This window comes from Tetrao urogallus (assembly GCF_951394365.1).
Source record: "Tetrao urogallus genome assembly, chromosome: 14".
Classification (NCBI taxonomy): domain Eukaryota; kingdom Metazoa; phylum Chordata; class Aves; order Galliformes; family Phasianidae; genus Tetrao; species Tetrao urogallus.
The window spans coordinates 2,739,643-2,858,285 of record NC_136827.1 but is presented as its reverse complement, the minus strand read 5'-3'; the positions used below and the strand labels follow the sequence as shown (position 1 = coordinate 2,858,285).

The 118,643-nt window shown below is 48.5% G+C and overlaps 2 protein-coding genes across 3 annotated transcripts; both read left to right on the top strand.

Moving 5' to 3' along the window:
* Positions 1-17,708: 17,708 nt before the first annotated feature.
* On the top strand, positions 17,709-28,889 carry NPM1 (nucleophosmin 1; the record flags this gene model as incomplete). The annotated part of the gene is made up of 11 exons (XM_079542160.1): positions 17,709-17,772; positions 18,261-18,340; positions 21,152-21,271; positions 21,899-21,992; positions 22,520-22,623; positions 23,121-23,182; positions 23,569-23,623; positions 24,716-24,805; positions 25,629-25,730; positions 27,523-27,597; positions 28,576-28,889. The coding sequence occupies 11 exons, from the start codon at positions 17,709-17,711 to the stop codon at positions 28,612-28,614; spliced, it is 885 nt and encodes a 294-aa protein (XP_079398286.1). The 3' UTR covers positions 28,615-28,889.
* Positions 28,890-37,316: 8,427 nt separating this feature from the next.
* Positions 37,317-101,866, top strand: FGF18 (fibroblast growth factor 18; the record flags this gene model as incomplete). 2 transcript variants are annotated; one of them, XM_079542352.1, is made up of 6 exons in its annotated part: positions 37,317-37,348; positions 37,697-37,733; positions 52,727-52,864; positions 59,557-59,737; positions 84,293-84,399; positions 101,600-101,866. In XM_079542352.1, 6 exons carry the CDS (start codon positions 37,317-37,319, stop codon positions 101,864-101,866), a joined length of 762 nt encoding a protein of 253 aa, XP_079398478.1. The 2 variants fall into 2 exon arrangements, with proteins under 2 accessions (XP_079398478.1, XP_079398479.1); XM_079542353.1 differs by lacking the exon at positions 52,727-52,864.
* Between the last annotated feature and the right edge of the window lie 16,777 nt (positions 101,867-118,643).

Sequence of the window (118,643 nt, the reverse complement as noted above, 5' to 3'; positions counted from 1 at the left end):
GCAAAGCAGGCAGGCATGGCCTTAGAAATGGAAATTGTTCAGTGTGAGCCCACACAGAGCAGTAAGGTGGGGGAAATTTCTGTGCATAGTGTACCAGGGCTGCTTCATGGCAAAGCTACTGTGTCACCAAGCAAAGCGGAAAGCAGCAAGCACATTAACCATGAGAAGGATGGCTCAAAAATCCTATGGAGCAGAGCAAGCATGGCCACATGGATAGCAGAGGGAGCGGGGGGGTAAGCACAGGAGTCCCTCTGATGGCAGCATGCCCCCAGCACAGCTCCCAGCAGCCGCTGGGCATGGTGGGCACGTGTGGTGGGGGCTGCCTGGCACCATCTGTGCCCGGTGACACTAGCATGGGCTGACAGCATGGAGTGGCAGCTGGGGGCCGCTCGCACTGCCACCTGCTCGGCCACTGCTCCCCTGGTGCTCCACATGGGCCTGGAGCGGGGTGGCAGTGAGCAGCCCTCAGGTAGGGCTCGTGGGTTGTGCTTGCTTACAGAGCAGTGGGATATCTTCCTTTGTTGGCTTTTTTTTTTTTGTTTTTTTTTTTTTTTTTTCCAAAAAATCTGTTTTCAGACAGTTTTTAGTACCCTGGCTGAACTGATGCTGAGATGGATGGGAACAGACGAGGACAGAGCAGAGCAGCCAAGACAAATCCCACACCTGTAGCTGTTCTGGAGCCTGCCGGGCACAGGGAGCCCCGCTGCCGGGCTGGTGTCCCTGCATGGCATCAGGACACAGCAGGACCCAATGCCACGGGGAATGGGCACGGGGCCACGGGCACCAGCCCCACCGGTGCTTGTGCCACGGCCAGGGCTGGAAGAAGGGCTAGAGCTTGCTTGGAACGGCCCCACAGCTCCAGTCCTCCATAGATCAGGAGAGCCCTGCAGACCCCTTCCTCCCTCCCGTAAGTGCCAGCTGTGGGGCAGGGTCGGGTCGGGGTGGCACAAGGAGCACACGGCCAACGCATGCTGCAAGGCTGCTGCTCTGTGATAAGGGCTGGTGTGCTGGGACGGAGCCTTTGCAGAGCCGTGCTGATTTACGCACAATCTGGCTCGTGGGGACGATTTACCAGCCCTGCCTGGTGCCAAATGCTTCAGCGCACGTTTCTGGTTGGAGTTTTAATCTTCATAACTGCACGCGTTTGCTTTTCCTGATTGTGTGTGCAAACGCTTGTTTAGACTGACAGGAGGGCGTGCTGCGGGCAGCAGGAGCTGGGATGTTAGTGAGCAGGCAGTGCTTTTTGGCTGAGCAGCCCTCAGCCCTGCGCTGGGTGCTGGGGTGCCTGCAGCAGCAGGGCTGCTCGCTCCTGGCCACGCTGCGTGCAGCTGCGGTGAGAGCAGAGAGTGGGGCATGGAGGTCCCGCTGCTGGGGGTGCAGTGATGGAGGGGGTTTCCCTGCTCACAGGGCACTGCAGTGGGGCTCTCTGGGTTTTTCATGTCAGACGCTGTGCCGGTGCCGACCTGTGGTGCTCAAAGATATCCCTTAGGACAAGAGCGAGAGCGATTGAAAACATCACCCAGAGATTTTTAGGGATTTGCATTATGAAGAGAAAATTGAGGAATAGTTGTCCCGTGGCAAGCTCATCCTAATTAGTACACAGTAACACCTTTCTCCCCAATAAACCCTGACGGGAGCTGAGATCTGTCACGTAAGAAGCAAGCCGGTCCGTGGAGCATTCCTCGTGCTGGAGAAGCGATTCTCAGCCGAAGTGCCAAGTCACAGCCACAGCAAAAACAGATCTCGTGCTCCCCATTTTCGGCTCGGTACTGCATAATTGTAGCTTCCAGCCATTGGAATTGGTGGCACACTTGTTTGCTCGATGAGGTTTTGTTTGCATTTCGGATTCTCGCATCGGAAGCGGAGGTCCGTTGAGCCGCGGGCTTTCCCTTTGTTCGCAGCGCCCAGCGGCAGTGCGGGCATCCCGCCCCTCTGCCCGTGCTGCGCACACCGGGCACGCTGCAGGGCCTGGCGATGCTAACGTGGCCAGGAGCAAAATCATTAAAATACCAAAAGAAGAAAAGGTTTGGTGCCTCCCGAGCTGCGGAGGCGGCGATTTTCCTCTCTCCTCTGCTCCGCTTCTCCCAAATACGTAAACTCTGAAGAAGCTTTACTTTTCTGAAACGATCATTCAGTTGTCCCTGGGCTGCATCTTTTGGTAAATTTATTGCTGGCTATTTAGAAAAAAAAAAAAAAAAAGCAAAAAAAAAAAAAGCAGAACAACAAACCGAAACTGAAATGCATTTTGCATATTAACACGTAACTCTTGTTCCTGTCTGCGCCGTTTGGAAATGGTTGGATTGCTTTTATAAAGAAAAAAATGGCTAATAAAATTGGCCTCAGCACCGTTGCTTTGCAATTCTTATGAACAGTAAAGTGCTACTTACAGTCATTGATGTTAAAAGCTATTTCTAAATTATGGTGCCATTTATTATCTCTAGTGTCCAAAGTAAGTTTAAATGATGCTTATAATTCATGTTTTACCAAATTTCCCTTTCCCCCCGAGGATACCTCTGATTAACTTATGCACATTTAAGCGCTTTTTAAATTCTTCTTTTATTGCCATTATGCTCTGAAAATCTCAGCGATTCTCAAAAATGGGTAATAAAGTTGAGATAAAATGCTGCAGTTTTAGATCAATGCTGACATATCGCCGCGGTGATTTCTTCAGAGCTAAAGCGATAATGCTTCATATTTACAGAATATATACTCGGTTATTACTACGGTATTACCATTTTGTTCTAAGATGAAATGAGTAATTTACCAATTTATTAAACAGTTACATTTAAGTATTGCTTAGGACATTAGCACACCAATCTGTTTACTTAGCTTGAAGAGTTACCATTAAGAAACCCTGTTTATTTAGGTAAAATTTGTAATGATTGTGCCCTCCATTAAGAAACTTATTTTTCTGCAAGCCTAATTGCCTAGAAATGAGTTTCTTCTTATTTACTGTGGTGCATTCTGCTAAGCCAGCTAAAAGTGTCACCATCGCAAGCAGTGCTGGAGAAATTAATAATACATATAGGGAACAGTTTTAATTAGTATAATACCAAACGTTACTAAAAGATTTATGATCCGGTTACAAGTCCTAACGATCGCAACAGGAAAAGGTCTGAAGGGTGGCAGCAGCAATCTGTTAAAAATAAACACACGGTGCACAACTGCCCCAGTCTGGGATGGGGGAGAAAGTCGGCTTTGCTGCCCGAGCCACAAGGCTTGGTCACTACTGCTGACAACCAGAAGAAATGCCAGAGGCAAAGCAGGGAGAGCAAATAGCATTTTGGGTCAGAGGGTTTGGGAATCACCAGCCTCCCAGCATGGAGCTCGAGCCATCCTGAGCGCTGTTAGAAGACGCAGAGCTGCAAGCTGCTTTCCAGCACTGCTCTCTGAGCAGCACTGCTCCGCGCGGAGCAGCCAGGAGGGCAGGCAATGAGCAAGGAATGGTGGTAAATGCTCTGTGTCATCCAGAAGTGAATCATAGCATCATAGTGATGCTGTTCTCAGGGATCCCACCAGGAATGCACATTGCTTGCTTGGATTTGGGAACCTGGGGCACAAAGAAGCACTGCAGCTCGCTGGTGTGTTTGTTTTCTCCTGGGTTTGGCCTCCAGCAGTACTGCCAGCAGTGAGCTTCCCTGCTCAGGTGTGGTTTGGGAATATCCAAAGCCCACGTGAGAAGCTGGCCTTGTCCAGCAGCCCCATCAGGCTGCCCAAAGGCAATCTGTGTGTGTTGGCTCGTGCTCCCTCTGTCCATCAGGAGCAAGGTGAGGCAGCCAGCAGCCTGCAGGTGTGCGGTCACACTGGTGGGAGTGGGGTCATTCACTGTGAGGGGATGGGAGCTGAGTTCCCTGGGGCAGAGCAGGGAGCAGCATCCCCAGTGAGCGTGCTGAGCCCAGGGCTGGAGTGAGCGTGCAGGGCATGCAGGAGGACATCTCATTGGGCTTCTGCCATGCACTGGCTGGGGCAGTGCTCCTCCAGTAAGGCGTGCCTCATTCCTGCTATCAAGAGGACAGTGTGCAAAGACACATTGCTTTTCCCTCTGACTTTCATGCAGAGTTTGTTTTCTATATGGAACAAGTAATTGATGGAAAATCTCCTGTCCATTACAGAAGGATGTTCCACGCCTGTCACAATAAGTAAGTTTGGCAGAGGTGAGTGGATTCCAGTTCCCCATTTGCTTTTGCTTGGCTGGTGGGCGGCTTGCAGGCAAAGAATTGTAGAATCATAAGAAGACTTGGGTTGGAAGGGACCTCAAGGATCATGAATCTCCAGCCCTTCAGCCACAGGCAGGGCCACCAACCTCCAGATCTGGGACTAGACCAGGCTGCCCAGGGCCCCATCCAACCTGGCCTTGAAGACCTTGAACAGCTCCACAGCCTCTCTGGGCAGCCTGTGCCAGCACCTCACCCCTCTCTTGGTAGAAGCATGGGATGACGTGAGCTGTGGGCTCCTCATGTTCCTCAGCAGCAAAACCCCTCCTCGCTCAGTGCGCAAAGCCCTTTGTCCCCAGATTCAGGATGCCGTGGTGGGCACAGACCATTTCTTTCTGAGTATCTCTTCGGAAGATGTGGGAACAAGAAGAAGAGGGGTCACAGGCTGAGCCTCCTGCTGCTGCTGCCAGAGAACAAATGAATGTCAGAGGTTTTCTGAATTGTCTGCGAAATGCGGATTTTTATTCATTCCTAAACTTTGCGATGTGACTTTCCTTATTCGTTCCCAAGGCCAGAAAAGGAAACACCATATTTATTCCTGCTAATGCAGCAATATTGATTAAGCCATAAAGCGCATATAAATACATATTGACTCACATTACATTAAAGTATCTATCACTTACTACTTATTCCTCAATAATACTACAGTTATGTAAAAAAAAAAAAAAAAAAAAAGCATTAAAATTGGCATTACCTCAAGGAAAATAGGATCTGCCGTCATTATTAATATTAGGTTTTGGCAAAGAAAAGCTTAGAAAGGATACAAGTGTTAAAAATGGAAAAGCACCTCCTCCCCCAGCAGGGCTGAGACGTTCCTGGCTGCAGCACTCATCTGGGGGTCCTGTCCCCTGCTGACAGTGGCAGAGCAGAAGCAGCACAGCATGGTGCAGGGCTGGGAGGTGTGTGCACGCTGCTCCGAGCCCACGCTGCCACAGCAATAAAGGCCAGGAGAGGAATTTGTTAATCCTAACATTTCTCTCTTGCAGAACGCGTTGGGCCTTTTCCGTGCAAAGAGAAAATCCAGCAAAATGCAGTCCACATGGCTATTCTGTGCTTCTGCTTGTCTCTCCTTTTCTTTATAATTAGCCTAATGCGATATCTGATCCCTGCTCTTCTTAGTGTTTGTGTGCCGGCCTGACAGGGCCGGGGCTGTTATTCCTTAGATAAGCTAATCACTTCTTAATGACCTCACAAGGTATCTTTGCTGAGCCGCGTAAAGAGGTTTAACTTTTCCCGTTAAGGTCCGCCTGCTGGCTGGGGTTCTGCTAATGTGTGCAAGGCATGTGCAAGGCGTGTGGCATAAGTGCTGGGGTTGGGATGGGAGAAGCTCACAGTGCTGCTCCGAGCTCTCCTTCCCAGCACCACCCAGAGCCACATTCCTGGGAGAAGCAAAGCCCTTCCAGCCCAGTGCCACCGGTCATGGCACACTGCTCTGTCCCAGCCCAGGCAGCTCTCATCATGGAATCACTCAGTCAATGAATGGAGTGGGTTGGAGGGCTCCTTAATCATCCAGCTTCAACCTGCTGCTATGAACGGAGTCGTCCCCAACTGGATTGGGCTGTGCGGGATGCCACCCAGCCTGGCCCTGGATGCCTCCATGGATACGGCACCACAGCTCTCCGGGCAGCACTGCCAGGGCCTCTGAGCAAAACATTTCTTCCAAACATCTAACAGAAATCTCCTCTCTTTTAGTCTAGACCCATTCCCATTTTGTCCTGTCGCTATCAGACCGCTCCTCCTTCTCTGGAAAGTTCTGTCCCCAGCATTTATGAGCACCTGAAAGCACCCACTCGGCAGGAACCTGTGCTCTGTGCTGACAAGGAAAGGGCCATGCCGGTCCGGGAGGTTTAATTTCACTGGCTGGCTCTGATGTCAGTCTTATCAATGATATCTTTTCCTTCCCAGTAGCATGTTCTAATAAGAAACTAAATCACTAAGACAAAAAGCTTCTGGCATCTCCATCTCGTTGGCTCCTACTTCCATCTATGGCATGTTTACAAGAAAACATTTATCGCCGGCACGCTTGCTGGCAGCGAGGGAGGAGGGAGAGCGGAGCAGAGCAACATCTCAGCCTGTGCTGGGCTGCAGGAGGAGCCCAGGGCTGTGGGCATACGTGGGGACATGTGGGCTCGCTGGGCTGCCAGCAGCACTCAGCCTGCTCTGCAGGCAGCGGGACAGAGCAGGACGGCGGCTGGTCCTCCAGCCCTGGAAGGTCCCACTGCAGGGCTGGGGGGCACAGCGTGGCACACAGGGAGCTCTGCCCCACTCCAGGCTGCTGCTCACTCTTGCGGCTTGCGTCTCCCTTGCTGGTGTGGCATGATGGGGTCCCAGCACCAAGGGGGTCCCATCTGAGGAAAGGCACGAGTGGGCCCAGTGCCCCCACAGACCCTACAGGGAGGTGAGCAGCTCTGGGCAGCTCCGGGCAGCCCTGCAGCACTTCTGCCGCTCCTTGCAATTAGCAATTAGCAGAGTTATATGCCTTCGGTGCCGGTTGCAGGCATCAGCGAGCAGTTCTGTTTCTGCTTTCTCCCCGCAGCTTGGCCTGACGCTTGTGCTTTAATAGCAGATGCTGGAGGATAATTAGAGCCGCTGCAGATAATGCCGCGGGCGATTTGCTGCTGCGTGCGGCGTGGCAGGGCTGGCACCGTGTGCCCAGGGCTTCCAGCGCTGCGAGCCACGTGCCATGAATTTCGGAGGCGGAGGAGAGGGGATGGGGAATCGGCAGTGGTGGGGATCCCCCCAGAGTGATAGATGTGGCACATGGGGTGCCGCTCAGCCCATCCTGCTGCCCAGTCCCACAGCTGGGTGCTCCCTGCAAGCAGGTGCTCCAGGCCAGTTGGGATTAGAGGCTGTAAGGCCAGGAGGCCACGGGGCTGCCAGCAGCTCTGCAGCCCCACAGCGCTCACCCCACCAACGCCTTCGCTCTGCTGCAGTGCTGCTCCGCTCCTCTCCCCCTCGTTTCCCTCAATTCCCCTCAAAAAAAAAAAACAGCCAAACAAACCCAAAAACCCATGGTTAATGTAATATTGCCTCAGATTGCACTCCAAGGAGCGGAAAGCCAATTTTGGGGGAATGTGAGCCAACCTACATTTAACTGGAATGCTGATATTTACTGTTGCAGAGATTCGGGCCCATAGCATGGGTGAAGTCACTGGCTGGGGATTCAAAGTCCAATTAGGCAGTGCTAATAGAGGAGGCGGCGATGCTTCATTGAGAGAAATTACCAAAATTGTACTTTTAGGACAGTCAATTAGCTGTGTTTTGACAAAGCAACAAAAAGATGAAACTGAAGCCCTTGAAAAAAGAATGAGAGAATTCAGAAGGAACATGTCTGTTTGGGGAATCCTAATATTTTTTGTTGAAATCATTAAGTGAAATTAAATACTATTTTAAACCAAAGGGATAGAATATCTAATTAAGATAGAAAAAAGGTTTGGGGAAGGGTATTGTTGAGGGGATTAGAGGAATGGTTTACAATCCGTGTTGACTGAGGCGGAGCCCAGAATATATTGGGTATATTAGTAGAGGGGATGGGAGAAATCCCCTGACGAGGCCCTCCGCAGCCAAGCAAGGATTTCTTTAGGGTGACTCTGGGCCCTGGTGGTTACGTTTCTCCCGAGACCTAAATCCCCACCTTCTGGCTCTGCTTCAGTCCCAGCCCAGCAGGCTCCTCCAGAACTGAGGCCGGGTGGTGGGCTGGGCTGTGGGCTCCCTCCCGGCTGCTTTTAGGTTGGTTTGGGAGCTCCTGGCAGCAGCAGCCCCTCCAGCACATCACCTGGGAGGGAGCAGCCTGGCTGGGCAGGGCAGGAGGCTTCCTGGACAATTTCTAAGTAACTCTGGATGATTTTCCAACGTTTTTCATCCGTGGCTCCACAGGCTCCCACTGGTAACTCACAGCTCCAGCAAAGCCCTGCAGCCCAGAGGCCTCTCCTGAAGAACTCAGGTTTTGACCTATATCACTGTGCTGTTTAATTCGTTTGATATACAGAGACAGTTAGTGAAATATGCATGCTATATTATATTAAAGAGAAATGTAACCTTCAATTGGTATCTGATGTGCACTTTGCAATAACTGCTATTAGTTGTCTATAAAACTCCTAGACATCATTTGATTTTATTACCATTGTATTATTTTACTTGGGAACATATAGAAGGAGTGGTGATTGCAGGTCTTCGAGCGCTTACTGGGAAATATTTAACGCAGAATGTTTTATTTATTAGCGTAAAGAGACACAATGGATTGTTGGTGATTAAAGTGATGATACTGCTGCCATACTTGTCAAAAATATAGACCTAATTCAATAGAAAGGCGACAGTCAGTCTCCATGTTGATCTATGCTGAAGCAAACTGCCTCTGAAAGCAGTACAAAGCCTGAATTGGCCTCTTAATTTTATGCTCTAGGGCATAGTATAAAAAAGGGAATTCTTTCTAAGTGCCTGTAATTGCATGTTACCAGAACCTAAAATATAAGCCAAATTTTTGAAATTATAAGTGTTAAGCTTTCCATTTCAATTCCTTCCCCTCCTCCAAAAAATCATCACAACAAAAGAGACCTTTAAAATGCCTCGTTATCCCACATCATTAATAAAAGATATGGGCATACTTAGCCTTTAATTGCAAATGTACATTTCGAAAGAAAATACTTTTATTTTTCTTCTAAAGAAATCGCTTTCCCTCTCTCCCAGTTGCCAGTGCAGGTCCCAGCACTGTGCTTCCACCAACCAACCCCAGCCTGCTGGAGCTCTGCTGTAAGGACACAGCATTACTTGTAGGGAGGTCAGTGGTGCAAGGCAGATGGGCATCGCTGGTCCCAGGACCGACGGTGTGACGGAGCTCAGCATCACTGCAGCTGGGTGAGGGGTGGCAGGAAGCTTGGGATGTGCCGCTGCTGCTGCTGCTGCTGCATCCTGCTGTTTGCTGTCCTGCAGAGCTGCAGAGTGGCAGGGGCTGATCTTGTCCTGTCTCCTGCTGAGAGCTGTGCCCGGTCCCAAAGCTTGGGGCAGTGTGGCAATGCCAGAGGGGTCTGAAACCAAACCTCAAATATTCCAGTGGGGCAGCTTCTCCAGTGGCAAGGGCTTTTGTCCTTCCCCTGCCCCATGCTGACACAGACTGAGATTTGCACTGGCACACAGTAGCACCTGCCTTGGTAGGTCAGGTATTCCCCTCGCACTTGCATGGATTAGCGATTACAGCTTCGCTCCTCTGAGACGACAGCAGAAAAAAAAAAAAAAGATTAACCATTTTGTACATTTGACGGCTTCATTGGACAGGCAATAAGTCAATACAATTGAATTGGAGAAGATAGTGTTCAAATGCTATTATCTGGCTCTCCATTATTGAGCTGGGATCCTCTGAGTGACTTGCGGAGGTACCTGAGCCTCCAGGATTCCCTTCTCAGGAGCCTGCTCCTCCAGGCAGCCCCGCACACCCCACAGAGCTCATCCTTTGGGGCAGGTCTGGAGGTGGTCTGCCACCTTTCCTCTGTCACCTGGTTGGGTTTTTAGGTGCAGGCAGGATCCCTCTAACAGCAGGTGTAGGATGCCGTGCTTGCAGCAAGACAGGAGAAATTCACCCGCAGCACCAAGCGTGGTGATGCCATGTGTCCCTGGGGAGCCTTTGGGGCTTTCCAGAGCTAATCTGCTCCTGTGGATATCTGCTTTTGCTGTCTAGAGGCAAGATTACCAAGGTGCAGCCATGGCAGACCTGTGGGATTTGGTCATTCAGGGCTGCTTGGAGACCACAGCGATTTAACCCGGAAGAATTCCCTGTGTGGTTTGGGTACCCACATCTTTCCAGGAAGGACGACGGCGCTGTAAAATGTGGGGTTTGCAGAAAGGTGTAGGCAGGCTCTAGAACAGCTCAGAGTACATTAAAGGCAGATTCAATGTTGACTAGATGGGTTTTGACCCCAGCAAAGCTGCCCTTTAATTAAACCTCCCTAAATGAAAGGCAGATCAAACCAAAACTTCAACTGCAAGGATGGCTGCTGGCTTTAAACATTTAGTTAGCAAAAGAATCTCTCCAATACAGCCCCTTCTTTGCACGTTTTAATATTCCAGAGTCACCCTTACACAGCAGTGTGAAGGTTCAGATTCGTCGATTGCAGGTTCCATCCCTTCTCATAGCCGAGGTCTTTCCCCAGCTCCATTACCTAGATAAATTTTCCTTTTGCCATCTGTAATTTCACAGTGCCCTCTCGTGTACGGACACCTCCAGTGCATCACTGCTCCAGCACCCGCTAGCGCGCACCAGCCTGCGCGCACAGCCCTGCTGCTTTGCGTTCCTACACGAGGGCATCACATCCAAACTCAAACCCAGATCCCACCGCACAAACATGGACTTATCGAGTGCCCCGAGAGCCCTCAGCCTTCCCAGATGTTAACTAGGTAAGGGTCCTGGCCACCCGATGGTGAAATCAGAGCCTAAAACTGCAACAAACATGGATTTGGGTTGTCACTGATGAGAAAGATGTCTGGAGCACGGGTCTTTACAGGGCTTGGGAAGCAGCGTGTCTTGGTGGTGACACCTCAGAGGGAGCCAGCATGAGGGCAGGGTGGATCTGTACTTTTCGGAACATTTACAAGAAAAGATGGGCCAAAAAATCCTTCCTCTATCTCTGTTGATTTGGGTGGATGTGACACTTGTTTTGGAAACATATGTCTACAACAATGTGATTTCATGTAAAACAAGGCTGGTGGGGCTCTGTGAACCAGGGGCACCCTCCAGGGCAGTAGGAGGAGCAGCATCAGTACCGTGGCTCTGCAGAGCCCCTCAGGTGCCGGCAGCAGGTGGCAATGAGGCATGCCAGGTGTAAGGGGCCTGAGACTCCCTCAGCTGGCCTTGTGCTCTGGGACAACTAACCTTGTGCATTTGCAGCTGATGAGAGCTTCCATTTAGCTCATCAACACAGCCTGTTGGTGGGTGGTGCAGTGACCATGAAAGAGAGATGTTTCTGTGAAGCTCGTGGATCCTGCTGAGCTCAGGCACCCTGTCCTCTGCTCAGCTCCAGCACTGCCCTGTATCATGGGCAGTGCTCAGGACGTGGGAGATGTCTCTGCCATGTGCCAGGCATGCCAGATAGATGAGAATGGGAATGTACACGAGTGACGGCCTGCAAGTGGGCAGCACGTGGGCAATGCTAATGCTGGGAGTGCCAAGGGCTAATTGGTCTGTCAGCAGCTTGCTGTTAATGAGGCACTTAAGGCAATCCTTCCCACCTCTAAATCCCACCAGCCATGGAACTGGGGGGACTCTGGGCTCTTGCTGAGGTGACAGAAATGGCAGGTGATAAGTAAAGGGACTGAAGAGCACTACTTTGTAATTAAATGTTAAAAGGCGCCACGATGAAGGTAAATGAAATTGATGGGACCTGCAGGAAGCCGCTCAGATGTGTGCAGTACATCTGGTTGTGTCAGGACAGTTAACAATTTTAGTTAACAAAATGAAGTGAAGATGTTGGCAGGAGGGAGCTCAGCAGCATCTCGTCAGAGATTTGCAAAGAGAGAGCAAAGCCTGAGAAGTGCCATACGAGGCAGATGGGAGCTCTCATTGTGAGGCTGTTGTCTGCACTCAGACTTCAAATTTGGAAATAATTTAGAGATATTTAAAAATCCCCCCTTTTTTATTTTTATTTTTTTTAATTTTCCACTGAGGGAGCTGGAAATCCTTTTTAATGTAAAGGGAATTCTACGTTCTTTTGAGATCTAACATCAAGTCAGGCTGATTGTGGTATTTCCCCACCATATCTCCCCAAGCACTTCAAGAAGTTCTTGAGCCAGAGCCTGCTCTCTGCTCTCCCTTCACTGATTTATCATTTGCCATGAAAGTGTCCAACACATGTAAGGTTCTGGTGTCCCCGGCATCCTCTGGCTGCCACTTCCACAGATTGCACTGCATGAAGATCTGACTCCTTCTTTTTTTCCTTTTTAATCTGCCACCTACAGGCTTCACTTTCTGCCCTTCTATCTCTTCTGTTTGTGAGACAGCTGCCTGCTGCCCAGTCTTTATGTTTCCTATCACCAAATTGCCCTTCATGCCTTTTTCTTTTCACAGGGTAGGACTACTGCTACCTATGGAAGATGGAACGGTATCCTGCATGCATACAGTGTCCTCATGGTATTTTCTGTCTCTTGCTCTGGGGATGGAACTGAGATGGTGAGGAAATGGGGCCTCTCCAGATTTCTGAGCAGAAATTGCAGATTTTTTTCCTTTATTTTATTTTATTTTATTTTATTTGAGGGTGTGTAGGGAAAAGTGTAGGAGTGGTGGGAAGAGGACCAGAAGGACTTGTTGCATGCTGGAAATGTGGGGCTGCTCTGTTGCTCTAAGCTGGGGCAGCAAAGAGAATGTTGACCATTCTTTTGATTCTCTTGGCATCTGTATTATCACCTTTGTGTACCAGTGGGAGCTTGGGAACAAAGCATGGCCTCCGACTGATGTGCTTGAGGTCCTTGCATTGCATGACTCAAACAACACGTGGGCAAGGTCAAGCCCAGGAGAGAACAAAGGGATGAAGAAGGAGAGATCATTTCTTTCCCTGAAGAGATTTAGTTTGAATGTGGAAGCTGCGAGTTGTGCAGGAAATGCTCTCACGGAGCCAAATGGGGTCTGGCACACCGGACACCACAGCTCAGTGGTGTTCCTTGGTCTGTGAGTTGATTTGGATCACCTCATCCCAGATCTGCAGGTCTGTGTCTGAGTGCTCCCAGCCTCCACCGTGCAACACCTTCTGCTAACTAACCTCCGAGCACCAGTGCTGGAGGTGGGAAGACCATCCGGGAGACCTGGAGCAATGCAAGAAATGCAGGGGATGAGGCAGGCAGGTCACAGCAGCTGATTTGGGGTCACTAGGTGGTGCTGTTGATCTTGATAGGAGAGCAGACAGCTTTGAGAGGATGAGATTACCCGCCTGAAGCTTGCATTCAGAGCATCAGCTCAACATTGTGTTGGACTGACAGCGCCCTAGGTGCCTCTCACACAGCAGATGGGTCTGTGCTTGGGGCCCTGACACTCAGATGGAGTCATAGAGTGTGTCTAACCCAGGAAGCTCAGGACTTGGACACATGCATGCTGTAGGCCCACCTTGCAGCCTTAGCTCTACCTTTTTCAGAACCTGTGGAAGCAGTGCGTGAGGAGGTTATCATAAAGCCAAAGCAGAAGAAGTAGCAGTGAAAAATGACCAGCAGAACAGGCTGCTTTATGTGGAGTGCCATCTATTCCCTCCCCTCTCCGTGGCTTTGGTCACTGACCGATGCCTTGGTCAGGAGAGCTCATGCACATCTGCACCAGTGTGGAGCATCACCTCAGGACTGGGTTCATTAGTTTAATGAGCAGAGGAGTGTTGGCAACTGGAAGCAGATATAGCAGTGGTGCACAGCAGCAAATGATAACCCAGTGGGAGGCATTGCAGACCCTTTAATGGGGCAAGGCCATTTGGTGGCTGAGGAGCGTGGCTCTGCCTTGCCACCTTCACCTGTGCTTGGCCTGCATTGCTTCTCACTGCCATATTCCTGCCTGAGACATCACAACCCCATCAAATCCAAACTTATACCACTCCTGGTGGAATGTGGTCTCACCTTTGGGACTAGCAGGACACAGAATGTACGTAGGCTTTTAGACACTTTTGTTTTTTGTTTTTTTTTTTTTAGGCAAATGATCCAGAAGGCAGAGCAGGTGGAGGTGCAATCTGTGCATAAGGCATGCCAGCAACTGGGAGTGCTGATAGGATCCTGGATCAAAAAAGTTGCTGCAAAGCAGTATAAAGTGCACCATATATCGACTTGCTAGAACTCAGTTTATACCCTATTCAAGGACCAGAGACCCTAATTTGGTAAGGGCTGGCCTAAATATTGGCAAGGCAGGTGGAAAAATTTGGAATGGATACTACATGTCTTTGAATTGTACCTGGTACAGAGATTGTCCCTGCTCTCTTTCAAGGTGTGGCTCTAACTCATGTCCAGCATAAAGCAGGTAAGGAAGGAGACAGCTCTTCCTGCTCATCCCTGCATCAGGGCCATGTAACTCAGTGGAAGAAGCATCTTCCTTACACCCTGGCTTTCCTTCCTCCTTCTTTCCCCAGAAGTTGGCCCACATACTCAACATCTAGCTTCTGTGACACTGAGGCTCTGAGCCTAGCATGTACAATGGTCTGTTGGTATGATTCAAGTTGCTGCAAGAAGCCAGCTTCTACTACCTAGCATTGCAAACAACTGGCTGAGATCTAGGCACATATAACCCATCTGGGCATGAGCAGAGCCATGTCTGAATCTCGTCTGCATGCACAAAAACTCATCATACAGCTTAAATTCCTTTTTTATATAAAGGGACTGACTTTGAGCTAGCTATTTCATGCTCAAAGCTCATTCATACCGCATGTTTAGGCTCTGTACACATTGGTACAGCTCTTATGGTATTTAATAAAGAAATAAGGAGAAACTAGGTGAGCTCAGATTTTACTCTTGTGATGCTAATGCCAGGTGTAATCTACCTGTGTAATTTTGTGACACCTGAGTGCCTTCTTTGTGGACATCCTTGTTGGTCATTCCTCCATTTCAAAGTTGGATCTCTGAAATGGGACCCTAGCAAACAATGGATCCCTTGGAAGTGAAATGTGAGCCTTCAGAAGAGACGGAGCAGCAGCCGCAGGCGCTGCCATTAGCATGCAGGCTCGGTCGTCAGCCTCCCTTGGCTTCCCTCCAGCACACAGCTTTCTCCAGTGCTGAAGGACCTTCTGATGCAGGCCTTGGGCTGCTCTGCATAAATAATGTGCTGCAGGCGAGGCCTGGATGGAACAGACTGTATACTAAAGGAGAATGAAGAAAACTCCTAGTGCCACCCATGGCAGGATCAGTGGATCCAAAGACCGCGGTAAGGAGGTGAGGCTGAGAAGATCTGCGGCTGCAGAACTTCTCAGTTCCTGCTGCTGTGATGCTGGGATTCCACCAGGTATTGCTAGCAGTGTCCTCGTGACAACAGCTGGCATCACCTGTGTCCCCCAGCCTGCTCACTGCAGTTGCTCTAGGTTCAGTGGAAACACGTGGACTTTCAGGTCTGTAGGTGTTATTTCTGATGTCAAGGAAGGGTAAGTGTTCTGGTACTTTGTAAGAATTTCTCCTGGAGTTCTCTGGGGCAAGAATTGTGGAGCAATACATGACTGCAACACAGCTGAAGGTTGTGTGTCATGTCAGTGTGAAAATTAAGATTGCATAGGAAATCTTTATTATGTCTGTAACTTCTGATAGCTTGGCTGCAGCCATGCTGTGGCTTTAACCGTGTTTGAAATGCAATTTCCTAAGTTTTGTAAAAGCTTGCTAGAAAGAGAATTCCATTAAGGGAAACCATGTTGACTCCGATTTCTTCCTCAGTTTTCCCAGTGCAGCTATTTCTAAATCACTTGTAAGCTTTTTCAGCTATGCTGAATATTGGATGGCATAGAGTTGAGCAGAATAAAATGATCGATATTGTAATGGACTTCTCATTGTAGTACATGGAAGAAGTGATAAATGTCATGATATATGACAGCCCTTCTAAAGCCCCATGGAGCCAAACGAGATGCAGTAAGCATATATCTCCTACTTGCTACCCCTGTTTTGCTTCTCTGCGTCTGTCCTTTGTTTCCTCCCACATTTATTTCCCCGGTAATGGAAGACTGTAATTGAATTAAAAGTGACTTGGTATGAAGTGGAACGTGCTGTGGCTGCACTGCTTCCCCTTGACGGGGCTGGGTGGACTCCTGCAAGCACAGGCTGTGCTGTGGACTGCATGGAGCATGTGTTGGGGTGGTTTTGAGGAGCAGCCATGTGCTCCTATTGGCTTTATGTCACGTGAATGTACATGCAAACAGCCGCAGCCTCCTTCACTATGACCATGGAGTGGCAGCTGTGCATCTTTGGTGTGGCAGTTCAGTCTGTCAAAGTCACAAAGAGGATGACTGTGGCCTTGAGACAGTTGTGGAGCTTGGGAAGGACAGAGAAAAGATTGCGTTGTCCTTGGAACCTTCCATCACTGAGGTCTCTGGTCTTTCCATGCCCATCTGGCTTCGTTACCAATTTAAAGAAACTGCACAGCTCTGCTTTTGTTTGGCTTCCATCTCCCAGTGGGCAGTGAATGAAATGATAAGGTTAGGTGCTGCTCTTGTCTTGCATTCATATGGAGCAACACACAACCATCTTTACTTCTTCCCTCTTGAAGTCAAAAATGTCTTCTACCAAGCTCTTAGATTTGGCATCGTAATGGAAAACAGATGCAGATCGTGGTGCATTCAGACTTACTGAGCTAATCCTTACTCATACTAGATTTGTGGTACTTCAGTAATTCTGCATTTTCAGGACAAAGTAATGAGCTATTCTATGAGACGCTTATGTTCTCTTTTGATCTCCAGTTTCCTTGTGGCATTCATGGTTTGTCACACCGAGAGGCTAAAGCTTCTCTGCTTAGGAAATGTGCCTGTAGGGTGTGAATGAGCGGAGCCAGGGAACGCTTGGTGACACAGGTACAGGTGGAGAAATGCTGCTTCTGACAGAGCGAAGGGAAACGCAGCATAGGGGCTGTAGTACCAGCAGAATCTTCTGTGCTCTCTCTGCCTTTTCCCTGCTCCCATCATGAGCTGCCCTCAGCCCAGCAACTGCCTTGCAGCCTTCGCCCCATGCAGTTACTTCTTCTGTCATGAATGCATTTTCCAGAGATGATGGTCCCAGATATACAGTGCCTGCTGAGTGCCTGCTGGAGTTGTGCAGCCGTTATCAGAGCTGCTGCAGGAGCTGCGACCAGGCTCAAAGAGTGCAGAGCTGACATCCACGGGGGGTTATTTCCACACACGGGCCCAAACCCCCATCCTCACCCATGTGGCAAGCATCACTATTCAACCCTCTACCTTACACACAATTATTGTGCAATTATTTTGGTTAGCCGGTGGCAATCCGGTGACAAAACCCAGCACGCCGCTGCTTTCACCTTAACAGGGCCGCGTGGGGATGCGTCCTGGTGAACCGGAGCTCACACCGTGCATTGCACCAAACCACCACGCTCAGCACCGGCCGGGCTGCGTTTCAAACGGAGCCGAGTGCTGCGCGGGGCACGAATGAGGCAGTGAGATGCACTTGGGCACCACGTGACTCGTCCCCTTGCTGCTAACGGAACTGCTTCCTACTGCTCGAATACGAGCGCAGGCTCGAGGAACACGATATGACATGTTGGAAACGAACGGAGTGACGTCATGCGCCGGCACGCCGTCCGCGCGGCCGCCTCCATTTTGTGGCCGCCTCAGCCGCGGGCACCGAGCGCCTCTCACGACCCTCCAGGCGGGCGCGCGCGGCGGGAATGGGCGGTGCGGCGCGTGCGCGGTAGCGGCTCAGCGGGGGCGCGGCAGGCCCGAGGATCTCGCGAGAACGCGCGGGCTATATCTGGGAGGGGGCGGGCGCGGGGCTTCCTTTAGTGCGCGTCCGCCCGCAGCGCCGCATCCTTCGCAGCTCCTCCAGCGCGAGCAGGCCGAGAAGATGGAGGACAGCGCCATGGACATGGAGAGCATGGGCCCGCTGCGCCCGCAGACCTTCCTCTTCGGTAACGGGCCCGGCCCGCGCGCCCGCACCCCGTCCCTTTTCCGTCCCCGGCTCCCCTGTGCGCGCCGGGGCCGCGGGGCGCGGTGAGGCGGCCGGCGGGGTCGCGGGTCGGAGGGGCGACCCGTCGGGCGGCGTCGGGGCGGGCGGGAGGAGTGGGCTGCGCGCGGGCGGCACTTCCCGCGTGGCGGCGGTTCCCGCGGCGCTCCCCACGTGGCGGCAGCGCGGCCTTTTGTTCCGCGGGCCGGGAGCACGTGGGGCGGCGTGCGGGGACCTGCGGCCGTTGCCGCCCACGCGGCGCCAGCGGCGGGGAGGGGGGAGGCTGCGGCGGGCAGCGCGGCCCATTGGGGCGGGCCGGCGTGGGGCGCGTGGTTGTAGGCCGAGGCCTAACCGAGCACGTGGAGCCGCGCTGCGTTGTAACGGGGGGGGGGGGGGGGGGTTGGTGAAGAGCCGAGTGCGGCGCTGTGCTCATCGTGCTTTGCTCTGCTGCAGGCTGCGAGCTTAAAGCGGAGAAGGAGTATCAGTTTAAAGTAGACGATGAAGAGAACGAGCATCAGCTGTCCTTGAGAACGGTGAGTACCGTTTGTTCCTCCGTTGCGAGGTCTGAGTTCAGCTGCTGCCAGAAGGGCGGTGCGAGTTGTGAATTCATTTCATCCCGCTGGATTTCTGCAGTCACCGGTCTTTTTCTACAAATCTTTTAGACAATAAGATCTACGTGCTGGGGGTTGAATGTATGATTTTGCTTACTGTATCCTTCAGTAAGTACTGATACTTTATGGCTTATAAAAAGTAATGCAAGTTAGAGGAAAAGATAACCTATGTACAGTAAGTTAATAAATGTTTACTGGAAGGAATTGAGAGCTGGAGCTGACTGAGTGCAATATTCAGTTGTTCCAGGAGCACGAGGAGGGGAGGACTTACATTAATCATAGAGGGCACAGTTCAGCAGACCACAGAAAGTTAACTTTGGAGTGGGTCTTTCATATTCTCCCCAGTCATAATTCTGGGCTTTTTTCCCACCAGCAGCTAATAGTAGTGTGTGTACTTGGATCTTTCTGGAGCCTGTAGTGGCGAGCAGAGCACAGCATTTCAAGGCCTTTCCTCAAGGCTGAGCATGCTTGTGTTTTCTTTAGCACTAACACAAGATGCCACAACTTCACATGCAAGGAGGCTGTTGCTCCCGGTCAAGGAGGTGATGGTGTCTCCGCACTTCAGTTTTTATTTAAATGTGAAGGCTGCACCTTGACTTAAAAATAAATAAATAAATAAAAGCTAGAAGTGGGAGTTGCTCCTTGCAAGAGACTTGATGTTAATGCTGTCCTTACACAACTTACACAGTTGTCCATGCACAACTTACACAAAATGATACTTAGGATGCTTTCGCTTAAACATTAGTTGTGGGAGTAATGTCTTCAGTCCTTGCATTTCACAGAAATTACACTCTGGACTTGACAATCTGTAATTTTTACATAATTGTCAGCCCTTTAGAGTTCACTTTCAGGGAAATTTTCTGAGTGAAGTTGATGTGGGTGGTTCTTATGCCTGTATGTTTGTAATGAAATGAAAAGTGTCCCAGGATGATACTTCAGTAAGGCTTTATCCTAATTTTTGGAAGTGAGCTATAGCCATCTCCTGAAGGATTGTGCAGTCTTCATTGGGCATGAAGCAGATTGCATGCTTAGCAGGACAGTTTTAGGCCAGCGTGGAAAAAGGTGTAATTAAACAGCATAGGTGTAAAAAGGTGTAAATAAACAGCATAGAAAAAAGATCACTGAAAGGAATGATGGGGATTGAAGTAACAAACAGGTTAGAAATGTCTTAAGCTTGGAATCTCTTAGAAGAGTCTACACACAAGAGATGGCTTGGTAAGCAGAGTAAGGAGTTGCTGGAAGATAAAGCATGACTCTCATAACACTGTGACTGCAGTCTGTGCTCAAATGAAAGTCTAAGTGAATAAAGAGAGACGTGTTATTTAAGCCCCTGGCCAAATTTGTACTAGAGGAGAGTGGGATGGGGGAAGTGAGGACAAAGAAGGATGAAAGTGAAAGGGGAGGAACACAGATGTGTGTAAAGGTAGAAAGTGGTATGAGGGTTAACTCAGATCTTTGGGTTCACTTATCAAGTGGGGTGCTTGCTGCCTTGTTCCCCATTTTGTTACTGCTAAGCTTGCCATTGGTGTAGAAGACAAAATGTGCAAATGGGTGCCTGCTAGCCACTCAGTAAAAAAAAAAAAAAGTGTATTAGGTGCCATAGTATTGGTTGAACTGGTGAAGGTGGCAGGGGTAGGTAGCTGGGGGCAGGGAGGACATGTTTTAAAATGAAATTCTCATCCTAGTGGGCAGTCCCACCAGCTGAATGATTCATTGTGCAAATCCATCTGAGAGGTGAGATCAGTGCACCGTATCACCACTAATTCACATTAAAAAGCTGCCTAATGTAGCACAGCCTACATCCTGTTTCTTAGTCTTCATCTGATGTGGTTTGTCTAGACTGTGATCGCTTGCTTAAAACACATTTCTTGGGGAATGGAAGCTTGAGCATGCTGCTGTCTGTGAAGTGTTTTCACAATTCAGGAAGAGCGAGAGAAGCTTTCTTCTCATGGCTGTTGGGAAGGGATGCAGTAAGCCATGCTTGCTTGCCTCAGAGATAATTGTAATAGTTAAGGAAGTTCTTGGTTTTCAGAGGACTTGCATACAACCCTGACTCAGAGGCCAGAGGTTCAGAAAACTGGAATTTCTGGCCTGTCACGAGTCTGTCACTTCAGGCTGTGCTACCTTCAAGCTATGATTTTCAAGTTTCCAAAATGTGCCTGTCTTGTATGTGGTGTAAAGAATCAAAATACTTGAGTTTGAAGTGTGCTAGGATGACAGCTCTTAGTTCTTGCTGAATTAATGCAGAAGGCTCACGTCTAAATAAAAGCTCTGAACTCAGCAGCAGTGAGACCTAAATTTTTCTATAGTTAACAACATAGTGTAGGTGATGCAGTGAGAGCATGACAGATAAGCAGTAGTTGTAAAAGGGAAAGGATTGAGGCTGTGATTCTCTGGTAGCGAAAGCAGCTGTTTCTCTTCCTTTAACCATGTACACGTGCTTCTTCACACGGGCCTGTTGCAGCACTGTCTGGACTTGTCACTGACACCCCCTCCTCCTTTAAAGCAATAAGTCGTGTAACTTCATATATTCATCAGAGCAACTGTCTGGAATTAGACACTGTACATGCGAGTGCTATGGGAAAAGAGGTGGTGGTTTTGGGAAGGAATGTAACTCAGTGTTAGCAGTCAGAGATGTAAATGTCAATCTTGGCACACAGAACAGCAGACATGGTTTAAAAACTTGAGGAGTTGAAGACTGTTCTGAGATGTGCACTGTTCTGTACTCCACAGGTTACATTAGGGGCTGGAGCCAAAGACGAGTTACATGTTGTAGAAGCAGAAGCACTGGACTACGAAGGCAACCCTATCAAAGTAGTACTGGCATCTCTGAAAATGTCTGTGCAGCCCACAGTAAGTAAATGAACTTGAAACAATCTATTACACGTTGGGTTTCAGGTGAGGAGGGTGTATCAGAAAAGAGTTTAGGTTGGCCAAATTGTATTGATCTGCCACAGTGGGTTCACAGATGCAGTGAATACAAGCTAAATCAATGTATATATTTCTTGGTACTCCCAGGCTTACTCTAGTCACAGGCAATTGACAGGCTTTAAGTCAATTTATGCTTTTTTTTTTTTTTTAAACAAGCTGTATTAATTTTGCATGTCATATCCTTCTGTACAAGCACATGTATTTGCACGTGGATGCATCTGTAACCTTCCAGTGTTGTCTAAGTGGGACTGCACAGTGCTGGGGCAGGTGTGCTGACTGGAAGTTGTCCTTTCTGCAACAATACCTAGAGACAAACGGGGATTGGTCTGGCTTTAAAAAGTGTGCTTTGATTATGATATGCCATCACCACGTTATAGAAACAGTGCTGCTGCTGCACTTTGACCCTGAACTAACTCCAAATGCTTCTGGAATATTCTGTGAGCGTGAAGAGTGTGGTTGGTGTGTTAGGTTTGCAATATCTGTACATTGGTGCAATTGTTTTAATTTGGATGGAGTGCCTGTTAAGCACACTCTGCTTTTTTCCCTTAGGTTTCCCTAGGTGGGTTTGAGATCACGCCACCAGTTGTCTTGAGGTTAAAATGTGGTTCAGGGCCTGTTTATGTCAGTGGTCAGCATCTTGTAGGTATGTATTGCACTGGTTACTGATCTTTCAAGCTGTTGCTCATTGATTTGCAAAACAAAGGGATTTTTACAACTCATTGTAGCAAACCTGCATGTCACTGTTGGAAAAGCAGTCTGGCATGCAGAAGAAAGCACCCAAATTGGAAAGTTCCCACTGCTACCTGAAGTGCAGTGAGCTTGAGTAGTGTATCAAGCAATACACTACCGACTAACACAATATACTTCTCTAACACAGGTCTTCTGATTTTTCTAATTGCCATGTTTTCAGAAACATGGTATAAATAACGAAAGGCAGAGGAGTTCAGAGAAAAATGCTTGCACTTATTTCCTTGTCTTCTGTATCTGCGTACTGCTGGAAGGCTTTTGGCCTTAGTGGTTAGAGGTGGTTGGAAGCTTGCTAATTTTATTTCCAGCATTCCTAGAAGATCTTGCTTAGTTGTGGGTGACAATGTGCTGTTTTTCCTTACTAATAATCTTTTACTATTGTTAATGAGGTGGGTATTTTAAACATTACCATCATTTTATCAGCATTAGAGGAAGAACCAGAATCAGAGGATGAGGAGGAGGATACAAAAATTGTGAATGCTTCAACAAAGAGACCAGCAAGTGGAGGAGGAGCTAAAACACCACAGGTACATTTCCAGTCAGCTCGCTGAATTCTGTTTTGCTTCAGTATTCATCCTACCTTAGAAGTGAGCCATTAGGTGACTTAGTGACTGACTTAATAGGGAGTGTGTGAGACATCTTTGGAAGAGGTTTGTTTTGTAATTAGGCCTCCACAAGTACTAGATTAAAGCAGAGGAGTGCTGTTAAATACAGATAGTTTCCAAAGCTGTGATGAATGGGCTAATTTAAGGCTGCTTTAACTGTTCCAGTAACTGTACGTGTGTGGATTTTGGTGTAAATGCTTACAAACCCAAACTCTTGCAGTGTGCTATTGAGGCACTGTGGTGTAGAACAGAAAAGTAAACGTGTGCACTCTGTATGCTTGTATAGCATTTAACTGGGCAGCTCTGTGTTGATTTTCAGATAAATTGCTTTTAGTTAGGACACAAATTACTTTGAGAAGTTGTCTTTTAAGGCTTAATATGGTACTGATGCTTAAAATATACTTTTTTTTTTCCCCAAGAAAAAAGCAAAATTATCAGAAGACGACGAGGACGATGATGAAGATGAGGATGATGATGATGAGTACGTGTTCTAGCTTTGATCACGTTTTGAAATGCAGGGATCACTTTCAGAGTATGACTTGTGTGATTTATCTAGATGTTAAGTGAGGAAAGGTGCTTCATGGCCTTCACTATAGGAAAAGAATTAGCTCAAATTTATTTCCAAATATAATTTAATGTTATTCAAATATGTAGTGTTGGGTTGGAAACTTAGTCATGTGTAGTTCAGTGACTTTCTATAGATTTAGGATTTCTTTAGTGTGATATTGATAACTGTAAGGTTTGTACCTTGAGCACTGAAGCAGAAGGCAGTATATTTAACTGCACTATTACTAAGTAGAGTATTTTGCATAGCAGCATGTCATGTGTTGAAACAATGTGTGGTGAATGACTGCTTTCTCATTGTAGAGATGAAGACGACTTGGATGATGATGAGGAAGAGGTTAAAACACCCATGAAGAAAGTAAGTGGTGCATTTGTGTTGTATTGAATGTATGTGTGACCTTCACCTATAAAGCACAGCCTTACAGCAGGGGGACAGTTTATTCAGACAGGAGTGGCAAGTGCTTGGTACTGCTTACCTCTTTTAATAGGCCTTCATTGGCTGTCCTGATTTTGAGTGATGTTTGAGGGTTAACATGAAGACCCCTCAAGTGGGAGATGGGGGAAGGTGTGTGTGGATGGGATGCTTTGGAATAAACTTCATGTGTATGAAGAAACTCCAGTAGGATGTGGAAACAAGTGTCTGTTGTATCTATGCTACAGAAGGGAGGCAGAGTGGTTCTTCACCACCTGTGTGCCATGTGCAATAAATAGGCTGTTATGTGAGGGTGCTGGGCAGTAAGCACAAACTCGTTCCTACGTTTGGATTGTGCCTTGCTGTTTCAGTGTGATAAAGCTGATGGTAGAGACAGCTTTGAGTGAGAAAGGATATGAAGTGTGTGAGCCTGTGGGAAGGGGTTTAGATGCCAGGTGTTCGAAGTTGCATCTGCACTTCAGTGCCATCTGGTGGTAAAAACAAAATAAAACAGCTTGGCAGCTGCAGAGTTGAAATTCTTTATTTGAGCTTGTATGTATCAGCTTGAATTTATATTTAAGTAACAGCTTTCTTAGAAGGGAACAGTTAATGTATCAGTTCTGCCAGTCATCTAATCACTGAGTGGAATGATCCTGTGGTTTAAATAGGAACACAAGAATCCAGTTCATAAATATGCATGTGGCATTGCTCTTGCACAATCCCATGCTGGATTTCTGTGTGAAGTATTAGGGAATCTAGGATATAGAGGAGAATAGTCCTGCATGCTTGTGTGGCCTCATAACAAAACTTAATTGTTCTCTATTGTGCTGAAGCAGCAAGCAGGTTGTCTTTTCATATTTAATTTACTGTTGTTTCTAATTTCTGCTTAAGTAATGAGCACTGATCATGCTACGTGAGGAATGAGACTAAATTTTTGCTGGAGTTTCAATAGTATTTGTCCCAGGGTTTTCAGTGTTGTTAACACCTCTAGCAGTATTGTCTTCTCATGGCAAATTGTTTGGAATGCTTCCTTTGCAGCCTGCCCGTGAGCCAGCTGGAAAAAATATGCAGAAAGCAAAGCAAAATGGAAAAGACTCAAAGCCGTCCACACCAGCATCTAAAACAAAAGTGAGTGAAGGAAAAGGAGTGAAATGTTTGTGGTGCTCTGGAAGCTGATTTCCTTGCCTAGTAGAAATTGAATGTGCTGATCGTCAAGTTAGGTTTCTGAAGGAATACGAAGCAAGCTGTAGCTTCCTTGCTTCGTGTACCCTGTGAAACTTGTCAGTATTGGAAATAAGCTGTCCACTGTGAACATTAGAAGTCTGATGGTTTGAATTCATAGGCTTTTTTTGTGTACCTGTAAAGGAAGGTGTTGGTCCAGCACTGTCACTGTGGTACTGTGGTGGCTTCTGCTGATGGAGCAGTCTCCCTTCTGGTTCTGTTTGCTGCCTACTGTGTCCCAGCAGTGCTGCTACATTGTTGGCTCAGTGGTAATCACCAGTTAGGAAACTGATCCATGTGAGGAGAAAAAGTTTTCTTGTTCTATGGCTTTGTAGTTGTTAGTGTTTCTTGGGTGGCTTTTCCTTCCTGCATCTACTCAAACAAGGAAGGTCAATACAGAAATTAGTGTGGAGTGGATGGATACCAGCATGGCATCTGAAAAACACTGTCAGTGTGTGCCTTTCCAAAGTGTCAGCTGCACCTGGCTGCAGTTGTAGAGGAAGCTCAAAATCAGTGAATGTTTGGGCTGTTTTCAGTTTCGTTTGTGCTGAAATGAAAAATTGTAGACAAGTGCCTAGAAACAATTACAGGTATTTGAGATAGGCACTACTTGTATTGAAGATAAATTTCACAGTAGGTATCCCAATATCTTTGTAATCAGGAAACTTGATTTTTGCATACTCTGTATGCAGCTTTGTGTGTGATCTCTAACAAAATGATTAATTTTCAGACTCCAGATTCCAAGAAGGACAAATCTCTAACTCCAAAAACACCAAAAGTCCCTCTGTCGTTAGAGGAGATCAAAGCAAAAATGCAAGCCTCTGTAGACAAGGTGAGTTTTCTGATCTTCCATCAGCCTTGTTTTCAACACTTCTAGCAGCATAAGAATGGTTTTAAGAAATGAATGTCACTGCTGTGCTCTTAAATTTGTGAATATTGGTAGGCTGATGTTGACGCTGAGAAGTGAAAGGTTATTTGGAATAAGCCTCTGCTCCTGAGAAAGGGGAGAAAAATATTTCACCAGTAGTGGTTTTGTATTTGTTAGTGAGCTGCCTCAGTTTGAAGCTGCATAAAAAAAGAGAAGCACAGCAACAAATCTTGAGGGTTGATGTTTATTCTAGTGGTGTCAAAATAGCATGCAGGTTTTGTGTTTTAGGCAGCTAGAGTAAAGAGGAGTTTTTTGCATGCTTGGAATTGCTTGGTCTTCCAGCCGTATCCAGTGTTGATATCCAGAGGCTTGTAAGGCTTTGGAACTTCCAGAAGGGGGAGATAGATGCTTGTGATTAGAACTGCATTTTGATAGAAGTGCCCTGTCAATGGGTTGCTTGAGTACAAGTGTGGAAAGTAACAGCAGTTCTTCTCTTGTAAGCCAAGTTTTGGATAGCTGTGTGCTGTGTAGGCTCATTGCAGACAAACCTTAACTGCAGAACAGCTGGCAGAGAGGACCTGACATCTACACCTGTGGTTTTTTACTTCAGTAACTCAGAACTGCTTAAAGATCATGTGCCTTGGGAAGTTACTTTTGAGTAAAGGTAAAGCCTGCAGTGATGTCAGTGCATGGAGAGTGTAGGTTTTTCATTTTGGTCTGAGGTGAGCTGTTTCCTCCTGACACTGACAAGTCACCTAAAGAACTACAATCATGGAATGGGAATGGTTGGGATAGTTTCTGTGCCTGTGCCGTGGGCAGGGATGTCTTCCAGTAGAGCAGGTTGTTCCAAGCTCTATCCTGCCTGGCCTTGGGCACTTCCAGGCATGGGGCATCCGTATCTTCCCTGGGCAACTGGTGAACGCTGATAGGATTAGGCTTATCTTGTTTGGATTCCTGAAGTTTTAAGGCAGTTTTGTCCCACAAATGTAAAATGCAGCAAAAATTATTTTAGTGTATGGGGGGGTGTGGAGTGAGCAAGTAAGGATGGGTGGTGCTTCTGTCAGGATAGACATGCATAACCTTTGATTGTGAGCCTGGTGTTGACCGATGGTGTTCTGCTAGGTCAGGTTAACCTCTTGGTTCTGATGAGTGCTAGGGTGGTTCCTTGAGATTTCGTGTTTTCCAAGATGTTGTTAAAAGAGTTTATCTTGATATGCAGAATGCAGTGTGGCTTTTAGCTGTGACAGCCAGTGAGTTAACAAGAGTAGCTTCCATTATGTTATTAATATCATACAGCAGTTCCACTTCAGTAAATATTAAGTAGATACCAGCAAGCAAATGGAAAAGTGGCAGATGGTAAAACATCATCCAGATCCAAGCTTAAGCAGAAGTATAGTGATGCTTCAAGCTGCAGAAAGCAGTAGGGACCCCTAAATGTGGAATTAGTTACAGTCTATCTGAGTAACATATTGAGGTCTACTACAAACAAAGATACTTTAAAAGGTGAAAGTGTGCTGTTTTGGAGCATGAGCAAAATGCCTGTGCAGGCATTTCAGTGTGCAGGCACGCTGCTTTGAGAAATACCTGGGTACCATAAAAAAGCAAACTTAAAAATAAGTTTGAGTTTGGTTTTGGATGTTGCAAGGTGAGTTCAGTAAAATTCCACTAGTTGCAAAAGCTTTGAGCTTCCTCGGGGTTGTTTGGTGTACGCAGGTCATTGCATCATTCCAATAAAGCTTGCTTTTTTTCAAAATAGGGTTGTTCCCTTCCGAAGCTGGAGCCCAAATTTGCCAACTATGTTAAGAATTGCTTCAGGACGGAGGACCAAAAGGTAACTGGATTTATTGAAACCTGATAAAACCCAAAGCCTTTTATAACCTAACCTAGGGATTCTTTTCCACTTCTTAATCTTTACAAGCTTTGGACTCTTTCAAAGGGTTACAAACCACGAACAGTGCTTCAAATTAAATGGGAACAGTTTTAAGGGTTTAGTTGGCTAAGATGAGAAAGTTAATATTTTATTACATTTTTCCAGCTTTTATATGGTTGGTAAATTATCTCTTGCTTACTAAACCCACAGAATTTTCCTTTTGGCACTGGATTGGTGAAGGAAATGAGCTGTGGTTTTCCTTGCTGCTGAAGTTGGCCACCTAGGCCAGTCTGGTGCTCAGCCTTTTGTTGGGGAGGGTGTCTGGGAGGGGGAACTGTTTTGCAATTGAGATTATGGCTTTCTTGCTGCGTTTTCTCCCAAAGTCAACTGAACTCTTGTAAGAGGGCAAGCCAAAAGGTGGTATCAGGAAGCAAGCTTCTGAATTAGTTATTACTCAACTTGTACTAGGCTAAAATGTGTCTTAGATTTCCCTACCGAAATTCCTGTAAGTTAAAAACTTTTCTTCCAGTGACAGAATTCCTTACGCTTTCCTGCTTCCTCCAGTGGTTCAGAGTAAACTTGTCTGATAGACTAATTGATAGGTTCTTGAAAGAGCACTTAAAAGCAGTTAGCCTCAGCTACTGGAGTGGGTCTGACATTAGCCAGGGTAGGCAGAGTTCAGCCAATATTTGCCTAGCTGGTCCACACCCATCCTCTCACTTACCTTCACTGAATTTTTATTATTGTGATTAAAGTGAATAACAGTCTTCTAGCAGAAGGATCTCATGTGTTGCTTTCAACTTAGTTTTCTCTGACAAAAATGCTTTCTTTTTTATTATTTCATGTCAATATTTTGAAAAGTAGAGATAGCGAAGCGGGGGAGGAAAAAACACAACAAGAAACAGACTTTAATTTCTAACTCTTTGTGTACACTTCCAGGTCATTCAAGCTCTCTGGCAATGGAGACAGACTCTGTAAGAGAACAGTTCAAACAGTTTGTTAAAATCTGCAGTCTTACTTCTGTAACCGTTATTTGGCTGTCCTTTTTACAAATGCTGAAAGAGCTTTCCCTACAGTGTCTGATAAATGTCATCCAGATTACCTTGCCAAGAATGTGTTGTCCAAAATGCCTGTTTAGTTTTTAAAGACGGGACTCCACCCTCAGCTTCATTTTAAGTATGTATGGAATGTTTTGATAAGGCATGGTGGTGTGGTGGTGGTGGTCAGACAAATGGAAATGGTGGGAAGACTAAATGTACGTGGAAAATAAAATAAAATTTAGTATTTTAATAAAGTACTATCGTTTCTTTCTTTATGGGTTGGGGGTAGTCTGCATACCAAACCCAGAAGATAGCAGGGCTTTTAAGTTCTCCTAGGAGCTACTGCTAGCTGTTTTAGCTACTTCTGTTTAGCAATTACACATCAGTCTCAGTTATGTTGTCAGCTTTAAGAACAGCCATAGCCCAGTTCCAGGAGCTCCACAGCTACCAGGCAAATGGCTTAGTGAGAAGACTTAGTGGTAAGCGGGACTTTATTCTTGTCTGGAAGTGACCACTAATTATGTAATTGCATACAACAGCCCTTCCTGCATCTCAGTTTCTGACTCGCTTCATTGCTTTTTGGTTTATGGCTTCATTCTAACAGCTAAGTTTGTAGGGCTTGTGACTCTGCTTGTAAAATGTAATACTTTTGATTTGGGAACTGCTGGCAGCGCTGTTCCTCTGAGGGGCTGCAGTCTCTGAGGTTGTCTCACTTAATGACCGGGCTGAGGGTTTTGTGGAGGGGAGAGTAAGCTTGAATGCTGAAGGATGTGCCCAGGGAGCTCACAATGAGGGGGATCAGTGGCCCATGGAGAAATTCCTGGGAATAACGGAGAGCTAATCCTCCGCTCTTTTGAAGACTGAAGACTGCAAATCCCAAAAGCTCAGATGGGCAGGTAGTCTGCATCACGGTTCCTCAGATCATTCTCCGAAGCACTTCAGATAATGGTTGTCCACGTTCAAACTTAATCCTCCTATTTAAATGGGGCGAAGCATGTTCAATCCCTTACACTGGCCTTAGGAGGAAATTAATTCTCAGAGTAAACACGATGCTTACTAAGCAGCAATTGTCCTTTGATATGGCTGAGATGACAAAGTGGAGCCTCACTAGCTATTTTATTTTTGATGATTGCCTACTAGTGATAGTAAGGATAATTTAAAGTAACTTGTTGGACTGTTTTCAGTTGCTATATGAAGTACAAATGCCAAGGTGTTAAGTCAGTGGTATGCGAAGGGAGGAAGGAAAGCATGGATGATATACCTGGCACTGTGAACTTGTTCTCGAAGCTCTTGTCTAAATGCTGTATTGCTTCAGGTGCTTGAATGCTCTCTCTGTGTAGTAACTGCAGTAATGGTATGAAGACCAAAACAACATTAATAAATGGTGACAATTAAACTTGATTTAATCCTTGCTGTGAGTTAATGCAACTGACTTTCCTCTTTTTCTCAGCATGAGAACTGGAAGGCGTTGAAGTAACTTGTTGGAGGGCTTGTTTTTATCTGCGTGAAGGATGTGTGCAGTTGTTGAGAAGGAGACTTTTTGGTTTCCTTTGTACCAGATGATAAAACCAAAACAAAAAGCCTGCTTTGGCTTGTGCTGGCTGGGCATGGTGTCGCTCGTAGAGTCTGCTGGAGTTGCTTTAGAAGTGGAATGTGTTTTTCAATTTGCAAGAAGTTGCTTTTTTTTTTTTTTTTTTTTTAACAAGTTTGCTACTGTAAAAGGTTTGACCCTATAGAGGAGGTGATGGATGTGATGAAAACCAACGCAACTTCCTAGAAGCAGCCATTTCCCCTTGGTGAAACTAAAACATGCTTGGGAAGCAACAGTGCAGATCCATTGTCACAGGTGCATTTAAGCTTTCCTGTAAGTGCAGCATGTGAGATGGCAGTGTGAGGGTTTGAGACGCCTCTTCCTGCAGGGTTATGTCAACAGATGGCATCATATGTATGAGTGAGTGCAAATTTCCTTAGTGAAATAGAGGTGATGGGCTCAGTTTAGGAAAATTGCCCTACGTTTTGCCTGAAATGTGAAAATGGTTCAGTAATTTCAGTGTGAGGTTGTCCAGTCAGTAAAATATTCCAAGTATGACATCTTAAAGAGAAGGCCAGGGGGTTTTGTGTCTATAAGTCACTACCATAGCAGGGCACTGGGTACAGCCACGCTTGACAGCACGATGGCAGGGGATGGTAGAGCTTGTATGGGTGGTTCCAGTGGGGAGGTATGTTCCCATCCTATGGCCAAAGCACAGAGTAATTCTAAATCATCAGGCTACCATGAGGCATCTGTCTACATCACAGCATAAAAATGATAATTTTAATGAGCTTCTAAGTTGGCTTTTTTTTTTTTTTTTTTTTTTTTTTTTACACCAGTTAATAGTCTTGCACCTCCAGCAGTGAGCAGCAATTGCTGGCTATCTGCTGCCTGTGCCCCATCTGGCTTGTTGCTGTGTGGCAGTCTGCCCCAGCCCTCCCCAAACCAGACTTGGCCTGCTGCTGCCAGTCGTGTCCCTGAGCACTGTGCTCCTGTTGGGACTGGCCGGCCGTCGAGTGCAGTGGGGATGCTGGGCTGTGCAGTCCCAGCCCGTAGGTATGGTGTTCATGGGCAGCTGCCAGCTCTTTCAGTTACTCTGATGAGCTCACGAGGTTGAATTCAGAAATCTGTTTAAACTCATTTGAAGAGAAAATACCAAATACTTGCTGAAGTATTGTTCTTGACTACAGAGTGTTGCCCTTAAAAATAATTGAGTAAAACTAATGTTTGGATGGAAATAATTCAGTGTTGAGAGCCTGGCTCTGGTCCTGGAGGGTGGCCTAGCTGGGAATGCGAAGGTACAGCAAGAAGTAAAGAGCAACATGCTTTCTTGTCCCTACCCCGGCAGATCAGCTCCTGACACCTGCACAGCAGTGCCAGGGCCTCCAGGTGGCTGAGCCCTGACCAATGCTGCTGGCTGCAGTTGGTCTCCACATCTGTTTTCTCTCCAGATCAGGTATCTCTCACACAGAGGGTGCTGAGGCACTGGAACAGGTTGCCCAAGGAGGCTGTGGATGCCGCATTCCTGGAGGCATTCCTGGAGGCTGGATGTGGCTCTGGGCAGCCTGGTCTGATAGTTGGTGACCTGCACACAGCAGGGGGTTGAAAGGAGGTGATCTTTGTGGTCCTTTTCAAGCCAGGCCATTCTATGATTCTCTGATCTCCAAGCCTGGGCATCTGACTTGAGAGGTAGTGATAGCAGAAAGGTGCTGTCCTGCAGCAAAACAGTGTTTCTCAATTTCAGGTCTTGGTTTGTCTTCTTCCTTGCGTTGCTCAAGAAAAGTGAATTTTGTTTATTTAACTTTCTCTCTTGGATTTCTGTTTGGTCCTGTAAAATTAAATATCCAAAACAGAGTGTGGATGCCTCAGAACCAGAGAGCTACGACCAGTATGGGGCTTTGCTTCGCCTGTGCTCAGCACCGGTTGCAGCCTATGGGGAGGCCCAACTCCGGCATGGCTGGTAGGAGCCTGGAAGGGAGCGTGTGTGGGCTGAGGTAATGGAAAACAAGGCCGGGATGGGTGGTGGTTCTGGGCTCCTCGCCACCCAGACGATCCCTCGGGGCGACGTTCATGCTGGAGCACTCTCTGTCCTCCCCTCCTCTGGTAATCTTACCAAATGCCCCAGGCTGTGTCCTGTCCTTCCAACGGGCCGTTACTGACTGGCAGCCAACCTCTCCCAGCTTTTCCTTCCCTCGTTCCCTGCAGAACAAGCAGATAGATTCCTCTTAACATTACCCCAAAGGAAGACTGAAGACTGGATCCTACTTGGGAAATGTCATAGACGAAGCTGCAGATGAATTTGGTGGTTTGGAGCTCAGCGTTCGATGGAGTGCCTTCATTCCCTGGCTCGCTCTAATGGGCAGTAGGTCCTGGCAAGCAGCAGTGCACACAACTCGTTGCGATGAGTGAGGCTGGAGGTTTTGTGATCTGGTATTCATTAGGGGTTGCTCGGAGTCCTGACTGTGATCTGATGGAAGGGGGAGCAGAGCTTGCGTGGCTGGGTGCATGAGAACGAGTAGGGCTGAGGGCTGGCCTCATCTCAGTGGGGCAACCCTGGGCTGTACCTGCTGCTTTTTGCTTTTTCTTTAACCTACACTGATGCTTTTGGAAGCAATCCCACGTGTTGTGTTGGATCAGCTCTTTGGTGTCTGGCTGTTGGTTGTCTGTCATACAAGTGGCTCTTGTAAGAGAGGATTTGAGCTATGCTTTATTTGGATGAAATAAGTAAATAAAAATATATAACATGTTAATTAAGATGTTATAAATGTGTGTGTAGAGACAGCTCAGTGCTCCTAATCGCGTGCACGGGCTGTTTTGGGATGAGTTCTGTGTTCCTTACTTTCTTTCTTCAGAAACATTCTTCCCTTGTGCCATATCTATGAGCTCTCCCACTCAGAAGAGCAGGAAAGGGAGAGTGAAGGGGCATGGAAAGGAGTTTAAAGTGCTGGGGATGGCCCTGTTGCTGTTCTTATGAGGTCTGAAGAGCTGCAGAGGTAATAGGGCTGCGAGGTGGTCCCACAAGGGGGGTTGCTTGGTTGCTCTGTGCTGAAGCCCACCATGAGTTGCTCCTAATCGTGACTGTGCTGCTCTGGGGTGGCACAGACCGTGTGTGGCTGTGTGACTTCTATGTGCAGCTCTGCCCTGAGGTTCAGCAGGGACAGGTCCTTGCCCAGAGGAGGGGGCTCCAGGGCTGGGCTTGTGATGGGGACTTGCTGGAGACAGCTTAATTCAGGAGACCTCAGTTAAAGAGGTTTATGTTTAAGAGCTGTTGAGCTGCAAAGCTCCGAGTTAAGGAAATATTAAGTTTTGAAGCTTAACAGCTAGTGATTTTTTTTTTTTTAAAGGAAAAATGAAACCATGGAGGAATATAAATCCAAGGAGCCAAGCCCTAGGATTTAGCGCAGTGCGAAGGCTGGGATTTCCCATGGTTTGTGTGGGGATGTCTGCAGAGGTCTGTCCATTCTTGCCCCCCAGAAGCACTCCAGCAGCTGCCATGTGCTCTCCTGAGGATCTGCAGTGCTCATGGGTGGTGGGAGCATGGAGAGCCCATGGGAGCACGGTGCTGCTGTTCTGTCTGTGCACCAGGAGCCCCGGCAGCTCTCAGTGTAGTGCTGCTGGGAGAAAGGATCTCCTGTTGTGGGCTGTGCTGTAGTCTAAAATGGAAAGCTGAGGGATGTGCTAAAAAACAAGAAAAAACCTTCCACAAAGTTCTGGCGCCTGCGTAAACAGCATTCCATCTGAAATCAAAGCAACATTGTGAGGAGAGGCAGTGATGGTCCTGAAGGCGAGTGCTGAGTGCCACACGTGTGCGCCAGGGTGAGTATCCTTGGTGGGGTCTGGTGGCAGGTACTGCTCCCATGCAGCTGCCTGCAGGATTCTGTCCTCATGGATGCATTCACTTAGGAAGGACAGTGCGGCCTATACATCTGTATCCATGTGCAGTGCTCCTGTGTGGCCGTGTGCTTTGGGCCCCTGGGCTTCAGCTCCCAGCTGAAGCTGTGTCCTGCTTTCCTCCTGCAGGGCTGTGACTGAGCATCACAGTACTGGGCTCAGTTCCTGTCCTCCCAGGGACACACTGGGGTTTCTCTGAGCTCTTCTGGCAGTGCTCGCATTGTGTCCCCCCCATTGCCTGGCTCATCTGCCTGGGAGAAGTTTCTAAGTCCCCTATGGCCTCTATAAGGTTGATGTATGCGGGCTGGGTATGGACAGAATATGTGTCCCTATATGCATTGTGTCCCTTTTTAATGTTGTCTTGCCTTTTACAGATGGCTTAAATTGTGGAAATCCCCCACAAGAGAAACTTCAGTGAGAATCACTCATGGACGTGACCCAAGGGAAGAGATTGAGAATCAGATGCAGTGAAAGCAGCATGGGTTCACCGTGGGGCTGAGCTGTGCAGCCCAGCTGCTCTCTGCAGCATGACCCTGTGCTTTCCTCTTCCCTGCAGGAGGAAGAGGCCCCTGGTTGCAGGACATACCAGGTCATGGAAGGGAACCTCAGTAGCCCTGTGAGTTGGCTGGGGCTGCTCAGTGGGGCTGCTGGGAGGCAGCAACGGATTCAATAGGCTCCAACGCCCCGCAGGATGTTCTCTTAATTAGGGATTTGCATATGAGGCTGAAAGGCAGCAGCCCTGGGGACTGATGGGAAGCACACTGCTGGGCACACATCTACCTACCCAATATGCTGCTTCATGGAAAAGTGATGAGAGAGCTGCTGGGTGCGCCCAAATCTGCACCTTGGTTCAGCTGCATGGAACCAGCAGAGTGAGCTGTGGTGCTCATGGGATCAAGGAGAGGCCTTCAGCGGGGGAAGCAGGTAGGGGACAGGCTGCTGCCCTTTATGTCTGTGTATATGCATGCACTACGATGCACGCATTCCTTGCACTGTACAGCCAAGTGGTGTTCTGGTTTATTCCACCTTTTCTGTTCTCTGTGCTCAGCTGTGCTCCGCAGGGCAGCTTGCCAGGGATGCTCTGCGTTACTCTCCAGGTAACTACTGGGATCGTAAGACTGAAGGAGGACTTGTCACACTTCTGAGGCATAAAACGTGGATCTTCTTGAAGTAAACATCCCGTTTCTGATTTCAATAGGATATCTTCAGCATTAAAACCCAAATCCTGCTGCGCGCTCCCTGCCACCACCACCAGCCCTGTGCTCCTGGCAGCTCTCAGTCTGTGGGGTGGGGGTCACTTCTCTCTGTGCCCCCCTGGCACTTTGTCTTTGGGACCCAGAGGTGTGATGCTCCAGCATCACCACTTTGCCCACCCGGTGACAAGTCCCAGGGGTTGTGAAGCTCTGCAGGGAGCTGCTGGCAGCAAAGGTAGGGCCCCACTCTGCATCCCCTCCCACTGGGTCATGAGCTGCGCTAAATCCCCTCTGCCCATGTGTGGCTGCTCGCCCTCAGAGAGGCAGGGCAGGGAGGGGAGCTGCATTGTGCCACACATGAGCGATTTGGGGTTTTTGTGGTCCAGGAGGAAGGAGCAAATTTCACTTTTGCAAGCATTCAGCTCAGCGACAGCTCTGCGGTGCTGCGGAGCGGTGCAGGCAGAGCTTGGTGCTTTTGGAAGCTCACACATGGGGGGCTCAGCCTCTGCTGCAGAGCCCAGCTGTGCTGCGTTGCCCAACCCATGGGGCTCAGGGCCTCCCCAGCAGCTCCAGGGCTGCATCCCATGAGGTGTTCCCTGTACTGGGCTCTGCATTTCCCATGGAGTTTACAGGGCCTTCAGTAGAGTCAGAGTGGGGAAGAAATACTGGAGGGGGAGAGGGGGGTTGCAAAGCAGTGCATTGGGGCCCAGCTGCTGTTAAAAAGCAAGCAGGGAATATGCGGAATATTTTCCTGGCTAACCTGGGAGGATGCTGAAGAAGCTCTGTCACTGCTTTTGAACTTGTTGGGGTTTTCTGTGAGCTACAGGTGGGACAGCACCGTGTGGTGCGGCCTGCAGGTGATGTGATCTGAAGGGAGGGGGGGAAGATGCTGCAGGCTGCGGGCTGTCCCCATGGGTGTGTGCTCTGACGTGCACCGTTACTCGAGTATTTGGAAAGCTGGCGGTTATGAGCTATGGTTATGTTCTCACTTAATAAGGTGTTAACTGACGTTAGGCTCTCTTCTGAGAGTTGGAATATGCTGGAGGTTTGCAGTTCCCGGCGCTTCGTCTGCTCGGAACGAGCTCTCGGAGACGGGCAAGCACTCACCGCGCGCTCCCAACGTGTGATTTTCTTTCATTTATTCCGGAAAAAAAGCAACCCAAACCATATTTCTATATAGAATAAGAGCGCAGAAAGGCGAAGAGGGCCGCGGTGCCGGCTGCGGTGCGGCGGAACGGCCGCTGGAGGGCAGGCGAGCCGTGCGGAGCAGAGCGGGAGGCAGCGCGGCCGCAGGGCGAGCGCTGCGCGGGGCGAAGCCGGCGACGGGACCCGGCCGGGAGCGGGGGCGATGCGAGCGCGGCGGGGGCGGGGGCCGCAGCCCGAGCCCGGGGGGGGGCCGCGCCGAGAGCCGCGGGGGCGACGCTGCCGCCCGCCCGCCCGGGGCTCTCCGGGACGCGCCGCGCTCCGCCCGCCCGAGGTAAGAGGCGCCGGGATCCGCCGTCCCCCCCCGAGCTGTCCGCACCGCCGGGCGGGGGGCGCGGCCCCGCTGGCCCCCGGGCCGTTGTCGTGGTTATCGGCGTTTCTTTCTTTCTCTCTCTCTCTCTCTCCTTTTTTTTTTTTTTTCTTTTTTTTTTTTCTTTTTTCTTTTTTTCATTTCTCGCGCTCTGCCCCCTCCTGCTGCGCGGCCGCGGAGCGCAGTGCCGGGCGCGGGGCCGGCCGGGGGGGCGGCGGGGGGGCACGGGCTGATGATCGGAAGTTACTGACAATAAGCACCTTCATCCCCCCCAAAGGCGGAGAGAGAGAGGGAGAGGAGGAGGAGGAGGAGAGACAGGGGGAGAGGAGAGCTGATGCCTAAGCGAGTCACTCGGCGCAGGCACGGCGGGCGGGACCACAACTTCCCGGGGCGCGGAGCGGCGCGGAGCGGCGCGGAACGGAGCGCGGCGGTCGGAGCGCGCCCATGTCAGCGCAGCGCCGGGGGACTGCACGGCGCTACGGGCAGCACTGAGCAACCCTCCTCGCCCAGCGATGTATTCACTGCTCTCCGCCTGCACTTGCCTGTAAGGATTATGGCATATATGTATTTTTTTTCCTTCTGTTTTTTTTTTTTTTTTTTTTTCCCCCTTCTTTTTAATTATTATTTTTATTATTGTTTTTATTGAGTCTATTCGGAAAACTTTCATCTTGGAGGCTCCGGTTGCGTTTTTGCCTGCAGCCAGGTGGGAGCGGGGAGCGGAGTCCCTTCGTGTGCGCAGCGCCGATCTGCGCCGCTTAAATAATTGCAAAGAAAAACAAAGCGAAAAAAAAATAGTAAAAAAAAAAAAAAACAAACCAAAAACGCGACCGTAACCATTGCACCGCATCATCTGATCTTTTGTTGCCTTTTTTTTTTTTTTTTTTTTCTCCAGATGTTTACATTTCCTGCTGCTGTGCTTTCAGGTACAGGTACGTTGTCCTTTTCTGTCCTCTTTCGCTTTTGGTTGTTTAAAAAAAAAAAAAAAAAAAAGAGAAAAAGTAACAAAGGCGGCGCTGACCCCGGCGCGCCCCGCACCTCCGCGCTGCGCTTCGCCCTCCGGTTGCGCGGATCCCGGTGCGGGTGCTCCGCCCGCAGCGCCGCGCGGTGCCCGCGGAGTCCGGGAGGCAGCGCTGTGCTGGGCGCGGAGGGATGCACTTGCCTTGGAGCGGCAGACGCTCTCCTGCTCCTGCTGCTGTTTTTTTTTTTCTTTTTTTTTTTTTTTTTCCTTTATTTCGTAGGGGACTTAACTCCCAAAAAAACGATACTTTGCAAAACACGGCGTGCCCAAGCCAGGAGGAGGCTGCGCGCTCCCTCCCCTTTATTCTGGAGGAAGGCGTCCAAGCCTGCTGCTGCCTTTGATCCTGCCTGGGCAGAAGGCAGCTGCTGGTGGGGCACTGCGGGTCGGGGCTTCCAGTGCCACGTCCGTGGGACCCCCGGTGTCATGTCCGGGGGATCCTTGCTGCCGTCTCTGTGGGACCCCGGTGACGTGTCTGTGGTACCCCAATGCAGATGGGCACAGCAGGTGCCACAGCCCCGCTGCCTGCTCAGTGCCACCTGGTCCTGTGTTGGCCCTGCTGCACCTGCTGGTGCTCTGCAGCCAGAGGTGGTGCTGGCAGTGCCTCAGGAGGGGCTGCGTCCCTGCGGTCAGGCCCAACCCAACAGCCCCATCCTCTGCTCCCCTCCTCTGAACGCATCCACTTATTCTTCCCCTCATCCCTCTGAAAATCACCACTCCCCCGGTGAACCACCAGCACAGCCCCTGCGTCGCACAGACCGCAGCTGTAAATCACAGCCGCCGCTCTCCGGTGCGTTTTGTTGTTGTTGTTTTAATCCCAGACCCGAGGAATCCCGGCTGCGATGGCACCCGCTGCAGCGGGAGACATTTTTCTGTGATTGTGTGGTAACTGAAGTTAATCAGCCCCGGCCCCCTCCCTCTCCCCCTCCCTTTGGTGCTTTTAGTGAATCAGAAAAAGTTTGGCCTGCTGCCTGGAAAGCACTTGCTAAAATCTGATCTCTTACTTCAGCAGCCTTAAAACTTGGGAAGTTATTGGCATTTATACAGTTGGAGCTCGCGGGCTTCCAAAGCAATAAAATAATATAAAAAAAAAAAAAAAGAAAAGGGAAGGAACAAGTCGGTGCTGTTGTGCTGTTAGAAGCATGCTTTCTCGGTCTCGGTTGCGGGATGCGCCGTGCGTGGGGCTCAGCCGTCCAGCAGGGCCACACGGGGCTTTGCAGTGTTAATGGCAGATGAAAAGATGTGAGCACCGTAAGTTTTTATTGCCCATTCTGTTACACTTTCTTTCTGGATTTATTCACGGGATTACATGTTTTGAGCCTGAATGGGAGCGAGGGATTATAGGATTTCTTTCATAATGATCAGTTTGGGTAGGAGTTAGCCTTTGGTGAACCGGAGTAAATTAATGCATCGCTCCGGTTTAATATTTATTTAGGCTAAAAGAAGTTGTTTGGTTTTGCTTAAAGGGCTCTGCGTAGCGCTGGGGAGGTTTAGGGACGGATTATATTCTCAGGATGGATGGATTATATCCTAAGGCTGATTTTCACCTCCTGCCGCTGTCGCCGTCCCGCGGCTGCGATGGGAGCGCTCCCGCCCTGCGCGGGGCCATAGGGCTCTGCGTGTGAAGGTGATGCACCTGCAGTGTGCTCCGGGGTCCTGTGGTTGTGCTTCTGCTGCAGGAGGAGTGGTACGGGGCGGCTGCTCCTCACGGTGCAGCATCCCCTGGTGCAGGGTTTGGCAGAGGGTTTGGGCTCGCGGAGGAGCTGGGCTCCTGCAAGGTGCCATTGTTGGGTGACACGTCTCATGAGGGATGCGTGGTGCAGAGCCAAGCTCCTGGCACAGCTGTGAGCATCCCTTTGTGGCTCCTGCTCCATCCCTGTGGCCACATTCCCACCTTGTCTGCTTCCAGCAGCTCCTTTGCTGCCTCGGGTTGCTGTGCCCTGAAAACAGTCCCAGGCAGCAGAGAGGTGAGGTCTCTTTGGGGGCGCTGGGGAGGTTAAGCTGTTCGTGCAGGTTTCACTTTAGGGCTGCTCTGCTGCACTACAGCCTCTTCTGCTATCACTGCCCCTCAGCACTCTTCTGTTTAGCTCTCCTGCCCCTCACCGTGCCCTTCACGTCTGCCTGGCTCATGGAGAGGACCTGGCAGGGCCTAAGTCCCTCGCTCTGATGCTTCTCGTCTATTAGGATCCAGCTTGGGAATCTGATCCAGGAGCAAACAGGAGGTCAGAGCAGCGCACGCTGCGGCACCGTGCTATTTTCACATCTGCTATTGTTGTGTAAGAGGGAGATGGCTGCATCATGCCAATAGTAACTGTTTCTCTAAAGGTCCCGTGCAGCTCCGGGCAGTCACTATTTGGGGCTGTGTAAATTGGGACATAGAGAAATGCTGTTTTCACATACTCGGCGGGCCAGGCCCTGTGTCCTGTGATGGGTGGCACAGGCCCAGCCCTGGGGCTGGAAGAGGTGAGGCTTAGGGCAGCCAACTCAGCTGTGCTTGGGACCGGGGCCATCACTGCCATCTGCAGCACCCACTGTCCTGCCACACCGTATTGCCTTTGGAGAGGCAGAGGCCTCTGTCTTACAGATTCCTGTCCAGAGAGGCAAAAAACCAAGCGTGTAAACTTTGGTATACCAGGACTTTTCTGTTGTGCCAATGGGCAGCAAAGCAGAGCTGCTGCTTGGATGCCTTAACCTGCAAGCCCATGTATTGCAACTCATATTGCAGTTTTAGAGCTTAGAGATATGCAGGGTGCTTCAGGGAAGAAGGAAGAGCTTGCTCACGGCAGAGGTGGGCACACAGCAGGGTGTAGTAGGTGTGGGTTCAGAGCTCCCCATCTGAGATAGCTGGACACGCAGTGATGGCTGTATTTAATTTGAGTTTTGCCTTCCATATTGCAACTGGCATGGACAAGGCTGGATGGAGGTGAGGGATGCTGAGATTTGGAGGGATGCCTGCTTTTAAAATCTCCCTGCTATGTGCTCATACAACAGTTTGGGCAGAGAAGAGTGACAGGAGCAAAGGGTGGCACTGCCCAGGCCGTCTCGGTTTTGTCAGAGCTGGTGTGAGTCCAGCAGCAATGCCTGCACATGAGCAGCATCCGGAATAGTTGATGTTGCCATAAGCCACAGCATCAGTCTGGGCACCGGCAGTTTCTGCAGCTGTGATGTGATCCAGCTGAGCAAGCGAACCTGGAGAGAAAGGCTCCCTTGGGGCTGAAAGGCACTCCTCTGGATCCACAACCCAATTCCTGGATCTTCGGGGCATTTTTTGTGTGTCTCTTCCTTTCCTCGGGAGCTGGGAAAGTCCCTGCTGCCTGCTCTCCCCTCCTCCTGTCAGTGCTATCTGATTTTGCTTTGATTCCTTCCAGATACGGACGCTTTTGATACCAGTTGTGATAAAAGCAGGTGAAAAAGAATTTCAGGAAACTGTGAGATTTTAAAAAGGAATAAAGGAACCTGGGAGGGCAGATACCAGCCTCGAGGACCACCAGGCACGCAGCCTCTGAGGCATCTGTGTGGTTCTGTGCCCACAGGGCCAGGGCAGTGTGGAGCCATCCTTGTGCCCTGCATCTCCCTGCTCTGCTGTGGGGATCACAGGGCTTCAGCCTGGTGCCGTTATCTTTTTTCTTGGCTCTTTTTTGTCCCGTCCTTGGGCTTTTGTGTCTAGGTCCCTGTGGGCCATAGCAGCAGGCACAAGCAGGAATGGTGCAGCCCTGCCTACCTGGCGTGTCTCCTGTTCGCTGGTGTCTGAAATGCCGATGGAGGATTAGCATCCAGCGAAGTAGCTGGAGGGGAAGTGAGAAAAAAACATAGAAAAGACCGTCTGAGTCTGCCAAAGTATTTTCTTATTGGCATTCAGCAGCCTCGCCATAGCATGAAGAGAGAAGAAAGGAGAACAGAGAGAGGAAGGAGGAGGCTTAGCCTGTCATGGTCTGCCTACTTTCTTTTGTGAGAGCTCCTCGCCACGCCGGTGTCTGCGGTGGGTGGGAGCGGACGTGCCGATCCCTGCCGGGGGCTGCCGGGCTGTGCCCCCTCCCCTCGGCCTCCCACAACACAGGGCCAGCTCGCAGCAGCCGCCCCTGGGCAGATCCCTCCTGTTGTGTTCAACCAGCCGCCGGGTTTCAAGCTCAGGCGCGCAGCAGAAGCGCATCCTCCCCAGGTGCGGCACCGCGCCGTTCTGTGAACATCAGCAGCTCCCTGCTTGCAGCACACGGTTGCTTTTCCACGAGGGTACCCGATTCCTTCTGCTGCAGCCGCTGGATGAGGGGTCGTGTGGTGACATAAGGAATGCCTTGTTCTGCCTTGATGCGTTGGCCTGTTTCCTTCGGGTGTGATAACAGCATCCTCTGCGAGTAGCTCTTCTGTGCTTGGTGCTGCCCTAATTTCACTGCTGTTGAGCCCATGGCTGATGGGAGAGTGTTTGTTTTGCCCAAAGATCCCCTGGGGTGCTTGGAAACAGAGGGGCAAACTGCAGCAGGTGAAAGTGCAGCACTTTGTCTGTTGGCTTTGGCTGAATGTGTGGTTTGGAGGGGCTTGGTCCAGCAAGCAGCCAGGGATGGCACTGAAGAGGAGCAAAAGGGATGTGATGTGCCTTGTCAGCCTCCTGGTAATGTTTTGTGACACAGCACATTGAGTGAGATTGGTGAGCAGTGAATTTGGTGTAGCTCCCAGGGAGCTGCAGGTTGCATCTGCACAAATACCTGAGCTAGTTGATAGCAGCTTGCAGGGTGCTTCCAGCACTGCTTCTTCTTCCCAACTCCTGTTTCTCCTCCTACACATTCTCAGCCCCCTGTCTTCCCTGCTAAAATGCTGTCTTTGGCACCACTTGCAGGGATAGGTTGTTGAAAAGCTGCTGTATCTTTTGGAATACCCTGAGCCACCCTTCTGCAGCAAAACAGAATTAGCCCCAAGCCTCAGGAGCTCGATGAATACCAAGGTGTGCAACGTGCTGCGTGGGGTGCGTTCCTCCGAATGCAGGGAGCACAAAGTAGAAAATGGGGAGAGTAATAGTGCTGGCAGAAGTGCTTTGTGCTTCTCATCATTGCTGTTAATCCATTTGAAAGGAGGGGAGGTCTCTGCATATGAGGGAGGAATGGCTGCTGGTCTGTCCCTCCTTGCCCAGCACCCACACCATGGACCGAGTGCCGCAGGTGTGTGGGTTCCACTCGAATGAGACTGATGCATTTCTGAGCTGGGCCACCCCGGCCCCATGTGATAATCAAGCTGCTCGTCAGGCTTGTCCTGCTGAATCATCTCAGCAGTGGGCATGGTGCTCAACAACACTAACACTTATTTCTCCAGGCTGGTTTCAGGCTGTAAGCAGAATCATACTCTGTTGCAAGACAGTACCAACCAACAGCTAGTGGGTGTGCGCTGACTTACAGCCATCATTTACAGCCGTACAATGAAAGCTGGGTTTGACCCCTGAGGCTGCCAGGCCTTAGGGTTCCAGTGCTGCATCAGCCCCTGGATGTGACGCTGCAGTGCAGCGTTGCGCAGCGGAGTTGGGTATCGATTGCCTGGGAAATAAATTATGATGTATGCAGTGCTGGTTTCTGACCCTGTGGTCACGACCTCACAGCGATTGCTGAGACTTCCGACCAGCTGAGATCAGAGCAGTGAGCAGCCCCCAGCAATCAATAGGAGAACCGGTGGGCATGGCTGTGGGGCCTTTTATAGGAATAGTGTGCTGTGCTGCATACACACAGTGCATCATCCTGGGGAACAGTCAGTGCTTTTGGAAACTTTGCCTAGAATTGCATGGGAAACTCGATGTTGGATTTTTATCCTGCGTAACAGGCGGTGTGGGATGGAGTGTGAGCATCTGTGCGTTGACACTGCAGGGCTGGGGCTGGGTGGGAGGTGTGGGCTGTGTCCCTGGGATGTGCAGGGGAAGCAATAGATGGAAATGGTTTGCTAGGGAGGCTGGGAGTTTTTCCTGTGCTGTTTGTATAGAAATAGTAGATAATGGGAGTTGAATTGCTGTTTGAATATTTAGCAAACAAGAACGCAGAGTTTACTTCTGCACTTCTCATTTCTTTCTGGGCATTTCTTCACACCATGATGGTGTGTACAAAGCAGTACAGTAAGCCCAAGTCCAGAAGCAGGTCCTTCCTCTGATAAGCAAATCCAGTCTGGCTGTGGCATTGGCTGGGGACATCCCCAGCACCATGGCAGCAGCTGGCATCTCTGCATTGCCTGTGTGCCAGTCCCCGTGGGGCTCTGCCCCATCCCACAGCTCCCTTGCAGCGGGATGCCCACACTTCGGGAGATGCCTAATGATTGATATGCCTCTTTTTGATTATTTTTTTTTTTCCCCCTGTTTAAGAAGTTTCAGAACGAATTTATTTTCAGAAACTGTTGAGAATTGTTCCCTGCAAACAGGAAACCTGCAATGAAAGATTAATTAGAAACAAACAAAACTTTTCCCCAGCTCAACAAAGCAGAAAGATAAGAAATCCTATTTGCCTGGCATTTGCAGTGTCAAGATTTCCTTGCAGGAGTGTGGCTAATACAGATCAGTACAAATCTTGTATTAGAAAACAAACTGTGCTTTCATTTCTGGCCCTAGGCTCACATGTTTGTTATATCTGATCCCAAAGGCAGATTGACAGTTTGGTTTGGATTAAATTCAACACATGGTTTATGCCGTGCTTTTGATAAGGCTCAATAATAATCTGATATATATTTTTTTCATGTGGGCTTTCGTACATTAACAGCAGAATTGTCCATTCTGGGAATATTTTTGCAGTGTAACCATTGAGGAATTCATTTCTGGAGGGAAGATGAAATTACTGATTTTGAGAACTCTCAAGGTCTCAACTAAAATCGAAACCCATTAACTCCAGTAAGCCTGACATGACCTGGTCAGGTTTCCAGCTATTTTATTAAGTGATAGAGAATTTTCTTTAAATATCATTGCAAAGGAGGAGGCAGCTGGCTCACTGGGAGGTATCGGAGCAGGTTCCTGTACTTCTCCCCCCACACCAGCAATTGGCTCAGTTCTCTGGGTCTCTGGGAATGAAGCTCTGTAGCATTTGCACCAGTGTTTGTTCCTGCAAGCTGGGATTACTCTGCAGGAGTTCTGGCATCACTAACATCCATGGGATCCCAGAGCATCTTGTTGTGCTGTGACCCTGAGGTGGCTCACAGGTACGTTGGGTACGAGTAGATATTAATTGGTACATCATATATTTGTTACGTTGGTGAATGGGCTTCCTTCCCACTCCAAAGGCTCTTAATGCAAAGTCATTCATCATTGCTCGGTTCACTACAAAGAAAACTGGGGGGGGGGGGGAGATCCAAGACTTGGGCAGAATGAGGAGAGGAAAAAGGCAAGATGGGAATAGCTGGTGGCCTATGAAATCTCTGATTAGCAGCCGTGGGTCTGGGAACATGGCTGCAAAGCACTGTGTTTGCCCTTGCTGAAGTAAGCGGGACTCCTGGGGCCACCTCCGCCATCGTGGGGCTGCCTCCACTTCTGATGCAACTGGTCAGCTCTGAAGGTTTGCAAACGGGGATGGAGATTGGCATTGCCCACGTCTGCTCATTAGAGTAAGTCGCACCCAGAGCAGCGTGAGCCTGCCCGAGGGACGTCGCACTTGGCTGCGCAGTGAGCACAGCCCTTCCTTCCAGGCAGTGCAATGGCTTATTGATTTCTTTGGCCCACTTACCCCCACCTCTTCAGCAATAATGACCCTTCCACCCCAACTCTAAATCATCCCAGCCTGGCTCGCCCCTAAGCCCTCTAATCTTTTTGGGTTGTTGTTGGTATTTGTGCTTGTGGAGGTTTATGATCTGTCGGCGCTGGCTGCTGAAATGCTTTATTTATCCATAGGCTGGGCCACACAGGGAGCGTCCTTATTCTGGTATCATGTTCAGGATGCTGTAGTTAAGGTTTGTGTCAGCACTTCCATGCACAAACCTTGTTATTCAGGGGTTTTGCAACTCTGTGGAAAAGAAAACCAGCAACCTGGCAGAGGGAATGAGGCTCAGAGGCGTGGATGAAAACTCAACAACCCACTGCCCATTTAGGGATTATTAGATGGGCAACCTCTTTCCTTGAGGAAAATAGCCAAAAACATCCTCCTCCTTTGGTTGAGCTTTTTAAAAAGAAAACCCTCTTTTGTGTGCTCGTATTTTGAGTCGGATGGGGAAAACACAGCGAGGTGAGAACGCAGACTGGAATCCTCCCAGTACCCTTACAAAACACATGCCTAGCTCGTTCAGAACAGCACTGCCCCGCTCTGAATGAGACATCCCAGTATGCCTCGGGAAGAGCAGGACTCAGAGGAGCACATGCCTGCTGTGAGTGCCTCATCCCATCCAAGGACCAGGCTGCTCTAACTAGCTCTGAACTACGAAAATGCAAAATAGGAAGAAAAAACCTATTTTTTTTTTTCGGTGGAGTTTCTCTTTGCAGCCTCTCAGATTCCTAAAATGTGGTTTATGGCCCTTCTGGACATGAGATTTAGGGTTTTAGCAACGTTCCCGCGCCATGCTGCCCGCTGCTCCCACGCCGCTGCCCTCCAACAGTAGGCGATGCGGTGCGTGAATGTGATTTATTGCCCCGTTAGTGTGGGAGCTTGTGGGCTTATAAATTACTTGGAGATCTCTCGATAATAGAGGGAGTGTGGTATAAGCAGGAGAGATAATAGGGCTTGGAAATAACTTTTGGGGAAAGCAAACTTTGGGCTGTTAGCGGGCGCACGGTGCCGGCTGTGCTGGAGGAGCGCTGAGCAGCCCAGGCTGGGTGATTTTTATGGCTCTCTTTATGGCTGATGGGTTTTGCAGGCAGAGCAGGGTTGATAACTCAGCAGAAACGCGTGCATAGCCTGTTGTCCTGAGATAGCAGGCTTGGGTCTGCATTGGGGTCGATTTGTTGAAGCCAACCTTCCAGCCCTGCTGCTTGCAGGAAGGAGCAGGCAGCGATGACATCCCTGCAGGCTCCAGCAGAAGGGAGGTGTGGTGGCAGCAGGGTGTTATAGGGGAACTGGGAGCACCAAGTATGTGCTCAGCGCTTCTGTTAGTAGGCGCCGAGCTGGTGTGGCAGGCAGTGCTAAGCTGGAGCCCTAAAGCCATTTCTTTCACCTCTGGGACAGTGCTGGCAGGTTGTTGTACTGTGTGCTTCCAGGTGGGGCGACCCTGGAGAAATGATCTTAAATGGAGAAGGAAGGCGGTTGTTAGCAAAAATCAATTAAAGTCATTAAGTAAAACCAGGTCTTCCCAAGTTAAGTGGATTTGAGGAGATTTCTTTAAAAGAAGTAGCACATTTCCAAATGGACACTGCTTCTGTCCGTCTCCAGCATCAGCAGGGCTCCCACTGAGACGTTTCTGGGGCTCAGAGGGCGCAGTTCATGAAATTGCTTTGCTTGCCTTGCAAAGCCTGAAAGACAGATCAAAGGAAAATATCTCTCATGCAAAGATGATGGAAATTTTGCATCTTATGTTTCAAATAAGTGAATTACTGATCAAAATCATCTCTGGAAGGCTCTGTTCCAGAAATAACTTGCAAGATTTTTGTAGATAAAGAAGTTCCTCATGTACCCAATCAGAGGACTATGCAGGACAGACCTTAGCACTGCAGGTGGCTGGTCACTGTAACCTGGGGAAAGAAAAAGGAAACTTGTTGGCAAAGTGTATGAGTTGAACTGGATGCTCATCTCCATGGCTGTGACTTCATAAATCAGGGTTTGTCTTCAGGTAAATTGCAGGCCTGCCCTGCTTCTCACTCTCTCTTCTCTTCCTTCAATGCAGTCCGCACAGAACTTTGCCCTCTCCAGGCGCTGGGGCCCTCAGGATTGGGCTGTGCTGCTTGGGATGAGGAGATGGGGGCCTGCCCTGGGCTGAGCACTGGGTGCTGTCAGAGGGGCAGAACTTCTCCCCCTCAGTAACTAATGATGACAAACTGGTATTCAGAAAACATCGAGGCTACTGCATATTTACCAGTCTTCAGCATTTTGTGGGTAGTTTCCATAAAACAGATTTGATCCTTGCCCTGAATTTGCAAACATCTCCATTCAGGGTGGTGCTGGAGACAGCAGCAGTGATGCTCAGTAGGATGCATCTGTGGGTCCCAAATAACAGGAAAATGAAACTTCACACGTAGGGAGGAAAGGGTGCAAATTATGGGAAGGATCTGGCATCTCTGACAGCCAGTCCTTAAAGCAGGCATGAAGAAACCAAAGCTGGGGCACAAGGCAGAAGCGAGCTATCAGCAACACATACACTAATTAGCTTCCTAGTGAGATGACTGCTGCAATTCCAGAAAATCCCGACTGGCCTCCAGGTATTGTTATACAACTTAAACCTCCTGTTCCTGGTCACAGCCCTCTCCTGACATCCCGGTGCCATGTGGGTGCTGCCTAATCAGGGAGTGATGGAGCAGGGACACCTGAGCATGCCAACCTTTCCAGTTGGCATCTTTCCCATATAGGATCACTGTGTTATCTTGACAGAATAAGCAAGAGTGGGACTGGCTGGAGCTTAGTAAACGGTTTCCAGAGGAAACTCGATAGAAGAAAAGTGGCACAGGATAATTTGATAGGGTTTCCAGGTATCACTGCTGAATCAGCAGAGAAATGGGAGCTGTGTGCATTTGGAGAAGCCATGTTTCATATGAGACCGTGGCTAACAACCGTCTCCTTGGACAGCAGCTCCCACCTCTATATTGCCTTTGTAAACTTGGTGGAAAAAGGCATTCTGGAAATGCTGTCCTAAATTTGTGTGCGCTGCTCGGCAGTTGCCACACTTTACCCTAGAGGGAGTTGCTTTTCTGCAGTGGGAGCAGGGACCTGTGTGTTCCTTGGACGATGTCAAGGGACTGAGATGAAAGGAGCTACCTGGGTAAACATCAGGTCAGTGCTGCGGTGCTGCCACTGCAAATGTTTATTTCTTTTATGGGAAGATTGGTCTCCAGTGATCGTCTGTCTCTTTCTGACAGCAGTGTTTCACTGAGCATCTCTTGGATTTTCCATGTCTTTGTGCTTTCGCTCCTGTTTTTGTGGAGGTCCCAGCTGGGCTGGCATTGAGCAGAAGGGACACAGACATCACTTTGGACCCCGTGGGCTTGTGCTTTATGTTACTCCTGGGGGCGACCAACTGCCTCGTTCCAGGTTGATCTGACCCATTTCAGGGTGGTGGGCTTGAGGCTTCTTCTCTTCCCTGTTCCTGTGGCCAAACAAGTTCATGGCTGGAGCATCACCCCAGGAGGGAAGTCCCTGCCGATGGAGGGAGGAAGGGAGAGAAAAGCTCCCGAGTGTTTCAAATTTGGAAGGTTTTTTTTTTTTTTTTTTTTTTTTTTTTTTCAGTAACTGGGCTACATTTAAAGAGACAAACAGACCACTTGTAAGTATCTTTAGCGGTGTGTGTGTGTAGGTTTTGTCCTCGAGCACCCTGCACGGAGGACTGCCCTGGTTGCATTGCAGCCTCCAGGCAGACTGGGCTCCCCACAGTGCCTGCAAATAGGGTGCAGCAGCCCCTCTGGCTGGGCACGAGGCTGGCAGCAACCTGGTGTGGAACAGCCCTGTGCTCGTGGTCTCTCTGCTTTACAGAGCTCCCTCTGCTTTGTGCAAAGGCACTTCCAGTAGTTTGGAAGCAGTTGTTTGCTGCTTCTGAGTCTGCTTCAAAACTTTGTTTCCTCCATGGTTCCCTGTGATTTTGTTTTGGACTGCAGGGACTTTGCGTGTTCTTCTCCAGGTTTTATTTTTTGAATGCACATTTCAGCTGCTCAGAAATGCTAATAGAACGCTACGTGCAGCAGTTCGGATTGCTGAATAGTTTTAATTCCTGCATATCAGGGCAGTTTGTTTCAGCAGGAGTGTTTTCTCCATAATGAAAAGAAACGCTTTTTGGTTAACAAAGGCAGCTGTAGCATGGCCAGCTCCCCATATCTAACTGCTGGCTGTGTGGATCCGTGATGTCAGAGGCAGACTGAGGCTGTTTGGCAAAGCCTTGTTACCATTTTCTTCAAGGCAATACCTATGCCATGAGGAGGGCTGCTCTGTTTGTGGCAGAAGGGACACAGGCATGAAGCTACATCTGAAAAATGTGGCCTGATGCTAGCAGCAAGGGGTGATGGTGGTAGCACAGACTCGTGGCTCATGCATGGCCCCTGCTACACCCGAAGCACATTGCCACCCATCAGCTGGCAGCTTCCATTTGCTGAAGTGATGGTGTTTCCATGCTGTGTCTTGCCCACAGGACCCACTTGCAGGGATGTCCGTGGTCCTCTGAAAGCTGATGTGGGTGATCTGAACTGGGAGTGCAGTGTGTATGATGTATTAACAAATACCGAAACTTTCTCCCACGCAGAGATTGCACCCTGTGGAAGGAATGGTGGGAAGGTGGGGTAGTGCTTTGGGTTTTCTTTTGCCCTTGCTGAACTTGCACGTGTCAGAGATAATTGTGGTAAAGACCTTAAGAGTTCCCCAGCAAAACCATCCAGGGAGGAGCTAATGGTGATTTTTCCAGATCAGGATTGTTGTGGAGCCTTGTTGTACTGTAGGACATCCTCCAGATCCCACCTGCTCTCTGCGGGTTACGTGGCACAGGCTGGGTTTAATCAGCACCATAGGAAGCATCCTGGGCATGCAGTGAAGGCATGATGCTGGGGAAGGCTTTGGCTGGCACCTTGGTTTGGGGTGCAGTGATCATCTCCAGAATGGAGCTGCCTGACAGATGTGTATTTCAGGATCTAAACTTTTGAGACCAACCCTCTGAGCTGCAGAAGCGAGCCCCTGCGGATCCAGGTGGGTGCAGAGGGACCTGCAGTTTCTCTTTGAAACCAGTCCTTCCCCATTCCGCCTTGGGGAGGTGAGATGCCAAGAGGAGGGTGGTGCAGGAAGATCTGCTGCTGATGTCCTTTGCTGAGATCTTCTCGTGCCCATCTTCCGTAAAGCAGCCTGGCTGCTGTGAGCCTGTGAGGTGTTGGGTGGCTTCAGGCCAGACCTGAGCTGCTGACCCTTGGCTCCCTTGCACACGCTGGGCAGTGGCTGCTGGCAGGCAACCTTCTGCCAGTAACAGTGGAAGTCAGAAGGACCACCCAGTTCTGATAAGGACAATTTAGAAAGGAAGGAGATGGTTGTGAAAAGAGGGGCAAAGGGGCACAAAGGAAAGGGGGGTGGGGGGGGGGGAAGGAGGAACAAAATGAAGATCAAGACCGCTGTTAAGCACACTGCCTGCGAGGGAGGTCTCCATCATGCCTTTTCTAATCTAGAGCCAGCAAGGATTGTATTAACAGCTTCAACGCCATGGAACAAATTAATCCCTGATGTAATTGAAATCGGTGAGGTCTCACAATAGGTGAGTTTGACCCAGTGGGATAGAAATAGAACAAGTATTGGAATGAAGTAGTGAAATGAAGTCACACTGTTAAGACACTGGTATTTCATTCCTAGAAACAAAGGCCAAACAAATGCAGAGAATACATGGCTCTGCTGGGCATGGTTGAAAGCTGCTCAATAATATCAAGCTTTGAAGGGATATTTCTGTGCAGGGAGGAAGTATGTAGGAGAGATATAACAAGCATTAGAAAGAAAGACAAAGAAAGAAAGGAAGAAAGAAAAGCCCTGCTTGCTTGTTGCCTGATTGATGGCTGTGGTAAAATAACACCAGCTCTGAATTTGAAGGAGAAGAAAAAAAATCACAACTGGGGAAAAAATCAGCAAAAAAAGTTGAGGTCTGAATTGTATTTCCAGAGAAGGAAATACAATTGCTGTGGCAAGAGGCATCAGCACCCTGCAGATACCTGTGTGGCTGAGGTGCACGAGGACGGTTTGCTTTGGCTAATGGAGGCAGCAGGACCTGGTGCTACAGAAAGGAGGCTGCTGTGGTCCTGGTGGTGCAGCAAGAAGGGCTCGGGCTCAGTCCCCTTGGCACTGCCACGTGGGCACGCTGTTGGAAAAGGGGGAATTTCAGAGGGGTGGGCTCCCTCTTGCAGACTGTGATAATAAGCTGCAGCCAGCAACCTGGTTTTGGGTTGGTGAAAATGGGCAGGTAAGGGTGGGGTGCAGAGGATGGTGCTGTTGGTGCTGGTTTAGGTGCTGCCGGCAGCTCTGCCAGCAAGGACCAGGTGCAGAGCTGTGTCCAGAGCAGGCTGGTTCTGCAAGCCTTCCAGCTTCTTCTCTTCCCTTGGTTTCATGCAGTGTGCCTGTGTTTCTTTACGTCGTTAATCAAGGCTGAAACCTTGCTCTTCCCCAGGCTGAACCGTTTCCCTGGGTGGAACGAGTTTAAAATGTCACCATCTAATAAATGGCGTGCTTTCACAGTGCTGGCTGAGGTTCAGTCCATCATCAAAAGGAGAAACTCGGTTTTCTCGAAGGCGTCATCATCTTTCTCTAGAGAACAGCCAAGCACTCAGCGATAGGCCATAAAACATGTGTTTCCTCAAGGCTCTCTCAGGTTCCTGGTTCTTGGCACTCCCTCGTGCCTTCCTCCTGCATCGAGCCGTGCTGGGCTGCGCTGCTGTCTGCCATCCGACGGCGCTTTGCAGAGGGAGGGCAGCGCGGTCATCGCAGGAGCTGTGCGCGAGCGCTTCGGGGACACGAAGGACAGCTGCACGCAGGGTCTGTCCCCACGCGGCTCTGGGCTGAGCAGGGCTCAGCTCGCGGCGCAGCTTTAAATCCGATGTGGATCCGGCACCGCTGAAATGGAGCGGGAAGGGCCGCCTCGGCCTCCCTCCTCCTCCTCGGCTCCATCCCGGAGGGCCGTGCCCGCGCTGCCCTACTCGGCACGTTCGCTCTCCGGACCCCGATGCCCGGGCCGGGCCGGGCGGCCACCAGGGGGCGCGGCGGCTGCGGGAGCGGCGCGGCGCTGCGGGCCCGGCGGGGCGAGAGGGCGCGGCGGGCGGGGCCGGGCCGGGGCGGTGGGTGAGGAACATGGGCGTACTTGGCTTTCTTCCTTCCCCAGCATGGCGAGATGAAGGCTGGGAGGAGAGCGGAGAGAGGGAGCAGCCTGAATGCATCCCAAGGAGAAGCGCGAGGGGGAAAGGTGTTGTTGAAGCTGAAGGACGCTGTTGGTACAAGGATAAATAGACGTAAGCTGGACGTAAGTACACAAGATGCTGGAGAATGAAGTCGTAGAGTGCTAGGAAAGTGTCTTTCTCAAACAGCTTTCTAAAGAAACAGAGGCAAAAAGTGGTTTCTGATTTGATTTGCAAATGGGTGATGGAGCGATGGGGCTCTTGTGGAGTGTGGGCTTCTGGGTTTTAAATGGGACATTCATGCTTTCACACGAAAGAGAAACAAACCCAACCCCAAGCCAACCAATTGAAAAAAGACCCAAAAAAAACAAAAGCTCAAAGGATTTCAAGGGAATACTTTGTAACTACCATCGGTGGAGTCTTTTGTGGTGTTTGTGCATCTCATGTCTGTGGTTGGAAGAAGCAGTTCCATGGTGCAGCACGTAGCCCTTCGTGCTGCCTGTCCTGCATGGTGCACAGCTGTCATCCAAAGGGGCATCTGCTGAGACAGACAGTGACAGAACTCTTTGGGGAGGTTTATTTCTAAAGGAGAAAACCCTTTTCAGTGAATAGCAGGAAGAAGTCACCTTGCAAACCAGCAAAGCAGCACAGCTCTGAAGTGGTGCTATTATGAAAGGTTTACGTAACGTTTGTGCAGTTCTAGCAGTGTCGTGCCATGGCCTCTCCATGGATGTGCAGGGATTCACTCTGAAGTGCCCTCTCCCTTTGCTGGGGGTTCCTGCTGTGCATCTGAACACGGAGTGCTTTGTGTTAGGTTAATTCCCAAATGTGGGTCTGGGCACAAAGAGGCAAGTACGTCAGAGCAGTGCGCAGCCACTTGTGCCTTGCTTCAAACTGCGCTGTGTAACGTGACTGTAACACTATCCTGGCTGTGGGTTGACTTTGCAGTTAAGAAGAAGAAAAAGCAGCAAATAAGGAGCGCATTATGTTTCTCTGTATGTCGAAGAATGACTGTCATGGTGAGCTAGCAAATCTTGCTGTAATTGGCACAGAGGAATGTTGCCAAAGTCGTGGAAGCGAAGCGGTTTGTTACTTGCCTTTGCAGACTTGAGAGAGATCTGTCTTGGATATCCCCTTGTTGACCTTATTAAGTTAACTTTCAAGTCTTTAGAAGGTCACGGAGACAATCATTAATATTAGGTTGATTTGATGGCTGAAAGGTAATAAGTGTTTCCTGCTTATCAGATTGGGTTTTGAAAGGACTTTGAGTCGCTTGATTTGTTTATCTTTTGAAATCAGTAAGGCCCTTGGTGAGAGGGATTTTGTATTTCTTGTTCCGTGACATATGGTTTGCTCTCTGATGAGGCTTGGAGGCTGAGTTCTACAGAAAGCAACAAATCAGGAAATTCTCAAGTCCAGCTCCCAGCTAGTTTGGCCATGCTGTGGGCCTTGGACATCTGACGCTGTAACGCTTTATGACATGGACAATAACATATTAACGTTCCCTTTTACCAGAAAGCTAAAAATAGAAAGTGAGGCATGTGCAGAGCTTGGTTGGATGGCAAGCCAAATGCTGTAAACATGGCTTGGCACGGTAAGGATTGCATTGACCTCGGCGGGGCTTTGGTTGCTTGCAGTTCAAAACAAGCGGCGGTGTTTGCAGGGTCGTGGCATGAGCTTGTAGTAGCACTAACATCACGGTGCTGCTGTCAGGGGCTTTTCTGATTCTTGACCATTTCTTGGATTACTTCATGCTGAAACCTTAGGCAGCGTCAGCAAAATCATCTTTTTGCTGGCCCTCCATCTGGGATTTAACACTATTGCCATTCTCAGAGCTGGTGGGTCATTGTGAAGTCATTTAAAATGAAATCCACTCATTATTTGATATATTCATTGTGTGTCATTGCACCAAAAAAAAAAAAAAACCCTACAGAATTTCCTATTCCGGACTGTCTGAAGACAGATTAGATGTCACCCCTTTCTGTTGCTGAGCAGGAATTAGGACTAAATGGACCTACCTTGGATGTTTGAGCAAGTAAAACGGGAAGCAGAGAGAAGAGATGGCTTCTTGTGTCCAGCCAGCTCGGTTGCTCGAGATGATGGCTGTTTTCAAAAGAACTGCTATTTATTCCCTTGCCTAAACTTCTGTATTGCCAGCTGTATTTCAGCTATACTGCTGTAGCTGTATATATTGCTGAGAGATACAGTGATAAATAATGCATGTATAAGGAACTGCTCGAAAAGGAAAATAAAGGAAGAATGAAAATGAAGCCGGATGTGATGCCCTCTGTTAGGTTTTGCAGACTATAAGCAATTGGCAAAGAATTAGATCAATGGATCTGCTGTTCTGAGATGCTGAAGTTGTCCTTCATAGGCAGTGGTCCATACCAGTTGAACAGGCTTGCAGAATAGACCAGCACCAAACAGCAACAAAATATTGGAGGAGATAAAGTAATGCAGGAAATCCTTTTTCTGTCCCAGGAGTGTTCTGTAAGGCACTTTTCTGGTTTGGAGCTAGAAGATGCAATTGGCCGTTGACTTCAGGGACCGTTTGTACTGAGCTTTGGATCTGTAGGTGTTGTTGCTGCTGGCAGGAAAGGTATTGCAGCTGTTTCGGTCTGGTATTGCAAGCTGGCTTTTCCGTAAGGCTGCTGAGTGCCCCCTGCACGTGCAGGTGCTTGGACCAGGGCCTCTTCTGTGCTTGGTTGAAGCAAGCAGGAAGGCAACAGCAGTTTCCAGAGAGCCTGCTCATGTGCTCCTTGCAGGATCTGTGTTACAAGGCAGATTGTGTGGACGATCAGATTGAAAGGCAAAAGAAAAGGTGGTGGTTTTGTGAATAGCTTACGTGCAGTAATAACAAGTAAACGGTTTTAAAAAAGAGAAAGATTTAATTTTGCTTTGGTGAATGGAACCTGAAGCCCTTAAGTTTTACAGCACAGCTCGGACCTGAAGACATTTCTGTATTTGTTTTTGTGTGGTTGTGATTGTTACGGAAATATATTTTGGGGTGAATGGACTTGGTTTTAGGTGACCTCGAGTGAGTGTTGACGATCAGTTACTGAAGGAGGCATATGTTACTAATTTTTTTGAGCTTTATGAAAGAGAGCCCCACTTATGGTATATATAAATGGGCTTTCTTATCTCAGTAAAGTTAGCTGCTTGAGGGAGTATGCTCTGTAGGGCAGGGATACTGTGAGAATGGATTTCAGCAGTGATCAAATAGGTTTTATCTCGTGAAATCAACACTGCATGAAATTTTATTTTAGAATATTGATACTCTTTGCTGTGGGCCAGATGCAGCCCAGGCTGGCACAGCTAATTCACTTTGGCTATGCGCCAGCAGAGCATCCTGTTTCAGCAAAGTGATTAAGCATGTGCTTATCTTTAAGCATACAGCTAAATCCTGGTGATTTCACTGCTTCTCTGTGTTGGGGCATCTCGACCAGGGGACAGGACAGCCACAAGGAGAGAGCTTGCAGTTCCACCATCCTTTTTCAGGACTTCTCCTGTTTTGGAGCTAGGTCTGTTATTAGAGAGGTGATGGGGTGACATAGGCTTTGGCTGACCCTGGAGGGGTTTGGTGTCTCCAAATGATCCTGGCTGGCCCTGGTTCAGGCCATGCTGTTCTTGGGCACATTGCTGGGGCTGTGGGTAAGAGTGGAGTTGAGCCACCCAGACAGCCCTCAGTCGGATGGTGCCCCCAAGTGCTGCACTTGGGAGACTTCATCTTGGTGTGGAGGTGCTTGCCCTTCTTGCTATGGGAGGAAAGGTGATATTGGCTGCTCTGCCTTGCAGGAAGGCTGGCAAATGCTTGCAGGTAGACGCACAGCCTGCTTGAAGCTGCGTGCAGCGTGAGATGGCTTTGCAGTTGGTCCAGAGTCCATGTGTGCACTTTGCTTGCAGGCTGGGGCCTCTGTGCTGCAAGTGCTTGAGCTCCAGGTGAGCACAGCTCATCTTGTCTAGCGAGGAACCCCTTAAGAAGTTTGCTTTAGCAAGTTAAAACCTATCCGTCCCTAAAATTATTTGTTGTGTTAGACGCTGAGAGCCTTTGTGGTTGGTCTGAGCTTTGTGCATCTGAGCAGACAGCAGGGCTCCATCCTCCTGAATGTGTGGGAGAAGGCGGAGGACTGAAGGCTGTGAGATGCAGGAGGGAAGATCAGACGCAGGAAAGGAAAAATCTGGGGATGCTGGTTCACCTCAGGGGTGTTTCAGTGCAAAGAAACAATTGGAATGTTTTGGAAAATAAGTTGCTTTTTCTATTTCGAAGTTCCCAGAAAAGCAAAACAACCTTCCCTTCCCTTCACTTTAAATCCTACCTGTTTTGTTTTTTTCCTAGAAAAAAAAAACAAACGTGAAATTCATTAGCATGTGGTGAAGGCAATGTAGCGACGTCATCGTGATTTAAAATCTGTTTTAAATCTTAACATGATGGAGCCAGAATCCTAACTGCAAATAACCTTGCTTTTGTGGGTATAAGGCTGGCTGTCGGCGTTATTTGAACATCTCTATTTTTAGTTGGTCAACATCCTTTGTAACAATATTATTTGAAAAGAAAGGTGGAGGAAGAAGGAAAGAGTTGGATGTTATCCATGCTAGAAGCCAAATGCAGCTCGCTTTGCTCAGAGATAGCTCTGGAGAGGAAAGCTAGCAGAGCTTGGTGCCCAGGGGAGCTGAGAGCACTGTTAACCTCGTGCCATATCCTCAGCAGGCGCTTGTGGTGCTCTTGCTTCTTGCTGTGCTGTTTTCTGACAGTGGGAGATATTGCTAAATATTAATTGTCTGATTCTTGCCCATCGCTTGTGTCATCCTGCTGAATGTCTGTTTAGATACAGTATTTTCTGTAGTGCAGCCTGAGCGTTCAGCTCCTGCAGTCTCCTACTGACAGTCAAAGAAGAGAGTTAAACTGGTTTCTTTCCTAGGACTTGGGATCCAAATATTGTAATCCTAGCATTTAATAAGGGCAGTGAAGGCGATCCTGTAACATCCCCATGAACCTCATTGCTGCTGCCACTGTGTTGAATATAATGTTTTTGTTTGGGTTGCTTAGTGAAGGTCTGGTGCTAAGCAGCACTGCCTGCCTGAAGTTTTCCTCCTGCTGCTGATCTGTGTGTCTACTTGATAATTGGAAAAGCTAAAAAGTTCTTTTGAGGTTTCGATGTTCAGGGAGTATTTGACTACTTGGCTTCAAAGTATGCGCTGGTGTGAGACGACAGATGCAGGAGAATTAAGTGAAACTGTTCTGTCTGCCTTGGCCACTTGCTCCCCTCTCGCTCTTATGTGTTTGAGCCCAGAACGGACCTGTACAAGGATTTATTGACCCCTTTTCATTTGCGTTGCCAGCTTCATCCACACCCTAATATATCAGAACATCGTTGCTTTCAGGCAGGAAGGGCAAGCATGCTGTAGCTGGAATGTGTTAGGAACCGAAGCTGTAGCTCTGCTGGGAGTAAGTGCCATTCCTTTGCCAGTTCCAAACTAGGCTTCATGAAATTCCCATGTGATTCTTATTTTGTGGTGGAGTTCGTTTCTTACATGCAAATGGTGCACAGCATTAGAGCTTGTCAGCAGGTTCGCTTTGACCATTATTTGTTGTGGTCAAATTAAAAATCACCTGCTGTGCAGCAGTGCCTTTTGGGTGCTGCTCAATCATCTTCTGCTGCTTTTGGTGTCTGAGTGATTTACTGTACTGGGATGGGAGTCTGCCTCCAAAATATAATCCATTGGTGAGATGTGTATGGGCAGCATGGACGCAGTGCAGAAGCTCTGAGGGGCAGATTGTGGAGCGTTCTCTGGTCTTTTGTGCTGTTTGAGCGTGAATTGCTTTTGGCTGTGTGCTGTTGGGCCTCCCAGCTGGGAGGGCCTTCTTAAGAGCATCTTGGTTGCCTCCTCCTCTGACCTTGGGCAAGCCAGGATGGGTCTGGAAGCAAAAGCAGGAATCCTGTTTCAGTGTTTCTTGGGAACCGTAAGTTAAGATTGGAAACAATATACCAGAGAAAGGCAGATGTGACTGAGAAAGTTTCTGGTAATGTTTTGAGGCTGTAGTTAACTAAGGTTAATTTAATCCATTGGCCAGAAAAAACAGAGGCAGAGGCTGAAGCGCCCGGAACCCTGCTGGTAATGGCCTGTCAGCTGGACACATCAGTTGTGCTCTTACTGCTTGCTCCAAGTGATCCCTCCCCAGGTTGGGCTGGACAGAGATGCAGCAATAGACAGTCAGCAATGAGCAGGCTTCACTTAAAGCCAAGCAGGCAACAAATCTGTGCTGAAGAGAGCCCACAAATACATGACACATTTATCTTTCTAGATTTTATGCCTGTCTGTAGCTAGAATCCAGTTCACTAACGTCAGCATAAATAGGTTTTTCCCTTGACTTCTTCCCTGCCATTAATCCACGCAGTTGCTGAAGGTGAAGCACAAATTCTCTGAAATTGAAGTGCCAGTCCCCTTTCTCCCATACTTGTCCACGTAGCTTGGTAGAGGCTATGAATATGCAAAAGTGAGCCTAATTTATGGCCAGCCTGGTTGACCAGGATTAAATCAAAGCAGGACCGAGCAGAAGTTTTTACTCAACCACCCCCTCACGCACAGTTTGATTGTAAAAACTCAGGTTTGGCTTACTCTCTAGAGCCAGCTCTGGGTAGAATTACATTTTGAGTGCCTGATACCACGGGCTCGGCTGTCAGATGAAGGCCAGCCAAATCCCAGTCATCTTGCGCCATGTGCCCTTTGGCAGGTTGATGTGTAATCTTTCTGTCTGAGATGCTTATTTTGTTTCATAGTCTGTTCTCTTTTCTTTTTCCCTCCCCACCACTTTCAGATGTTTGTTGCCGAGGAGAATGTAGATTTTCGGATACACGTGGAGAACCAAACACGAGCAAGAGACGACGTGAGCAGGAAGCAGCTCCGGCTCTATCAGCTGTACAGCAGGACAAGCGGGAAGCACATCCAAGTGCTGGGCAGGAGGATCAGCGCCAAAGGAGAAGACGGAGATAAATATGGTAAGAATATTTACTGGGATCCCCCAGACTTCAGTTCAAAAGCTTTAATTCACTGTGTTGGCCTGAGGACCTCGTGGGAGAAAAATGAGAAGAGCAATAAAATGCAGAGGATCACAGGGAGAAAAAAAAAAAAAACCTTTTCAGATTAAGAACGTGGAATTTGCTGCGTTAGAGTGGGCTGTCAGCCCAGCTCCCAGCTGCGGGCTGTTCCAACCCGTGGTACCGGAGTGCCCCTGTTTCTGAGTGCATGATGATGCTTGAAGACAAAAATCTTTCTCTGCCTAGCAGGTGAGCGTACAGCTTTCCTCGTGTTATTTATGTGATATCAAAGTTGGTCACTTAGGATGTTCTTTCCTTATGAACTGTGGCCCTTGGCTTAGTGACTTGGAAACTGTGGTTGTGAACTGAGCTTGAGGGGTGGAAGAATCCCAGTGCTTGAGTGAAGCATCCTTTCATCTTTCTAGGGGAGAGTGTTTGGTTTGAGCTGAAATTAAGCAGACTTCAGAGCTTTAAGAGTGCTTAAGTTGAATCCTGAGGCATGTAGATCCTACAGGGGCACAAATAACTTACACAGGCTGGCAGTGCATTCAGTAATTTCCATCTTGATCTGCATACAAGCATCATGATAAAAGTGCTGGTTGGAGACTGAACTATAAAAAAATTTCCTCGTCTTTGTACACTGGGAGATGGCTTTGGCAGAGGCGCTTTTGCTTGACTTTTTTTAGGCCTGATTCACGGTTGCTGGAAGGGTTTTAGGGCTGTTTTGAGAAATGGCCCTTTTTCCCTTACGGACACACAGTCCACAGGTGTTGCTGTGTGTGTGTGCAGATGTGTCAGCCAGCATGCACGTTCACATGAGGTTCACCTCATGTGCAGCAGAGGTGGAGGTGGGGTACGATTTGTCTCAGATGGAGGGCGGGTCAAAATGTGAGAACTGTTATTCCATCAGCGGCCTTCGGACAAGTTGATGTACCGTCCATGGTCATCATTTTGCTTGCTTTGGCAGGGGGTTGGACTTGATGATCTCTGGAGGTCCCTTCCAACCCCTACAATTCTGTGCCCCTTTCGTTACAGAATCACAGAATTGTAGGGGTTGGAAGGGACCTCCAGAGATCATCTGCTGTGGCAGAAATGTGTAGTTGTGCCACTGGAGGTGTTAGCTCAAAGGTACCTGGCTGTTGTGAAATGAACCCCCAAGGCTGTCCGCTGACTCAACCGTCGCTCAGAAAAAGCCCTGCCCTGTGGGTTCATCAGCGTTTTCCTTTGTCATTCCAAAATGTCCAGATGAAACAGCAGTGCAAAGTGCCACGTGGCTGCTAATTATTGTGTCATTTTATTGCATTCATCCTCTCAAGGTTTGATATGTAAACTAATCACTGTGTGTTAGCTTCTGGCGTCCCAGGAAGCGCTCTTGCCTGCAGTGAATGTCAGGTAACGTGATGCAGTTTTCTTCTCTGTGAAAGAAGGCAGCATTTACAGTGGGGTGCAGCAGGGAAGTGTGCCCGTGAGCAGCTGACAAGTGCTAATTTATGTGTCAAAGCCCATCTTGTCCCCTTCATACATATACAATAATGTCTGAACAACAAATCCTGGCGCAGGAGAGTGCTCGTGACCAGTGGAGAAGCTGCACAATCACAGAGCCTCACATTTCCAGTCTGAGGAGCTCTGTGGTGTGCGCATCGCTGCTTGCCACCAAATCCACTCTTCTGGTTGCTGGAATCCCTCTAAAAACCCGACGTGCTCTGACCATTGAGGCCATTTGCTAACACCCCTGCCTGCTCCCTCCCCCTCTCCTACTAATAAAACTCCTTGATGTGTCAAGCTGCAAAGCCTTCCCATTTCTAGCTATGCTGAAAGGTTATGGAAATCTGTTCATCATCTTGCCTGGCACAGGAACACTTAGAGCATGATAATCGGGTAGACAGTGAGGTGGGGCATGAAGGTCCAGGATGTGACCATGCAGAGCTCCTAGCTGTGATAATGAAGGGGGGAGAGATGTCAGAGTTACTGAAGTGAGAACCATCTGTGTTACAGCCAAAACTGGATACAAAGGCAATGACACAGGATTCATTATGTGCTGGGAACCCCTCCCCCAGAGGCATTATTATGGAGTAACCTTTGATCGAGACCAGAGAGAGGCTTAAACCAGGTCCGGAGATCTGAACAGTTGTGAACTTTTGATCCAAATCTCAGTGCTGCTGGTCAGATCTGCCTCTGAAGGAGGACACCATACCCTCTTAGGCAGCAGATGGCTGTTTTTCCTACTGCCCTTTTTCTCTTCTTTCCTCTTTTTCCTGCCTTTAAGTTGGCACAGTGAGTCAGAGCTTAGCATTTGGGAGTGCCTGGTTCCCACTTCTTTTCTTGGCTGCAGACGATGCAGTCTCCCACAGCTTTTCCCCTGTCTTAACCCAGTCCCCACGGAAAGGCGAGATCATGGTGGAGGTGATGTGAATTGATGTTGGAAGGATTACAGAGGCTGAGTGTCAGCCCAGGGAAGGCTTTGAGAGGATGAGCAGAAGCCAATATCTGAGAAAAGGCAACAGATGTGGGAAAAGGTGCCTGTGGAGGTGGAACGTGAGCTGGCTCCAGCCCTGCGTTCTCCTGCCTACTCCTTCCTGAACAGCATTTCAAACACGGGCAGGGCTATCTCAGAACGCCTCTGCTGGGCTCCAGCTCTGCAGTCATTGGGGACAGTTGTATCCGCTCAGGCACAAGTACAGGCCATGCAAAGAGGTGCCAAATTGGAAAGCTGTGAGGTGCGAGTGTTACCGAGTGTGCTTCCAGCTCAAAGACTCACTGCTGCAGGGTGTCCGGGCTGGGAGCAGGAGGCTTATCAGAGGTTAGGAGGTGGAGTGTGCAGGGGGCAAGAAGCTGGTTTCTTGGCTTTTCACAATGATGCTGTGTCCTTCCAAGAACTCGGTCTCATTAAAGGGTGGTAATATTAGGCAAGGGCAGGGCAGCTCAGACTTGGTGTGGGGAGCAGGGCTGACTTGGTTGAGAGAGAGACCATGGCTGTGGTCCGTAATGCGCATCGCGAACGATAAGCACTAGTCAATTTTAAGGTTGGGGAGGCAGTAACATTTTAGCACCGCTTTCCCCCCTCCTCCCATACTTTTACAACTGGTTAAAGAACAGTGTGTCCAATTGAAGAGAGGCCTTTTATTTTTTTGCACATATACAGCTTCCAAATGGCTGGCATGTGAGGGTTAGTCTGCCTTTGAAGGAATGGAGAGTTGGTTAGTTTTATTGCAAGGTTTTATTGACTTCTGTAAAACTTCTCACCTCTTGGTTGAAGAGAATGCCCAGAAAAGAGGGGAAGTGACAAATCTCAGGCAGTGAATTGCTCGTTTCCAGGCAGCCATCACAAGTACAGCTAAATGACAAGCAGCAAGAGAGCGATCTGCAGGGCCAGGAGAAATCCAGCGTGAGGAAGGGCCCCTCAAATGTTTTATCTGGGCCTCCATGTCCCACAAATGAGGAAAAATGCAACTCTGTGATGCATAGTTTTATTGGCGTGATAATTTGGGTATGTGATGTTAGGTTTATGTGTTGTTCAGGGCCAAGATCTGGCCCCATATGTGGAATTATTAAATGGCAAATTAAGTCAGTTAATAGAATTAATTGAGTCGATGTAAACCTTTTAATCAGATAGATTTGGTCCTTTCTCAGATGAATTAGAATCCATTAACAGATAAGTCAATTATTGGACTAAATTAAATCTAATAATAATGCCTGCTGCTCACAGCTACTAATTAATCTAAATACACTTACCTATCTCCCAAGGTTGTGGGTTGTTTTTTTTTTTTTTTTAAAGGCTTAATTGATGTTCCTAAAGTGCTCTGAGATCTTTTAGATAACAGAAGGATCTATGTGAGCAAAATATTATCTCTTCGCAGACTATAAACTAATTAAAAGACTGATCTATTTACAGATTGCAGGTTTACTTTAATCTCCTCGACCTATTCGGAAGAGTTTGCACTGGCTCAGAAAAACAATATTCCTGCTATAAGCTTATTATTACTTTACAGGTTCCTAAGTGGTCCTTTCATTCAGAAAATGAAAGGGGGAAGGAGAAAAAACAACCATTAAAGTGCTGACAAAAAAAGAAAAGGACCTGGAACCTTTATATTCTACCTCCGATAAATGGTACAGATAGGGAAGAGAGGGATCAGTGACCTGAAACCTTAGATCCTTTCATTTATTTTCATTTCACAAAAGGCAGAAGACATTCTATCCTGTTTGTTCGCTATCTTTGTATCCGGTGCAGTTGGTGAGAGAGCTCTCTTGGTTGGGTGAAGGCATTTTTTGCCTCATTTGTATTTCACAGCCATGTGATTTTTGTTTTAAAGTGTCTACCGTTGTCCTGAGGGGCAAAGCACAGGCAAAGCACAGTGATAGACGTGCAGACAGATGTGACGGACATTTGTGGGGTGTTTGAGCTCACCCTCCACTAACTCCATGGGGAGTTAGTTTTTATTTATGGCAAGTACTTGGCTGACCATGAGGCAAGAATGTGACATATGCAGGTGGGTTATTAGTTAGCCAACGCTGGGTCTATCCCAGGTAAAGAAATCTCTTGTAGTTTGTAAGGTGGGAGGCTTTCTCCGAGGATGTTCCACACAAGGGGCACAGCACGTAGGTGTACTTTCTCTCCTTCCTGGCATCCTGTTGGCTCCCAATGTTCTTGGCTGCCCAGTTCCAGCAAGGTGCCCTCGAGAACTCCCTCTGATCTCGGTGGCGTTAAGCTCAGGACTCAACAAACACTCCCAGAACAGGTTTTCGGAGCCGTACAAAGCATGTGTTTGCTTACAGGGTCAGAAAATCTGGGATCAGGCAGCCCAAGAAGGAAAGCAAAGTCAAGAGGTGTCTTGATGAAACTGGATGTATCACAGGTGTTGGTGCTAACACATGCTCCATGCACGTGTCCTTTTTTTGGTCAGCTCTCAAGCTCTGAAAGTTGCAGTTGGCAGCTACAAGCGTACAGGGGAAGCCAAGTGCTGGTGGAGGTGGGTGCCTCCATCCCAGGGTCACCGTGCCTGGTGGTGTGCACACAGCCAGCTGTCCCACTGCTGCTCTAGCCGGAGCTTCCCAGAGATGCCAGTGGACAAGCCCATGGAGAGCACATTACAGCTGTCTAGACATAAGCCACGCTCCATCCCGCCAGAGATTTCATTTGTGGTAGAAATGGGCTCTGTTCCATGAGGAGGTGTAATATGTGCGGAAAATATTATTATAGCAAAATAGCCTCCTTTAATTGACTCGAAATTTTGCAGGATTCCTTCCTAGGTTTGGGTAGTCCTGCGCTCTCCAGAATTAATGAGCTGACATAGCACTTCTTCAGGTTTGGCAGCTTGACAGCTAATTTAGAACTCCCTAAACTCATTTCACTAATGACTCCCATTTGTTCTATCTCAAAGCCTGGAAACAAATGCAAAATACCAGCGCCATTGTCCCATCCTTAGCAAGTCATTCTTTCCCCTCAGTGTTTCTGGCACCTTAACAGCAAGCAGCCTTGGGAAAACTGATTAACCCTTTCTCTTCCTGGAATAATTAAAATCAATTTTGATCCTCTCGGGAAGGTCAGGAAGGAAAACTGAACTCGTTGTGGCTGGAAGGCACGGAATTAACCTGCAAGAAAGATGGCAGGTGTAGCCCAAGTAGTGGCTGCAGCTTGTTAAATATAGCTGTATTTCCACAAGCTCTGCATTCAGAAACCTGCTTCTCGTCCCAGGAACCAGGTATGTGCACAAGGACCTGTCCAGCCCTGCGCAGATCAGCCAGTGAGCCTGACTGCACCGTGCTTCGCCTTGTAATTTAGTCAGCCGAGCCATCAGCGTGGCTGTTTCCTATTTAAACTACATATTGCTGCCTCCCGTCTCTTCCCATTACAGTTTTGACATGACAACAAGACAAATAATTTTTTTAAAAGACCTTTTATCTTCTCAACCATTTATTTTCACTTACTTAGCCCGAGGGCAGAGCTGACCTCAGCGTAAGCGCTGATCATTCACCATGGCAGCTGTACAGTCGTACGGATCCTGGTGATTGGCCTCAGCCTGAGAAGCCTTCGCTGTCCAGCTGCTGCGTTGCGTCTCGCTTTTTTCCCCCCTCTTGCCCAACATCTTGCAGGCTTTATTATGGCTGTTTTTTCCCTCGGAACGCCTGCCCGTGCAGCCGGGCGGTGCGCTGGGCTGGATGCAGCCCTGCCCTGGCCGCAGGTGCGGGGAGCAGCGCGGCTTTGTGCAGCCCCGGGCACGGCGCTGGGCCGGACCTCCCAGGCTTCCCCGTGCAGTGAGGGGGCTCGGCTGCCATCACCTTCCAGTTGACTCTGAAAGGTTCAGCAGCCACGTGAAATATGTTGTAATCATCTTATACAAACCATCTGTACATCTGAGACTTTTTTTTTTTTTTTTTTAACTGCTGAGTTCTGCGTCTGTGCCAGAAAGCTCTGCTCAGGCAAAATGTGATGTTTGGGGGGGAGAAAAAAGAATCCAAACCTTTTGCTCTTTGATCTGTCACAAATCTATTTCAACTAACGCGTGGGTTTTTTTATTTTTTTGCCCTAAACTTCTGTTTTTTGATAGCTGCCATCCCAAACTCCCACTGTGGCCCAGTTCCACACCTGACGTTCGGCCGTCTGGTCCCTGTTTGGTGTAAGTACCTGCCGGAGCCCTTCCAGCAGAAGCTGTTATTTGTTTCCCTCTGATGATTTCCCTGTTTTGGATACTGGGATATTTTCAAGAGCCTTTGCTTGCAGGGAGAAAGGAATCACCTCTTAGCTCTGTGTCTGAACTCCAGGCCCCCATCATCACCGACTGATGTCTGGAAAGCCTGCGCCTGCCTGTCAGTAAATATTAGGTGCTCAGACGCAACCAGGAGAAGTAATACAAAGGTCTGCTGATCGTTTGTCATTTTTAATTTCTATGCAGAGTGGAAAGAGAGCTACAGAATGAAAAATCTTTATCTCCATGCAAGTTGTAAGGGGGTTTTTGTTAACAGTTTGTGTGTGTGTATAATCCTGTGCTGTGATTTAAGTGTTCCCATTAGAAATGCAGAATAGGAAATAGGATCCCATCTGTGAGCAATTTAAGAGGAAGTGAGACAATGGAGTCGATTGCTGCTTCAGTTTAGATAATCAATACAAATATTATTAGTATAGTGATTTATCTTCCTAGGCACTTTATGAAAATGTGAATGCCAGACCCTGAAGACAGGTCAATATGATATTATCTGTTCCTGCCTCGCCATGATTATATTTCTTTCCCATGAAGCTTGAGCAGCTGCTTTCCTAAATGTTCTTCTGCGTGATGAAATAACACAGAAACAAAGTTGGGGCTTCCCTTTCTTTTCCAGGATGGGAAAGAGGCACTAAGGATATTAGTGCAAAAATTACTTCTATCCAGAATTTATACATGGGGGTGCCACATAGTTATTGGAAGATGAAGTCCTAGAATATGTTTGCATAATTTTAAATATTTCTAGGCCATGAGTGCGTACACAGAAATGCTGAGGAAACTCCTCCTGAGTTGGTTTTAGTTGTTGTATTTTAATGTCCCTCACCAAACACTGCAGTGTGCTTTCTGAGGTTTTCTCATATCTAAGCATGAAGACAGTCATGAATTCAAGTTGGAACCCAATTAAAAGTACCCAGAGAACAGGCTAGTTAGCATTTCTGAAAGGCTTTTAAAATTGCTTTTACTTTGGGAAGGGGTGGGACCTTGTGAAAAGCATCAACTTGTCGAATTTTTTGTCTTCCATCTACGTACTCCGTATGCTGTCAAGTGGATGGTGAGATTTGTCCTTCATAAGAAATGTTTGGAGGAGAGAAAAAATGTCACTAACTTCAACGAGAGCGTTCTAATTAAAGAGAGGATGATAAATGAAACCTTGGAGTGTGATGAGCCCAGTTCTGCTTGCAGATAACATGTATCTTGCTAGGGTACTGTTTGGGAAACCTAAATGCAGCAGCTTGCTTCGCCAGCAGTGTAATATCAGTAGTGGTGGCTGAGTTGCTCAGCTGGGGCATGCCTACTGCTTGCAACCTGCCCACGTAAGGTGCTGGGCTGCTTGGGCCGGGGCCTCCAGGCAGCAGAGGGAAAAACCTTGACTCTCATGTGCAACAATGCAGCACAGATTTCATCCTTAACATCCTTGGGCATCCCTCCCTCATCTCCAACACGAAAGCTGCAACACACCGTGCGGATTTGCCATAAGGATGATGGCATTATGACTGGAGAGGTGTTGAAGAGATAGTAGCAGTGGGGACTGGTAGCCTGATTCAAACTGTTTACTTAGTGTTTTCAGGTGCTATGAGGACGTTCTTGTTTTCAGGTTTGAGTTTCTTCAGGAAAGGTGTTGGGCTTTATAAAACCTAAGGCATTTTAATTGCTCAGGTTTTACCTCGGCTCTTCCACAAACCAGATAGTTAGGAATTTCCGCCGTTGTGAGGTGGAGCACAGCAAACATTCGCCATGCCAGTAGCATTGCGTGACCGTCTGGAAGAGCAGGGAAGGGCCCTGTCCCCTGCGAGCCTGCACGGAGCCTTGGGCTCGGCAGAAAGGTGAAAAATATGAAGCTCTGAAGAGGAGAAATTGCTGATGCATGACGCTTGGAAATCTGGAAGAGTCCGAAAAGGGAGCTGAAAATACCCCCCAAAAATGACTATCTGTGGCTTGAACGAAATAGTGTCCGATCAGCATTCAGAAACCGCTGAATTCAGTCCGTTCCAATACTGGCATTTTCCAGACTGCCTGCCAGTGGGATGCAGAGGAGAAAACGTGTAGAGCGTCTGCGGTCTCCTCAGCTCTTGCAAGACGGGAAGGCGAGCTGGAAGCAAAGGGAATGAGAAGGCCCTTTAAAAAAAAAACTTTTTTTTTCTTATTGTGAGGAACAGAGGAGTGTTGAGGTTGGAGGTTGATGGTCGCATGGCTGCACTGGGTGAGCATCTTTCTTAATGAGCTGTGCCAGCAGTGAGTAGTACATGCTTCCGTCCCTACTGAATTTTAAGTGTTTTCAGAATGCCCATAAGAGACAATTCAGGCTTTTATAGTAACATAGAAGCTGAGAGCTTCGAAATGTCTCTTGAGCTTTGTGTCCCTGATGTTGTAGTCACTTTAGTGCCTCTCTTTTGCTTATGCTGCCTGGAGTGACTGAGTTTGAAGCATCGCTTGGTAACGCTCAAATTTATTTTACCCTCATATCTGAGATCTGAAATGACTGCTTGCAAGACTTCTCATGTTTGCAGCTGCCAAAAAAGGCGCCTTTCTAACCAAAGCAATGAGAGCAAATCCTGCCATCTTCTGCAGTCCAGCCTTCTTGTAGCAGTAGTGAGTGTTGGGTCCTCTCCAACAAGCAGCTTCCCAGCGATCACAACTGGATGGCAGCTGTGCTGGCTGGAAGGATCTGCCCCAGGTAATGTGGTGTAGAGGAGGCCTCGTCCTCTGGCACTGCTCCTCTGCTTCTGTTCTCCATCGAAGAACTGTGTCGTATAATGGAGGAGCAGTGGGTGTTGCACATGGATGGCAGTGACACAAGCTGAAATTCGTCATGGTTGATGCTGGAGCATATGGTGAAATGCACTTGGGATGCAGACTTTCATGCTGATGTGGCTGGCGTGGTTCAACTTGTACCCATAGTTCTCAAGTGCTTTGTCAAGAAAAGTCAGGAGAGGAAGCAGACAAACAGATAAAGGAGGGGGATCTCCAGCAGCAGATCACATGCAGGCGCTGAAGCACTGAAAAATGTAAGATGGTACAGAGAAGCAGCATGGAAGAGCTAAGTATCGAGTGGCATATAAATACCAGCTAAATCTAAACAGTGGAAAAGTAATGTCTAAATGGCTTCAGTGCTTGGCCAGGGATGGTCATGATGCCCTCACTGTGTCTGTGGCTCCTCCTGTGTGGGACAGAGGTGAGGAGCATCCTTACCACAGAATCCCAGTTACTAGCAGAGCTCTGGGTTCCTGGTTTCGAATCACACGTTGTGTCAAGGCAGTGGGTGATCTCAGCTGCTGAAAGATGGTCTTATCAATGACGTTGTCTCAGGTTCCAGGAGCTAAACATTTTGCCTTCTAACTTAGGATAAATTGTAAGCAAAATCTCTGCTGCTGTGTGGAGCTGGAGGGGTCACAGAGTTGGATCTCTGTTGCAGCCGAGGCCTGGTTTCCTTCTTGCCTGCGGTCACGAAACTCCACTGACTTCAGCAGAGCCGTTCCTGAAGCTCCCCGTGAGACCGAAAGGAGATTAAGATCCCAGCAGTGCCTCCCGTTCCTCTTGTGTCTTGCACCTTTGTTAAGACCTTGCATTTCAAACCATTTTAGCCAGTGGGAGGCAAATCAAAGCTGTTAGGTTTTAGCTGGTGACAATAGTATGGTGCTGCATGGCCAGCCCAGCCCCTTGTCTTTGCGAGACATTTGATCAGCAGTGATTCTTGCCTTTATTTCATTTGTTTCTGCATCTGCATTCCTGACTCTTTTTTCAAGTTGAATTTTTAACCGGTGGCTTGTTAGGAGCAAATAGACCAAAGGATATTGACTTTACACCTACTAATTTGGGGGTGCTAACACGTAAACATAAAAGCTGGATGATCACTGGGTAAATTGATCCACCTGGGAGGACTGGAGGAGGGGAGCTGAAAAGCATAGCAAAGAAACTGCAGTTTAGTTTCTAGCTGGAAACCTTGTCTGTTCTTGCAAACAGAATGAGTTTGTGTGAACATCTGACGGTCACAATTGCCATAAGCCATTTTGTGCTTTGCCAGGGTTTTCTGTTGCCGGAACTATTAAACCCATGTGGGCATAAGAAGGAGCTAAGATCCTAATTAAAAGATGCTGAATGTGTTTACTTGGAAATGAAGTGCCCTTTACAGCACTGGTGGAACAAAGCTTTCTTCCTGCAGCATATGTGTGTGCAGCTCAGCGGATGAGTCAGGTTCCATGTAGCTGTGGGGCTGGCGGGCTGTGTGCGTGCAGCAGGCAAAAACAAATCTTGCAAGGCATACAGCAGCTCTGATATACCTAGAATAGATACTGACAAGAGCAAAAGTCAGCAGTGTGGGAGTACACCTGACATCAGTTCTGCAGCGTGGAGGCACGCAGTGAGGGGAGAGATGTGTGCAAGGGGTAAACCTCAGCCTCCAGAGTGACAAACTGGAGGTAGCAGGAGCTGTGCGGATGGGGGTTGTCGATGTAGAGTGGACATTAATACCTTTCTGCTGCCCGTTAAGCAAATATGAATCAGCCATGGGCAGTTTCAGTGCTGCTGATCTCAAGGCAGCTCCAGATGTGCCTGTTCCTCTGGCAGAATAATAGTGCGTTCCTTAATTCAAGACGAGGATGTCAGCTTTCTTGGGAAGAGCAACCTACTGCAGTGGAGCTGAGCACAGCTAAGGAATGATGGATTAGTGTGGTCCTGCTCTGGGCAGTGGGCTAGGCCAGATGACCTCCAGCAATCTTTTCCAGCCTGTGTTATTTTGTGATTTGGTGAGTGTCTTTCAACACTCAGACCTGGCACTTAAGGTTGTCAGTGACCAGTTGCTTTGAAGGCAGTGGTTCTCTGGATGCATTGGGATCCTTAGGAAGTGTCTGGCGGTGGCCTGTCTCTCCCTTTCCTCCTTGTGATTTTGTATTGAAATTTTGAAGAATTTGTAGTCTAAAAAATTAGATGTAGGCAAAATTTCCCATACTGCCATGCCAGTCCTTCTTCCCCTTCCCTCATTTTGGAGTGACTAGCATTTGTTAAGGCAACACCTCTCTGCACAAGGGCACCTGTGGTTTCTTCAGAGGTCTGCACTGTGTAGTGGAGGGGCATGTTTTGGACCAGTGCAATGACCAGTATGTGTTATCCTTCCTCCTTTCTGAGTATTAAACCAGCTTACTGTGTACTCTGAATGGAGAGGAAAGGCAGAGGAGGAGATCTCTTGGCCTGCACCTCTGCAAATTGCTCCCCAGGCTCCAGACCTGAGACTCCAGCCCTGCATACCCGCTTCCAGGCCTCCTTTCACCAAACCCTGCTCTGTGGTTGTGACTTTGTGCCCCAGCCCTGCTCCTCCGTGTCTGACCTGGCTGAAACCAATATCAGTCTCTCAGCAGGAGGAATCTGAGGAAACGCTGCAAATTTCAGCTCCTGGGGCTAAATTGTTGTGCTCTTTAACAGCAAACTGTGTTGAACTAATTGACAACCAGCTTTAAACATACCCTGATCAAGCAAATGCATTGATTTATTTTTTCCTCTCTTACCAAGCGTTAAGCAGCTTCCAGCTTGGTTTCCTCCCCGAGAGTTGGATAACTCATCTATTGTGTAGTAAAACTGATGGCGGTTTTGACCTCTATACAATCCTTTCAGTGTGCTGAGGGAGGAAGGAGCTTCTTAGGCTTGTGTGACTGTTTGACCACTTAAAACAAAACAAAACAAAAAAAGCCCAACCCCAAACCACACACAACAACAAAAGATGATCCATTTTCTCTGGATGTCTTTGAAAGAAGCTCAGTTTAGAGACAGACTGGAGAGAAAAGCTATTGATTTTGTTTGACCTCCAAACAGACTGCGGTCAGTATATTTTCCCTGTTGGAAGCGGCTCAGGGCTCTGAATTTCAGTGTCAGTGTTTGTGTTCTGAAGTGGACTGGAGCTTTTGCAGCTTCTTCAGTAAAAAGCGAGCTTGAAGGAGAGGTATATATGTATTTCCCTCTGGATCTGCTTCTCTTTTTCTCCCCTATATAGCTTGGTTGTGTTGCTGATTAAGCATTCACTATTCCTTCTCACTGAGGCGCTACAGGTTAGTGGCTTAGGCTGGGACTGCAAGCAGCAGTTCTTGCTTTTTGCCCTGCAGAGCCAGGCCCTTTGCCCGCCTGCACCCATTGCTCTGCATTAGGAGAGGTGCTGGATTTTGGGTGCAGGCGTGAGCTTTCCAGAACCATCTGGTAGGTCTTCAGCGTTTTCCTTTTCTCGTTTTGTTTTTTGTTTTTCTTTTTTTTACCCTTCCCTCTATGCAATGATAAATCTCCTAAAAAATGCCATCTCATCTTACACTCCAAATACCAACTTTTACATAGGAAAGCTTTCTTGATTTGCACTTGGACTCCTGCAGTGGAACCAGGTGTTCTGCCCGGTGACTCCGTAGTCACCAAATGCAGTGATTGCTCTGTTTGCTGCTAGTTGGTGTCGTTAAATGTTCTTGTGAGAAGGCTTGTGGCAGCTGCTGTTTCCTTTCGGTGGCAGTTGCCTATCTAGGAGTGAATTCAAGGGTGGAAGGAAGGACAGTTGGGACGTGTTAAATGAACTTCTTGGAGCTCCTTTGAGCAGCGCCAGTCAGCATCTCTCCGTGCCGAGGTGTTGATTGCGTTATCTCCTCGTAATTTAACAATAATGCCTTTCATTATTGTGTATTTGGTTTGTGTGTTTCCGCCTGCTTTGTGGCAAATTCAACACAGTTAGGCACTAGTTAGCACATCAAAGGGCAGTGACAACCGGGGAGGTTTAATTGAGCTGCAGGCAGAGGTGGGTGATGCCTACTGCTGGGCTCTCTTGGCTCTGATGGTACATTCCTAACATCATGTATAGCAGTTGGCCCTCGTTGACTCTGCTAGCCCTCAGTGTGCTCCTGACTGCATCTTAGGTCAGGGTGAGGGTGCAGACGGGTGAGATCCTGTCTTGTAACTGCCTGGAGTGTATGTGGTCTGCTGGCAGAGACACAGCACCCATGTATAGCTATAGTGCTCATTATCCCAGAGCCATGGCCCATGGGTGTGCAATAGTGACTGCTGGAATACTTCTGTGTAGTCCATACCAGGTCAGGCTGAGGGTGCAGTCCATGCTGTGCGTGTAACCCCGGTGACTTCCAGAGCAAGACTTCAGGGCTCCCCAGAACTTCATGACATCTTCAACCCAAACCCCCCTCTCCCTACATCTGAATTTACATGAACCCTTTGCAATGGCTTGGCAAACACTGCTGAGAGCGGCGAGGGGCAGAAGCAGAGCTGTTAAACCTCTGCACAAACATGAAGGAAAGGAGCTGACATGGGGGGGGGGGGGTGGATCAGGCCAGGCCATCGACGTGCCCTCAGCCCAGGTGGCTGCGAGCTGCCCAGCACTCAGCCAGTGCCTGTGGTCCTGGGTGGTGGTGACAGCAGTGTTGAGATTGCAGCTAATCACCAGGAAAGCAGCACGGTGAGATGCTAATGTCTTGTGATGGCTTTTGTAGGCATTTTCCAGCATGCTGCGGTGATGGAGCAGAAAGATGACGATGTCTTTTTAATGATCTAAATGAAAAATGAAGCACGCATAGAAAAGCTGAGATGTCCTTGTGTTCTAAGTGACTGTAATCTGTTTCTGATAGCAGGGTACCAAAATAGCCCTTTGATTCTCAGAGGTAATTGTACCTCTTAATTAGCTGAAGGAGAAAAAAACACTGCCTGAGATCTTGCTATATAAATTATAATTAACCCCTTGGCACTGGAAGTTGAGATTTCCTGCCCCCAAGCACAAATGCAGAACGCATTAGCAGCACTTAGCGTCAGGCACTCTCGCCCACCGCAGAGGGGTCAGCTCTCTCCCCAGTGAATGCTGCTGGCATCCAGGAGGAAAATGGCCGGGACAGCACGGACACCCGAGGGGAAGCACTAAATGCACCATTTGGAGATGTTTGACCCGCTTCTTTTTTCAGAGCTGCAAATGCCACAGCAGGAAGGACAACACAGACAAACCCGGTGGGGAGATGCGAGCGAGGAGAGGGCCGTTCCCGGCAAGCGTTTTTGTTCGTCGACATGGCTGGGTGGTTCCACTGGAGAATGGCTCCGGGGGCTCCCGCTTCACACACCTCGGGTGAAATAATTGTCTGTTGCCAGACACACTCGGCTGTGCCTGTTGTATGCAGAACGCACCGGCCACGGGCGACTGGCCACCCACTGTTATCATTCACCAGCATCCTGCTTTTTTGTCTCCTTTTCATTAGTGTCTCTCTGGGGATGAATTTTAACTCTTCCCACTAGAGGTGGACCTGAAGCAGAGCGCCAGGTCGAGGGCTGGAGGGTGAGCACCATGGTTGTGCTGGGCTGGCTGGAGGCTGCTCACACCGTGGCTGTGCCTGCCCTGTGCCCTGTCTGCCCTGGTGCACACAGATGGTCTTTGTTTCACGCTTTGCTCTGGCCCTCCTTGGGGAGGGCTGTGCCGTGTGGGGCTGTGCCCTGTGGGGCTATCTACTGTCCCTGCCAGGAGCTGGCACCAAAACTCCCTTCCTTGGGTCATCCAGCTCCTTGGCTCCTTATGGACTCTCAGATGGAGAAACTACTCTCTTCCACCATGTGTCACCTGGAGTGACTGCACTCTGCAGTGGGCTGTTTTTGGGCAGGCTGTTTCCCACAGGCTGTCTGTGGTAGTGTGGCACATCCTTGGGCTCCCATACACCCATGGCTCAGACAGGGAGGGGTGTCACGGTCCCCAGCAGCATCCCTGAGCTCAGTGGATGGCAGCAGCCGTGGGGATGCACTGGCAGGTTTCTCGAGTGGCCTTGTCCTGCCGTGGCAGAGGTGAAGGGCAGCTCCACTCCCTGGTGTGGCCATAGAACTGAAGACGTGGCCATCAGGGCTACATTTAAATACTGCAGCTCCTGTACTTACAAATAAAGAGGGATTTTCCTTCTGCATCCTTCATTCTCCTTTAAGACTGTAGGAGAGGACTTGAGACTAACGAGGTGTCCGACTGGGGAGGAGCAATGCAGGCATGGGGTAGGAGTGCTGGAAGGAGGGTTTTTCCTTTGCATTTTTCCTTTGAAAATGTGAAGTTTTTTAAAGTGAATGATGTGCTGATTGAAGAGTTGGCCAAAGAGTCCTCCAAGCTAAACAAGCTGTGTTTGTCTGTGCTAGGACAGGTGTCGGCTGGACACCTCGAGCAGCAGCATGCCATGCACTTCCAGCATTTCACCCACTGTGCTGAGAGACCGACCCCTGCACAGAACTGCGGGGACCCTCTGGGGTGGGGAGAGGACAGAGGGATCCCCTGTTGCAGAGAGAACAGAAATGTGTGTGCGCTGGGTGAAGGACGAGGTCGTGTTCACGCTCGGCTCTGTGCAGTGAGACTTTCTGCAACACGGCGGTATTGTACAAGCGATAAATCAGGGCAGAATTTGGACTTTGATTAAAAGATCCTGCAGGCATCCGGATGAGCTGAGCCTAAACTGAAACATTTGGGAAACACTGAGAAACTTTGGGTTGTAAATATGGGACTGAATCTGAGCTTTGCAGATGCTGTGTGTCTCTAGGTAAATTGAAACTGGGATAAGCAACAGTAATATGTATTTTACTCTATCTACGTTGGTTCTTTAAATCCAGAATAACAACAAATAAGCTGTTAGAGATATTGCTTCTTTTCTGCTCTTGTTTGTAACACAGTAGATGAGAACTGGCTGAGTTCTGTACTTGATTTACTCCTTATATTACAGTTCAGCTTGGAATCTCCTTTTATAAATCCAAACACTCGTGCTTTGAATGCAGAATTATATTTGAGCTTTTTAAAGTATATTTATTATACATAAAACTAATTTTACAGTTCTGACAGGTCTTATTTAAATGTCCAATGCCAGATGCCTTTTGTCCCAGGGGACTCTGGAAAGAAAAAGAAAAAAAGAAAACCATCAAAAAAGCCAACTTTTCAAACTTTTCATGCAGTGAAAAATGCAGTAGGAGACAGGTAAATAGTCTTACTTATGCTGTGCCTCACCCTATGCTGTGAGTAATAGTTAAGGAAAAATATGTTTCCAGAAATAGTTACATGAAACTAAAGGTGTTAAAGGCAGGGTTAATGGCATATCTGATTTTTGCTATTTCTGTTGCTGCCACTCTGGGAATAGCTGGAAGGATTGTGCTATTTCTAGTGGGAGAGACCTTTAAAGGGAGCTGATAGAGAGGACTTCCTCTGAGGTATGGCATCCAAGGGCTCTCTTTGGCTGTGGTTGGTTCCAGATGGATGTGCCTTCATGAAAAGGAGGGAAGGGCTCTGTGGCTGGTTGTTCCTTGTCCTCCTCTGTCAGCCTTTACTGAAAATTAATTACAGTCATCTGAGAATGACGACTGTATGCTTCATCTCAAAGAGCATTACGTGGCGAAAGTGAGTGGCAGCAGCACGAGCATAAAAAGTCAGCGTGTTTCTTTGGAATTGAATTCAAACCCATTTGTAACAGCGACTCCCATTTAAAACCTTAAAACATAGAGGAATTTCCCCAGTGTGCCAGAGCATTTTTCTGGTAGGTTTTGCTGCTACCTCTGCTCCTCTGGGTTCCAGAGCCACAAGAATCCCACTGAAAATACCGTAGCGTCGTGCAACTTTATTTTGAACATGTTTTTTACTTGTTGGAAGAAGGGAAAGTTACAGTGAGCTTCTTTGAGAAATTGCACAAACATGCTTATATTCCCATCCATAAAATTAAGTGTCATTATTTCAGCTCTGCACAGAATAATAAAACCCGCACAGTACACAGAGAACATTACCTATTTCTGTGCCAGACACGGCTGATAATGTTAATTCAAATAACTCCGCAAATGCCTTCTGCATTTCTCCTCGTTGGCCCCAGTTTGGAGTACTCACAAACACAACAGTGGGACCTGGATGGGGCTCACGTCTGCAGTACGTGCAACCATCATGGTGTTGGCCCATGGGAGAGATTTATGTGTTTGGGAGTCCTTGGTATGAGGATATGGTGGTGCTAACATCACACCTAGTTCATTGCTGAGGATGAGCAGCCAACCACCAGGCTGCCCAAGCTTGATGGATGAGTGCTTCAGGGTAAATACGGGCTGTCCTATGCTTCTGGCCACAAGTAAAGGAGCTTTGAAGAAGCAAGAGTACACGGGGTTCCCATCGTTGTCGTTCTCTGCTTATTGTTATTTTTGTGTACATCGGTATTTTTTTTGGGTTCGGCTGAGACTGGAACAAGAGAGTCAAAATAACATCAGCAGAGTTTGTTCTTGTGGTAATTCTAACCCTCTGCGGGACAGGGAAGGTTCACGTTGTTTCCAGACCCAGGAGACTCCAGTGCTTTGGATGCATTTCAGCTGCGCGCTCAGGGCCAGGTTCTGAGGTCCTTGTCTGTTGGTCTTTACTATGTCAGTAGGAGTTTATTCAAATGAGAATGATCAAAGACATCAGGGTTTGGCCCTTTATTTTCATTTTAGGTGCTTTTTCAAGCATAACAGAGCTTCTGAACTTTTTGAAGCTCATCCTTCACTAATTCCAGACTCAGAGCCTGGCAGCTTTTCAAGCAGTTTTCCTGCATCTGTAGAAATACTGTCCACTTGAGCTGTGTTTGGAGACAGCAAGACACCCTGGTGAGATAGAGGAATTTCTGTGCTAACATTTTAAACGTTTCTCTTTCCAGGCCTACGTCTTAGTCATTGCAAGCTTGCAGGTGGTAAAGTTCAGCTCAGAATTTGTTCGCTGCCACTCCCCGCCCAGACGTTTTTAAAGCACACAACCTATTGCCTCCAGTTTTACTGAATCTTGTCTAAATAAGCTTATTCACCATAGCTGAAGCTACTGCCAAAGTATTTTTAGTCTCCTATGTTAGATTCTGCACGAAACATCTGTGAGAGGCCGGGCCTGATTCTCCATTGCTTCGTGCTTTTTTCTTGTATCTACAAATGGGCACAGATGGCTCTGTGTGTAATGCTAACCCTAACCCAAATCCCTGTCTGAATAGTGCAGACGTGGGCTAGCAGCATGATACTTATGATCTTAATGTTGTCCTCAGCTGTTTTTTTTTTTTTTTTTTTTTTTTAAATTTATTTCCATATATTTATTTATTTGTTTGTTTATTTTTAAGTTGGGTAAAACTTTTAAGACTTATCTCGGTATTTATTCCGGTCTTATGTCAGCTACACTATCAAATAATTTTCATGTATACGGAGTGATTGCAGACCTCAGCGTTCAGTGAATTTTCATTTAAGCTTCTCCCAAGATGAATATCATTTCTAATGGAGTTGGCTTACAGGGATCGTGAATGAAAGCTTTGTCATCCCTCAGTGACCCAAGTGGGCAATCCTGAAAGGAGTACTTCTTTGTTTCAGATTCTTGTTCTTTTACCCTTGGTATTGCTGTTCTGGCAGAAGCAATAACCACATAACCTCCTGCAGAGATGAGAGCTCACCTGAGAGGATCCTTGGGGTGCCTGGAGAGCACCAGTGGCTCCCAGTCATTTCTTGTTGGCCGCTGCTGAACAGGCAGGGGACTTTTTGGGTGGGCATCCCTGAAGGTGAAACTATTGCCACGGTTCAGCTGGCTTAAAGAGCAGATGGTTCATCGGTTTGAGAGTGGTGGTGTAGAACCCGATTATCTTTAGGCTGTCTCTGCCTGTATCCCTCAGGACCAGCTGGGCATAGCAGCGTGCCGCACTCACACAGCTGTCCTGGGCTGGGAGCTCAGGAGGTGTGGCTGGCACCTGTGCGGATGTTTGCACATCTCTTGGCCTCCTGTCACGTCGACGTGCCCACTGAATGCTGAGCAGATAACTCGGGGTCCTGGAGATGAAGCAGGACATCCTGCTGCTGCTGAATGGTTGTTTGCAATGAAAATGCCTGAAGGCATTTCTGGGAGCCTGAAGCCCTTATCTGCCAGTTCAGAGGTAAAAATCCCAGGAAGCTGCTCTAGTGTGCTAGGAAGGGGATTTTAGCCTTGTTTCCTTGCTGAAATTGCTGAGATCCTGCGCTTTGCTCTGGCTCCTGGAGCCCTTTAGGTGAGCAGAAAGCCCTGGGGACGGTGGAAGATCACACCTCCTTGCCCAAAGCCATGCTTCCATTGCTTTGGCAGTGCAGACGAAGGCAGAGACCAGACTCTGCAGCCCTGCATGGTCTGTATTGGCACTCAGGGGCTTCCGACGTGTGCGAGGTCCTTTGTGTGAAAGTATTTGCAGGACCAGGTTGCTGCAGTGTAAGTGCCTTTGAGGTCTTTGCTGCGTTATAGATTTTCTTCTGATGTCTCCATTGCAAATATTTAACCTGTCTGGTTCCTGAGAACTCCGAGTGCTGGCGTGTGCTGCTATGAGAGGGTCGGATCATCTCTGCAGTCTTTGCTTTGTTCGCATGCTCTCCTCTGCAGGCCTGAAGGGATGCCACGGGATGTAGTGCTGTGCTGATGCCCCCAGGGGTTTATTTGCCTGAGATCTTGTCCTTCTTGACCGAGCAAGAGGTTGTGGTTGTCCTTGCAAACCTGGGTGCTTACAAGTGTTCAGAAATACCTGGAATATGGGCCTTGGAGCCTCTGTTACCCCACCTTGCAGTGACCAGGCACCGTTTGGAGGAACATACAAATGAGAAAACAGAAATTACAGATGCGCCATAGATTACCTCGCTTGTCAACAGCCTGCAGGCCTTGTTAGACCCTGCAGACTTTACATAATTTTGGCGTTATTCCCTCCTATTACGTCATGAATATAAAGTGGAGACAGGGTCATTCTCTCCGATGTTGTGGTCACATAAAGGATTCTCTTATTTTTTTTGCTTGGGGGCAGGCAGCATTTTGAACAAGCTTCAACTATTTGAAGCGGGGATGTGCAGAAGAGCCTGCCCTTGGCTGGGGTTCTCCCTGCAAGCACAGCCCTTCTCGAGCGTGTCTTACTCTCTCAGAAGAAGAACAGGTCTGCTGTGCTCACAGCCAGAGCTTCTGCAGTAACATCTGTGGGTCATCCAGTCCTTCTGCACCTTCATTGCATTTCCCCTTTGCACCTGGCTGGCACCTAGGAGTTTGTGAAAAATGTCATTAAGACACTTTTCAGGTACTTTTTTCTTCTATCCTTCCTTGTGCTTTTCTGGCTCCCATCCTTGTGCTTCCAGGAAATATTTCAAAGATAATTTGGCATATTTTCTGCTACCTTCACATATCTTCATGGCTTTGTGTTTTTTTAGCTGGAAGATAGCTTTTCAGCATATATGTGTAATCCTTTTCACCTAGACATGTGAGGAATTCCAGTCTCTTCCAGTGGGAGTTTTCAGGAAGGTTTAGGTTAAATGGGCCAATAAGGCAAAATCATGTAGCAGAAGATCTTACCCTCTAAAGACATCTTTTTTCTTTCTTTCTCTTTCTCTCTCTTTTTTTTTCTTTTTCTGGAAAATGTATCAGACTATCTAGCTGTCAAAGAATTTAAACAATAATAGCTGATCTGAAGGCTGGAGCAGAGAGCTTTTGAAAATAAGATTGTAATCTCTCTGCAGAGCACCTGGGGATGGATGGGGCTGGAGGTGCTGTGTGCTGGGGGAGGCTCACTGCCACTGAGGGCCCACGTAAAGTTCCCATGTGTTTTTCAGGTCTGGGATTCACCCTGACTCATTCTAGTTGTCTGGGTGTGATATTCAGCATCACTGTTTGGGCTCTTGAGAGAATTCAGTGAGAGATGGGCAAATCATAGATGCCTGGGTTAAAAAGGAGAATCTGTAGGGTGGAAACCAGCTGGGTTATGAGCCCTACCCCAAGGCCTGACTGATCTCTCGAGTGGGACAGGAGGAGAAGGAACCCTAAAAATAAGAACATGTTCTCAGCATCTTATGACTCAGCTTTTCCAGAAGTGGGTACCTCTGGGCTGCCTTAGCCCATGCTTCAGCAGCCAGGATTGCAGCAGGGAGCAGACAGCATCTGCTGAGCCTCTGCTCCCTCTTCCTGGACATCAGGGGCTGCTGAGCAGGGCCATATGGGTGCCTGTATGTCTGTAGGCGATGCTGTAGATGTTTGTCCATCACTGCTGTTTGGTGCAAGCAGTGGCACTCTGTTGAGGGAGGGGGGGGTGCTGGCGTAACCTCTGCCACCCATGGGGAAGGTGAGTTCCATTTAGCTCTAAACTATAATGTTCTTTTATTAGATCTTTAAACTTTATTTAAATTCTTTATTTAAAAAGGGGGAGGAAGGTATCATATTTTAATTAGCAGCGGTGTCAAAGGAGACCTAGATTAATTATTTGAAATCATTCCATCCAGATGGTTTTAATTTTCACAGCAGGGAACCGGCATCTTTTTAAGGTGATATTTTTCAAATTAAAATCAGCTTGGATATTACTCATACTGGCTGCAGTGTGAGGGGATGGGGGGAAGCAAGGCGCGTGCCCCGTGTTTGTTCATCTGAGCCCGGGCACGCGTGCTGTCAGCCCGCGTTGGCTGTGTGCGGGTTGCTGGCCATCTGGCAGCCTGCAGCTCGAGCTCCAGTGGGGAAATGGAGCATTTTATTGACCTTTACTTCTCCTTTGGCTGGATGAAGCCCGTATCTGATATCTGGGGTTGTTCTTAGCAGTTCTAGTAGCAGTGCTGAGGCTTGGATGGATGGGGTTGGCCTGCAGCTTAGACGTGGTGTTCCCGGAGTGGGGGTTAGCAGAAGGTGGGCAGGCAGTGTGGGTGAGCTTGTGTCCTGTTTGTGCCTGAATGCAAGCTGCCGAGCCCTAGCTGGTGTTTGGAAGCCCTGTTTATGTCGCTGTGTGGATATGATGTGGAGATCTGCAGGCAGCTCCTTGTAGCTCTGGGTGTTGACCACAGTTCTTGGCCAGTGCTTGGCATCTCACATCTGGTTCCTTAGATTTCAGGCTGCTGCTTTCCCCTCTTGCACTGACTGTGAGTTTCTGTCGCTTCTTCATAGAATCACCAAGGTTGGAAAAGACTTCCAAGATCGTCCTGTCCAACCATCCACCAACAACCAATATTTCTCCACTAAACCACGTCTCTTAGTGTAAGACAACCTTTCACAGTTACTTCTTTAGAGATAGATAGTCATACTCCTGGCTATTCCCTGATCCATTCCTATGGCACTGCATCTGAGCAGCCTCCCTGAGCAATTTGAAGCGATGACCTTCTCCAAGGTACAGACCATTTAGCTCAGTGAAGCCCTGGCTTTGATCTGTGGCATGCTCTGCCATCCTGGATTTGTTCATCTTTGTATCCCTACAATGATGGAATATTTCTGGCCATGTGGCCTTCCTGCCAGAAGTGTGGGTGAGCACTGGTTTGATTCCACCTGGGCATGTGCTCAGACAAAGCATGCAGCTGTTGTTGGTATCCATCCTCCAACCACAGCACCTGCCTGAGAGGCGTGGATAAATGTCCTTATTTACGTGTTTGCAAGCTGTGTACTGGTATAATACAGGCATTATCCTACTTGCTGTCAGAAAGAAGTACAGAAACATATTCTTTAAATATCCCCTGTGATAAAGATTTAATGAATATATCTACATAAATCTAAACAGTAACTGGCAAACCCTGAACTTGCATGTGTGACTGGGCTGCAACGGGAGAACTCCGTTTAGGGCCCTCGTGAGTTAAAGGTGTGTGATATTTGCACTGCTGCAGAAGCCAAAAGCTGACTTTACAAGTGGGAAAAATATTAATGTGTTTAAATGAAACAAACTCCTATTTCTATCCCCATGGTAAATCCTTAACGGTGAACATATTTGCTCTTAGAGGGTTTTAAAGTTTGAAATATGAATGCCAAAAAGAATGTGACTTTCTGCAGCGCACATCAAACATTCTTCAGAGTTTGGCAAAAGCTGTGTTTCTACGGTAAGACTCAGTTCTTACAAACGTGAGAATTTCCAGAGCAGGAGCGTGGATTTGCACTTGCTGACACTTACACATTCTTGCATTGTGTTTCCACCATGTCTACTTTCTCCCCTGCATATCGGAGATGGAGCTGAACCAAAATGTCCAGTCTGCATGTTCCTGCCTCTCCAGGGAAATTCTTGGAATCTGAACCTCGAGCATGACTGGAATTTGAGTTTAGATCAGAGTCAGAATGGAACGCTGAATTTGAGCGTGTGTAGGTTTTAGAGATGATGATAGCATGCTATACATCTGTGTGACAGCTTGAATGGCTTCTGCAAATCAAATTGCATCAGGGCAGGTGGTATATACAGATGAAGCAGAAATCTAGCTCCTGCCATGGCTCCTGGAAATGCTGCAACACACTATTTGGCCTTAATAAGACATGCAAAGCACAATGACATTGGCCACGTTTCTCCCAGCTGGGCCTGGAATTGTGTGCTCAGCAGAGCTGTACTGCCACAAAGCAATCAGTGACCTTCTGGAAAGACATCTTGACACTCTCAGGGCTCAGAACGCAAACTGCACTGAACTTCTCCCCCACTAGCTGTCGTGAGCACCAAGAGCCTGTGCCTGGGGTGCCTCTGTGAAGTGTTTGGGGGCTGCTGACTGGGGGGAAAGGAATCTCATTCTGTCTGTGCTAATCTTGTATCTTCCATGAGAAAGAAATCCATTCTTTTACCTCCTGCAGTGTGGAGGGCTGCTTCTAGCATTACATTCCTGATGGGGTAGCAAAGACATATAGAGCACAGTTGTGTATGCCTGTTCTGTGCTAAAGAGGCATTAAATCCGAAGCATCTGACATGGAGAATTGTCAGATTGGCACTTCTAACCAAGTCTGAAGCTCAGCCCGTGGGTGGTTATGAGGGTTTTTCCCTTGTAGAGCATCCAAATGTGGTGTGGTTCAAGTGGAGGCAATGGGACAACGCACTGGTGAGCTTTGCACACACTGACTTAACGTGACCATGCTGGTAAATGCTTTTTTTTCTTCTTCCTTTACAAGCCCAGCTTCTAGTGGAAACAGACACTTTTGGCAGTCAAGTCCGGATCAAAGGGAAGGAGACAGACTTCTACCTTTGCATGAACAGGAAAGGCAAGCTAGTAGGGAAGGTAAGTGTTTCCTACTGATTCTTTTTTAACATGAGTGTTACCTTTAGCAGCCTCCTCAAAGCTGCAGTGATGTGTACAAGCATTGCCTGTCAGCCTCAAATGGAAAGCAGGACTGAGCAAATGTGGCATTTAAAGGCGGTCTGTCCCTTCACCAGACCTCCCCCATGTCCTTAAAACCAACTTGCAGCCATCCACTGGGATTCTGCGGTGATGTTTTGGATGCATATGGGTTGACACTTTACAGTTGGGTAAATTGAGAAAAGATGTCAATTCTGTATCACAGTGTTATGGAATGTGGTCCATATAACTTCATGACTTGATTGAATCCCGCCTGACTTTGGAGTGATGTTAGAAAAAGGGAAGGCAAGAATGTGCTAGGAAGGTTAGCAACATAGGGCTGCTTTCAGTGTTGAGGCAGGCTATAGCATGGCAAAGCTAATACCGAAATCAGATCATCTTATTGGGACAAGGCCTCGTGGTTCTAGCATTGCAGGAATATTTTATTACATTGGATCCCTGCACAATGGAAGCATGTTGGAAATTACAGCATATTTACCCATGTAGCTTAACTTCTTTGCTGAAGTCATATTTTCGTGCATTAACTTGTTTTTGTAGCTTAGGCAGTTCTTCTGAACTGCTGGCGAGGCTGGCTGCTCGCTAACGGGGCAGGAGGTGCTTCAAAGCTAAGACATGGCCAAACACCCCCAAAAGGTCCCTCCTCCACTGCTGCACTGTGTGCTGCCAGGAATTAAAATCTGGCATCTCCGTGGCTGTGAAAAAGGGAAGCTGAGTTTCATTTTGAGTCAACAAAGGCAGAACAGTGAAAGCCACACTCCCAAACAGAAACCAGAAACCAATTGCTCTGATGAAACATTATTTACATTTGTGGTCCCAAGCGTGACACTTGTGGGACAAGTGCCTTCCCCTAGAGGATCGTTTCTGCCACTTTTATTTTCCTCGCAGCACTACAGATGCTTCTTTGGAGGCTGAGCCCGGGTCTTTCAGAGGCAGCACTAGCAGTGGCACCCTGCCTAACCCACTGGAGAGCTGCTTTTGCAAAGCAGGGAGCATCCAGCATGCTGTGGAGACTTGGAAATAGGATGGGCTCCAGGAGGATTGGACCAAAGCAGCCATTTCTCTTTGCTTCCTGCATCTCTGCAGTGTAACTGCCTGCTCTGAATGAGACACCATTGCTTGACCTTGTTCCGTGATAGGACGTGGGGAATGATTTTAAGCTAAGACAGAGGAGGATTAGGTTGGATATACAGAGGGTGGTGACACACTGGAACAGGTTGCCTAAGGAGACTGTGGATGCCCCATCCCTGGAGGCATTCAGGGCCAGGCTGGATGTGGCTCTGGGCAGCCTGGTCTGCTGGTTGGCGACCCTGCACACAGCAGGGGGTTGAAGATAGATGATCATTGTGGTCCTTTTCAACTCAGGCCATTCTATGGCTCTATGACCTTGGACAAAGAAATTTGTTTTTTAACTGGATGTGGATGTATTGGGGTGCACACAGATGCTTTTGAAAATTGCACTGCATATAAACCTGGGCATTAATTTCTTTACACCTTAGTTTTCTGTGGTTTTACCTTGTCTTACAAGTGTTATAAGGATAAATATGTTACTACCTTTGATGTGCTGATAGGACAATAATGGAGACCTTATAAGCATCCTAGTTATACAGGGATAAAGTAAGCATGAAATCTTATAGTTTTCTGTAACAGACTTTACCCCAGCGTGGGTCAGTGTTGGTACACATTGCCACCCACATCCTTTCCTGGTATGTGCTGAGTGTCCAGAAGCATCCTGGCAGAGTCAGAGGCTGTTTTTCACAATGTATAGTATATTTTGGCAACCTCAGTTGCCCACTGGGCAAGAAGGCAGGACATTTCTTTAGCTTGTCACCTTTCATGCAGCGTAAAGCTTTTGTTTTTTTCTCGATGTGCTTTTTATAACGCGAAGTTGGCAAACAGTCTGTTATTAAAAAAAAAAAAAAAAATCTATTCTTGTAAATACGCCATCTGAGCCTTCCCACCCCAGACTGCTGACAAGTTCATAAAGCAGCCGACCTGAGCAGGAGGGGGTACTGAGCATTGCGCTTGGAAGGAAAATGTTCCAGACGCATTGCCCGTATTAACAGCTTCTCATGAGCAAAAAAGAAAATAATAGCATGTCTTCTTGATACCGAAGAGCGTGGTTTTAATTAGTACTGTAGTTTCGTCTCTTTTTGTGGCAGGAGTTTGGGGGAATGCTTTTTAGACCGAACGCTCTAAACAGTGAGTAAACCCCAAGGATAACACTAGATAAAAGTTACGCCTCGGCTTATACAAATATTTAAGCTCAGTCTGGGGGTGGAGGAGAATGAAACCCATAAACTGATTGTTTCACAGTTGCCCTGCTATGTTCATTTGGCAGCAGAGGAGCCCTGGGATGAAATTGGTTCTTTTTCTCTGCTCATTTCCTATTGCCTTACACTGCATAATCCCTGACAATACCAGCATATGCCATCTGGCTTTGTTCTCCTTTGCAGTCAGCATTTTTTGGATCCCCCCCAGTTGAAAACCTGCTTTGAATTTAGTCCTTTTTGTTTTCCATAATCACCTACAAAGGGCATTAGAGATGGGAGCAGGTTGTTGTTGTTCTCAGATGGAACTTGTGTCAAATGTGAGCCAGGCTCGCTCCCCACCTGATCGCATTGTGGGCAAACAGATTCATCCATCAGATTTAGAAGTGCAACCTTTGGCTTTTTTATTTACTTATGGGCACCCATGCCAGCTTCTCTGAGTGGGAGGCCATCTGATGGAGTTTTCTCAAGAGCCACAAATGTGTCATCTTGCTCATTTGTTACCACATGTGTGTTCACAGCCACTGTTGGCCAGAGGGCTTGGAGGTGATGAGGGCAGGCTTTGGATGGTATTTATTGTCATGGCATGCGATGTGTGAGGCTGCTGGTGTTCCTACACACTGCCTGTGAAACCTGGAGTGGGGCAGGGGTGTGCAGGGAGTGACTTGTCTGTTAAAGGTGACCTGCTCCAAGGGAGGACAAATTGCATTGTGTTTCTCAGTTGATTCTTGGTGTTATAAAGAGCTGAGAAAGATTCTTTTAATTTATGACTGGGTTTTTTTGTTTTTTTTTTTGTTGTTGTTTTTTAGCACATGTAGAAATATTAGCTGCTTTTGCACATATGAGTCTGTAGCAAAAGTCATAAAGTGACTTTTCACTTGGTAGAGGAACTCAAGATTTGTGATAATTCAGTGTAGGAGAGTTAATGGCCTTTGTGGAGGAGCTCGGAGTTTCTAGCTGTCATTCTCTTGGTGAGCCCCTCTCTGTTTTTTCTTCCTGTCCCAGCTTCTGTTACCTCATGCATTAAAGATAATAGTGTCATTAAGGTGGGGACTGGATGCTTTTCAGAGCTAAGTCTTTTAAAGCAAGAATTAGCAGACCAGGATGTGAGCAGGTGGCCCTTAATTAGCTTGGCCACCTCTAACTGCTTTAGCTGTGCTGCCCTTAGAGCAGATTGGTGCTATCTAGAATTGCACGTCTTTGCAGAGATTTCCTTTCCCTGCTCCTTCCCAATCCTCTCATCAGAGAGTGTTTGAAAGGTCAGGGGTCTGTTTGAAGCTCAAAGTGCATCCGTCGGCACAGGTGCAAGGTTACCAAAGCCCTGCCCCTTCCTTTAGCTGCTGCCCTGATTTCCTCTTGTAACGCACGGACTTCTGGAAGATGGCAGAGCAGATCCTGAGTTACTGCAGGAGTCAGTACCGTGTGACAGTGCTTACTCTGAAGTATATCTGAGAATGTAGCCCCAAATGGCCCAAATGTACCTCAGGTACCATCTGATCCCATAGGGAGAGCTGGCAGGGAATTTCTCCTGGTTCTCTCAGTGTGGAATCACACTCTGCGGTCTGCATGGGCATTGCTCTCTCAATTGTAAGGGAAGGGAAGGAAATAGGCCTGGTTTTCTGGTGACCAAGGCTGGGGGAGGATGAACCTCGGCTTGCTGCAGGGCAGGAATGCAGGAAGAGAGGCAGAACGTGGTAAGGGAGCCGTGTTTGTCAGAGCAGTGCGTAGAAATGGTGAAGGTAATGACTGGAAGGAATCCAAAAGATTTGAGAAGAATGGGGAAAGAGCTAAGCATGTCTTAGATTTGATCCAGAAATTTCTTCAGAAGATGCTCCAAGCAGTCCCACTGATGTTCTTCCATGGTTTACCTTAGCCGGGCTCTGTCTTTTCCAGATCCAACAGCAATATTGTTCCTTGCTCTTTGCTGGTTACGTTCTGAGAACAGCTCCGTGTCTCGGAGCCGCTTGGTGAACTCTCCCAGGAAGGAGAAGCAGGTGGTGGGTGCTGGAGCTCAGGGGGGGACGGGCCCTGAGTGCAGAGCCATAGGGGCAGCACGCTCACTTGTCAGCTGGCTGCTGCCCTTCCACGCCACAGAGCCGTCATCCAGCCACTGCAAGTCCTTCTTTTGGGGCAGGATGTGGTTATGGAAAAAATGCCAGAAATAGGCCCAGGGATTAACAAAAGAGGGGCTTTCACAAATATCCTTCCCTGCCAGTTTATTCTGATGAAGGGAAAGTGGAGGGTGGTTGTGAAAAGCATGAGAAAACCCACTGCTTTTTTTCCTAGATGACTGCAATGACCGAGTCTTTCTGGTTGGTGGTTTCCTCAACCCAACATTCAGATAGAAAAGCGCCTTGCGTGCCAGATTTGAAACCAGATGGGAGCAGGAATCCTGCTTGTTTGGATCCTTAGCTCTGTGCTCAGGCTTGGCTCTTCTCACTGCCCTCCACAAAGCCTTGGCATTCAGAGCAGTGGGGCTACTGCCTGTGTGAGGAGTGGTTCTGGCTCCAGGTTCTGGTTCTGTTTTATGACCGTAGGGAGAAGACATTTAGAGCTCTGCAGAAGGTGAGAACCGTGGACTCGTGTCCCCAGAAGCCTCTCCTCATTTATACCACTTCAGTGCCTGCAAAGAATTCAAGCCAGAGTTTATGGGATACTATAAAATGGGCAGTTTCCCACTCAAACCGCATGCTGACATGCACCGTCTCTGTTTGGGTTTTCTTTAAAAATCTTCAGTGACCCCATATACGAACATTCTCAGAAAATCGTTATAAATACTTACACATTGCTTTGGAAAGAGCAATTTAATAAGTTTGGTTTTGTTTCTGCTTTCCCTCTGTTTAATGTGATCAGTGGGAAAGACCTGTTCATGGAAAGGCACGAACCCCCTGGCTGCTCAGGGTGACTGGAGCACTGCTTCAGCTTGCAGACAGCTAACTCGGGTGCTTTTGGGGACAAGCCTGCTGTTGCTGTGCCCATAGCCCTGAAACCCTCCTGGCATTCACAGAGCACAGAGGATCACTGCTGAGCTTCTTCCCTCAAAGCCCTGTCCAGCTCCTCTCAGCCTTAAAGAAAGCAGTGCCAGGTGATGTGGCTGTGCCAGGAGCTGGAGGTGACACAGCTCTGCTGGCTGCACCGATGCTGCTCCCACCATAAGCTGTATCAGAAGTATAAGATCTTCTCTGGTGTGACAACTGCTTTCCAAGCCAATGTATTTCTTAACATTACCAGAAAGTTGCTTATACCATATGGCAAGACTCTCTATTTTTGCAGGACAACAAACAAATTGTTGCTAGATGCCAGACTGCTCTGGCAGAGCTTTATCACTGATTCCTGCCAGCAGTAGCCTTTAGGGGATAGTAATGATTTCGGGTTGTTTACATTGCAGCTTTAAAATAGGGGTTTTCTTGAAGCATGTGTGTGTTTAGTCAAGAAAGTTGGCTAAAAAAGCTGTGACAGCATCAAAGAGTGAAGGCGCTTGTTAGGGCCTATCATGCAGACTTGGCCCTTTGTAATACCCCAACCCTATAGGAAAAGGAACGTTTTCCTATAGGAAAAGGAACGTCTTACAGGAGCTTGGGGTGGCTCACTGGGAGCCAGGACAGGAGTCTTACCTGGGTGGGGGTACTGGGTGGATTAGTGTGTCTGGATCAACATCCTTCATTTTGGAACCGGGCATTTCTGTAAAGCCAGGATCTGCACAGCCTGGGAACAAGGAAGGGAGCAGAGCCTGCTTGGTGCCTTGCCTGAGGATGCTCTGCATAGGGCTGGGCTGTGGCTCTCCCAGTGCTGTCCCAATAGCCCTGAGCACTGCAAAGCTGGAGCTGTGGGGCACCCAGCCACCTGCTTTTAGTCTTCCTATAGGCAGGGGCTTTTGTTTGGAAGTCTAATGCAGTAGATGAGGTGTTTGCACTCCTCAGTGTGCACGTCCAAACCCTGCATTTTGGACTTGGGGCAGCACTATGAGTTTTGCACAGTTCTGATGCTTATCCAGGATTTTTCACGGAGTTGCACAGCATTCAGGTTGCTTGACAGAAGGGCTTGTAAAACCTAACGATTTCTGGGACCAAATGCTGAACTTGCATCAAAAACAAAACCAGAAACAGAAGAGTGTTGAGTTTAACAGCACGTGTTTTGTGGATCTCTCTGTGACATGTTCAGTCATAAACTATCCTGACTTGGCCTCTCACTTGAGAACCAAACTTGACATGTCTTTTGCTGGATCTCACTCCGATCTCATTTTGGACTGCAGTCTGGTTCTCCACGTAGGGTGGAATCAGTCCTTTTTAAAAATGAACTGTTCCCAGGCTTGTGCTGCCCTTTCAGTTTGTTTTAGTTTTAGTCATCTAAATAAACACCCCAATGGAACCTGGAACCAAACAACCTCCAACAACTCAGAATATGGACCTGACCTGAAAGCAACCTCAAGTGCCCCAAAACCTCAACTCAACACTCCAGGACTACAAAGGCCTAAAACTGATGAGATGACAAAGCCAGTTTTCTTTCAGCTGGGTGAGTGATTAGTCTTCTGCATTCGCCTAATCAGACTTTTTTTTTCTGCAACCAATGGAAAAAATCTTGATTTTTAGTACTGAAAACTTAAAAGCTGACATTCTTGTAAAATTAAAACCAGAAGTGGAAGCTGAAATCACCCTCTTCTGTTCTCAGCCCCCAAATGTCATGAGGCTTTTGGTAATACTGCAGCCTTTCTCAGCCGCTTGTTTTCCATTGCTGGGCAAGTAGAAGCATTGCATCCAAACTTCTGTGTGTGCTGATGGTATTTGCATCTGGTAACTCACTTGTAATTTCACATCTCTACGGTGCCGGACAGAAGTGCCTTGCATAAAGGGGTTCGTAGTCATCATGGCAGGGATGTTGTTATACAATTTCAGGCTGTGTGGACACACAATGATTGTTCTGTTGTGTTATTTGTGTAGGTTTAATGTGTAAAAAGCCTGGCCAGACCCCATCATGCACCTTCCCTAATAGGCTGTGAAGATTCCTCCTGTCTGTAGGAGGGTTGGCATGGGTACGTTGTGTTTGCATACCTGGCACACAGGAACCACACTGGGACAACTCTTGTCCTGGAGCAGCATGGCTTGGGGCAAGCCAACTGATGCTGAGTGCTACCTGGCATTTCTAGGAATCCCTGCTGAGAATGGCACAGCCGTGTAATGATTCCCAAAAGCCATTTATGGTTGAGCCCAGTGAAACTACTTTCCAGTGTTTATTGTGCTGAGGCTGCCTTGGCACAAAAGCAAATGGATGTAGATGGTCAGTGGTTCCTTCAAAGAGGTCGGGGTTTGTACCTGGACCTTTGCAGCATTTCTGTTTGCTGTTAGCAATGGGCCTTGTCCTGGGTCTGTGCTTTTGGCCGTTTGTTTACAGCAGCGCACTACTTAAAAGTTTCTCTGGAGGTGGAAAAGAGGGGGGAAAATGACGTGAATGTGGGGAATGAATTTTGTGGAAGGAGTTTAGATGTTCTGGGACGTTGTGGGACAGCAAGCAGCAGATGTTGGTTTTGTGGGAGAGCAGAGGTCATTTTGAAGCTCCGTGTATTCAGAAGAGGGAGAGAGCTTTTATGGATGCTGATGAATATTGAACAGCCGTGGAGGTTGGGGAGGTGGGACAGTGTGCAGGGAGGATGGGGACAGATGGGAGATTCTGGAGTTGTTGGAGCTCACACAGTCCACCAGAGGTTGAGAAGATGGAATAATCTTGCTCATATGGAGAAGACTCTTTTATTTCATGAATGGTGAAAAGCTGCACCAATTGTTAACAGTCTGGCCTGGAGCTGTGTTTGTACATGCATGCTTGGATGCTTATGCTCTAAAGGCTGTTTGAGCCAGGAGGCTTTCGTGTCCATAGCACTGCATGGAGGGAGCTTTGTGTCTTCCCTTTGCTGCCTGGTCATCAGAGATTTTGAAGCTCTGGGTGCTGAATATACGTTTTTACCTGCATGGTCTGATAGATTTAGGTCATAGATTACAAAATCTGTGAGGTTATGAAGTACATTTAAACATGCACAATGCTGCTGGGATTGGATTCAAGCTTAGCTGCTTTATCAGGCAGCGCATTTGTATTTTTTGGTTGTGTATCTAGCATCTCGAAAGAGTAATGTGAATATTTAAGGTCTGTGCTACGTCCTTCTGTGTTACCTTCAGGTAGTGCATTCTCTACGCACCTCTGCTGCATGCCAATCCTCCCAGGCTAGTCAAGAACAGGAGGTTTAGCTTCAGCCAAACTGGGTTAGAGGAGCACCGTGACATTTGCTGTATCCTGGAAGCAGAGCTGCCCTGGGTGGCATTGGGACGTCCGGGATGGGGCTGGTGCTCATTTCATCACTGCACAGGTCAGGCCATGTGGTCCATGGCCCTGGGAGTCACCTTCCAGCATGTGTCTACACCTCTGGTTAACTGAGCCTTCTCAGTACAGCCAACTGCTTTAAATCAATTAAATTTGTTCAAAAACAAAGGAAAAAGGTTGGGTCCCTTTTGGCAGCCACTCTTCTTTTTGTTTGAAAAATATGTTTTTTCGTGACGCTGGTTTTATGCTAAGGAATCCCATTTGTGTGTCTGGTCACCTGAGAGACATGTAATAAGTTTCCAGTTTTTTTGTGATTCCTTTTTAGCAAACCTCAGTTTTCCTTTGTATGTTCATAAGGGCCATCAGTTCTCTTTCCGAGAATGGAGCTTTGCAAAGTCAGGGTTTGCATTGCAGAGCAGGCTTGTAAGCTTGGCTTCTGAAGCTTCTTCTTATCCTGTGGCTGAAAGCTGTATATCTCCTCCCAGGGAAGAAATGCCATCTTCTTGAAAGCTGCGTGATAATTTAATTTAATCCTTTTTGTGTTCAAGGAGCAAGTGTCACCATAAAGCTGCTAACATCCTGTCCCTTGAGTTTCTCGATGATTGCAGCTGTGTGTCACATTGGAGTATTGCAGTTCCCTAGGGTTGAACATTAATTACAATTATTGAGAGGGGATGATCATCCCTGAGCCCCGCTCTTGCCTCATTCACCCTCTTTGGGTGGAGAGGGCATGCTGCATGCGTCTGGTGCAGATGCTTGCATCAAATTGAATTTATTTGCTTACAGAAAAGTGTTATTACTTATAGAAAGGGATTATGTTTTCCTAAAGAAGGACAAGCCTTTAAAGCCCTGCATTTGTTGTTTACAAAAGGAGACGTGTCATTTGCAGGCTGGAGCAATTCTCGATGATTTATGGGTAGCACTTGATTTGATCCTGGGCTTCTCTTTTTTTCTCAGTTATATAAGTTGATGTGGAGAGAACTAACACCATCCTGCAGATAATCAATGACCATCCTTGGTCCTAAACTCCACTGACTTAAGCTTGCCTTGGGGAAATTGATGTCACTACCAGAATGTCAGCTGATGGAGACTGTGCTTGTGTGAAATGATAACTTAAAGAGTCAATGCATATGTTTGTTTAATAAATATAAATGTAGGATCTACCAGATTTGCTACAAGGTCAGCAATGTTCTGGTCCCGTGTTCTTGCTCCAGTTATTGTCTAGACACTGTTATAAAGTGTTTAAAAGTTTTTCTGTAGTGTCACAGGTCCCCACCTAATGAATGTAAGCCTACACAAAATACACTGCTGTTTTTAGATACCTTTTGTAAGCTCAGAACTAAATCTCAGTGGAGACTGAAAATGGGGTCTCTGTGGAGACTGAAAATGACTGCTGAGGCTGCGAAAGCAGAGCAAAGCCCAGCAGTGTATCTAACCAAACAAATCTTTGTAGGGATGGGTAGCAATACCTTCCCAGGCTGTCCTTCAGTTAGCAACGAGAAGCAGAAATTGAGCTGGATCAGCTAGGTGTAGGGAATGGTGTCTGCTCAGATGTCGTGTCTGAATTGTGCCTGTGGTTTCAGGGCTCCTGCAGCACTTCCTAAAGTACTTCCTAAAGTACTGACTTAAATGATTTTCTCTTAAATTTTCATAAAGTTCATTTAAAAAGTGATCAGTGTCTCTCACTGTGACTAGTAAGTACACGTAGTTCTCTGAGATGCAGTTAGGAATTTCTATTAACCAAATGTGCGTCTTTCCAGATGAAGCCATCCCAATTTGCTCCAATCATGAATACGTGCCTTCCTGCTGTGCTGATAGCAGTGTATTTGCTGATATATTTGCAGCAGGTTGGGAGGCATGTCCCGATACAGCCACGGTGTTGCTTGGTTCACCCCTGCAAAGCCTGCAGCTCCCACCCCACAAGTGCACGACTGTGCCCATTTTTGCATGTTTTCTGGAATGCCTGGTGCCAGACAGGTGTGTGCAAAAATGGGCAATACTGGTGTAATGGGCTCTTCTAGCTTCTGAAGGCAGAAGTACCTTCTCTTTGGAGAATCCCCGCTGCATAGATTTTGCATCACTTTCCCTGCTTTCTGAATGCACTTAGATGTCCTGTGTACATAATTAACCTCTCTGCTGCTCTGGCAGACACTTTTATTGAACTGCCCATCATGGCTCCTAAGTATTTTCCTTGGAGAATTGGGCAGGTTCAGAGGGCAGAGAGCTGGAGGAAGCGTGCACGAGGCTGAGTAACTCTTGGCAGTTATAGATGCAGCTTCCCTGATTTACAGCCTGGGCTGGGAGCAAGAATGTGCATTTGGGTCAAGAGGTGTCTCTGTGGTCAGCAGGCCTGGCCATAAATCCTGGGTGCTGAGCATCAGGATGCATATGACAGATCTGTCCTGATGATGCCTATAAAGTGCATGAGCGTGGCTGGGCCTGGCTTTCAGTGGCCTCAGCATTCAGATTGGCTGTGCTGCGAGGGCTGGTTTCCCCTGCAGCACTGATGGAGCCATGTATGCCTGCTGCTGCTCCTGCCTCGCTTGTCCCACTCCCTGACCTACCTTTAGAAGATGTGTGTGGACATAGAGAGGTGGGAGTGCTAAAAACTGCTATTTCAGCATGGCCCTGCCTTACCTTCCTCCACTCGGGCTTTTCCAATTCACGCCAAGTGAATCTGGAGGCTCTGAGTGAAGCTGGGCTGGTGCAAAAGCACCGAAGTAACGTGCTTCCTGAGATCACACACTGCCATGTTCCTGCTGTGTGCACAGCTCTGGTGTCTTATGGGGGTATCAGGGATGCTGGGTGCCTTTGGTCCTCACCTGGGGATGGCTCTTTGTGGCTCCTAGGGGCTGCAGAGCCACACATCTCCTGGAAACTTAAGCATTGCATGCTGTCAGCACTCTGAAATGTAGAAAACAAAGGGCAGGATTTCTTCTGTAGAGTGTAGTGTGTGAATATAACAGTGCCAGCATTAGAGGGAAATTCTCAGCAGTCCTTTGAAATAATTGTTGTGCTCCACGGGGGCACCTCTCACCTGGGGGTGGTGTGAGAACCCAGCACGGCGCTTGGGAAGTGCCTGGCTGTGTGCAGAGGAGGAGGAGGGAGGAATGCAGAAAGGGCCCTTTTTCAGGGCTTTTCCTGGCAGAATGCTAGGTGCATATGCCATTTGGAAACCTTAGGCAGGGGGGTTATCTCGATCTCAATTGTAAGGCTGAGTCTTGCCCAGCAGGCGCTCCTGGGCCATACCAGAGTTGCTCCACACGGTTTGTTGTTTGTTCCTTACCGCCCATCACCGTGCATTTGGTCACCGCAGCCTTATCCAAGAGCTCCTGATGTCAGGGTTGGCTTAGAGGGGAGGGGAAGTGCTTGAACATAAGCTTAGCTAACAGCAGCTTAACGCAGCATTACTGGCGGGGCTTAATTTGTGCCCTGATCTTTGCAAACAGAGAAACCTTTCAGCTGTGGAGGCATCTCTCCCCGTGCAGCGTCGTTATCCACGCCGGTTGTGCGAGCTTATTGTTGCTCTAAAAGCCGAGGAAGTTTGGATTTGCCGGTGCCCACTGAGCAAGATTTGTGAAGCATAAATGAGAAAACCTGCGCCGGCCTCCCTTTCCCATAAAAAGCTGCTCAGGTGGCTTAGTGCTGTGGGCTAATGCGGAGGAGGAGGAGGCGGCTGTGCACCTGCTAGTGCTTTGGCTGGGGCTGGTGGCAGAGCTGCCACGAGGTCCCCCCAGCAGCAAGCTGTTAGTGGCAGCGGTGCCACAACAACAAAGGGCCCTTTGATCCTTTCCATTTGGAGAACTTAAAACAAGAAAGCAAAACTACAATAAGGCCAAGTTGGGTCATAAAAAGGAAAGCGGGGAGGAGCACCAAAGCGTGCCGGAGTGTAATTGCAGAAGCAGCAAATGCTTTGGCACTTAATTCTGCTTTAGTGTCAGTTCGGCATTTCGTGTTTAATACTGGAGAGACCGTCGCCAAATGCTCTGCACAAACAATCCAGTGCTCCTCAGTATGTTTGTGGTACTTGGAGAGACCCTGGCTCGAAGGCACCTCCCCAAGCTCTGCTGCCTTCCATTTCCCATGGGCTGCAAGTCCAGGCTTTGTGAGCAGTTCCATGGCAGACATGTCCCTTCCTGGCTCTGGGGTGACTGCTGCTGCTCAATCTCTGTGTGGTACAGGAATTACAGTTGCAGCTTTCTGCTTCGGTGCTGGCAATGCCCCAATACACCCCAAGCTCGCAGCAGTCCGTCACCGCCGTGCTCTGCTGAAGCCTCTGCTGTCGCCTCTGCTGTCCTGCCTGCCTTGCTGCCCTTCCACTCACTTCTTTGCAGGCCTGGGTGATGCTTGAGAGCTGTCTGCAGAAGATGGATTTCAGGTTGAGTATTTTATAGGTTTATCACAAGGCTGGCTAACAGCTGCCATATCTAACAGCTATGAGGGATGAATTTAAAACAAAAAAGAAAAGCTCTGGATGGTTTCTCTGGCAACAGCTGAGGTCTCAGGAAAGCCATTTCTCTTCTCTTTCCGGCGCTGACTGTGGGTTTTGGTGCCAGACTGAGATTCTGTCCCACAGCCCTTCCTGCTGCACTCCGTGGTCGTGGCCAGCTCCTGGAGGCAGTGGGCAGCAGGCAGAACTGCTGGCTGAGAGCAGGGAAGGGCTGCTGCACGCCACTCTGCTTTCAGAGCCAAAAGAAGGAAAACATCATAAGCTGTTATGCAGTATTGGGCTTTTCTCTTTAAAACTTAATTTACTTGCCTAATTGCCTGCAGCCTCAGCTCCCTCCAGCTGCAAAGGTGGATGGGACAGAGCGCTGAGCTCCCACTGCTGAGCACACACTGCTGTTGGCTGGGAGGTGTTTGGTGACTGTGGATGTGCTCCTTGTGAAGGCAAAGCTTTTATTTGTGCCACCAAAAGCTGACACTCCCAGGATGTGCTGGATCAGCTCAGCCTGCATCTGCTTTCCTCAGCCCCAGTCCCGTGCCTGTGGGCTGTAGGACAGAGGCATCCCTGGTGCTGCTGAGGTCTGTGTCCTCCCAGGGCAGGGTCCCAGACAGAGCTTTGCAGATGGGCTTCCTCTCCCTGCGTTTTCCTTGCGTGCATCCCTTGTGCTAGCTGTGCTCCTTGGGGCTGCCAGGGCAGTAGGGCTGTGAGCCCTCCCGCAGCACTCAGCAGCTCCTGCCTGGCTCTCTCCTGTTTATCTTAATGAAGCAGAAAGTTCTGAGTTTTGAAGGCTGATTGCTCTGTGAGGTGCATCCTGACTGCTGAGTATGCATGAGATGCACCTGGCAGCATCTCCCTGATGACATCGCAGGGGTGGATGCAACCCCGCATTGGTGGCAGATGTGTCATCGGTGCTCCAGAGAAGGGCAGGCAGTCTGCTTTTTACCTGGTATCTTCACCTGAAAGCCCCTGGTGCTCGGCAAAAGCCATCTCCCTTTTCCATCCATCTCTACAGTGCAGAACAGAGGAGGTAGGGAGACAGAGAGTGAGCGTCGTGCTGCTGTTTGAGCAGGGACGTGGTGAAGTGACGGGCACCTGAGGAAAACAAGGTGACAAGAAATACTGAGAGCCCTTGTAAATTGTTTCTTGCCCCAATTGTGGGTCCAGCTCTCCATGGTGTAGGTAACGTGTGTGAGTGATTTATGTGCTATTGGGGAGTATTATAACAGATGCTGTAAAATCGTCTTGTAAGTATCTGAAAATCATTTGTCTGTCTCAGGCGTGCCGTAGCGCGTACAGGAATGCTCTGTTTGGGGAAGAGCGAGCTCCTTATCCTCATTTATCTCGAAGTACTTGTAAATGTTGCTGTAATTTCATGTTATCGAATCATTTAGCTCTTCCTCTTCCAAAACGAAATTATTTTATCTCATGCACTTTGTTTACTTCAAATTAGCCCTGAGGTTGGCCTCGAGTTGCACCTTGTTATTCCTACACCTCCCGTCTCTGTCTTAGGCACTGCTGGCAAATTTGAAGGCATAAGTAAATACTTTTTTGTTATGAATAGAATAACTTCCCCCTCCTACACACACATTTTCTTTTAATTCCAGTCTTCGTTTTCCATGAGAAACTGACATTGCAGTGCAAGCGGAAACCTCCCAAATTGCACGAAAACGCCGCAGTTCTCCTAGCAACAAGGTCAGGGCTCAACGCCAGGGCCTTTCTGTGAGCGCGGGGAAACGGCCGCTCCAATTACCTGCTGCCCTGCAGTACAGATTTGGTCGCTTCATCAGCACCTGGGCTTGGGTGGATTTGAAAGCCAGCCACGGTATTGTTTAAAAGTTCTCCATTCATTGGTGAAAGGTCTGTAGTGGGCTGAGCCCCGAGAAACCCGGGGCTGGTTTTATGGCTTCGCATTGAAACCCGGTGGAACCCTGTGGTGTCAACTGATTTCCTCTTCCCCGCTCATGTGGCTTTGATCAAACCCAGGACTCGGAGAATGACCCCCCCAGGACCTGAAACCCTGCGCTTCGCCCACCTCTGCCATTCATTAAAGCGTTTTCAGGCTTTGCATTGTGGATGATAAAATTCGGACCTTTGTGCCTGGCGCCGGGTGAAGCTTGCCAGTTGTATGGCCGAGCTCAGCCCCGTGGGGTGTGCAGCCCAGGTCAGCTGTTTGCACAGAAGGAAGCCATCTAGCTCCTTCTCTCACACCTTCTGCCTGGTACTGCCCTGCTCTGTTGTGTGCTCTTAATGAGGCCGACATGTGGTAACGAAGCCCCTTCAGCAGGATGGTGCTTTAATGGCTCTCGGGTTGGCGTACCCCAGGCTGTGGCAGCGCCTGTTGGGAACAGCCCCAGCATCCAGCCCCACTGCAGCACAGTGGGCTCCTCACCCCAGTGACCTGCAGCTGTGCTGCTGTGCTGCTCAACGCTGCCTTGGTGTCCCCGCAGATGTGATGGAGACGTGGCCGAAGGAGCTGATACTGCTGCGTTTGTGCAGGAGGGAGAAAGTTTGTTAGCCAGCATGGGCTTGCAGTTCTCTCAAAAACCCGAATGTGACTTCACTGGGGAGCTGGATTGGACTGATGCCATGCTGGAAATCTTTCCTTTGGCTGTGCTAAGCGTTAGATCAAGTCCTGTCAGAAACACTGTAGTGTGTTGGTCACTGTCCAGAGACTGTGAAACACCCGGGGCTGAGATGGCATCCAGGGCTGGATGAGCCTATAGCTACTTGTTGTCTTCTGATGCCCAAACCCGAGTGCTGCTCAATGCTCTCAGTGCAGCACCACTAAATCAACAGTTAAAGGACAAAATGTATTTTCAGACATGTGATTATAGATGAAAAGAATTTCCTCTATGCTGAGTGACTCAAATGTGCTACCAGGTGACACTGCAACTCCCCACAGTGCTGCAGGTGCTGTAGAGTTTGGAATCCTGAAAGCACCCTGAGATCAGTGCATGGTCTCTCTCAGCACACAGGCTTGGCTCTGACTGAGCCAAACCCTTCTTGCTGGAGACTCAGACCAGTGAGTGCTTTGAGTCTGGGTGCTGTCACATTGGCTGTGCAGTGGTGGGGAGGTGGCTTGCACCGCTCTGTGTCTGAGCAGCGGTCCTGGTGGGACAGGCAGGGTGCTCAGGGAACAGGAGGTCTGACCTCCAGTTCTACATCTAAACCTGCCTCCCTCTGCAAAGAGGCGAGCCATTTAAGGATGTGAGATGGATAGGGGAAGGCTGATACCCTCCTCTCTACCAGAAATGAAACCCTCTTCCAAATCCTGGAAGAGTAGAGCTGTATATATGTATATATATGTAAATATATGCGTCATCTTATACATCATCCCCTTTGGCAGTGGACTTAGTCCCCAAGCTGTACTGGCTTGGGAGGCACATGGGATGCTGACCCATCCTGGAGGAACTGCTCGGCATGGTGAGTGCCCTCCATGCTGCTGCACTGCCAGGGCTGGCTTCCACCTAACCCCAGCCTGCAGCAGCAAGCAGATGGGGTGCTGAGGGTCCAAATGGGGTTGGGAACACAGCACGTGCTTGTGGCCCTAGCCATCCACCCGTCTTGCCCTGGGAGCTCCAGGCACGGTTTATCTGCTCGCTGCCATGCCTTGGATGCTGCAGGAGCATCCAGTACCATCAGGCACTTTTGAAAATATTGAAAATATATGAAAAGCAAGCAGTAGAAGTAGAAAGTGTGTCATTTGGCCTATGTGAAGTTCTGTTTTTTCCTGATAAGCATGAGGTTTCCTTGGAACAAGTTCAGTTTGTCCTCCTTTCTAATGGAAAACACGAAGCAACGTGTCCTGCGTTGCTTGCAGATGGAGGAGCTGGATGGGACATGCTGCTGTCTGTGAAAAATCTCTCTGCCCTTGGATAGGAGTGCTCAAAAAGATGGTGAACTGACGTTGGTTATGTTTTGTTTTTTCCTAAATCGTTTCTGTTTCAGCTGATGGTTTGTTACTGCTCCTGTTAGCGACGTTTGAACCAAAACCAGGGTTCAGATGACTTTATTTGTGCCAGACTGGGTTATGGTCACTGAGCTTGTATTTGGTTAACGATTGCTTTCTTTTTTTTCTCTCTTTTTTTTTATCCTTTTTCAGCCTGATGGCACCAGCAAGGAGTGCGTCTTCATTGAGAAAGTCCTAGAAAACAACTACACGGCGCTGATGTCAGCAAAGTATTCAGGCTGGTATGTTGGATTCACCAAAAAAGGGAGGCCACGGAAAGGGCCCAAGACCCGAGAAAACCAGCAAGATGTACATTTTATGAAGAGGTACCCAAAGGGGCAAGTGGAGATACAGAAACCTTTCAAGTACACAACAGTCACCAAGAGGACTAAGAGAATACGACCCACCAACCCCAGTTAAAAGTAGACGAAACAGTGTCACAATAATAAACCACAAAAAAAAAAAAAAAAAAAAAAAAAAAAAACTGCACCAGAGGAATATTTTTACATTAAAAATAAGGAAGAAGCTCTATTTTTGTACATTGTGTTTAAAAAAAAAATAAAAATAAAAAAAATTAATAAAAGACTAGATGGCAAACGCTGGGGAAAAGCTGTTAGGGATTTATTGTGACTTGAAAAATGAAATGAACTGCTCTATTTAAATTGACTTCTTGTTGTTGATGACACACAGGTGCTTATTTCTCTTTTTGGAAAGGACAACTTTTCAAGCATATCCCCAGAGGAAAAAAAAAACAAAAAAAAAAACAAAAAAAAAAAGTAATTATTAAAAATAAATAAATAAAGCCAAAGAAAACCAAAGTTCTTTCCCAAAGTTACTGAGACCCTGCCCTGAAACTTGCCAGTTTTGCAGTAATCTATTTATTGTCTGCTGCAAGCTGGACCGAGACAAGATGGTGTGTGCCGCAGTGATTGAGTTTGCGTGGAGTCCTCGACGCATCGATCTTCTGTAACCTTTCTGACGACATAAGGTGTCACGGCTCCGTGATCCTGCATTACGCTCAGTTCTGGAGAATGCTGCTAAATACATTCAAGTGACTACAAAATGACCTAGTACACCAATGATAAGGGAATATTTTAAAACCAGCTATATTATATATATTATATATATATAAGCTATTTATTTCACCTCTCTGTATATTGCAGTTCCATGAACCAAGTATTACTGCCTCAACAATTAAAAAAAAAATTATTTAAAACGCATGTATATATTTTTTGCTGTTCGTGCTTCGTTCCCCTTGCTGAGTAGTTTTTTTTCAATGGCTGTTTACCTTTGATGTGAGGGCTGCAAGGTATATATTTGGGATGGCTTCCCCACTATAAACGTCATTGCCCGTTCTGTAATTCTGCTTTTTCCTCAGTACTGTCTTCTTTCTTCTCCCTCACTGCTCCCAAAGGGAAGGAATCTTATGTGGGGCGATGGGCCGAGAGTGGGGAAACACGTGCTGGAGTTTTTCAAGAGCAGGACTTAAATTTGATACTTTTCAGCCCACTAAATATTTCCTAAAGCCTTGGCCAAGGCAAAGGTAAACTGGAAAATTAGCATATGACTCAATTAACACGTACTTACGCGTGGCTTGTGTTTCCTTTGCTGGAGCTCTGGAGAGGTGCTATTGGTTTCCATGGAGTCGACAGGATTCAATATTATAACTTTTAAGACTCATCGTAACCCTGACCAGCCCCCAGACCACTCCCTGCCCTCCTTGCCCCACGTGTTTCTCCCCACTTCTGGGTGCTCTGCTCCTCAGTGCGGCCCATTCTCCTCGTGAGACTTCAGCAGACATTTGGGTGATGTGGAGCCATGTGTAAGCACAAAGCGCTCATCCGTGTTTGCAGACAGCGTGTGCTGACCCTCCTGGTGGAGCGGGTGAGACAGCACTGAATGGAGAGCAGCAAAAAGAAGGAGGACAAAATGGTTGACCTCAAATTATAGCTGAAAGGACGACCAAGCACCATTAAGGAAATGCTCGCTTGCTTTCTTGCATGCGCACATGGCTGTGCTCCCTGATTCCAGCCAGGGCTTGGGATGCTCAGAGCCGCTCAGAAAGCTTTTTCTTGTTAATCAGAACGGCTCTCCCAAGAACAAGCTTTCTCATGATAACTTTGAGAGCTGCAGCCAAACCCTGCAGATCAAAGCCATTTGGGTGATGGTGCAGATAAGCACGCAAACTTGAGGATGCTTATCTGAAACAAATCTCCAAACCTCGCAAGCTCAGAGAAAAATGAGCAATGCTGAGTGGGGTCACTCCACGCTGCTTGATGGCAAGCCAAGCAACCCTGCAGGTGATGCCTTACCTGCAGCCAGCACGTGCGGCTGCTGGGCAGCCCATCTCCATTCTGACTGCATGGGAGCTGCCCGCAGCTGGACCTCGCAGGATGGCAGCATGCTGGTGGATATGGCTGGTGGGTGCTGGAGGGCTTTGCCAGCTCAGTTCTGCCTTCAGATTGATGCGTGTGGGAGAGTTTTGGGGAGAGTTCAGAGGAGCGCTGGGGGTGGGCGACTGGGAGCGGCTGTAGATTGCTGTGTGAGTAGCTCTGAGAGGAGAAACCCAGCTGATTTCCAGGGGAAGAAAGGGCTTACAGGTGTCCTTTTTTTTCCCCTGGAAATACAGCCATGGCTCATGGCACCCAGGATCACTGTCAGCATGATAGGATTATAGGATTTGTTTGCCATTGGGGAAAACAGGAGGGGTGAAGGCGTTAGATGTTGGAGAAGGACCATGTGGGGCCAAGAGTTGGGGGGATCTGCTCCCAGTCCCACAGTGTGCACTGGGTTTGGACTGGCACATGGGACCTAGGGGTCGAGCAGTCAGCAACAGGGCCTCTGGCACTCGTACCACTGGGTCAGAGAAATGTTTAGGGTAAAGCAATGAGATGGGTTCCTCAGGCTGTGAAGTGTTAGCACAATGAAGAGACGGCCGTGTTCACCTGGGTTGGAGCCTTCTGAGAGATTTTTTGGCTGAGGATGGTGCATATTGAGAATTTGTGTTTGAACATCTGTTCCTGACACTTCATTAAAACAACAGCAACAAAAGCAGCAGAAAAGATGAGAAGAATTCATCACCAGGCTCCCTTCAGAGTGCCTTCACAAAGGGCAGAGGGGTGCTCAGGGAAGGAGATGTTCAAGAAATGAGAAGAAAAAGGGAAATGCATCATGTGCCAAGAGCCAGACATGCCAATGCTCGAGGCCACCCGGGTGCTGGTGTTCCTATGGGTCATGGTGTTCCTATGGTTGGGTTGTAGTGTTCTTATGGCCAGGTCACAGTGTTCCTATGACTGGGTTGTAATGGCTGGGTCATGGTGTTTCTATGGCTGCGTCATGGTGTACCCATGACTGGGTCATGATTCTCCTATGGCCGGATCATGTTGTTGCTATGGTTGGGTTGTAGTGTTCCTATGGCTGGGTCACAGTGCTCCTATGTCTGGGTCTACTCCATGGGGTGGGAGGCCACTAGTAGGTTTCAGCCCACTCAACAGTGCTCTGCTGCCCTCCGTGCTGTAGAGAAGCAGCAGGTTTTCTGCCTTTATTTCCTCCTTTCAGAAATTCTTCAGGCTGCCTGGATATGATCTACAGTTCTCTGTGTAGGCTATTACCTTTCATTTACTTTATAATTGAAAACTGTTAATGAGAATTTAATTACCATTGTGGAAATAACCTCAATAGCAAGGCGTGTAACACTTAGATGATTGCTCGAAGCAATCGATGGTGTTAATGTGTGTGGAGCTCTGGGTGGGCACATTTTAAACAAATACACTCCTTAATTGAATTTAATAACAGCATATTGTAGCTGCTGCTGCAGAAGTAGGACTGGGTTAGTTGTGCTCTCACAGCAGGGATCAGCTTGTGGCATGCTCTGGTAATGCCGCAGTTGAACCAACTGTGGAACTGTGGAACCTATGGTGTGCCAAAATGTCTGTCGTCTGAGAGGGGAAACTCTGGGAGTCCAGAGAAGATGACTTTGTCATCTTTGACTCAGCGCACAAGCACACAGCTCAGAAGAGGTCAAGTTTGGATGAAGCAAGCACCCAGCTTACACAAGTCTATCACCATGGGCTGCAGGGCTACAAATGGCTCCATGGATGCCCGTGGTCCATCTTGGGCTTATGGAGCATCTCAGTGCCCCTGCGACTGCACAGGCTCCAGCTGGGCCCTCAGCCTTGTGCTGATGGCTGAGTGATTGGTCTTCCCGAGGAGGGTTCCTCCGCCATCAAAGCTCTGACCCAGAGCGAGCAGGTGAGATGGCTTGGATAACACAAACCATACGTGAGCTTTGCTTCAAAAGCACGTTGTGTTACCATACTCAGCCTTGAGAAATAAGGTTCTATGATGGGAAGTAGTGCATGTGTGTGTGGGGGGGGCTATAGCTGTGCTTCCTTCCATTAGTCTCCAACCAAGGTACCTGCCTGGGAAGGAAGGAAAGTTGTAGCAAACTATGGTCCTCTTGTCCATCCCTCGGCACCAAGGGAAGGACGGAGCCTGGGTAACCCCAGGGAAAAAGCCTCCCACCACCATCCCCTCTCCTGCATTAAACGTTGCAACTTGTGTCTGCTGCGAGGGAAAGCAGGTATATTCCTATGCAGAATTTCCTGATTTCCTGCCAAAGGGTGGAAGTTTACACTTAAGATTCACAACAGCTGTTTCAAGTGCCGCTGTCTCGTGCCAGCCATACCACCTGAATGGCCAAGGGATATATATAAAACTTCAATTATTTTTTGAATGTTTGTTGTTTTTCATTTGGAGACGGATGAGAAGAGATTCTTCGTGAATGATGTAACCTACATAGACTCTGTTATTTCCAACGGTGTGAGCTGAAAAATTAGGGAGGAAAAATCAGGTCAAACTGAAACTTTTCTTTTTTAAGTGAGACAAAGTACTGGGTGGAGAGATTTGGGTTTACCAAAAACATTTAATTCAACCTATTCAACGTTTTATTTCTTCTTTTAAATGTAGGTGATTTGAAAGGGAGAAATGAGAAATGAGAAGCCTCACTTTGAAAACAAAAAAGCAGTATTTTGTGCTTAAAGAAATCTCTCTGCTTATTTTCCAGTGGAAACTTTTCAAAATCTCTGAGTAGGTCTAAACCCCCCCTCTAAAGTGCTGTTCCTGAGTTTGTTCCTCCACCCCACTGCTCAGCAGCGTGTCTGTACCCCATGTAGTGCCACCTGCAGCCCCTCCTGGAGCCTGCTGATGGTCCCAGCTGATCCCACAAGCTCTGGGCCATGAGCAGTCCCTGCAGTAACCCCCAGGAGTCAGAAGTGCAGTGCAGTCACAGAGCACATAGATATGTCACCGAGCATCCCCGTGCTGCGAGCCCCGTGCCGCAGGAAGTGGAACTGGATGACAGCAGGTTGGGAAAGCAGCAGCTGAGTTTCCCAAGCCACATCAAACCAATCTGAAGAGAGATGAATTGGTCTGCTTGGGCCTGAAGGATAGAAAACACCACCTTCGCTTGGAAGAAAACAACGGTAGTGGCCAGGAATAACAGAAGATGTAACCGCATAGCAGCCATCAGTGTTGGCTTCCCTGGGCTGCAAAGCACAGCAGTGGGAGCTCTAGGTGTGGTTGGAGGGATGGAGCTGGGGAAGGGCAGCACGCAGCTGTGGGCACACTGAGCATCCCTCCCTGCCCCAGTAGCCCAGACCTGCTTCCCTGCCTGGCATTCACACCTGTTAGAGCAGCCCTGGCCTCGGGAGGGTCATTTGCTATCAAAACAGGCAGTTTTGAGCCCATCATGGGAATGCTGGGAGAAATCTGTGATTTGGAAGTTTCACCCCAAGACTTTCCAGCTAAAGGATATGGAGAAATGTAGGCATTTCAGGATGTTCTCATTGCATCTCTCCATCAGTACTGGCAGAAATCTGCCACCAGCGACCTTGGCATGCACGGTGAAGAAAAGGAGAAGGCAGTGGATTTGGGATGGTTAGTGATGCTTCCTGGTTCAGAGCAGCGCCCAGCTGTGGCCCACTTGGGAGATGCTTTGTGCAAGGCAGGAGGAAGCAGTGTCAGGAACCATGGAGCACAGTGATGGTGTGAGATGGGCCATGGCCCAGGGCACGTCAGTGATACATTAGTCTCTGGGAGGTAGCATGTGTTACTTTGATCATATGACCATATTTGCATGAATCAGAATGTACAAATCTTGGCTGGGGCTTACAAAAGAGCCTAAAGGAATTAGCTGCCTATCTATCAGTGTATCCGACACAAGCAAATAGTGAAAACCCTTCCACTTCTTCACGGCATTGCTTCCCAAGGAGAGACAGCTACGTGGAGCCTGAATGTTGTTTACAGCAGTGGCAGGCTTTGGGGCTGTGATCATCGCTGCTCAAGAGCTTTCAAGAGGATAAAATGAGCCTCCTATTATAAGGGCTGAAAATGATCCTAAATGAATAACACGCATGCAGCTTTTGCAGGCACACATTTTTGAGACATTGGAAATGTTGGCACATGCAAACAAACAAAAACACATGTCTCGGGTCTCTGGTTTTCATAGATTTCTGCATGCCATGACATTCTGGGGGGTGGCATTGCCAAGAACTAATGAACCAGATTCCCTTGGCCTGCAGGCTGGCTTGGGGGCATGGGGACGGTGAGGGGAGCTTTGAGCTTGGGGCTGGGAGTAGTGCCCACTGCCCATGGTGGGAAGCAGCAGAAGGGAGGCCATCCTCAGCCTCCTTCTCAAGCAAAGTGTGCAATGAGGAGGCTCTCGGGAGGCACCTGAGCCAGATCTGCATCTCTCCTTGCCCGAACACTGACAGGGCATGGAGCCTGGTTGTCTCACTGTGGCTTTGGAAACCCAACACAGCACCCCAAATAATGCGTGCAGCTTCAGGCAGAAGGTTTTGGTGAGCTGTGGGGCAGTGATAGCAGCGATGTTGGTGAGTGCCATTAGAGCCATTAGAGTGGTGAGACCCAGCTCCCAGTTCTGCATCCCTGCAGACCAGTGCTTTCCGTCCCGCCCATCTGTCTGAATTGCTTGGGAAAGGTAAAATACCATTTCCTCAGGGGTCAGATATTTTGGAGAGGGAAGAAAGCAATTTGTGGCTGTGTTGTCTGCCTGATCAAAAGTGTTACCGGGCTCTGCTACACAATGTGTGCTCCTTAAACCAGTCCCAATTAGCCCTTCTTGCTAATGCTGCGTTTCATTCCTGGGAGACTGCACTGGGAGAGCTGTTATGACTTTGTGATTGTGCACATACCTTTATGTGCTTTCATTCTTAATCCCCTTTTTGCAGAAGCCAAAAGGTCTTCCAGCCAAAAAGGAAATCAAAACCTTTTGTTGGCTGCTTCATAAGAATTAAGGGTGGGATGAAGGTTGTAGCAGGATCTTAATTAGCCATTGTAAATAACGAGAGCGGCAGTGCCTGCAACCATATACCACCTTGGGTTGAGATATTGTCAGACCACACAAAGCTAGGTGAATGGGCAGCACAATGGCAGCTAACATTCACCACCAGCAATTGCAGGGCACGGCACACCGCGAGGAATAGCTCGAGCTCGTGAACCTCGTTGGGCTCCAAATTAATTGCAACTGTTTCTACTGAGCCATCCACAGCGACTCCGAGGTGCTTTTCCTTTTTTTGCTGTTGGAAATGTAAAACAAAATATGGGGATGGTTAAAGGGAGGGAGGGAAAGTATTCCTGATGTGGGGAATCTTGAGGAAACCCTTGCTGGAGAGCCGGGCTCTGCTGGATATCTGATCTTGAAGGGGATGGAGGGCCATAATGAGCGCCCAGCGGCTGACAATGCAAACGATTAGAGGCCGTGTGAGGGACTGCTTTATGGAGAGGTATTGAAAGGACTTCGCCCGCCTCATTTAGAGACAGGAAAGTAATGAATAGTCTAGACTACATGGAAAGTGAATGGGGACCGCCTGCTCACCTGCTCCCAAAACAGGCAGGGGAATTCGGTGAAAGGCAGTGAACTCCGAAACTGGTATGGGGACCTGTTCTGGGTTTGAGGGAGATGAATGCGGGGCATGGCAAGCAGGCACTGGCACTCACTGCCAGGCAGGTGGGATGCTGCTTGTCTTGTCTGCCTTGGGCTGGTGACATTCTGGTGACAGCTCAGGTCTGGGATGGGGACCAGGATGTGAATTTCAGACCTGCTCCTTGTCCAGGAGGGACTTGTGCAATGAGAAGCCTGCCCTGGGGGTGGAGGGCACCTTAGCTACCGTGCTCCCCTTCCTCACAGTGAAAGCTGTGGTGCATGCTTCCTTTCTTAATACATTTCCACCCCTATAAGAAGCTCCAGAGCCAAGCCACATTTCCCCCCATGGAGGTCTTTCGCATCTGCTTGTGGTGGGTTCCAAAGGATGTTCCATGTGGAATATTGGCTCCTTTTGCTGACATGGCATTGGGTCGGGGCTGGAGACAGCCAACAGCCCTGCATGCATGGGGCAGCCCAGCTCTTCTCCAGGTCCCACAAAAGCCATGCCAGCAACCTAGGTGAAGTTGGTTCCATTACAGGATTGGAGAAGCCTTTTGATCTTGAGCATGGCAAGCTGTGTTCAGCTTTGAGCCTCCAGGCTGAGATCTTCCATTGCCTGGAGGCTGCGGGTGTGCACATCCCATCCACTGGTGTGCTGCAGGGTGTCTGGGGGCGGCCCTGAAGAAAGCTGAGAGGGGGGCTGGGTGTTTTGGGACCCTGCAGTGAGCAGGATGTTGGTAGGTGGTCTGAACCCGGCCCTAATCTCCCATCTGCTGCCGGAGCCAAGTGACTCAGGCTGCAGGTTCGCTTCGTACCTATGCAAGGTGTGACCCGGCACTGCGTCACCAGCTGGAGGAAGAGAGCAGCCCCAGCCCCTCACCTGCCTGGCCACGAGCCCTGCAGGAGCCCTTCTGCCTCCCTTGGGCTGCCTCCAGTGCCTGCAGCTGCCTGAGGATTACCCCGAAGTGTTGTAAATAGCACCCAAGGGTGGGGGCAGAAAAAGCAGGTCAAAGGGGTGGGAGGAAAATGAGCAGCAGTGGCGGGGCTGGAAGCTTCCAGAGCAGCAGTGTTGGGTGAGAGTGAGAGCGTGTGCAGCTCTGCCGGGCTCTGAGCTCAGAAGGAGGGCTGCACCCATTCCTCCTGGCACCCACCACGCGTTTGGGTTCATTATCTGCTCCTGGGGTTTCGTTATCGGCTTCACATCCGACCTGCAATTTCTCTGTTTTGAGAGCGCGGCTGCTGGAGAGCAGAAGCATCCTCCTGGAGGGCAGGGACACCTGCTAGAGAGTCTCTGCACCCACGTGGATCGGGGGTAAATTGAGTCAATTATCTCCCGCATCTCTGTTGAAAGTGGTAGTTAATCCTTTCCTCTAAACCTTTTATCTGACATTAAATGGTCATTAGTTTAAAAGAAAAAGTTAAGCTGACTCTCTTTCCAGCTGGAATAACCTTAGTAATTGCAGTGAAATGCACCGAGGGCATGTACTGATAACATTGTTTTAGGGGACAAACAAAAACCACCATCAGTTCTGCATTCATTACTTTTCTGGGCAGATGAATAAACGAGCAGGACTTGTTCCCTGTGGGCCCATCGCTGCGTGTGCTGTCAGACCTTCCTGGAAATTTCCCGGGTTAGAAGAAACATTTAAATGACAACCAGCCACACGTTGCTGGTGGGAGCCGTTCCCAGCCCTTAATAAAGAAGCAGTCTTCGGCATGATGAGAAGGAACAGCAACACCCCGATGCTCTCAGCCCAAAGCAGCACCTAAAGCCCTGCTGCTTGGCTGGGAGATGCTGGTGGGACCCCTTCCTGATGCAGCTCTTCTTTACATAAAGAAGCAGCCTGGTGCTCGCTGTCTGCCCTCCTCATTGATGCTTTTCGGCAGTTCCAATCCAGCCAGACTTGACATTAGCAGATGCCAGATGAATATTTGCACAAATGTTCACCAGCGAGTTTTCGTGCCGCTCCCTCCCTCAAGGTGGCAAGGGTGGGTGCGGCGAGCGCGGCCGTGTTTGCGAACGTGTCCCTTTGAACTCCCCGGCAGGGAGGGTGAAAGCGAGGGGAAAAGGTTTTCCAAGCGAGAAAAAATACCCACCTGAACAGGTTCCAGCATGTGCTGTTTTGTTGTTCACCCAGAAACCTGTGGATAATGGAATCTGGGAAAGGAAAGGAAGGATCGAAACCGACGCGGGGTGAGCGGCAACGCGGAGAGAAATAAAGCAAAGCTGAGAAAGCTTCGGTGCTGCTGATATGAAAATTAGACACATACAAATTAGCTAGGAAATATCCTGTTTCTTTAGGGGTTCGGGGGCGGAGAAGGTATTAACCTTTTAAAGGGAGCTCTCCGGCCACCCCAGGGAGGGTGTGAAGTAAGTGTTGGGTGATGTGTTGACTTTAATGCAGGAGAGAAGTCTGCTGCTGAGAGCAGCATTAATCTGGTGTCTGCGTTTGCTCTGCAGTGGTTAGCATCCTCCCTTGTCTCCTAAAACGCCAGCACCCGGCTTAAAGCTGCACGCAGGGCATTCTGCTCTGGATGGGGATGGAGCGTGGGGGGGATTTGCTGTGGGGAAGCCCGAATCTGTCCGTCTGGCGATGGGTGTCTGGGTGACCTCGGCCCTCATATGCAGCCATTCCCACCGCGGCTCCCGCAGCGGGAGACGTCTGAGGAAGGAAGAGTTAAGCGCTGGCTGGCAGAGCTCCCCAGCCTTGCCTCCCAGCTCATCGAGCAGATGGGGCAGGCACTAATTATCCCCTGCCAGTAGCTGTGCAGTGAGGGCGATGCCGTGCTGGAGCTGTGCCATGCTGGCCGTGCCAGCCCGGTGGGGAGGATGCAGAGTGATGGCCAACCTGGATGGGGATGAGGGCAGGTGGCTGGCGGAGCCGGAAGGGCAGCGTGCATCTCTTCTCCCCTTCTCGGCCTACCCTGATATCCTTTATTCCTCATGGGAGTTCCCAAAATATCCAGCAATTTTTACCACTGCGGCACATCATAGCAGGTAACTGGAAAGCTGCTCCAGCAGAAGCTGTTTCTTAAAAACAATCAATCAAACAAATAAAAGCCCATGTCTCTGGCACACCTGAGAGCCTGGAGTGCGGCGTTTGGCCAGGGCTGCATCCAGCAGCACCTGTCTGAGGGATGCTCTGGGCGCCCCGGGCAATGCCACTCCTTGTCCGATCAGACCTCCGCCCCTTCGGTCTGTGCACATGAGAGATGCGCTATGAACAAAGCATTACTGATTATTATCTATTGTCATTTCAGAGCAGGCTATAGCATTTCATGTGCACGACACAGTCCACGGGCTTGCTGGAATAAATAACACATGCGAGCTTGTTCATATGCCGAGTCAATAGGGAGCTGTCGGCTCCCATGTGATTTCACACATTTTTTCAGCTAGCTCAGCAATCCAAATGCAAAATCCTGCAAATAGGGGCAGCGCATTTATTTCTGACAATCCCTGGAGAGGGATGTATCAGTAAACCAATGAATGGATTACACTCACCCGTAGATGATTTTTTTTTTCCTTTTTTTTTCCCCATCTGCAACAGATATTATATGGAAAATCTCCATTTAACATGTGATCCAAGAATAATTTGATACAATATAAGTAATATAAGTTAAAAATATTGTAAATCCTTCTTAACTTTTTTGGGGTTGTACATGCAAGAGGAAAGCAGAAGCTGGTGGGTTTCTGGTGGGTTTCATCGTTTATGAAATGGGGGTTATGCTTTGCAGTTTGTGTCTCCACCCGGAGGCCCAACACTCATGCAGCTCTTGGACATAGGGATGGCCCTTCATTGGCCCTGGTGAAAGGCATCATAAAAGCCTGCCTGGAAAGAGAGAGCTGGAACACAGAGTTCATGGGCAGCATGGGATGATGTCTCTAAGTCGTGCCTGCCAGAAGGCTGCTCCTCTGCCCACGCCTGCAGGCTCAAGTCTGGGTGGAGCATTCCGGGTTTGGGCCAGCAGCTGCAAAATGGTGATAATCCATTAATATGCGGTCACCAGTGCTGCAGAGATGTCTGTGGGCTGTGATGTCAGCTGGGCTGTGCTGACATGGCGGTTGGTGTGGCAGTACCAATGCCAGCCTGAAGACCACACAGGGCTGATGAGGCAGCTGGATGGTGTTAGAAAGTCAGCAGAGGAGGATCGCAGTCAGAGTGAGGTGATGCTTCAGCAAAAGGTGCTTTATGCTCCAGCTCTGCCTTCTGGACCTTCTGAAAGTTAACTTCCATCATTCCTGACCTGGCGTGCCTTGGATGCCAAAAGTTATTCCAAAGTAGGATGCTGCAGACTTTCTCCTAAACCCACCAGGGTGCCCCAGAAGCAGTACACATCACTGAGAGGTGAGCTGAGAAATTAGGAGGAAGGGGACCAGCTATGCTTTCTGCTCTTCTACTTCGGCATTGGGCTGGGACCTATATCCCTGACCCCTGTCCGTCCTGTGCAGCTGGCACGTGGTTGTGTCCTCACGCCTGTGCTCTCCAGTCCAGCCTGTCGTCAGCGTGAGGAGCTAAGGCTGAAATGCTTGCTGAAAGAGAGGCTGGTAGGCGAGCATTCAGAATACTGAAACTTCTAACCACACAGAGAGCTTAGAGAAATTCCAGTGTGGAAACATCATCCTGTGTTACTTCAGGCCAGGCCGACGTTTCTCGCTGTGTCTCATGCAGCCACAGCTCCAGGTGCCATCATCCTCAGGCAATGCCAGAGCCCCATTCCTACGGCACTGCTTTGTCTCCTGATGGTCTCTGTGACCCTGCCCCGTGCACCAAGGAGGTGCCTGCCCACGGCACACTGCGATGGCCCAGGGTGGGGATTTTCCATGGGTCTGGCATGAAACGAAACGCTTTGATTTTCCTGGTGGAAGAAGTGGCTCAAACAGATCTCACTCTGCAGACGTTCAGGTTTCAGCCAAGTCCCATTTTTTGGTGGGGTTGTTTCCTCATTTATGCATATCCGGCCAGGAGAAACGAAGCACTGACTGCCAAAGACTGCCCCCGAATAGATACATGAGTACAGGAACAGATGTAGATATAGGTAAAGATATAGATAAAGATGCGGGCATAGGTATATAGAGATACAGGTATAAATAGAGATAAGGAATTAGAAATAAAGTTATGTACATCTATGAATATTTGTATACACTTGCATATACTTGGGGTGTGCCTCTCTGTCTCTTGCTGCCTCCACAGCATCCTGCAGCTTTTGTCCCCGACCTGCTCCCTGCACAGCATTGCTGCTCTGAACCCCAGCGCGAGCCTGCAGGCAGCAGATGGGTGCAGACAGAGAGCGAGCGTGGGAGGACGATGAGCCAATATTGCTCAGTATGATAGACAGTGGTCTTAGCACACCAGCAGCCTAATTCAGTCTTTTGCTGTCAGTCTTTTCGGTAGATATGCTGGCAAAGGATGGATTTAAGGAGGAATGTGATGGGGAGCAGGGCAGCCCTTGCTGCTGTTTGCAGAGATGGTCTGAGTGCAAGGAGAGGGCTGGAGGACAGCAGTGGGGGTTTGGCTGCCCTGTGCCCAGCAAACCGTTGCTATTGCCCCGCTTACTGGGTGGAACCCAGTTGCTCTCAGCCCTAGGACCTTCCAGCTCCCTCCAGGTCTGTCCCTAACAGAGCAACTCAGGAATCATTTTGCAGAGGTGCTCCCCCACCTCTCTGAGCCCAAATCTTTCACTTTGCTTTAAATATCATAGAATGATACAATCATAGAATCATGGAATGACCTGGGTTAAAAAAGACCGCAATGACCATCTAGTTTCAACCCCCTGCTGTGTGCAGGGTCGCCAACTATCAGACCAGGTTGCCCAGAGCCACATCCAGCCTGGCCTTGAATGCCTCCAGGGATGGGGCATCCACTGCCTCCTTGGGCAACCTGCGCCAGTGCCTCACCACTCTCTGTGTGAAAAAACATTGGTGAGGAAGTCATTGCTGCACATGTTCATTATTCTCTTTTGACACAGTGCAGTCCACTATAATCCACACTCTTTGCAAGAAGCAAGGTACAAACGTACATTAAGAGATTTGCAGTGGCCATGGCAGCGTTGCACCTGGTATTTGATAAAGGACACAATTTGGTATCTTCCTGATGAGCAAAAAAAATACATCATTGCTTCTGTCATGTATAAGCCAAAATGCTTGTTTATGGTGTGAACTCTTGCAAGGCTTGTATTATGGTTTATAGTGCAGTATAACATTTGCGTGTGTCCTTATACTTTCACCATTCAATCAGTAAGAAAAGAAAGAGGAAATAAGATTTGTTAGCAATAAAGCAGTATACAATAGCTATTAAAATGGGGTAATTACATAATTAGCACAGTAGTGGTAACTCGCCCAGCATGAACAACAGTAAAACAGGCCCCGGTTTCCCTCAGTCTGACTTGAGCCGGGACCCTAACAAAACCTCCAAAATGGTTATTTAGTTGAAACACACACGAAAAACTTAAAAGCCATCGTAAAACTGAGAAGGGAGGCCCAAAAAACCACAGGGAAGCCAAACACTTTCAAAGAAACAATAGTAAATTAGGTGTTAAAGATATAAAAGCCTGTTCCCTAACAATTTAATTAGGTAGCATGTCTGTTACAGACATTATGCTGCTAGTTTTGGAGCCCACGGCGGGGCCTCACAGCTCTCAATTCACACTAGCCCCCAAGAGAGGAGTTTGTTATGAAGGACTGATGTTTTTGCTCTACAGAAAAGTGTGATGGTAATCAAGTGAAAATGGCAGGTAGCACAAGGAATTACTATTTTTCTTCCCCTTTGCAACTTTCCTCGACATATTTTTACAGTAATTAAAAGCCCATTTTGAAGAATAGCCCTGTTTTTAATTAGCACCTGCTTCAGTTTCATCTGAGCTCACTCCCTCGAAGAAAGACCAAAACAACCAAGATGGCCGGGCCGGGTCTTGGCTCAGAGCAGTGTGCCAGCAGCTCCCGTCCTGGACGTGGGACAGTGCTGCATCCCCAAGTGCTGCTTCGCGCCACTCCTGCTAATCCATGGGCATCCCTTCTGCCTCCTCGTGCTCTCTCTGAAGTCCTTTTGGTGCCTGATCTCAGAGGCAGGGCTGCAGCTGCTGGGCTCAGAGTCATTTCCAGGGACAAAATTTCCTTTGGCTTATTGCTTGGCTGTCTGTCCTTCCATCACCTTACAGTGATACGAACTTACAGGAGCTGAGAGCAACAGTGAGATGAGGGGTCACTTTAAGTGGAAATTCTTTGTGAAACAATGGTGATGTATCCCTGCTGGAGTCAACTGAAGCAAGTGGAGAAGTCCTGAATTCACCTTTCTGTCACTTAGCATGTTTTGACTTCATGCTCAGCCTGATTTTAGGGTGCAATGCTTGTCCAAGCCTCCAGTTGCAGGAGCACACGGGTTCACTCCAGCATCACCAGCTGGAGAAGAAGCCAGAGCTGTCCACTTCCAGCAATGCACAGAGATGCATGGCCTCTGCTTTGAGTGATCCAGAGATGGATGACAGCACTTCTATATTATTTTCTGAGCTTCTGACTTTTACTTATGCCTTTATACTTGCTTCCGGACCTGTACTGCTGTGCGAAACTGGAAAAAGGAGTAAGCCTTTAAAATGGGGTCAGCTGTGTTCCAAGCACTTGTTTGTATGGACTGGGTATTGGGGCTGGAGAAGAGCTGCTCCCTGTGACGCTCATATCTTAAGAGCATGCATACCTCTCTGGGCATATACTGAGAAGGGCTTCAGAATTAGAGAGAGGCATGCATACTGCGGGACCTGGGGATGCTCCCACGGATTTGCTGGGCACTGATGCAGGCAGGACTGGTTCCCAATGGGACCGAGCAGCCAGAGTGGATGGGTGGCTTCATCTGACCCTGTGTCAGCCGCTCAGCTGAGCTGCAGCATTTCTGTTAAGGAACAGAGAAGCAAAGACTTCTCTTACCTCACTATCTGTGTCCAAAGTTTCCTCCATAAGTCATTGAGACTCCACTTCTCCTCCCAAAGTAGGTGGCAGCAGCTCCCCTCCCCAGGGTGCACAGGCTCCTGCATTTCCATGCTTGTGTGCACTGTTTGCAGAGGGCTTTAGAGTGGAATCCTTCTCACAAGACTTTTTATTTTTTTATTAGCACTTCATTGTTTTTTCAGGGCTGGAAACAAGCTCAGCCATCCTGATGCTATTTTGGACCTCACACCTTTACTTGACCGAAGAGAACTAAGGACAGCTGCAAAAATACAAACAAACAAATAACTTCGACCACTGGATATGCTTTAACTGTTAATGAGCTAAGCCTAACAACCCCCCTAGGAGGCACATGTTAATTTATATGTTTGCATTAGGTCCATCCTGCAGCCTCTCAAGCTGTCTGTGCAGGCAGGACGAGCTGAGCAGGGCATAGCGGTGGCACGGAGTCTATGGTGAGGTTTGACTGTGCCACTGGGGCTCGGTGTGGCAATGCCCATTCCCTGCTCCTGAGGGATGGTGAATGGGACTGCAGACAGGAGCTGCAGAGCTGCAGGAAACCATCGTCTCATGTGTAAATAGCAGCGTGATTTAGCCTGCGGCAGCTGCCAGAGCAGTATGCTGGATGAAGCTGTGCCCCTTGCCTGTGAGGAGCAGGCCTCCCGCCCCTCGCTGCCCTGTTTCAACCTCCTGTTTTCACCTTGGGCTGCTGGAGCCACGGGAGCTCCTTCACCCACACAGCGCAGGGGTTTCCCCCCAGCCTGCCAGGCCGTACGCTGCAAAAGGCCCAGGGACACCTGGGGCTGTTGGTGCTGGAGCAGCAGAATGGGCCCACAGGCTTCAAGTGTCTCCTTGGTCAGAAAAGCAAAATGTGTAAAAATAGCAGCTTACTGTTGAGGAAAACTGCTTCCTGTCTGGGCCTTATTTCATCACCCAAGGCCAGAGCAGTGCAGCTGTGAAACCGCAGTCTGACCGCGGCTCTCTGCTCCCTACCAGGACATGGCCAACGTGCTGCTGGCCGGGGCACCTCAGGGTGACCTCCTGTCCCCGGGGCTCTGCCTCAGAGGAGCCAGCCTCGAACACTTGGGGCTCTGCATTTGAAATACGTGACTTTTTTGTTGTCGTTATTTGTTTGTTTGCACTGAAATCACTCAGAGAGGCTTCTTAGCCCTGCTAGGAAGTCCCCACCCTGTTTTACTGATGATCTAAGCTTGTAGTTTGTAACCTCTTGGCCGGCGGTGGGCATCTGTGGGCTGAGTAACTCAGTGCCTCTGCACCTGAGATGGGAGGATGGCCATTTTGTGTGTACGCGGGACTTG